Source organism: Ictidomys tridecemlineatus, chromosome 9 (assembly GCF_052094955.1).
Source record: "Ictidomys tridecemlineatus isolate mIctTri1 chromosome 9, mIctTri1.hap1, whole genome shotgun sequence".
NCBI classification, from domain to species: domain Eukaryota; kingdom Metazoa; phylum Chordata; class Mammalia; order Rodentia; family Sciuridae; genus Ictidomys; species Ictidomys tridecemlineatus.
The window spans coordinates 119,581,523-119,725,701 of NC_135485.1; the positions used below are offsets into that span (position 1 = coordinate 119,581,523).

At 35.6% G+C, this 144,179-nt stretch overlaps 3 protein-coding genes, 1 long non-coding RNA gene and 1 pseudogene across 8 annotated transcripts in view; 3 read left to right on the forward strand and 2 right to left on the reverse strand.

The window, feature by feature from the left end:
* Positions 1-31,035: 31,035 nt before the first annotated feature.
* Positions 31,036-62,952, reverse strand: LOC110598717 (uncharacterized). Its single transcript, XR_005737305.2, has 3 exons — positions 62,758-62,952; positions 31,798-31,870; positions 31,036-31,218 (listed from the first exon to the last, which is right to left on the reverse strand). It is a non-coding gene; the product is annotated as an uncharacterized LOC110598717 (long non-coding RNA).
* LOC101974106 (polyadenylate-binding protein-interacting protein 1 pseudogene) lies at positions 52,559-53,753 on the forward strand (annotated as a pseudogene).
* Ctso (cathepsin O) lies at positions 62,361-84,442 on the forward strand. The gene is made up of 8 exons (XM_078021970.1): positions 62,361-62,546; positions 69,799-69,907; positions 70,474-70,613; positions 73,036-73,203; positions 74,603-74,724; positions 80,091-80,254; positions 80,917-81,009; positions 82,996-84,442. The coding sequence occupies exons 1-8, from the start codon at positions 62,421-62,423 to the stop codon at positions 83,028-83,030; spliced, it is 957 nt and encodes a 318-aa protein (XP_077878096.1). The 5' UTR covers positions 62,361-62,420; the 3' UTR covers positions 83,031-84,442.
* A 2,366-nt stretch (positions 84,443-86,808) lies between these two features.
* Tdo2 (tryptophan 2,3-dioxygenase) lies at positions 86,809-105,384 on the reverse strand. The gene is made up of 12 exons (XM_078021969.1): positions 105,247-105,384; positions 104,950-105,055; positions 103,890-103,980; positions 99,882-99,952; positions 98,631-98,758; positions 97,209-97,395; positions 95,881-95,988; positions 93,149-93,260; positions 90,995-91,052; positions 89,607-89,686; positions 89,005-89,095; positions 86,809-87,379 (listed from the first exon to the last, which is right to left on the reverse strand). Exons 1-12 carry the CDS (start codon positions 105,279-105,281, stop codon positions 87,226-87,228), a joined length of 1,221 nt encoding a protein of 406 aa, XP_077878095.1. The 5' UTR covers positions 105,282-105,384; the 3' UTR covers positions 86,809-87,225.
* A 16,250-nt stretch (positions 105,385-121,634) lies between these two features.
* Positions 121,635-144,179, forward strand: part of Asic5 (acid sensing ion channel subunit family member 5) — a 39,064-nt gene continuing 16,519 nt past the window's right edge. For 3 of the 5 annotated variants that reach the window (XM_005330921.3, XM_078021973.1, XM_078021974.1), the window contains exons 1-6: positions 121,635-121,756; positions 123,521-123,683; positions 131,792-131,942; positions 134,503-134,612; positions 137,096-137,402; positions 144,067-144,179. The exon at positions 144,067-144,179 is cut by the window's right edge and continues 125 nt beyond it. In XM_005330921.3, coding sequence (XP_005330978.2) covers positions 131,890-131,942; positions 134,503-134,612; positions 137,096-137,402; positions 144,067-144,179 — 583 coding nt within the window. In that variant the 5' untranslated portion in view covers positions 121,635-121,756; positions 123,521-123,683; positions 131,792-131,889. Of the gene's footprint in view, positions 121,757-123,520; positions 123,684-131,752; positions 131,943-134,502; positions 134,613-137,095; positions 137,403-144,066 lie in introns of all 5 variants that reach the window. The other 2 variants (XM_078021971.1, XM_078021972.1) reach the window with 2 other exon arrangements.

Below are 144,179 nucleotides of genomic sequence, written 5' to 3' on the forward strand. Positions count from 1 at the left end.
AAATGATATATTCTGACTCAAAGAAGCCACATGAGAAAATAAAACATGCTTTGCCTATAAGAAGTTGTAGATGATACATCATTCTCAACAAGTTATCCCTACAGTATTGCAAATTAAAATTTAAATCAATGGTGGGGAGCCAAAGATATTATCCATAAGGATTCCACTTCCATTTGAAATACTATAATAGCCTTTTGGTAGATAAAGAAAAAAAAAAAAACAAGATTCTCATGGGCCTAAGAGAAGGAAATGGGTAACTGTGGTGAGAGGGGAGATTGAGAAATTGAACAATGGAGTGAAAAAAAAAAAAAAAAACTCTGTTCCTGTCCTCAGAAAAATCACACACTCCAGAGTTGCTTAGCTAGAAAAAAAAAATTCAAAAGTGGGCAAAGTTGGGAGATAATACTCAAGGTGCCATCTACAAACCCACAGGAAACATTAGATTCACTTAACTGGATGAATAATTCTGTTTGTGTATTTCAGAAGCCAAGGACATTTGTAGAGTTCCCAGCTTTAGCTCAGTAGTGGCCCAGAGTAGGCACTTGGGTCTAAATCCCTTCTTTCACTATGTCTTTGGGAGTGGATTTGTGTGCTTTATTTTCCTTTCCCAATCTTCAATATTCTCATCTGTTTAAAAGACATAATAAATTATCTAAAAGTTTAATTGGTAATGACATAATATATGTAAAATAGTACACTGAGTTTGAAATACATGGCATTTTCATTTTCTACCAAAGGGGGAAAATAATCTGATGTTAAGGAATGGTAAAACCAAGCCTAATACTAACGCTCTTTAAAACCATATTTTATCAATATAGCCTCACTCAAGTGAGATGCATAGGAAGTGAAATCACATGAAGGCAGAATTCCCTTCCAATCACCCTTCATAAATAGAAAACACACCACCAACAGGATGAGTGGCTGGATGGAGCAGAGCTTCGTGATGCTGATGCTAAGTGCTGATGCTCAACATCACAAGAGGAAACTTCTATTCAGAATTCCATGTTTAAAACATAAGAACCAAATAAGGATCTCACAGCAATACCACAGAGATTGGGGCCAGATATTCTGTTCCTCCATTTTCTTTTTATTGGGTGAGAGAGGAGAGAGAGAGAGGAAGTGCAAGACAATATAAAGCAGTCTACAGTACTATTTGGGCCTTTTAACCGGCATGAAAAATCCAAATATACAATAGAGGAATGGGGTTAAAAGGCATAAGAGTTGTTTATTCTAACAAATACATATTAATGATTACCAGCTGAGAAAGAAAAATGGGAACATTCTTATTCTACCCACAGTCACAAAGAATAATATATGAAATGGTATGAAATGATTCCACCTTGTTTGTGAAGCAAATTGTTCCCTTTGAACCCTTCCTCATGACAACCAGTCCCTGTAGGGTCTGAATACCAGCAACATTTTGCCAGCTCTCTGATCCTTTTTGACTTCACACAGTATTTTTAAAGAAAAACAGAATGGATCTTGGTTTCAGAATAACAAGTTTGCACATCTATGAGTTCCGCCTTTTTACCCAGTTGTTTAGAAGGCTTCAGCTGATTCTGAATGTTCCAGGAGTCGTGATTGTTATTAAATGCATGGTTGAAAAGTGTAAAGCAATCGTGCATGCTGAAAACTAAACCACTAAGAAAATTAGAGGACTGTTTACATGTAACATCATGGCTCTTGACATTTAAAATGGAAGAAAACTTCAAAATCCTGCCAATATTTAGTTTTTCTGGACCAATTTTGAGTAGCTTTTAACAAATGTTAGTTACTTAATCTATACCCTTTTCTTTACACAAAATTAAAAGAGGATCTGTTCATCTCCTCAAGGGAAAAAAATATCCCTTGAATCTAGAAATAACAAGTTTTCTTCTAATATTTTCAGTAAGAATTGTACTAACATGGGACTTTTTGACATTTTGCCTCTTTATTATGTTATCTTGTATCACAAGAAAACTATATATGCAGTTATGTTCTTGTACTTACTAGTATAGAGATAGTTTGTAACTAAGAGTGAAAGGAATAATGTAAATCAGCTCCTAGATATTACTCATTAGTGTATAATAAGAGTCATTATATCATCTATCCATTGTCTTATTAAATCTATTTTTCACTGAATTTTAGTAGTATTAACCATATACTTATTTGTGATCATTAGGAAAAACCTTATGCTTAGCTATTTGTTTTATTTGAAATTTGGTTAAATACCTATGGCGCTTTATTGCAAGTGGGAAATATTTCACAGGTCCTTAAATTTTCATCAGCACTAGAAGATTAAAACCTCTCTCCCTTGAAAATTCATTATTAAGAAAGGTGCATTGTAATTCCTACTCAAAACATAAAAATGAATCTGCTCTTTTTATACTTTCAAATGACAAATAAACTAATATAATGTGGATTTTACAAAGGAGTTATTTCCTTTGAATTGCAATGATGACAGAGAATACAAAGTCGATCTAACAAAAATATCATACAGCTCATTTCTGTCTCTCACAATAGAAAACAAACATAATTCGGCTGTATATTTCTGAAGAATCCAGAATCAGAGCAAGACTATTCATGTGCATGGAGCATTTTAAGCTTCTTACAGAGTTTCACAATGGAGGTAGAAGGAGTGGGAAGAGTGGGGCAATACTTAATTGTGCAAGGTATTTGGAACACTAAAGCACATTTGGCATTCTGATACCATTTACTGTTTGCAAATAGTGCCTCCAGACTCTTACAAAACAATTTGCCTTCTCCCCATCCACACATTGCCAGACATTCCAAGGAATTATTGTAAACTTATCCTGTATTTTATCAGTGCACTTGAAAGTAGCCTTTCTGAATACACACATAGTTTGAGTTCTGATCATAATTATGCAAGTAAGTTGCTGAATGTGTTTACCATCTGCGCCTTTGTTTGCCAATATATAAATATATACTATTGGTACAGTCCCCTATTCTATTTTCACAGATTTAAAGTTTTAAAAGTTTATATGATTTTCAGAAATACATTCCTATGTATAAACTCCATAGTTCATCAATAAGATGAAATTTGGGAATAGATAATCAATAACATCAGTAATAATCGGTTACTTATTGTGATGGTTAATCTGGATGGTCAAGTTTATTGGATTATGAGAAAAAGCAATCATTAAATTCATTTGGAAAAATAAGACACCCAGAATAGCCAAAGTAATCCTTAGTAAGAAGAGTGAAGCAGGAGGCGTCACAATACCAGACCTTTAACTATACTACAGAGACATACATAGTAACAAAAACAGCATGACAATGGCATCAGAACAGACACGTACATCAATGGTTCAGAATACAAGACACAGAGACAAACCCACATAAATACAGTTATCTCATACAGACAAAGGCACAAAGCATTCACTGGAAAGAAGATAACCTATTCAACAAATGATTCTGGGAAAATTGGAAAGCCACATGTAACAAAATGAAATTAAACCCCTATCTCTCACCCTGCACAAAACTCAAAGTGGATCAAAGGCTTAGGCACTAGAACAGAGAGCGTGAGCCTAATAGAAAAAACGTACCAAATCTTCACCATGTCAGCCTAGGATCTGACTTCCTTAATAAGGCTCCTAAAACACAAGAAGTACAATCAAGAAACAATAAATGGGATGTATTCAAACTTAAAAAGCTTCTTATCAGCAAAGGAACAATAATAACATGAAGAAAGAACCTAGAGAATTGGAGAAAATCTTTATCACATTCACCTCAGATACAGCATTAATCTCCAGGATATATAAAAAACACAAAAATCTTAACACCAAAAAAAAAAATAATCCAATCAATAAATGGGCTAAGGAAGTAAACAGACACTTATCAGAAGAAGAAATGCAATCCATCAACAAATATACGAAAAAAATGTGCATCATTTGTAGCAATTAGAGAAAAGCAAATTCAAACTACTCTAAGATTTCATCTCACCACAGAATGGTAATTATCAAGAATACAAGCAGGAATGAATGTTGGTGAGGATGTGGGGGGAAAGATACACACATACATTGCTGGTGGGAATGCAAATTGGCACAACCATTATGGAAAACGGTATGAGGAGTCCTCAGAAAACTTGGAATGGAACCATCATTTGACCCACTCCTCAGTTTATACCCAATGGACTTAAAATCAGCATATTACAGTAACACCGCCACATCAATGATTATAGCAGCTCAATTAAAGGTAACTATAGAATGGATAAAGAAATGTGATATATGTACACACAAACACACACACACACACACACACACTGGAATATTTCTCAACCTTAAAGAAGAATGAAATTATGGCATTTGCCAGTAAATGGATGGAGTTGGAGAATAACATGCTAAGCGAAATAAGCGATTCCAAAATACTAAAGGCCAAATGTTTTCTCTGATACTTGGATGGTAATTAACAATAGGTATGGGGCTAAGGAAGAATAGAATTACTTTAGATTAGGTAGAGGGGAGGGGGATGGGGTAGAAAGGATAACAGAATGAATCAGACATTACTACCCTGTGTACACATATAACTGTATGACCAGTGGGATTCTACACCATGTACAACCAGGAGAATGAGAAATTATGCTCCATCTATGTATGATGTGTCAAAGTGCATTCTACTGTCATGTATAACTAATTAGAGCAAATTTAAAAAGAAAAATGAATTGCCTGCCTAAGATTGAGAAATTTCTAGGCATCAGTGTTTCCAGGATAAGGGACAGCAAACGGAGGGAGAAGACCTGTCTTGAATGTGAGTGGCACAGTATAATAAGCTGGGGACCCGAACAGAAGAAAAGGGAAAGAATGAAGAAACCAGTGAGAAAGAAAGCACCGTTCCTTTTTAGTGGGTGGCTTCCACTGCTGCTGAGATCACCTGAGGACACAGGACTCCAGCTTTTCCAGTCTTCATGCAGACTCTGACCAGTGACTCTTCAGAGAGGTTCCAGGCCTCTGTCCCAGACTAGGGCTATACCATTAATTATTCCTGCTCCTCCTCCTTCTTGTCCTTCTCCTTCTTCTTTTTCCTCTTCCTCTTCTTCCTCTCTCTCTCTCTCTCTCTCTCTCTCATAAATATGAGAACACTATATATATATATTTGCTGTTGTTGTTGTTGGCTCTTTTCCTCTAGATAATCCTATTATAGGAATAGGTTCTGGAGGAATAGGATTCTTCCTGAAGATTTAGAACTTCTGAAAAAGTATCACCCTTAACCTGTATTCCTTGCTGTCCTTAGAAACTTGGAATTTCTGACCTGTTACCAAAGTCAAGTGTGCTTCATCATTTTCAACTCTATATCGTTCTCCTATTCATCGACCAGACAGAATCCTAGAAGCACAGCCCTGTAAGAGTAGGAGACAAATGCTAAGTGAAGTAAGCCAATCCGTAAAACCCAAAAGCTGAGTGTTTTCTCTGATATGAGGATGCAGATTCATAAGGGGTGGAGGGGGAATAGACAACCTTTAGATAGGGCAAAGAGGAGGGAGAGGAAGGGAGGAGGTAGGGGCATTGGAAAGACCATGGAATGAGATGGATACCATTACTCCAAGTACATGTGTACTATGTATTCTATATGTGTACTATGAATTGAAGTACATTCTGCTGCCATATATAACAAGTTATAATAAATCTTTAAAAAGAATTTTTTAAAAAAGAAACTAAAATTTCAAATCATAATTTTGTTACTCTAGAGTGACAATGTAGTACAGAAAGATTTTGTCACTCTACGGTGACAAAATTTTTACGAAATTTTTTTCACATAATTTTTAATCACTCTCTAGTGATAACTGATGCTAGAATATTAGTATATAATCCAAATATTTTCTTTTTCTATCTTTCTATGCATAAACACAGACACATAACTTTTTAAAATTAAAAAATGGGATCATAAAAAAAGAGTAAGAGACAGCAAGATCTCCTTTAAAATGGAGACGTCTTCACAAACAAATTGAAATAGGAAGAGATGCAAATAAATTAAAATATTAAATAATATGCAGGGAAGAAAATTGAGATTGGACAATCATAACAAAGTGCAATATCCAGAAAAGCAATTTAGGAAGCAAATTAGGAAGGAAGATTTGGAAAGGACTGGAGATTCTACCACACCTTCTAGTTGGGATCATCCAGAAACTGCTTTGAACTTGACACAGGTGAATTCTGGAATCATCCCTCTTAGAGAGGGGTGGAAGTGACTCTACACAAAGACAGTGTTCCTTGATGTTCTGTTAAAATATTATTTACAACAGAACCAAGTGAGTGGGAGTTCCAATTGGAAATATATATGATGGGGCCTCAGCTTCTGAAGATGTGCTCCAAGGCTAATATCTCAACAAGCAATTCAGGAGAGATTCTTTTGTACTAGGGTCTGAAAAGAACTGCACTGTGATTTTGAATTTATAAACTATTTGTAACTTACTCAGACTTATGATTTTTGTTTTCTTTCCATCTCATACTTTGTTTCATGATAATTAGCGTAAAAATAAGCTATATGCTTGTTTTTGTGTGTAGAGAATATTTTCTATCACCTTATTCATCCAGTACCCCTCCTCACCTTCTTCAGTTCTAGAGCTCTAACCCAGAACCTTCTGCATTCTAGGCAGGTACTTTACCAAAGAGTTACACCCTCAGCCCCCGATTGCTAGTCTTAATGGGAAAAAGCCTCATAAAAATAAAACAGAGGACGGGCATTTTGAAAAAGGAAATGTCTAAATCTCACAAGAACCTATGAGAAGAATAGGAGGCGTAAGTGGAGCCAAGAAGTGAATCTGGGAACCTCCTAAGAGAACAAGCCAGCAGGTCAGTACCTTGTTTTAGTGCAGGATGAAATGAAGTAAAACCAAAAAATGCTAAGTAATCCTGTTCTCTCCCTTCTTTATATAGAGCTGGAATTCCATAGCTTCTCCGGGGAACTAAAGGCATAATAACTTCAGTTACTCTGTATCATTTGTAGTTTCCTGTAAGAATTGAATAGGGAATTGTAAGAATACCCTGTAAGAATTGAGTTTGGGAATGAGTAAGAAATTTTTGAAAAATATGTCAGATGTGGGCAACATGATGAATTGAAATTAGTATAGTTTTGCAATAGCTTTTTGGAAACATATGAAAAATTTCTCTAAGCCTCAAGCTTCATGATTGTAAAGTTAGAGGCTTGCTTAGAGAATATGTCCAGTTCTCTTGGCTATGTGACTTACTAACCAAGAGGGTTCAATTCATCACTCCCCTCCCTATAACCCCAAAGAGGCTCATGATGAATATGTTCCATTATCAAGGAAAATGTGGGGTCCACAGGACACATGAATAGGCTCCCCAGGGAATAAGAGATTATAGCAGAAAGAAGAAAACCAATAGAACTACTTGAGATCAATTTCTCTCCTCTTGTAGATGTCTCTTTCCTTGTTCTCTGGTGCTTTCCCCCATCTTGTTCTTCAATTCAGTGCAGCTGGCTTGGTAGACCAAATACCAATATGGCCCTTTTCTGAAGTGACTCTTTGACTGATCTGGGAAAGAAGCAAATGAAGCTCAAGTCAGCTTCACCCTTGGCTTTGAGCTAAAATTTCCTTCTTGTAATTCACCAGCTCACAACATAAGAACCATATTAGGATTTGAGGGTAATGCCCTTAACTATTGATTAAAAAAGTGTTTTCTCCTTGTGTCTCCACAATGCACATGCACATGGCAATCGGTTAAGAAGGGAGACCTAGTGGTTTTGGATTAATAAGAATATAATGACCATTTGTCACTTATGATTCAGAATTATACTACATTTAAAATTCAGTTAACAAAATAATGATATTCTCTTTAGATTATCTTGGAAACAATTATTGTATTTCAACCAGATGTTAGTGTAACTTTCACTTCCTCAAACAACTTGGCAGATAAGAGTCATTACTTTAGAATGAAATTATAACAGATCAGATAACTTTTGTTCTAATTTAGCATGCAAACAGAAAGGGTGTTGCACTCCAAATGAAAGTCAGGTGGAAATTTCAGGAATGATTTGCTGTGAGCATTTAGTATTACCCAGATGCTGCTAATGCCATCTAATTCTATATGCTTTTTTAATTTGTACTTTTCAAAAGGGGTAAGATAAATAAATTAAATGAATCTCAAAATTCTAAAATGTTTTTTTATTTTTGTTGATTTAAAAATTAAAATAAATTTGCAAAATTAAAATAATTGACTGTGAAATTTATATGTACATAATTTTAAAAATCTCAGCAACATATAGTGAAAAATCTACTTCAAAAATAAACAAATAAATAGGAATTAGAGTATAAGTGAGAGACAGAGTACTTGCCTTGCATGTGTGAGGACCTGGGTTTCATTCCCACTATCTCATACATAAACAAAACTCTTTAAGTAATCTAGAACAATAAAGTCTTCTGTTAAAACTAAAACCAAAAAAAAAAAAAAATTTATCAAAGTCAAGTATTTGTTTTACATTAAGCATTGCATTGTGTCAGCCAGGCACCATGGGGAACACCTATAATCTCAGCTATTTGGAAGGCTCAGGCAGGAGGAATCCAAGTTAAAGACCAGTTTGGGCAATTTAACAAGACCCTGTCCCAAAATAAAATAAAATAATGGGTTTAAATAAAGCACAGTGGTACAGCATCTGCCTAGCATGCATGAGCCCCTGAGTTAATTCCCCAGCACAGAAAAATAAATAAATAAAAGAAATGCATCATATCTGTCACTTCAGGAAAGGAAAAGTATTTTTCAAGGAATCAGAATGGACAAACAATTTAACTACCCCAGACCTTTCTATCCTTGCTTTTTGTTGCTGTTTGTTTGTTTATTTGTTTTGTTACTCCCAAATGCCTTAGTGTTGAAATAAATTCTTGCCCTTTGATGATGAACAGTGCAGAGAAGGAGAAAGAGAAATTCTTATTAAAAACCCAAATAAAATAAAACTTATCTACTTAAACTCAATTTATATGCAAGATAAGATAAATATAAAACCTGGGGCCATGACAACTGATTTTCAGAACAGTCTACAGGGTGACACAGAGATAATTACAATAACTACTTTGATAAAATAAGCACATGGTATAGAAATAAATTGAGGACATCAATTCATTGGTCTATATACAGAGCAAAGCTAGCAATTAGGGAGCTATGGAATAAATTTTTACTTAAGGAATAATTATTACTAATAGAGACAGTCTCCATCTTCAAAATAAAGATCTCTGTCATTATATTAAAATGTGACTAATTAAAAATAAGATAAAATAAAATGTGACTAATTTATAAAACTTTGATTTACAAATCTTTTTCCTGTATAATCTCTAGAAATTTATGACTATATCTATAAAAATAAAAATCGCTATTATTTTATGCAACCACCATGGAATCCAGCAATTGCACTGGGTTTCCCAGAGAAATAAGATTTACAGTTCCACAAAAACCTATAGGCAAATGTTCCTTGTAATTTTATTCAAAATAGCCCCAAATTGGAAATGTCAAAATGTTCTTCACTGGTAAATGGTTAAAAAAGAAAGAAAGAAAGAAAAAGAAAGAAAGAAAAGAAACCGGTGGTACAATCACACCAAGGAATGGTTCTCAGTAATTAAAATGAAAGAACTATTGAAACACTACAACAGGGATGACTCATCAGAGAAATATGCTGGGTGAAGAAAGCTAATTCCAAAGGGTGACACAAAGGTTAATGCTACATTTATGTAATGTTCTTGAGAATTGCAAAATTATAGAGTTGGCAAAGAAATTGGTGGTTTCTAGGGGTGCTGTAGTATGGATCCGGTGTGTCCCCCAAAGGCCCAGGTGTTACAGTGTCACAGGCTTGGTCTTCAGATTGATGCTTTCGGGAGGTGGTGGGAATCTTTAAGAGGTGGGACCTAGAGGAAGGACTTCCTATCATGGAGAGCGATGCCCTTGAAAGGGATTGTGGGAGCCCAGTCTCTTGTCTCTTCTTTCCCATCCTGGTCATGTGGTGTCTTTGCCTTACTACATGCTCCTGTCATTATGTGCCTCCCCTTTTGGGTCAAAGAGCAATGCATCCACCTAATCATAGACTAGAACCTCCAAAACTGTAAACCAAAATAATTATTTTCTCTTTATTAGGTATATGTTATTGTGACTGATGGGAAGGGGGCAAGGGCATGCTGCTATGAAAGGGCTACTGGAGGAATCCTTGTGGGGATGAGAATGTGCCCTATCTTATCTGTATTGGTTTCTACTTCCTGATCAATCTTGTGAGGTACGATAACTTTACAAAGTGTTATGATTCGGGGAAACTGGGTAAAGGGTACACAGAAGCCCTTGGTATCACTTCTTGCAAATTCATGTGGATTTATAATCATTTCAAAATAAAAAGTTTAATTCTAGTAAGTATTCATAAAACCTTAAATAAATAAACTTATGAAAAATAGTATTTCCTAAGTGAATTCCCAAGGGATTAGATCATGAAGCGTGTCATCATTAAATCATATTGAATCAACTGTTAGATAAACAGGTGCATAGAATTATTGCATAATAAGTATTAATGCTAGATGATTTTCTGAGTATTTCTGTGGTGCCAGAGTAAAATGGAGAATTGTTATTATTCCTAAGTATTAACAGATATTTTAAATGAAAGCAAATTAAGGCCACATAGTTTTTTTCTAAATAGCTTTCTAATTCATAAATTGTTTCCTAAAATTGTTTTTGCTGAAATTCATGTTAAATAAATGTGGCTATACTGGATGTACCACCACATCAACAACTCTGTCCATGTGTGTGACATTGCAAATTTGATACTCAATTGAGAAGCTACTCTTACCAATAAAAGTATCAAAAACATTCTTCTTTTCCATACTGTATGGCCCAGGACACTAATCAAGCACAGTAAAAGTTGGCATCTAAGAACAAATGGAACATAGGGACCAAGATATGAAGTCTTTCAGCCCCACAGACTTAATACAAGCCTCAGGACTTCACAAATGGAAAAAGAAAATAAAAAATTCGAAAGCAAAGGTTATACAATACAGAGAGGATCAAAGGAAAAAAATCTTCTGAGACAGGTCACTAGGAAAGTCACTTTTTAAGTGAACTGGAGTATTACAGAAGAAGACATTGAGCCTTAAGAAATTTGATTGAAGATAGTGACCTAGCAATGTGTCCACCTAATCATAGACTAGAACCATATTTCCCACATAAATATGAGGAAATTTTAATCACATAGGTTGAAAGCAAATCTAGATCAAACCAGAGCAAAGCATATCCTCTAACAAACCTAACAACTTTTTTTTTATCATTCCTTAATTAAGAGAAATTGAAAATTTATATGCAAATTTCCTGAATAGCATGTATAATTTTATGTAAATTATGCAGAAATTGTTCAATTTTAGAGTAATTGAATAGAATGTCTTCTTTCTAAAATTGAGATTTTTTTTCAGAGCTCAATTTCTTTATAATGTTCAAGAAAATGAAAAACAGTTCAGATACTGTTTGTGACTGGACATCTGCAGCACATGATCCCAAGTGGCAAATGCAATTAAGATCCTTGTGCCCAAAAAGGACAGTGGAATGGAGGACAATTGCAACGGAACAGCAATCCCTATAGAAGGTTGCTCCGTAAGACCTACCGTCAACTCTTTTTTCCACTTGACACTACTAAGGTAGAAAAATATGTTGATAAAAGTATTATCTTACTTTGAAGAAATATCTATTCTAAATTTCTTGGATTGAATATGTATAACCATTTTAAATTAAATTTTAAAATATAATCATGAAGTATCTTTGGAGTATTTTAGGAATCAGATCAAGTTCCTATGTAATGTCTTTCCTTAGATGCATTGTCATTGAGAATTATACTTCCAAAATGAAATACTTCCCATGTATCAAAGATACGTAGATTAATGGAGTCATAATTTCTGATGTGCCTATAGACTATAGTGATAAAGAAGACAAGTTGCACGTAAATTAGTATATAATGTGTAAACAATCACTTCAAAAAGATACTAAATTAGATCAGCTTATGAACCTGGTAGGAATAAAAACACAACATAATTCAGACACAGTGAGATGATACCCTCCGTCTTTCAAAATCAGCTTTATGAAAAGAATGGTCAGCTGGGTGCAGGGGCACACACTTCTAATCCCAGCAGCTCTGGAGGCTGGGGCAGGAGGATTGAGAATTCAAAGCCAGCCTCAGCAACTTATTGAGGCCCTAAACATCTCAGTGAGACCTTGTCTCAAAATAAAATATAAAAAGGGGCTTGGAATGTGGCTCAGTGGTTAAGTTCCCCTGAGTTCAATCCCTGGTACCCCCTGCCCCAAGAAAAGTCGAGTCAATCCTGCATTTCCAGAAAAAGAGCGGGAGTAAGCCTTAAGAATGGTCTAAAATTGAATCGAAATATTTAAAAGTCTCAATTGTTCTAATTGTAGCCTGTATTACAAAAAAAAAAAAAAAGTGTGTTATGTGGTTAGCAAAATAGTTAATGTGAGATTAGACTAAAACATTAAGAAAAATCCAGAGAGAGCATTAGCATCAGATTCATAAGGGCACATTACTCTGTACTGACATAGCCTGATGGAGCTTTAGTTTTAGGAGGAAAATGAGAAATCTAAAGGACATTAAAAATGAAGGAGTCCAAAACACAGTGTGCATGGCAAAGGATCCAAAGAACTAGAGTGCTGCTCTAGGCAAAAGGTGATGAAGAGAGACCTTTCAGACTTCAAGTATCTGAATGTCTCTTACATAGAGCAAAGATTAGTTCATGTGGGGAAGTACTTATATCCAGGGTTTCCTGCTGAAGAAATAGGGTTGCTTGTTTGTTTTGGTAAGTTCTTAATTATTGTGGTATGTTAGTTTTCCATCACTATATCAAGTAGCTGAAACAAATCAAAAAGAGAAAAGGTTTGTTATGTTTCTGTTTTAGATGTTTCAGTCCATGATCTGTTGGCCCTGTTGCTTTTGGACCCATGGCAAAGCTTCCCATTATGGCAGGGAGTGGGTGGGGGAGCAAAACCACTCACCTTTTGGCCAACAACAACAACAACAACAAAAACAAACCAGAGGAATAGGAAGGGGTGGGAGTCCAACAATCAATCCCTTTCAAGGTCACTCCCCCAATGACATAACTTCCTCCTGCTAGGCCCCACCTCTTAAAGGTCCCACTACCGACCAGTAGAAGCACACTGGAGATTAAACCTTTACATATGGGCCTTTGGGAGACACTTGTGATATAAACCTCAACACATAATTTCAAGCAAAGTACAAATAATCAATTAAATAATATATTATACAATGTATTTAAATATTCGGTAAATAGTTACATTATAAGAAAGTGAAGAATGTAATCATGCTTAATAAATATTGTATAAATGCCTGGTAATTAACCCTTCAAGGGACTATATATTTATTCCTTGCATACTGTCTGTGCCACCAGAATATAATATTTATTAGAATGGGGCTTTGCCATCCTTACTCTCCAATGGATGCTGTATAGGAATTATGGGTTTGTTTGAGCCATCACAAGGCAGCAGATTGCTTTACTAAGAACTCATGGTGTGAATCCACTGGTTGTAGATCACTCAGATTAAAGCTGACACCCTCCCTTAGCTCACAGTGCTAGGTTAAAACACAGCCCATGGGAGGTAGCCCCACACCCCCCCAAAACTTGATTTTTTCCATCTTTATCCTGTTTTCCTCAAGAAGCCTGCCACACTGAAACCTTTGATGTGTTCTCCCTTCAACAAAGATTTTGGGTCTTTTTCCCATTCCTACCAGGACTGGAAGATTCACCAGGCCCCAGTTTTGAAAACTATTTTCTGCCGCTTGTTTTTGTTTCTTATTATTTTCAGACTTTAAGTTTTCTAGCCGGTTCACAGCTCGAAGCAAGAATTAGCTCTCAGGGTGCTGGTAACCCTGACAACTCTCCACTGTACTCCTGTGGTTAGGAAATATTAGGCATTTAATGAATGCTCTTGAATGAATGATGGCATTTCATTTAGCCATAAAATAACACCATGAAGTAAAATGTGTTAAACCCACTTCACAAATGTTATGAATTATATTTACTAAGGATTAATAAGTTGCCTAATTTTCCAACTAGAGCCAGCCTTGACTCCCAACCCTATGCTTTTACAGTACCTTTGAAATCTTCAAGGAAAAAAAGCAAAGGAAAAACATAGGTAAATAACAGTGGTGTATTTCTGAATAGAAGTTTCCTTGCTACTTCCCAGTGTCACTTGTTGCCATGGTTTCTTTTATGAGCACTCCCACCAATGACAACTTAGCTATCGACCTAGCTACTGAACTAAAAATAGGTGACATTTTCAAATAAATTAGAGCTAGATGGGTGATCTATTTATACCTTCTGTTACATTTCTCTAGTGCTCTCAATTTTGATGTGCCAAAATGAGAATTAAAATAAGTGCAAGATTATTCTCGGAAGTGTATATGTGCAGTTTTATTAACTCTGGCACGCAATGCAATATTGTGTGATTGATATGTAGGTTTGTATGTAGATTTAGCACATGCAAAACATTTAATACAGTATTACAGACTTCTAGTTTTGCAGGAAAAAGGTAAAAGCTTTTTATTTGTTTTGTTTTCACTCAATATACAGCTTTAATTTAGTGGTTAAGAACCTTCAAATCAAGTCGCATAATATAAAACCTTAATAAAATAGTAGGATATTTAAGGAAATAAAATGTAGGGTATGCATCTATGTTCTTAGAAATATATTTTAATTATCTAAAAACAAAAAGATATTTTAAGCCCAGTGAACATTAGATATAGAAGAAAACATAAAATCATGAACTTTAACTTTGCAAAATTATCATTTTACAATTGTGGAAAGATAAGGCCCAGGACTTTCAGTAATCTGAATTGCAGAACAAATGAATAGCAGATTAGATGATTTATTACATTAATTTACTAAAAAGAGAGAGAGAAAATTGGAATCAAAAGCTTCTCCTCAAAATACAATCTATGACAAATAAATATTTGGAAATAAACTTTTTACATTTAAGCCAACAAATAGACACCCATAGAAATAAAAATATAATTCCAGGGACTATGAGATATTTACATTTTCATACATTTAATATATTCAGATAATTGGCTTCTATATTTGATCTAATTCTATATTGAGAAAGATAGTTTCTATGTTAGTGGAAAATATATCTCTGTCACTCATGTGCTTGAGCTGAATGGCTCTCTTTCTCCCTGCACCCATAGCCTGTACAATCTCTCTCTCTCTCTCTCACACACATACACACACTCCCACAAACAGCTTATGCACAAGGACACATGATAAAAGAGGTGCAAAGGGGGGCATTATCAATTTTTTAATGACAAATGGGTGCATAGAGGTCTTTGATCTTTGCGTGCCATCCACATGATCAAGTAGTATTTAATATAGTTCAGGAAAATAAAGCAAATCAAAGTGAAGCATATTTAATTAGTGGTTTAACTATGTGATTAATGATGCCTTTTAAAGAAAAATGCCTGTACCAGTAAATGGAAAGCTCATTATTTCTAAAAGCTGTTTTCTTCTACTTAATGACTTCTTCTAATAGCCTGATAAATTGAGCAACAACGTATGAAACCTATTAGCCTAAACATTTTCACAGGGAACTAAATTTAATGTTGTGTTGCAGGTTGTTGATCAACTAATCTGAAAGTAATGAAACAACATCATATGAACCCTTCTGTTCAAATAGCACGAAGCTAGCTCTGAAACAACATACCCGGGAGACTCTTACTTATATAAGAAAATAACTTATGCTAAATTAAAAAGCACATAACAAAAGAGACTAAATTAACAATTGAAAAAAATCATTGGTTTGTATTAATATACTTTATTTATCTGGAGCCATTTATTTCCACCTTATTTGACGTGTCCAGACAATGTTTTTTTTTTCTAGGACTGGAGGCCAAATTGATGTTGACATACCTGCTTAAAAATTCTACAGAATTCAAAAGCAAAGGCATCTTCTCATCCAGTGAAAAAAAAAATGACTCCATCAATTAAATGTAGTATCCAAATAATGGATCCCTGGCAGAATTCCCTGTGACTCTCAGCTTAGCAATTATACAGATGAATGTCCTCAGAGGTCGTATGAACTCTTGAGTCTCAGTTGACTCACCTGGAAATCGAACATCATAATTTTATTCATTTCAAAGTGTTCTGGTGAAGAGTGAGCTGATGCATGTAAAGCATTTCGCACGTATTAGGTGTTCATTTGCTCTTATTAATCATCATGACTATTGTACATTATTCCAATAAAATGTGCTGAGTATATTCTTCAACTAGTTGTTCACTACCACCTAATAGGGTTAGAAGACCAAGTATGGCTGTATGGCATTTGCCAGTAAATGGATGGATCTGGAGACTATTGTGCTAACTGAAAGAAGCCAATCCCCTCCCCCCCAAAAAAAAACAAAGGTCAAATGTTTTTGCTAATATGTGGAAGATAAGCCACAGTAAGAGAGGGAGGGAAAGAAGAGAAGTTACATAAATTAGACAAAGGGGAATGAAGGGAAGAGAGTTGGGATAGGAAATACAGTAGAATAAATCTAACATAATTTTTCTATGTACATATATAAAAAAATACCTAAGTGAATCCCACCATTGAATCCACTCACAAGAATGAGATCCTAATTAGAAATAGCTATATTCTGTCCTTTTATATTTTTATCAAAATTGATTCTATTGTCATGTATAACTAAGGAGAACCAATTAAAAATTTTGGAAACAATATAGGGAAAAAAAGTTCAGGCATGGAATACTTGCTTCTTGGGGAACTTAGTCCCTTTTCCCTATATGATTTCTATAAATTCTCAAAATGAAACAAAATTATGACTATTGCCTTCAGAGTTTTCCTACATGATCACAAGTCAACCATAATATACTTGGGTGAAGGCTAACATTAATTGGTGTGAATATACTGTGTATACAACTAGATATGAAAAATGGTGCTCTATACGTGTAATAAGAATTATTATGCATTCCACTGTCTTACATAAATAAAAAATAAATATTTTTTTTAAAAAACTTCCTTAAATTTACTTTTTTGAGGGTGATAAGATTTTTGCATATTTGGTGTGGGAGAGTATTTATTTATTGGATATATTTTCATAGGTTATCCAATAGCCAGCTTTTCATTGGACCCAAGTATTTGTCAGTCTGAAAAAGATGGAAAGCTCTCAACTCTTCCCTCCCCACCCACTGAAATTCTACTTCAAGGCATTAATGCTATTTTATTTTCAAAAGGATTTATGACAACATCAAAATCAAATTAAAATTCTGGTATAATGGTGAGTTCATTGGCTCTCCTTTCATTCTTCCTCCTATTATAATTGTCTCCTTGTGTAGATACATAAATTGTGATCCAAAATGGCTTCAGGGTGCATTTTGAACCCTTAAATGATATATGAGGATGTCCCTCATCTCTCCTTGGATCAGCATCTCCGCTGCAGCTCATTCTCTAGCTCATCTCCCCCCATGTATACCTGTATCTGCATGGAGGCCTTTTTTTTTTTCCCCTCAGCTCTTTGTGTGTTGTTTCTCGTCCTCAGGTTCCCACTAAAAAGTTGGTGCTCAGGGGAGGCTTTCTCTGACCGTACTAACAAAGTGTCTTAGTCACCTTAATCTCTTACCTGAACCATTGCAATAGCTTCATAACTACTCTCCCTATCTCCGGGTTCAGTCTTGAACTGCATCCCCACAGTCAATGATCATTTAAAATATAACTCAAATTTCTCAAAAACAAAAAGAACATAGAAATGCTCTATAGGTATTTGGAGAAAAAAAAAGTCAACATCAGTAATCATCGGGGAAATTCAAATCTAAACCACAATGAGATATCCTCTTGATTCAGTTAAGAATGGTTTCAATCAAAAAAAGTCAGGCTAACAAGTGTTGGTGAGGATGTGGATAAAGCAGACCCTCACACACTAACTCTGCTGATGGGATACAAATTAGTACAGCCATTGTGGAAAACAGTATGGAGTTTCCTCAAAAATTTAAGAAAAGAACTACCATATGATCCAGCAATCCTATTACTAGATACTTATCTAAAGGAAATGACATCCGTTTGTAGAAGAGACATGTGCACCCCAAGTTCATTGCATCACTCTTCACAAATAGCCAAGTATTGGAAACAACTTAAGTGTCCAACAACCAATGAATGCATAAAGAAAATCTGGCAGGTATTCACAAAGGAATACTATTAAGTCATAAGAAAGAATGCAGTCCTGTAATTTGTAACCACATGGATAAAACTGGAGACCATTATGCTAAGTTGTTACATTTTAAAAATTTGGTGTCTCCCTAAAGTTCATGTGTGAGAAAAGGTAAGAAATTTTATAGATGAAATGATTGGGCTAGGAAGGCTTAAACTAATCAATATGTTAATCCCCTGGTAGGGATTAACTAGACAGTAACTGTAGGCAGGTAGAGTATGGCTGGAGGAAGTGGATCAATTAGGTATCAGTCTCTCTCTCAGCTTCCTGGTACCAAGTCCCCAGTTGCTTTTCTTTGCTTCACACTTACACTATAATGCTCTCCCTTACCTCAGACCCTGAAGAGTGGAGCCAGCCATCCAGGGACTCTGACTACGCAAAGTGTGAGCCATCAAAAAAACATTTTCTCCTATAATTGTTCTTGTCAGGTCTTTTGGTCACAGTAGCAGAAAAACTGACTAAAAACATAAGTGAAATAAGTCAGGCACAGGAAGACAAATACTATATGGTCTCACCTATAGGTAGAAACGTAGAAAGTAGTTCTCATAGAAGCTAACAGTAGCATGGTTGTTACCAGAATCTGGGGAGAGTAGCAGGGGTGGTAGAGATGCCAACTTGATTAGCAAGGCACTAATTAACAGTTAAATAAGAATAAGAAATCCTTGTGGCTATCATACAGTAGGATGGCTAGAGACAAAGTAACATACTATACTTTTCAAAAACCTAGAAGAAAAGATTTTGAAATTTTTTACCATAAAGAAATGAGAAGTGTTTAAGAAGTTAAATAGGACTAACCTGATTTGATTATATGTTTAACTTGATTCATTACACTATTTATACATGTATCAAAACATTACATGTTGCCCCATTAATAAATATATATATATACATATAATTTTAATTTTTAATGAATCAATAAAAACTAAATTTAGTATATAAAAAGAAAGAAAAATAATTCAAGGTAAGATGGTGGTAGCTTTCATGGTGCCTCATACACACACAGGGTAAGGATCTGGGGGAAGCCCACAGATGGACTACATCTAAGAAAAAAATTGACAGTGTATCTCTAAAGAACTCAATGCATATTTGGAAGGTATCCAGCTACCAAGAGCAACATGCTGCCTTCATTATTAACAACTATGCAGAAAATAGTGATGGTAAGGCAAATGTACTTCTAAGCGTTCTAAGACCCAAGGGGAAATATCATCCTTAAATTTAGCTGTCTAGTCTTCATGTTGTGTAGAGAGTTAAATGGGCTAATAAGAAAACTTGAGCCAAATTTGCAGCCAGCCTTTATTTATGGATCAGTGCAAGGGAAACTCACAAAATTTGGAGCCCTTTATACCCTATAATGAAGCAGTCCAAGCAGGATGTTCTCAGGGATGATACTCACTCTTCCAGAAGAGCAAGAAAAAGAACATAAATCAAGATATTAGTAAAGAGAGGGAGTAATTAATAAAAAGTAGTCACTGATGAGTTATATTCTTTATTATGTGCTCATGTGCACACACACAATATGGTACAATCTTGTATGATAACTTGGATCTTTCACAACATTTTCAGTAATACATTCTTCAGCAGGTAGAAAAATCAAACTGCCGCAGTCTGGCTGGGCGCAAATCATGAGCCACTGAAGCAGGAACAAACTTTATTTTTGAACTCCAACAGCACACACCACACACACTCCCCGGAAATTTTCCTGGGAACCACGCACGCAGCTCCTCCCGGGCCACACTACACCAACAGGAAATCCCTCCTCTGGAATTCCCTCCTACCCCACTTCCCCAACCAATGGGAACTCTCCGGGAGCCTGCAAGAGCTCCAAAGTAGCAGGCCTAGGCAGACAGCAGGGGTCTAATCTCCAATTGAATGCACATCTTAACATAATCATTATCATCTCAATGGCTTGCTGGGGTCACCTTTCAACCAAAAATGCCATGCTTCATTCCTACTTGGCTATGGCTCTCAGCACAAATGATAAGTTCTGAAGTCATGCAGGAAATTTGTCATCCTTTAAAAGCAAGAGAACCTGCTTTACTGTTGGAACCTTAAACAGAAAGTTCTCCAAATGCTTTAAGCACCTCAGCTCATTACCACATAATAAAAAGGAAACTCATCTTTTATAAAGCAAATGAATTCACAAAGAGAACACAGAGAGGAAACTACTTAGGATGCACAGAGAGAAAGCTGTTGTGGTCTCATAGTCATAGTATTTTCTAAGCAAAAGAGAGCAAAATAAATCTTCTTCCATAATCAAGAGGTAAAGATGTAATATTAAAGAGTGTATGAATCAGTTCATTAAGAATATTGAACTCCATGGTATGTTTTAAAAGCCTTGAATTAAAAGATTGATTGATGGAGAAACGACTCACCATGGAGGATATACAAAGATCTCTTAGAAGCAGTGATGTAAAATTCATAGTGGTTCATTCCCTAGAGCAGAGGTTGGTGTCAGTTCTTTATATGCCTTTATTAATTTACTGTACAGAACCTGGTAATAAGGAAATAAGTAGAATTCTCTTCCTAGAAAATAGATTTGGTCAGTATCAACAGACTCATCAATCAGCCCTTATATATGTTTTATTTAAAAAGCATATTTTCCTCTAGGTATACCATCTATTATATTTATTTCTATATGATGAATACTTATTTTGGCCATGAATATAGTATAGAGTAGTATAGTAGTCCTCACTTATCTGCAGGGGAAACATTCCAATAACCCCAATGGATACCTGAAAGAGCAGAGAGTATTAACACTATTTAAGCTATATTTTTCCTATATGTAAATATACTTGCAATAAAGTTTAATTTATAAGTTATGCAGAATAAGCAATCCATCAACAATAACTAATAACAGAATAATTATAGTGACATTATATGAATGCTGTATTTAACCATACTTTCACCTTATCACTTGAAGAAAGCACTTAACAACTAGGTTATGCACATAAGTTAACAGCTATCTTAACTCTGGAAATCATCCAGTGTGGTTTATATATTTGATATCCTCTCATAATTTAAATTTGTTCTCTATTTTTTATAATAGCCCCTGATATTAGAATTAGAAAATGTACATTATGCTTATAAATTACAACCTTTTCTTTAGCTGTTGATCATCTTTGGCTAAAGTGTATATAATACATAGGAATGAATTTTAAAAGTAATTTTTATACTTCTATGTGTTTGCATAAAATTAATTTTAGTGATGAACCCAGGGATTTTAATTAATGAATGCTATATTAGCTGGGCATTGTAATAGGAAATAGGTCAAAATGATTTGCTTATTGCTATGGTTTGAATGTGTATAAATTCAGAAATTGGAAGCTTGATTCCCTGGTGTGCCCATGTTGGGAGGTGGAGCCTACAGGAGGTGAAGAGTCATGAGTGTGGATCCCTCACAGTGGGTTGAAATCACTGTTGCAGAATTGGGCTACTTACTTTGAATATGTTATTCTGAAAGCAACCTGCTCTCTCCCTGCTCTCTCTTGCTGGTTTGCTCTCACCTTTTACTTTCTACCATGTTATAATACAAAACACCAAATGTCCTTGGACTTCACAGCCTCCAGAGCCATGAGCTAAATGATTTTTTTAAATAAACTACCCAGTTTGTAATATTCTACTAAAACAACATAAGATGAACTAAGACATTTATCTTATGCCTACACAATATTGGTGAATAAAACAAAACTATTAAGTTTGGATGCAATCGTATGTTGACATAAATCCACACAGTAGTTGAAGTCTGACTCAGGAATGACCTGGACACATGGATTTGCAAAATCACCTTTCTTATATTTTCATATATGTATGTTCCTTTCAGTGACAATTTCCCATTTAGGTATAAATCCAAGTCGTGTCTTACGGTTAAAAAAAGTTTATGATGTATAAATCAGCTTTGCATCAGTATAACAATGTTTCTGAGATGATTGATTTATAAAAAGAAAATAATTATTTTAGCTCATCATTCAGGAGGTTACAGTTCAAGGTCAGGTGATCTCTGGGCCTCTGGTAAGGGTGGCACATAATGGTGAGTGTACCTTGGAGCAAACTTCTTACACAATGAGCCATAAAATAGAGATTAGAAAGAGACTAGGGTCCCACAATCACATATTCCCCGTGACGAAAAGATTTCCCAATAGATCCCACCTTTCAAAGGATCCACTACCTACCAACACCCTCCAGACCAAGCAGTTAAAACCGATGGACTTGTGGGGTACACTCACCCACATCCCAGCAAATGTGAACTTAAAAGAAGCCTATTTTTATATTTTCATACTTCCAAGGTTTATAATCTCAATTCAACTGGTATCTTGTGGGGGGGGGCATGACTTGAGTTTATATGTAGTAATCTTAAAAAATTATTATTCAATGATGTGCTAAAGAAAACTAAGGCAAATTATTGAGGGTCATTGCAAAAGGTCAGAGGGACTACTGAAACTAGGTCTTTCAGTGGCTGAGAGAGCTTGGGTTCAACTCCAAATATAGCATGGACAAATGGAAATTCACAGCCTAGGAATTGCAAAGGAGTCAGTGAATGAAAATTTACTAAGAGGACTCAATAGGGATAAGGGGGATTCTGGCTATTGAACTTAACAAGATTCTTGGTGAAGTAAGGACAGGGTAATCTGACATCACATGGTTATGTTGAAGGATGAGGAACCTGATTCAGTTATCAAGGACTGTCAGATACCTAGGTCTTAGGGTTCTCACTAAAATGATTTAGCAAGGTTTTTGTTAAATCTGGATTTTACAAGTAAGTTCACAGATTATGTTGGGAAATGGTTCAGAAATCTGAATGGTTCTTTGTCAGTAGTGAAAATCCAATGATTAGGTGTCTAAGTCAACCTGGACTCTACAACAACATACTACAGGGTAGTTGGTCTCAACTATAGACATTATTTTCTTATAGTTCTGGAGGTTAGAAGTATATGACCAGGTGATTCATGTAAGAGTTTTTTTCTTTGCTTGTAGATGTCACCTTCTTGTTATATCCTTATATGGCCTGTGTTGGTGTGAGTCACTAGGAGGGACAGGGAAAAAGAGAGAGAGAGAGAGCTCTTTGGTGTCTCTTCTTATAAGTACATGCATCCTATGGGATCAGGGCCTCATCCTTATGACTTTGTTTAACTTAGTAACTTGCAGCGAGACCCTATTTCCAAATACAGCCACTAACTCAGAATTAGAGACTCAACTTGAGTTTTGTGGAGAAACAAACATGGAGTCCAGACTTTGGGAACTGCTGAAAAGTGATTTGGAGGGAAAATAGAACGCATATTGGGGAGGATTAGAAGGGTTACTTTTCTTTAGAAGTTCTGATACGATGGCATTTAAAATATGTCATAAATTACTTTGGTTCAACATTTATTTATATTATAAATCAAAGAAAAAATTAAGTCTGAAAGAATGGGAATGCTTAATTTAGGAAAATCTTCAATTGCCAGGGAAAAAATTGGAATATAAAAGAAAAGGAGCAAAATGTGCTGATCATAAAAGGAGAAATAAATCTGATCAAAGTGATAATGACCAATTTTATGTTTTACAAATACAATTTTTATTATATAATATATATTGTTTATTATAAAATATAATATATAATATATAAATAAGCATTTAATATAAATGTGTAAAGTTTGTCTTTTATGAGGATGCTTTTCTCATTGACTTTACTGTTTCCCATGCTATTTCTGTATCTTATTAAAACAGCAGAAAACACTAAGGCAAGATGACACAATGGAAAATTTTGTTTTTTACAAAATGGATACTGCTTTTTTTCTCCAAGTTTATTTCCCTATTTCTCAAACATTAATATACAAGATAAAATGTGTCCAAATGCTTGGAAGTAAGAAACTATCCCCTCTGGACATTATTTTAAATGCCTCTGTACTTGCATTGCCCTCTAGCAATGATTACTTAGAAAGAATAGATTACAGATATGCAGGGACAGTAATCTCAGCAATGAAGGCATTTGGATGGGACTGATGTCCCCTGAGTTGGCAGGCCTGCCTCAGGCTGGTGACAGCCTATTTACTCATACAGGCATTACCATATTCTATGTGAGCCATGGAATGGTGACAGTATTGAAGGCACCTGTCTGCCTGCCATACAGACTGAGAAGCAGAATTGCAGAGAAGTCAAGTGCATTCATCATCTATCACTGGGTGACAAAATAACCCAAGTTGTAGCTGCTCCAGAACACCCACTCTGTACGTGGGGAACATCAACGCTGTTTCAGGTGCTACAACTGGTTCTGGCTCAAGGTCTTTTACAAGGTTGCAGGCCAGTTGTCAGACAAGGCTAAGGTCATCTCAGAGCAAGAAAGATCCACTTCCAAGATCATTTTTGTGGGTTTTTAAAGGAGACTTCTGTTCTTCTCCTTGGTGTCCTATCCATAGTGAGGCTTTCATGACTGACAGCTGACTTTCCTTCCCTAGAGCTGGTGATGCAGGTCCTTATGGGGTGAAGGGCTGAGGATAGGGAGAAAAGAAAGAGAGGAGGAGGAAAGAGAGAGAGTGCCCAAGACAAAGTTTCAGTATCTTAAAATCTAGTGACAAAAAAACAACTATCTACCAACACTTCTGATTTCTGCTACTAGCCACAACCCTGGTACCTGGGGGAGGTTACTATATATGGATGTGAATGCCAGGAAGTATGTTCACAGGGAGCCATTTGGAGGCTGGCTACCACATTGAATGTGTGTACTGAGCTATTTCCCAATCCTGGTTTTGTTTTGTTTTGTTTTGTTTTGTTTTGAGGCAGTGTTTAGCTAAGTTGCTGAGGGTCTTGCTAAGTTGTTGAGGTTGGCCTCAAATTTGCAGTCCTCCTTCCTTGGTCTCCCAAGTGTCTCAGATTGCAATTTGTGCACCACTATACCTGGCAATATCCCCTTTTTCTCAAAACTCAATAGTACTAAGTATTATCAAACTCTGTCATGTTATCAAATTCTAATTCTTCAGTTTTATCATAGAGGTTGAGTTTTTTGTTGTTGTTGTTAAGTAAGCATTTGAATATATATACACACACACACACACACACACAAAGACACACACACACGTGTATGTGTGTTTTCTTCCATGATTTCTTTTAAGTTTTGCTCTTGACATTTATATTTTCAAGTTATCTAAAATTCAGAGATATAACATGAGATCTAAATAAGCTTTAATTTTATAGTTATTGTTTTTATATAGTACATATATAAAGTCATAGCATCTGTTACTGAATATCTCTTTATTTACCCTCTGATTGATGATTTCTGCTAAATCCTCTTTCTCACATATGTATCTATCTCTAAGATCCCCTGTTTTATTTTATATTGTAACGAAAAAATATGGAAATCTGATGCCACTTGTCTGTGTTCAAATATTTCTTCCTACATTGATTTTGTTTGACCCTAAGTGAATTATTCTTCTGTGTGCCAATTTTTTCATCTATAAAATCCATCTATAAAATTGGCCCATTAAATCTACCTTATGAAATTGTAAAATTTAAACACTTCACTACATATAAAACACACAAAGTATTCTATGGCACATAAGAGACACTCAAAATTAAGGCTTTATTAACCTTAATATCATCAACATTATCACCTTTATTGTCTATTCCTTCATTAGATCAATGCCACTTTGATTTGATTACTATAAATTTCTGGTGACATTTAATATGTTGTAGAGCAAGTCTGACATTCACATATTCCATTTTCAAATGTTTTTGGCCCTTTGTATTTTTTCACTTCTCTATAAATTTTAGTATTTATAAACTTAATGATTTCAAGTTAAAAAAATATGTTTAATTTTAATTGAAATTGCATTGGAGTTATAGATTAATTTTGAGAGATTTGATGTTTATGATAATATGTTTTATAAAAGCTCTTCTTGTATATGAATAGCATACAGTTTTTCCTTTCTTTTCTTAATGTAGTTCTTTATAATTATTTGATTTTTCCAACATTAAAACTCTTTTGAATTACTTATATAAAACTAGTCACTCATTCTCAAAATTGTTGCATGTATATTTTTTAAGTGGTCTATAAATTTACTTTCTTATACATCATTGTCCAATTCAAAGGCAGTTCAAAGGCAGTAATAAGAAAATTCTTATTCTCTTTGTTCTCTGAAATTCTTTATATTATTGTGGGATTATCTGTTATTTGACATTTGGGTAACCTGTCCCTAAATCTTTTTTAGGCCTGATCTTATATCAGCAGCTAATTTCTTCCATTTTTATAGCTCTGCTTAATTTTTTCTTTCATCTTTGAGCAAATTTTGACAATTTATAATTTCCTTGCATATTATCCTTTGGTCATATTTCAAAGTTTGTGCCTTAATATTAACATTTTAGTATTATCATTGAATATGTTTTATCTTTGCTTTTTCTATATTTTGTCTTCCTTTTTCATCCAAAATATTGTCTGTTCATAAATTCTTTTTATTGATCAAAACTCCTAGAGTCACTTCCTAAAGAACTTGACTTTAAAAACACTATTTTGGGTTTTGTTGATCCTTCTGAATATTTCTTGTTTTGAACCTTATCAATTTCTACTTGTGTTTTTCATTTTAACAAAAAAATATCCCTCTTCGCTAACAAATTTATTTAAGGCAATGAATCCTACAGTTTTATATTTTTTTATTTTATTTTCCAGCTATATTTTATCTGACACTGTTTTCTAATTGTAATATTCCTACATTTTTGGCCTAAAAACATTTTATTTTGTTTTCATTACTTGTTTCTCATGTGTGTTATTGTGAGGAGTAAAAGCTTCTACATGTTAGAGATTTGTTAGCTATGTTTATAGATTTCTATTATGTTCAATATATGATCAAAATGTACCAAAAATGGAAACAAATTATCTAATTGGATGCAGAGTTTAATATATATCCATTACATCAAGGTTGCTAATCCTGTTGCTTAAATATTTTATTTCTCAAATACTGCTGTTTTTTTTTCTGCTTGATTAGCTTTCCAGAGAAGTATGTAAAAATCTGCCACCTTAATTATACATTTCTCAGTTTTTCTTTGTATTTATGTCAGTTTTTGTTTTATTTATTTCAAGGTTCATAGAATTTAGAGATTATAATTTCTGTGCTAAATCAGGCATGGTGCTGCATCTCTCTAATCTCAGCAGTGTGGGAGGCTGAGGCAGGAGGATGTCAAATTCAAAGCCCACTTCCCTAAACAATTTAGAGAGACCCCATCTCAAAATGAAAAATAAAATGGCTAAGGATGTGGCTTAGTGATTAATCACTGCTAGATTCAATCCCCGGTGCCACAAAAAAAAAAAGAAAGTAAGGGAGAGAAAAAAAAGGAGAAAGAGAAGAAAAGAAATCATAATCTTTGTGCTATGCTTTAAAATCTCAATTTAATTCATATTTTTACAAAATCTAGAAATAATTTTTATAAAGAGTTAGAATATTTGATTCTGATATTTGAATTGTTGATGACACATTTTTTTTTTACTTCTCCAGACATTATCTTATATAGTCAACATTTGTTTAAACATGCTCATGTATTTACCACTTTGCTTGCTCATCTTTATCTCTTGCTTATCAGGTTTCTCAAGCAGGATGATTTGGGAGGTGGGGAAAGATTGGAATATACTTTTCACTTATGATCTATTTATTGCAAATACTGCAGATTTGTTTATCTGAAAATTAGTTTGCTGTCATGTCTAAAAGACATCATTAAACAATTCCATGCATATGATTATTTTGTCTCAGAATTTTGAAGTTTTCTGAACTCTCCTGGTTTTTATTGAGAGATTAGCTGGCAGTCCAGTTGCTAGTCTTTTTTAATTAGTCAATCCATTTTAGTTGCTTTTGAGCAATCCATGCCCTTGGTGATATGCAGTTTCACTGCCATGTGTCTGGGTACATGTATCTGCTAGGGTAGACTAGATCAGGGGTTCTCAATCTTGTCGCTTCTGGACATCTTTGTTGTGGCCATTGTCCTGTATTTTGCAGGATGCTCAGTAGGATTTCTGGCCTCCACTCTCTGTAAGCAACACTATGGCAAGTTGAGCCAACCAAAAATATGTCCAGACATTGACACATATTCCCCAGGGGAGGTTGGATTGGCTTTCCTTAACAACTGCTCACTAACTGAAACTGCATTAGCAAAAAGCCTCAAATATATCAGTAAATTTAGCAACAGATGTTTGTATCTTGCATATGCTACATGTCCAAGGTCTGTGAGCTACAGATGACTTTGTTCCATATATGGGATCCAAGAAGGTTGATGAACCTTTTTTCAGGGCATTTCCAGTAACCATGGCAGGAATGGGAGAGGGAGAGGAAGGAAGGAAGGAAGGAAGGAAGGAAGGAAGGAAGGAAGGAAGGAAGGAAGGAAGGAAGGGAGGGAGGGAGGGAGGGAGGGAGGGAGGGAGGGAGGGAGGGAGGGGGGAGGGAGGGAAGGGAGGGAGGGAGGGAGGGAGGGAGGGAGGGAGGAGGGAGGGAAGGAAGGAAGGAAGGAAGGAAGGAAGGAAGGAAGGAAGGAAACAGAGAGAGGGGGAAAGGAGGGAGGGTGGGAGGGAGGGAGGAAAAGAAAGCAAGATGTGCTAGCCCCTAAACTTGTGTTTAAAAAGACATACCACTTCTGCTTCTATTTCATTAAATAAAGCAAGGTTCACTATCAAATTCAATGTTCAATGGGTGGAGAAATATTTTTCCCATAGACTAATAATACAGTCTCACAAAATGTGCACATTTTTTTTTTCTAATTTGACTTTTTGAATCTGCAGATTCAAAAAGATCTTATCACCTCTACTATATGCTCAGTATATCTTAAAATATTTTCTCTGTCATATTTTCTTTCTATGGAACTTTAATCAGTGTTGTGTTCAACTTTCTAAATCTTTGTATCTCAAACTCTCTTTCTTTTTTAAATAAGCTTATTCTTTGTATTTCATGCCAAATAACACCATTAGCTATACCTTCCAGTTCATTTACCTTTTCTCTGTGTAAAGGATCCCATTCTTTTATTGGTTATCTCTAAAATTTTATTAATCATGCTCTACTTAATAAAGGTATACAATAATCAATATTTCAGTTTCTCTCCTAAGGAACTTAGGATGCTTTGATGTGTTTCCTTTTGTAAGAGTTGCCTAATATCTTAGTTCTCCCATTGAATTCAAAATTCCAAATTTGTCTTTATTATTACTAAATTACCATCTCTTTCCCATCACCCCATGCATACATGTATGCATGCGCGCGCGCGAGCGCGCACACACACACACACACACACACACACACACACACATACACATAAACACATATACCAACTTATTTTTTTAAGTGTAGCCCTTTCCTAGGCTTAGTTTCTTTCTTCGTAAGTATCATCCTTCTTTTTTTTAAGAGAGAGTGAGAGAGACAGACAGAGAGAGAGAGAATTTTTTTTAATATTTATTTTTTAGTTTTCGGCGGACACAATATCTTTGTTTGTATGTGGTGCTGAGGATCGAACCCGGGTCACATGCATGCCAGGCGAGCGAGCTACCACTTGAGCCACATCCCCAGCCCATCCTTCTTTCTTTATAAGTATCATCCTCTTATGGTTCATTCAGCAAAATTCTACCAGTGATAAAATTCACCTTGGTATTAATTATATTTTCTCCACTATAGAACACTATTTTAGATTGATAATTATTTTCCCTCATTATCTTCAAGGTGATCCTTTCAATATATATATTTTTTTGCTAATGTGGAATTTGCTGTCAAACAAATTCTTGTGATTCATTGCTATAATTTGTTAGTTACCACTGCTTCTTTTAATATTCTTACTTAAATTGTTTTACAGTTTTATTATAATATTGTCCTGTCTACATACTCCTCAGGACTTAGCATCCTTTCCATAATTAGGCTAGAAAATTTCTCTTTCATTCATTCCAATTTTTCTTTTCTATTTTTAATTGTCTTTTCTTTTGGAACAACCAATAGTTAAGTCTTGTTCCTCTTTCCCTACCTTTCATGTCTCAACCTCCTTATACTTTTAATTCCTTCCCCACCCTCCACCCCCTGTGACTGTGTTAGTCACTATCACCAAAATAACAAAAAAGAACAACCAAGAAGAGGAAAAGTTTATTTGGGGCTCACAGTTTCAGAAGTTTCAGTCCATTGTCCATGGACTTCATTGCTTTTGGCTGAAGATAAGGCAGAAGGGTGTGGTGGAAGAAAACTGCTCAGCTGATGGCATCCAGGAAGCAGACAGATAAAGGCAAAGAAGAGACTGCAAGAAATATGAACATTTCCCGGGCACAATCCCAGTGACCAGCTTCCTCTAGCCACATCTTTAACCTGCCTACAGTTAGTTCAAACTAGGATGAAGTGACTAGGTCACAGATCTCCTAATCTAATCCCCTCACCTTTGACTCTGCCTGCACCAACAGGGGAACTTTGGGGTAACACTTCATATTCAGACTGAGACACCAATCAACTTTAAGGAGAAAGATATTTTTGTATAGTATACAGGACATTTTAAAATATATTACACACACATTTAAAAAAATATAGTACACCTGACCATTTAAATATATAGAAACTTAGGTAAAGTTTTCTATATCACGTAGAAATTGTAAAAAATACTTTTAGTGGCAAAGGGCAAAAAACACAGAAATTTTTAAGTAATAAAAATAGAAGGAAACATTTCAAGAAATAAATATGAACCACTTTGAGAGAAAAATAAGTGAGTAACCTTTGTATAAAAAAATACATTCCATGTGATTTTTCTTTATAATGGTTAAGGGTAGCATAGATATCTAAAAGGGGCTAATCAATATTTTTAAGTTTTAGGGTTTTCCACCTAGGTTTGTCGCCTCTTCCTATCCCCTTATACACATCTTGAAATAAAAGGGAAAAGCAAGAATAGTTTTTGATAGTTTATTTCATTCCCAGCCTTCCTCACCAGAATCCCAAACCTGGAGAAAACAGTCGAACTTAACAATGTGTCCATTTGGACCTTTTATTTACAACTATGCCATCTCCTTCCTTCTTTGTCCAGGACTTCTCATGAGGTCAGAGTTAGCTATATTGCAGTAGGATTTCTTTCCTAGAAATAAGCAATGAAGAACATGAACATGTTTAAACCTTTGACTTTCAGACCTGAAAAATAGCAGAAACAAGAACATTTTTCTCTGAACTAAAAGGACCAAAATCATTAGCAGCTAATGCTCTGTGTTTGAAATGTAGACACAATTGATCACAGAGAAGCCCTGCTTGGAAAATTTAGCTCAACTAAAGGAAAACAAAGTTTAAGATATTTTATGTGGATAAATAACCTTGACAGCCGTGGAGGATTTTCTACTTATGTGGAATAGCCTCCAAACAACAAATTTTGAATGCCTACTATAATAAATATGCTACCAAGCTTTCCCGTATCTATAACTATTTCTCCTATTTCTCAAAATCACTAAAAATAGAGAAATCATCTACTACTAAGAATATTATGGTCAGATTCACAAAATGTTTCCATGTTAAACACTCCTATGTGGCTTCAGACCTCCTTTGGGATTTAAGTAGAAATATCCTTAAATTTAAAAAGTAAAGAAAAGCTGAGCTTTACAAATAGCAGACTACATTATTAATGTATATAGCATAGAGAGAGAGAGTCTGAAAGAAATATCTTCACCTTCCTGAAATGTCGAAAAAGACGCTTCCAGCTAAATGATCACGGTTCTCCCCTTCAATTTGACAATGGTAACCTTGAAGACAATAAGTGATTCATTGTCAGAAAACCCAAGTTACATTTAGATTGCTTTATTTCTATATACTTGGGAACCAGAGACCATTTCTGCAATAAAAGTGAAAGGTCATAAACATCATTCAAAGTCATGTTTATGAAAACAGTCATTTCTTACCTGACCATTTGAAAACTCCACATCCTTCTTCTGACTTAGGTTACGATAGAAATACTCAGTATATCTGTGAGTGATCTGGTGAGAGGTTTCAACGGAGAATAAGGAATGACTTCCACTAATGTACCATTAGTTTAACCAGAGGTGACTCAAAACCAACCTGGAGGCAGCTGCTTCATCATTTCTACGCTTCCCTGACTCCAACAGAACTGGATTTCCCAGCTTGTGGATCTTCCTGCATCTCTTCTAACTGACAGCCTTGGAGAGAAAGATTCTGAACAGATCTCTCCTCCCATGCCTCCTAATAAATTGTATAAATTGTGGGAATGGACCAAATAGGAATCCCATTCCATAGTCTTAGACATCATAAACAGCATTGTGTAGACAGGAGCAAAATGGGACTTTCACAAATAGTCCTTTTACTAGGCACAAAACTGACCTGAGATAACTTCATTCGAAACTGCTCAATTAAACTAATACAGGAATTTAAGAGGAACAAAAACATTAACACTGATTACAGCATCACTGGAAGATGGGACAAATTGTGTATTGAAGTTTCCCTGAAGAATGCCATCTCTCTGTGGAGGCAGACAGGCCTATAAAATAGCTTTGGCACTTTAATGCTAGTGCATTCTCAAGTTCCAGATGACAGCTGTATAGTCAACATTTTAAAGCCATCAGAAAACTCAGGCTACACAATGGTCACAGCTGGACCCATCGATCAAACTGTTCTTGCTTGAATGAGATTCAGTAGTTGTTAGATAATTAAACCCTGCATGTTCTGGACCTTAGAATTTTAATCATGGGAGCTAGATTTGGAAGAAAACAAAATATAATGGTTTTCCTAATGTTTCAGCCTGAGATAAAGATTTTAAACCCCTGCAGGATTCTAGGACATGTAACAGTGTCTGAAAGTTACAGACTCATAACCTATAACTATAGTTGTATCAGAAATATTGGCCATGTAAGTTGAGGATGTTTAAATGTTGAGGACTGAATGTGCAAGTAGAATGTTCGGTATGAATAAGAGTTTCTCCTCTGTCCCTCAGCAGGCTCTAAACTAAATTTTCATGCAGAAAGTAGCCCATGACCCAATAGTTTCAGATATGGAGGACATCAATTCCATCACTTTCATATTTATGTGTAATAACTCAGTTAATAAATTTCCCCAGAGGATACAGAAAACTCTGGTCCTAATGGCTCACATTAGGACAGAATTTTAAAACATTATATAAAAGAATTTCAATGCTCTGATGGCTCCAAATTCAGTGCAATCTGGGCTTCAGTTCTGCTTCACTTTCCTGACTGTCTTGGCTCTGTCTTCTGCTATTTTGTGTTGTTCCTAGATAACATTTTTTTTTAATGCTATCTATGCACCAGCCATAGTTAGAGTGCCTTGGATTTTCATTCATGCAGTCATCAAATAGCTTGATGAGATTGACTTCCTATTATTTAAATTTTTTTACAACGAGGGAACTTTAGGTCCATATTAATTATTTTTCTTCTAAATAGTCTGTAAAACAGGCATTGTTATTATTATGGTCCATTTTACAAAGAATGGAAAGAAAGCACAGAGAGATTAGCTTACTAATACAAGACTACAAGTTTAACAAATTGCAGAGTTGGAAGCTAAAGCTAGTATTTTGATTCCAGAGCTCATATTCTTATGCATTAGATCATCCAAGTTGGGTCCCAAGATGGAAGCACAGCAGCCGAAATTCCCTTCATATGTGACAGGGCCTAAGGCAACAGAGGAACACATTGCATTGTTTGTATTTTGAAGAAAAAGAACTTTGCCTGAGCTCTCTCTCTTGCAGGTCTTCACTTGGGGTTCACTTGCCAGAGCTGTCATACTTGCTCATCTGGACAGTTCTTAGCCAGTGGGACAAGACCTGTGATGAGTTCATACTATCAGGACTTACCCTATGGGGACAGGATGCAACCAAGCTCCCCTGAAAGAGGAAGACCAGTACAATATTACTGATCAGCCACCAAGAAAACAGGGCAAAAAGACTGTGGTTTCAGTAACCAACAGTCTGCTGTGCACACCCACGGTAAAGCTTAGGTTCAAAGAATATGGAAAAGTCAACTGGATATATAAAATCAACAGTCCTTAATGTTGGTCCTCCATTAGGCACCAACCATGAAATCATTATGTCAGATATACATGAGAAAAGAACAATGCCTGGAGCAATCTCATTCCACCTTGAATAGTTACTGTGCTAGAAATCCTATTTTTCCTTTAATACTTGCTGAAAACCTTATTTTGTACTATTTTATGGTGCCAGAGATAGAGTGGTGAACCAGCACATATACTCAGATTTTGTATAATTTTCCTTATACCAGAGGAGAATCTTCATATATAAGTAAAAATATGATATCAGCAGCATACAGGACTGGAGAGAAATGGGAGTGACTTGGGAAATATTGTAGATAGAATGGTCAACAAAGATTTTCTAAGATGACATTTGGATAAAGGCTTAAATGATATGTAGGTTATTGGGGGTCAGGGCTCTGAAGAGGGACTACATCAATTCAAATCCCAGCTCTGCCACACACATGCAGGTCACATCATGGCTTTATGCCTCAGAATAAAATGAGAAAATCCAGGCATGGGAATGTTTGTGGTATCTTGCCTACTTCCTCTCTCAACAACTCCTAGGTCTGTTGGGAATATTAAATAATACATTTCACAAGGCATGTGTGATACAATGCCTGGGGCATTGCAAGGGCTTGGCACTTGTCAACTATTGTTTATTATCTCAGAAAAAGTAGTCCACACACAAGTACCAGCAAGTTATCCTTGCAAGAAATTGTGCTTTGGGGCAACCAAAGTCATGGGCATGGCAGGGAGTGGATAGGTGTCAGGAGATGAATGAACATCAGATAATGCGATGGGAAATAGGGTCTAGAATGGGAGGCAGGAGCCAGATCACTCTGCTCACAAAGTATCAGCACTGCTGGTGCAAAAGGATTACCTTGAGATGAAATAAGTCAGAATTTGGGGAGTTGAAGTTCAAGTATTAGATTGTGAACTTCAGGCATTAGATTCTGACATTCAGCCAAACAGGAAAATCACTGATGTGGGCCTTGTATGCTAAAGAAAAAAGTTTGAATTTGATTCTAAGAGCAGAGCCAAGCCACTGGAATGTTTGTGGTATGGTGCCCACTTCCTCCCTTGACATCTTTTCTGCATATCAAATTCTGAGCTATCTTTCAATATGTCATATTCTCTGTGATTAGAGGAGTCCTATGACAACCTCTGCTTCCTCTGGGCTTTCCAACACTTTTTCTTACCTCTTGATAGCACAGCACTTCCTGGAGAGCATTGTGATGTGGACATGCCCATTACCCACAAGAAGGTAAATTCCTTAACAGCAGGAACCGAGGTTCCTCCATCAGTGTCTTGCACATTAAGACCCAAAAAGGTATTTTAAAAGAACAAGTTTAAGGGCTTTGCTTAGAAACAATTGCTTAAACTAAAAACTAATGTTAAAACAAATACCACCATCCCCCATTGCTTTGGAACAACAGACCACTCAAAAAGTGCCATATGTTAGGTAACAAAGATGGTTTCATCAGGTTACAGCTCTTCATTTGAATTGGGAATAAAGACCAAGAATGTCAGGAAGAAATTAGGGACAGAATGACAAATTAGAAATATATGCTACATGTTCTAAACAGAATGTCATCCAGCAAGTTAAGTAAAGTAAGTCATATGAAAAAAAAGTACTAGATTTTATATTTCTGTTAAAAATAATATCTAATGGTGATAAATTTAATTTTGGAACAGCATTCAGAAAAATCATGAAAAAATATTCTCCTTATATAAACAGTTTCTTTTTTCTCTTTCTCTATTTTGTATTGGTTCAGTATAGCTATGCACAATGATAGGATTAGTTGTTACATATTCAGACATACATACATACAATATAACTTGGTCAAGATATAAAGCAATTCTTAAATGTACACTCTATAGAATTGATGAAACTGCATCAAGATTGTATACCGTATATTTATTTGTCAAGTATCTGATTTTGATGGCTGTGTTGAACATCCAGATTGCCATAAATTTACCCATGAATGAATATTAAAGGAAAAAGAAGACAAAATTACTTGCATGGGCTTCTAAAATGTTTTGCAATGTAACATGCGAAAAAACAATAGGTTGTTTGCTTAATAAATAGAAACGAAGTCTACATAGAACAAAGGCTGTCACTTTACAGGGGAACTTACCTTGAACAGCAGTCTACAAACAAAATAAAAGTTAAAAATTGCCTTGTGAGTTCACGGCTAGAGGAGCATTTAAATGTCTGACCAACTCTAGTTCACATGGTGATATATTGTTCTCTAGGGTACAGACTGTCAAACTGAGTTAGTGTCAATGAAAGAAAATGGGAGATGGACTTTCAGATGTTCTCATTCAGCTAAAAAGAAAAATACAGTTCAAAAAGCTTTTACCCGCTGAGCTTTTCAAATAACCACTCAGTAGAATGGATATATTGCTTGAAAGGGGAGGTTCATAAGAATACTAAAAGACTCAATAGATATCACCATTTTAAAATGTGAATCCAGAGTATTGCCTAGGTCCTTTCACTTCAAAGTGTGAACAGATGCTAATGATAATGTCATCAGCCCACTGCAATGTCACTTAATTGGTGATGTGCGCTTAAAATAGGTGTTCTTAAAAACCTTACATTCCAATCAAGTCTCTGCATTAAGCAATCCACAATCTCTATTCTCTTCCGATACATACAATGATAGCCACAGTCTTTGGACTTCCAATTAATTCAGCAGACACATATGACCCTTAATGCTGATACCTTGAGACTCAAGGTCATCCAGGTGATATCTCTGTAACTTTTTTTTTTTTTCTTTTGGATACACCACAAAGTCTGGACTTATTTGGGGGAAATGCAAATTTAAAACTTAGACTGAAAATTTTTAACTTGTATACACAGGATAATTATATCTATTATTCATTGGCAGCCCTAAATCACCTTCCATTTGTCAAATTCAGATGTCTATAAAGCATCTGACAGAAAATATTTTGATCTAGCTCATTTTGGATGCCCTTCTGATCAATAACTCAATTTCAGAGCATCACCAATTTTGTCAACAAAGCAAGGTCTTCATAATTATTTGGATGTTTTCTTGCCCTTTGACTTTTATAGCACATTTGCTCTGTGCTTTAAAAGTATAAAATAGAGCTGGGCATTGTGGCTCCACACCTGTGACCCTTGAAACTTAGGAGGCTGAGACAGGAGGATGACAAACTTGAGACCAGCCTTAGCAACTGAGTGAGGCCCTGAGCAATTTATTAAGACCTTGTCTCAAAAAAGAAAAAAAAATATATATATATATATAGAGAGAGAGAGAGCGCTTGAGGATGTATCTCAAGTGATAAAATATTCCTGAGTTCAATCAATCCCTGGTATCCGGAAAAAAGAATATATATATATATATATATATATATATATATATATATATATATATATATATATACATATGTATGTGTGTGTATACATATATATATATATATATATACATATGTATATATTTATATGAATGAATGTGTATACAGATAGATAGATGGATAAATGGTAGAAAAAAATAACTAATGCTTATTATGAGAAACACAGTCTCAAAACCCTAATGAAGATGGACAAGATTAAGTCATCTTCCTTACTCAGCCCCCTCCTCTGGCCTCCAGTTATTCAGCCATGGGTTCAATTTGGAAAGCAAAGATCAAATATGAGGCCTCTATGGCAGGCTAGAAATAAATCTTCAAAAGTTGTGTCTTGAGAAACTTCCACATGTAGTTAAAGATTCTATTTATCTTTTCTCCCCTTTCTCCCTGGTGTCAAATACAGAAAGTACATGAACTAAACCTCTAGATTTTTGTTTATTAAATTATTAGGGTCTATATAGAACCCTTATTTTGTTTTACTCATGTTTTTTTTTCCTATTCACTCAGAGATACTTCCTATATATGGATGAGAGACTAATGCTTTGCCTTCTGCTCTGAGACCAGATATTTACTGGTAGTAATGAGTCCCAAATCTTTTAAATTGTTATAGCATGCAAATGGAAAAAATGTTCCAAATAGATATAAAAGTTAAGACTAAATGCAAATAAAGTCTCAAGTATAAAATCACCAAGTATCTGTAGTGTAAGAAGAAGATTGGCTCCAAAGAGGAAAGCATTGAAAGATATTCTAAAGACATTTGATGATAGTCAGTCTTAGCTCTAATGATAAAACTAAAAACTTAGGTAGACTCAGGGCAAACATAAACGCACTACAAGGATTTAATAAAATACTGAGCACAGAGTCAAATATGAATTCTTCAAATTGGCTGATTATCAATTTAGGGGATCTAAATAAATATAAGAAAATTTAATCTGTGTTTTTAGAAACTTGGAATTCTTAAAATGGGAAAATAGGGATAAACCACTCAGTAGGTTCTTGCCTTCAGAATTGGTTTACTAAAATCTCCAACATAAAAAAAAATAAAATTAAAAAAAAAAAAAGATTTCTGTCCATCCATTTTGTCCTCCTCCCATCATTCACTGTTCAAAACAGAAATGGAAACATGACCTCAGAAATCTGAACCAGAAGCTCACAAAGAGGAAACTAGTCATTCAGAATGAAAATGAATCAAGAGAGAAGGTTTGAGTCCAGTCCAGATGGCAATGTGCCATGAAATACTAACAGGACTCTTCATTTTCAGCAGACAGCAAGAACAGGCAGTGTTGGTAATGACGTGGTTACATCTGTCTGGGGATATCATCTCCATGGCACCAGCGCACACCACCCAAACAAAGGAAATCCACAGCAAAGGCAAGACTGTGCCTTTTTCTTAAATAGGGAACTAGTGTCTGAAATGACAAAGAATCATCATCTATACTTGACAAATCTAAACACCGTTCCTGAAGGATTAATTTCACACGAGATGAGAGGTGAAAAGCAAAGACGACACTAAGGAAGTTTTAGTAAAGAATCTGACAGTCCATCTCAGCTGGTGGCCGGATAATGCAAGTAGAATAGGCACTGGCTTGGTCATTATAGTTGCCTGAGTTTTATCCCATATCCGTCATTCATATTGCTGTGCATCCTTGAGCAAGTGACTTAAAGTCTTTCAGCTTCAGTCTTTCTGTCTAAAGGAGAAGAGTAATGAATTGTTGTAAGAATTAAATGATATAGTAGGCAGACTCCTGGCAAACTACTTACCTATCAATGTGTACTCAGTAAATGTTAGGTTCTCTTCTGCTTCCCTTGTAAAATAGCTTCTTCTGCTTTGATCTAACTTTATAATTGTTCATTTATTATAAAAGTTTTTTATGAATGTTATAAAAATGAAATGACTTTATATTTTTTTTCAGTCACTATTTTTAGTTATATTCATTGTCATCTTGGACAATTTTCAAAACTGTATAAGCATTTTTTGTTGTTGTTAGAATTCAGTCCAGTGCAAATTAAAATCACAGTCTCATATCAAATTTCAATCTTTCCTTTCTGCCATCTCTGACTATGCTTGAGAAATAACCTAAGGGGACGGATCTCTCTCTCTCTCTCTCTCTCTCTCTCTCTCTCTCTCTCTCTCTCTCTCTCTCACACACACACACACACACACACACACACACACACACACACACAAGCACCTCTCCTTGCCCTTGTAAGTTTAAGCCCCTGCTAAGCATGATGAAGAGATGGACCGAAGGAAGAGACAGATGTCACTGTGTAACTTCTCTAGCTAATGCTGACTGGCTGCCAGACTCTCTGTGAGGCAGACACCTTGCACTGACTGTCCTTGAGCACATGTGTGAAATTCTTAAAAAGCCCTCCAGATGCTCCTGAGCATACTTCTCTGAAACAAGAAACCTGAATTGGTCCCCTGCAACTCCAGCCCCTGGAAGTCCACACTGAGCCCACTGCTCCCAACGTCTCATCACAAATGAAAACTCCTTCTCGAGGTTTCTGATGAACCCATGAGGAGCACACAGTGTACCTCAACATGGTAGGTGTAGCCTGCCCCATTTCTCTCCCATCTTCTTCCCCTGCACAGGGAACAACAGGCAGAGAAGAGCAGTGTTGCCTAACAGGCAACCACGTGTGGGTCAGAACACCAGGCTTCCTTTTTTTTTTTTTTTTCTTTTCAGCCAACCCTCTCCATCTTTTATCTTCTCCATTAACCCTCACTGTTGTCAATAAGCTTGAGGTTTGGAACTGGTGTGCTGCTTCCTTCCCTGAGGATGAAGTGATTCCTTGCTCACAGCTCACTCTGTACTTCCCTGTAGGCTGGGAACTCCCTCTTCCCCTCCTTGGGCACCTCCTCAGTCTCCACAGGTTCTCACTTTCATGGTGCTGACTCTGAAGGTATCTGGCTGCAATCATACATACACTTCCTAATTGTGGGGCAATGCTACTGTTAGGTTTTAGGCAGGGAAACAGGGCATGGCATTTAAAAGGAAAAGTCCTAATCAGTGTTGGATTACAGCAACAGCATACTAGAAAGGATGAGAACGGAAAGTCTGAGAAACAGTAGAATTGAATAAATGGCAAGAAACACACATATTTGGTGTGCACAAATTGGCTTCCCCCTGCATATTGCGCTCAAAAATTTAATCCAGTTTCACGTGCATAAATCATTTTGTCTCACCTCAAGAACCTAAATGAGATGGTTGGAAGTCAAAAACATTATTATTATTTTTTTTATTATTGTTCCCAAAGCCCTGTACTTCCCATCTCTTCTCTCGAGCCTTTCCCTTGATACCCTTGCTCTACTTTACCCATCTTCCTTCTCTTTATTTTTATGTATATATTTTTTAAATTTTCGCATTATAATTATACATAAAAGTGGAAATCATTGAGATGCATTCATACTCACATGCAGCATAGGTTGGTCAATTTCATTGCCTGGTTGCTCCTCTTATTGACTCCTCCTCACTTCTCTCAATCCCCTTTCTCTGATTCACTAATCCCTCTTTTATTTTTGTGATATTCCCCTGCCCACTTTTTTTCCTTGTTAGTTTCTAGCCACCACAAATGAGAAAAAAAAATCAGCCCTTGACTTTCTGAGTTTGGCTCATTTCATTTAGCATTGGGTTCTCCAGTCCTTCAATTTACCAGCAAATGACATAATTTCATTGTTCTTTAAGGCTGAGAAAACTCCATTGTCACTTTTTTTTTTAATCCATTCATCTGTTCAGGGCACCTTGGATGGTTTCATGACTTGATGATTGTGAGTTGTCCTTCCATAAACATTGTTATGCTTGTATCATTATATCTTGCTAATTTTACTTCTCTCGATTAAATACCAAAGAGTGGGATATCTGCATCATGTGGTGATTCTATTCTCAGTCTTTTGAGGAATCTCCATACTACTTTCCAAAGTGATTGAAGTAATGTACTGTTTCACCAACAATAAGTAAGTGGAACTTTTCTCCAGCACCCTCACCACCAATTATTTGTATTCTCGACTATTGCCATTCTAACTGAAGTGAGATGAAATCTCAGTCTAGATTTATTTGCATTTCCCTGTTTTCTAGGGATGTTGAAATGTTTTGGGTTTTTTTTAGTATATTTGTTGTCTATTTGCATTTCTTCTTTAGACAAACCTATTTAGCATAGTTATTAATTGGGTTAGGGATTTTTTTATTAATTACATTTTTTTGGTGGTTTTTTAAATTATTTTCATATTCTGTATTTTAATCCACTGTCAGAAGAGCAACTGGCAGAATATCTCCCATACTGAAGGCTCTCTCTTCTTGTTCTTGTTTCCTTTGCTGTGAAGAAGCTTTTTAATTTGAGGCCTTTTTACTTGTTGATTTTTGGTTTCTTTGAGCTTTAGGAGTCTTCTTAAGAGAGGTGGTCCCGGCACTGAGATGTTAGGGGGTTGATTCTGTTTCCTTCTATCGGTTTAAGTGTTTCTGGTCTTCCACCCACTTTGAATTGATTTTGATGCAGAGTGAAAGACTGGAATCTAGTTTCATTGTTCCATATACGGATATCCAGTTTTTCCAGCACCATTTGTTAAAAAGGCAATTTTTCTTCAACATGTTTTTGGCACTCTCGTTAAGGATTCTTTGTATTCTATTCCATTCCATTGGTACTCATGTTTGCTTTTATGCCAAGACCATGCTGATTTTGTTATAATAGCTCCGTAGTAGCATTATTGTCACTGGTAATTTGATGGGGATTGCACTGACTCTGTAGATCACTTTTGGTAATATGTTTACTTTTTGACAATATTAATTCTGGTTATATAAGAACATGGTAGGTCTTCTCATCTTCTAAGTTCTTACTCAGTTTTTTAAAACTTTTTTTTATTCACTCTTCTATAATTTTTACTGTAGAGATCTTTCATCTCCTTGATTTAAACCCAATTTTTTGTTTGTTTGTTTTTAGCTTATTGTGAATGGAATTGTTTTCCTGATTTCTTTCTGAACATATTCATTATTGGAGTATAAGAAAGCTATGTAATATTGCATATTGACCTGTATCCTGATACTTTGCTGAATTTTTTTATCAACTCTAGACATCTTCTGGTGGAGCTTTTTGTATCTACTAAGTATAGGATCATGTCATCAGCCAAGAGATATAATTTTACTTCTTCTTTTCCTATTTATTTGCCTTTAATTTCCTTCTACTGCCTGGTTTATCTGCCTAGATTTTCAAGAACTATGTTGACTAGGGGTAGTAAGAGTGGACATCTTTTCCTTGTTCTTGATTTTGGAGGAAATGTTTTCAGTTTTTCTCCATTCAGTGTGATGTTGACGTTTGTCTGTCTTACATAGCTTTCATGATATTGGGATAAGTTACTTCTAGCTTTATATTCTGCAGTGTATTAAAATAAATGAGTATTAGAGTTTGTTGAAGAATTTTTCTGCATCTGTTGAGATAATCATAGGATTTTTGTCCTTAAGTTTATTTATGTGATAAATCATATTTATTGAATTGTATATGTTGAACCAAATTTGCATCTCTAGGATGAAATCAACTTCATCATGGTGTTCAGTCTTCTTAATGTGTTTTTGAATGCAGATTGCTATATTTCATTAAGAATTCTTGCATCTATATTCATCAAAGATATTGTTCTGCAGTTTTCATGATTTGTCTTTATCTGGTTTAGGTATTAGGGTGATTCTGGATTCATAGAATGAATTTAGGAATGTTCCCTCTCTATATCATGGAAGAATTTGAGGAAAATTGAAATTAGTTCTTTAAATGTCTTGTATAACTCAGCTGAGAATCCAACTGTTCATGGGATTTTCTTTCTTGGAAGACTTTAATTGTTGCTTCAACCTCATTGCTTGATATTGGTCTGTTTAGGTTTTCTTTATCTTTCTGGTTCAAATTGTTCAGGTCATATTTGTCTAGAAATGTGTCAATATCTTTTAGAAATATTTTGGATAAAGAAAGAGGGATAAGAGAATATTATCAAAATTGAGTACAGTAGCATGAGTATCTCTAATTAACATATATATAGCATTATATATAAAGGCCCATAAGAATAAAACAAGGAATGTTATTTCCAATAGAATGAGGGAAATCTATCACATTGATACATACAATTATACCAATGAAATAATAATTTCAAAAGAGGCCAATATAAAAGCATCAGAATTTATTCCTTGCCAAAGTTTTGGAGATGGAGGGAGTTCTTAGTGAGACTTTCTTCTTTGGATTATGTAGTAGATTATATAGTAGATATTCAGACCGCCAAGGTGTAATCTCAGAGTGATTCCGAGTGTGGCAGCAGCAACTGCACTGTTCCACTTAGCTGCATGTGATTTCTAGATCAGATTTCTGCCTGAAAGACCTCCATTTGTTCAAGTTCTTGTACTTCTCGATGATGGTCTCCACCTGTATGCCTTTGTGTGAGCTTATGTGACTACAGAATTTTTATGATATTCCCTAACACCTAAAGCTCTGAGGATGGTATGATAAAGTCTCTTAAGCGTCTTCAGCTTTGTGGGCTTCTCTTTTCCCCTCCTGGAAGAACAGATTTGTGTTCTGAATGAAATGCTGTACTCCAGGGGCTAACTGCAGATTGCAGATTGTTGCCTGTTCCCCTATTGGGGTGGTTCTGTTGGGTTTGCAAGACCTGTGAGTTGAACCTTCTCAGTTGAACAGGGTCCTCTGTCCTGGAGGAGTGGTCAGAGGATGGATGACTTGGCCAGACCTGGTGAATCCCAACAAGTGCAACAGGTGCTCATTTGCTAGTTTCCCCATGGTAAACAGCCAGCCAATATGACACTGTTTGCTTCATGTGCTAATTCTCTGCAGCTGCCACTAGGTAGCTGTTCTGCTCTACTTTGGGCTTAAAAATGGATCTGAGCATCTCCCATGTTTAACCTCCTTTGTTGCAGTAGGTGTCCCATGGTAGTAGCTCTTAGAATCCCACACTATGCATTACCTCTAGCTTGATAGTAGTAGCATTTATGGTCTCTCTGTCTCTCAATCTCTCTCTCTCTCTCCTCTCTCTCTCTCTCTCTTCCCCTACTCCTGCATAGGCAGCACAGCTCTGAGAGTCCTGTGACAATTCCTCCTACTCAAAATTCTGGAGAGTTCAAACTGGGCCAGCCAGGCCGTGGCACAAAACCACCCAAGTCACGGGTCTTGCTTTCAACCTTTCAGCCTGTTGGATTGCATACTTCCCAGTGGGACTGCGACACAGACTTAGTTCTGTTCCTGGATGAATTTGGGGGGGGGGATCAGATACCTGTTGTTCCTTTGAGAGAGAACAGAAGGGAAGGGAATTATTGGAGTCTGCAGATTCTTGGAGATGTTAAAAATAGAATGTTAAAAACATACACAGAAAAAAAAAAAGTATGATGATCTCTGATCTTGCACACGTACAAAGGTGTCCTTTCAAAGATGGATCCTGGACCCAGATCTTAGAGTCTCTAGAAGGGAGTACAGATCTGGTCCTGAGTTATGCTGTTTTAACACACAGTATTTAAATCTCTTTCCTACTCAAACTGTCTATCTGTCTGATGGTGAAGTTTGAAGTTCTTCAGATTTTTATGATTCTTCTTTTCTCTTTTTTAATGTTTTCCCCAGAATTCTGGAAGAGAGTTTCCCCTCTCCCTCCAAACATCCACATGTCTGGCATTGCTGTATAATATTCTCCACCACCCGCCCCCTATCAAATGCTTTCTTTTCTTTAAAGAAAAATGTTCCTGTGTTTCTGCTGATCACTGCTTCTCTGAGTTAGAATTTAGCTCTGCTCCCAGATGTGAACAATTGTTAATCCAATTCATACAGTGGCCAACCAGAATGAAAGTGTCTGTTATGTATCTACCATCTATCCTTTGTTTCTCCAATCTATTATTTCTCCTCTCCAGCCCATCTTTATGTTCCTTTCTAGATAGTGTTGAACATGAGAACATATGACACTCACAGAATCTTGAAGAAGCAAAGGAAATGGGTCCTCAGATCCATTTTATGTTCCTGATGTCCATTTGCATTCCGTAGGAACAAAGTGGGATTGGAAGTGAAGGATTTGAAGCCTCAGAACCAATACTTGAAAATTGCAGCTGGAGTAGATTTAAACCATCTTTGGCCTAAACTCTGTTTGAAATCATTTTCATGTATTTCACTGATTTATTTTAATATTACTTGAATTTTTAGGTGTGTGATAGTTATGCTACATAAAAACTAAAACTCTCAGTTATTAAAGTGTGATATAGTCATATTCATTAAGCCCATCACATAAAAATGTCTCAGAAACTGGATTGTCTGGCTAATCAGAAGAATAAAATAGTTTTCCCTTGATTCTGATTCTTGTTTCTTTTGTGTAGTTTCTCATGTACCAACGAGAGTGTTCCTTCAGTGTGTGATGCCTATTTATTACTCATTTTAAATAGCAATGTTCACTTCTTCTCAAAGAATGATTATTAGCTGGAAACAAAGATAGGATTCATTCAGACAAAGAGTCTTTGGCCAGGTCTGTGGCAGCAATGAGCAGTGGTGAACAGAGGCAATTAGCAGCAATTCCTTAAGCCTCACTTTCCACAAACCCTTCTAGGATGTCCTGTGGCTAGCTTTAAAGAGAGCAACAGTCTCAGCCATCATGTGTTGAAAATTAAAAGGAACAGTGCTGATTCACATGAATAACAATGCTAGCATTTTAGAAACAGACAAATGGAGAAGTCATAGTTTTTGTTTGTAGCACAACGGCTTTTGGAGATGAGAATATTGGTGCAATTATTTTCTTGTTTGGAACAGACCATCTAGTAAAAAAAAAATTGAGTGCAAAAAATACAAGGTCATTGTACATTATACAGAGGAATAATAACAGACTTCCAACATCTGAGGAATCAACAGTTTCCTGTATAATTTGTACATGGAACAAATGGCTCATCAAACTGGTAATACCGTGCTCTTCTAAAGAGCTCACTGGGAAAATCCAATTCCATGATCACAATGCACAGGTTCCAGTGTCTTGTACAAGCTTATTGATCTGCCCTTTCCTGAAATAGAATCTTGCCCCAGGATTGCTTTCTGCATAAGAAAATGATACAATGCCTCTAAGGCCAGAGTTATCCCTATCCAACCTAGGTTGTTTTTAGGTATTGTTATGGGTAAATTATTATAGTCATCCTGTGGATACCTAGCTGGCCATTTAAACCAAATAATGATATCTTTATTTGTTTTGTTTTGTATTTCTGCAGTGCTAAGGTGTGAACCAAGGGCCTTGTACATGCTAGGCATTTCTACCATGGAGTTACATCCCCAGCCTCATGATAGCATTTTTGCTAATTACATCAGATATTATTTTCAACTATTACAAGCATTTTTTTGTTAATTGTTTTATCTTCAATAAAGGTATGATGTTGCTAATGGTACTATATCAATAGGTAAATAAATTAGGCTTCTGCTGTAATTATGCTATGTAACAAATACCCATCATGTTTTGATGGATTTTACCAGCCATCATTTTTCTTTTCCACTAGGCTTGGTTAGTTTGGGTCTGCATTTAAGAATCCAGGCTGAAGGCTCTCTGAGGCATTTCAAGAGCACTGGCTGCATCTTTAAAAGCTTTTAAAACTTTGGTTTAGAACAGGAATATCATTATTTCTTATCACTGTTTCATTAATTAAAGGAGATAACACTTGGCCAAGCCAATGGGGAGACCAAATGCCAACTCTAGGGAAATTCTATTCAGTAGGAGAGAGAAGGAATTATGAATTTTTAATACAATATACCCCAATGATGCAAATAAAGAGAAAATAAAACCTAGTATCATGTAATAATATGCAAACATCATGCTAAGAACATTGTAATTGCAAAAGAGGTTAGGATGCAGCCATTCGAATTGCTTAAAAAGTATAAATGGAGCTTGTGTCCAGATCAGGAGCAGCTCCGTTCCCATGCAGTCAATCCTTCCAAGAACTAATGTGTATTCCTCCTTGACTCAGGTACATGCACTTTCCTCACCTTTTTTGAACTTAGTATTTTGGCAGTAATGTGACAAACAGCAGCTTTTCTCCTGGGCTTATTGCTAGCTTTTGCTTCACATATTCATTTTTAACAAATCCCTTATTTTTACTCATTCACTTTGGGTCAGGCATTTCCAACATCCAAGCTCTCACCATCAGCACTTGGACTTAGACCACAAAACTATGACCCCTGAAGCTGTGTTCTGTACATTTAAATGATCCGACTTTTTTTTTTTTTTTTTTTTGTACTGAGAATGGAATCCAGGAGTGCCTTATTTTTAATTTTGAAAAAGGAGATGGGGGTGTAGTCAATAGTAAAATGTCCCTAAATCCAGTCTCCAGTACCAAAAAACTAAAAATAAAAATAATTTGCAGATTTGCAATCTCTCTTCATATGGCATAAGTCCTGTATTTGATTTCTTGGTAACCTCATTCAAATGATGGCAAAGTGTGAGCTTTAAAGGGTCTATATAATCCTACTCAACTGATATTAAATATCAGAGACATGATATTGAAAGTCTCTTTTTTTTTTAGTTTAAGACATATGTATCTTTTATTCAAATCTAATCCCAATATCATGCATATGCAAATCTTCCAATTTAAACGTTTAGAAAATCCGTACAAATCTAACAAATTTGTATTTCATAATAATAACAGTTTCCAAGTTAGAAGATACTTAAATAACTACTTTTTCTTTATTATTCAGATTTAACCATATTTTTAGATGTTTGACTTCCAGTACAGGTGCTACTTCAAACAAAGAGGTGGAACAAGACATGGGACCTGAAATCTCAAGGAAGAAAAGGAGAAAGAGCCAGAAATATGGAGATGGTGGAGAAGAGCATTTTCAAGTTTAGTGGTAAATAAAAGATAGACCTTCCTGGATGGATGAGCTTGAGATGTTCATGAGACATGGGTAAGAAAAGGCGGGATGCTGATGACAGTGAGCAGTCAGGAGCTCTGGACTCTGGACTCAGGTGGGCAGGGAGCTGGTCACCTAGTGTGAGTTTTGACATGAATGACCATGACTTCCGGGGGGGGGGGGGTAGCGTGTATGCAGACCATCAAGGGCAAGCAGTTAGCCTCTGAATAAACAGTCAGGACTCAGTTTCTACTAATCACTCTCCCATTCATTAACTAAGTAAACTTGTTGAATAAAACACTGATGTGGATTTCATTTTTATAACTTGGGAAATGTGGGAGTCTATATCCTCTCAAGGTATTATAGATTTTAGTTTTTTTTTTATAGATTTTAATGGATCAAATAAAACAAAAACCTCTTGATTTAACATATGGATGAAACACTAACATTTGTATCAAGCCTCTTTATTTTAGGTCAATCATACTTGGAATCTGTTTTGTCCTTTGGCCTACAATTATAATATGTATAGCTTTGTGGCTGGACCAAGTGGTATCCTAGCAACAAAATGATAAGCACTTTCTTTGCAGTAAGTTAATAACCTCAACAGGCTCGCACATAGAGAGAAGGAAAAAATGCTGTCACTCTGAAAGAAACAAATTCTTTCACAAGATAACTGATAAAATTTATGTTTTCACTCATTCAACACGTATCTGTTAAATACCTAATAAATGCCCACCACCATGATAATAATTGAGGATTCAAGGTTGGTGTCTAGCATGAACCTGGGCTTCTGTATTGAGCAGATTATTTTCCCGATTTATAAATTGTTGGACCAAGGATGCTCTGATTTCAAATGAAAATACATTGAAGAGATATGTGCCTGTATTAGAATTCTCCAGAGAAACAGAACCAAGAGGATATATATACACACACAGAGAGAGATTTATTAGGAGGAATAGGCTCATACAATTAGAGAGGCTGGCAAGTCCCAGGATCTGCAGGGTGAGTCAGCAAACAGGAGGCCCCAGTGATTTTGTTTGTCTGAGTCTGAAGGCCTAACAACAAGAAAGCTGCTGGGTAGTTCTAAAAGTAAGGCCAGCAGGTCGAAGACTCAGGGGAAACTAATGGATCCATTTGAGTCTAAAGGCAGAAAAAAAGCCAGTGTCCCAGTACAAAGGCAAGCAGGCAGGAGCAATCCTCTCACCCAGGGAGGGTCAATCTTTAGCTTTATTCAGGCCTTTATTGATTGGATGAGTCTTTCCCACATTACAGAGGGCCATTGTCTTCATGCAGTCTAATAATTCAAATATCGTATCCAAAGTAGCTATCCAGAAATGTCTAGAATATTATTTGGACAATTATCTGTGCACCTCATGGCCCAGTCAAGTTGACACATAAACTAACTATGTAATGAACTATGTAAACTTATTGAGTAAAACATTATTCAGCATAGTTTCCATTTCCAAGGCTAATGCAGTAATAGAGATGAGACAAAATGATGGACTAGGAGAAGAAAAGGATGACAAAGATTTGAAAGATATTAAGGAGGTAGAAGGAAACAGAGGACTGGATTTCTAGAGAAAACATGCCATTGACCTATACTTTGTAATAAGTGTTTATTTAGGAAGTTTGGGAAAGGGGAGTGCATGAGGAAAACTAGTAAAATTAAATCAATCCCCTGCCCCAAGTCAAGCCACTATGGAGCTACCATTTGTGAGTAGGTATTTGCATGATTTTATTGAATATGTGATTGTACATAAATGCCATGTACCTGGAATTGAGAGACTGAGAAAAGGAGATTCAAAAATAAAACTGGGAAATTTCCAGGCAAAACCAACATGTACCTACTTCCATTGCTGCTGCTCCCTGGACACAGTGCTGCAGTTCTGAGGCAAGTCACAAACAAATGGTTGTGAGCAAAATATTAATGACAACCTTGAGAAGTCACACAATTCACTCTCCTGCCTTCAAGTGCACATTTAAGTCTTTTCACAAATGAGATTCTTTGTGTTTTTCTACTTTTCCAAAAAGGAACATTTCCGAGGCTCATTCATTATCAGTAATATTCAATTTCCTCCCAAACATCGTCACACAAAATATTAACATATAATAAAAATAATCTTCTAAAATAGCTAGGTGCTTCGATAATGTAATTATTATTGCTACTCTTAATGTCAAATGTTCTTTGTTCTACCTTCAAAAGACATCAGTTGAGTGACTGGACTTGCTAATTGGCCTCCTTGGAACTCCATTCCTTCAACTGGTAAGTGAAAATTTGGATAAGAGGATCATTATGGAGCCTTTAGTTTTAATTTTGTATCCATGATTCTTAATGGCTTTAAAACAATTTTTTTTTCTTCCAGCTGTATGCCTTATCATAAAAGGTACCATATTGCCCCCATGTGGTCAGAAGTTAAATAGCACACAAATGATTAGTTAAACTAGCAAACGTATATTTTGTTTTGTTTGAATGAACTGAACAGTAAGTGAAATCCTACACCTGCTAGAGTAAATCCTGCACTAAAATTCAAAAAATGTCAATAACAGAATTAATTTGAAACATCTATCCACAAAAAGTGTCAAGATTTTACCTAATCAGTATTGTGAATTTTTCATACAGCAATAATAATCCAAATCCAAATATTAATATTAGTCAAAATTAATGAGCACTACAAGTATTTTATATATTTCATATCATTTGATTCTTTTTCCCTAATGCATCATTTTTCAGATGAAAACATTAAAACCTAGTGGGGAAATGGGCCAAAATATCACAATAAACAAATGGTAAGTCCAGCATTGAATCCAAGTTGTCTGACCCCAAAGACCAAATCTTTTACCATTTAATTCTCACTCAACAATTATATATTTACAAAGTCTAGTTCTCTAACATTGCTTTCTTACTGAGATGTTCATAAGAAAACAGACAAAATGCTTGAAAATGTAGGATAGTACATGCATAAACACAAGGACTATTACGAAAATTTGAGCTCAAAGAATGTTGACATTTTTTAATTATATATCATCTTGTTAGTCATATATTCTTCATTTGGTAATTACCATCTTTATCAATCATGATATGATTCAATAGGTAATAGATCTTATGCAATTAATGAGTTAACAGTTTGCAAAGGGGCAGCTCAAACTTTATCACTGGTAAGTGTGAAAATATATATTTGATTTTTTTCTTTTCCTTTTGCAATACTGGATAGAACTGAGGGCGTCATACGTGCTAGGGACATGCTCTATCACTGAGATATAAAATTTCATAATCAAGGGGAACTTTTTAAAGTTATATAGCTGTATGTAATGACTTTATGAAATAGATGAGCAGTAGCAGTGTTTTAAGTTGCATAAAGAAAAAAATAAAGTCAGTTTTAGTTTAATAAGCAAGAAGGGCCTATCTACCCACAAGATGCAACATATGACCTTGAAAGAAAGATGCAAGTGGGAGATGATACCAGGTAAAATTCATACTCTCCAAGCAAGAGCTGGATGCCTTTAGGTGCTCTTCATTTCATCAGGAAAATTCTCATCTGCAAACTAAAGAGACAAGACTGAGGGTTTGTATGTGCACTGCTAGCTTCCTCACTCCATTTTTGCAATGATTCTAAAGTTCTCCACCTTATTTTTTGGCCCACTTTCATTGTGTCATACCCCCCTCCATGGACCTGTGGGTTAGGTTTCAAAGGAAAACCCCCTTGGCAGGATGATGTTTGGTTAAGCTGCATGGAACTCACTTTGCTATTTGTCAGCCACTTCTGTAAGACTTGAGGCTAGTGATCTTATCTCTGTCCATAATAACTTAATGCCACAGTACATTCCATCTGAGCTTCTTAAAGGACCATGCAGATACGGAGGGACAGGAGTTCAAAGTCTCTGTCTCCAAATCTCACAGCTGAAATCATGCTTCCCAGTCTGCCATCCATACTATGTCTCATAACACCTTTTACTATATATGTGTAATCTCAATGCCATCATAAAAAAAAATTCTCTAGGTTGCAGAGTCAGTGAGAATATAAGAGGAAATTATGGCTGGGAAGGAATGACTATATGTATAAAACCTAAACAAGTTAAGGTCATTAGAAAATTACTTTATTTCCCTGGTGTTAATGAAAGTTGGCTCAGATACTACACAATTACAAATATAGCATTGATATTAGCAAAGATGATGATTAAGAAATAGTAAAAGAAGTCCCCCCCCCCATTTTTAATCAACTCCTTGAAAAAGATGGAGGGGAAAAAGAAAAGCTCTCAAGCATTCATTTGGGAGGCAGAAGAAACAAGTCCCCTTAGAGCTCCATCTAGTTCACAGGATAAAATCCCACAGCAGAACTTGGAGTCAGCAAAATGGCTACACCCCAGGTGGTTGTGGCTCCTATGTTAATGTCTAAACTGTTTGTGAACGCCCCTGAATTTTAGCCTTTAGGTTATTCTTCTAATTATATGGAATCCTACTAGGATGGTTGTGAGGATTATCCCACTCTATCAGAATATGTTCAGAATTTTTTGAATCATCTTACAGAGCAGCCTGGCAATTTCAAAACTGAAGTTGAATAGTTTGCAGAGCCCCCGAATGGCTGGGTTATGATAGATGATGCTTTGCAAGACCTGGTGGAACTCATCTACCAACAGGCTACTTCTATTCCAAATTTCTCTTCTATGGGAGCTAGCCCATCATGTGACAATAAGCCCACAGCATGGCAACTTCCGCCAATTGCTACTTCAAAGATGAAGTTAAAGATCAGGCTGCAAAAGGAGATGAAATGACTCCAAAATGATTTCATGTGTTTGTACTCTTTCTGGGAGAACTTGATCTTAATTCGGAAATCAAGGGAACAAATGGACAGGTTACAAGAGCAGATATGCTTCAGATTGGTCTGCGGGAATTGCTGACTGCCCTCTTCTCTAATCTGTGGATGACAACTTAATTTGTGCAGTGAAATTACTGAAGTTGACAGGGTCAGTTTTGGAAGATGCCTGGAAGGAAAAAGGAAGGGCTTATATGGAAAAAATTATTCAGAGAATTGAAAATGTTGTCCTAAAGGCAAACTGCAGCAGAGATGTAAAACAGATGCTCTTGAAGCATGTAGAACTCTGGGCATGTGACTGGGTTAGAGTCCATGCAACTTCCACATACAGAGGAGCAACACCTGAAATGATCCTACTTTATGAATGAACTGACATTTTATACATCTGATGGTGTTGCTTTCACTGCAGCAGCTGATCCAGATGACCAAGAGAAATATCAAGAACTACTTGAAATAGAGGACTTGTCTCCAGATTATGAAGAAAATGGAAGAGATTTATCAGGGAGTGGTGATCTATATTTGGATGATATTGGTGATGAGATGGACCCAGAAATTGAGGAAGCTTATGAAAAGTTTTTGTTTGGAATCAGAGCATAAGCAAAAACAGTAAAGTTAAATTCCAGCGTATCAGTTTTATAAAACAATTTAGGTATGGTGATTGAGCAGAACACAAGAAAATGTGTCCCACTTATACCAAATTAAGGATGTTGAGTTATGTTACTAATGTATGCAATTTTAATGTTGTTTAACACTATCTACCCAAATCAACTTTATTTCCTATAACTTACAATGTGTATATATGAAATAGTTTATTATGTACAGTTAATTCTGTTTTGGCTACAATAAAATTGATTTTGAAATTTAAAAAAAGAAATAGAAATAGAAGGAAAACAGTCTTCAAGTATGAAATTATTTTTGTCCAGGGACTTAAACAAAGAATGAAATAATAGGCTGAGGTTGTGGATCAGTGATAGAGTACTTGCCTAGCATATGTGAGGCACTGGGTTCAATTTTTGGCACCACATATAAACAAACGAATAAATAAAGGTTCATCAAGAACTAAAATAAATAAATACACACACACAAATATATATATATAAAGTTGAGTACTGGTTCTGAATCCCCAAAAGGAAACTTTATTGTCAAATAATTGTAGCTACCATTATGAATCAACTCCTATGATCCAAGCACTGTTTACTCATTATTTCTAATCTTCATAACAAATCCAGAACTAGAAATTAGTATTTCTAATTTATACATGATGATATTAAGGCTCACGAAGCATAAATAACTTTCCTAAGGTCACAAAGCCAGTAAGCAAACAAGTGCAAAAACTTGTTTATTCAAATACAAGAACGTGTTGCATCCACTCCATTATGTCATTTGGCATTATCTAGGGTCTTAGCTCAAGAATTACCTTAGAGACTCTGTTGTACACAAATGTGATACTGAGAATGCTAATCAAATCAAATCATTTAAATCAAGTATTCCCTCAAAGCAATACTACCAAATTATTCTGCAGTTCACAGCCTGCGATCTGATTGCAAGTCAAATCTCTTCATCATATCTTGCTTGAGATAAAGGTTTCCTATTATTTTTAAGGATAGGGTATGATTGACAGTCAGTATGGGTCACCCTTGTTTTCACAAGTTTCATCTAATACTAGTTTTTCTGTTTGTCCCTTTGCTGTCAGCCTTTCTTTTTCTTATCTCTCTCCCTTGGGATAAAGTGATATTTGTACAGGAAAGAGAAGTCCTAGGCATGTAATTCTTGCAGGCTCCATCTAACTGGAGGGGAACAGACAGCTATTAAAGCAGAATGTGGCCTTGGCATAAATGATACCCACAGAATAAAAGACACCGGAATTACTTTCTTAGACTATGAAAATGTCAATTGTCTGCTATTTGGAATTATTACAGGAATGAGAAAAAGGAGTTTTAGCCTCCTACAATATGTTCTAGTCATGTTAGAAGTACTGTTTTTGCCGACTGATCCCAGATTCTTTGGAAGAAAGGAGGAGCGTGGAATTGTGCGTGAAGACAGAATGACACTCTTTTGCTGCTGTGGTTAATAATGATTCTAAGGTAAACCCATTAGTGCCATCTCCACTGTGTGTGCACGCAGCAGAGCTAAAGCATTGGTCTATTCGCATTTATTCAAATGTCATCAGAACACAAATGGATGGAGGTTTCCATAGAAACCACTCGTGGTTTCAGGTGATTCTCGGGGCGTTTGTTGCATTAACTGTTTGGAGAAGGTTACATGCTGTGGCTTTTCATGGGTGCAGTTTTCTTTCGTCCTCAGAGCTTAGCTGGTGGATTTCTGCCTCCCCCTTTGATATTCTGCATTTTTGGCTGCCCCTCTCACAGCTTTTCTTCTGTGGCTAAGAAAATCGACAGAGCCAACTGGACAAATGCTGCTATTACTGATAGCGGATCACACATTTCTTCTCTTTTGGCCAGAAAGAAAGTTTGAATGTCTCTTACCTAGAAATTTATGTAACATGATTTCTTGTTCAGAATTTATATCATCGGTAAAGAATGTTGCCAATATGAAGGGCAAGGAATTGGCAATGACTGAGAACCCAGTTAAAAATGAGGGGGAAAAAATTAGCAAAAAGGAGAGTTCATGGCATTAGTAAAAATTTTAGGTATAAAATTTGAGGTTAAAAACAATAATTATTAAAAGAAAAAAATAAAACACTTCAACACAGACACTAGGCAACTAATTGCCTAGAAAGTCCCTGGCCATAATAAAGAAAAAAAAATGGGGGTAGGGAGTTACCAGGGATTGAACCTAGGGATGCTTAACAACTGAGCCACATTCCCAGGTCTTTTTATTTTTTGTTTTGAGACAGGGTCTTGCCAAGTTGCTTAGGGCCCTAATACATTCCTGAGGCTGGCTTTGAACTCATGGTCCTCCTGCCTCAGCCTCCCAAGTCCCTGGGATTACAGGCAAGAACCACCATGCCTGGCTCTAAGGGAGAAAAATTTTAAAGATAAAAACCAAATCAACTCAAAAGGAACCCAGTGATTCCCATAGGTTATTGAATGGCATGCTTTCCTGTAAGCTTTATGGGAACACAGAAAACCCAGACTGCACTACATGCTTCATAAAAGAAAGAAAGAAAATGCACAGTAAGAATAGCAGTAAGAAATAACAAGATAGGTCTTGGAGTACCAGAGGGCAGCCTGATGTAGGTGAAAGAACACGTATGGGCTCAGAAGCCTGAGGACTCAATAAATATCTCACCACGTCCACTTACTGTTGGGGATCTTGAATGAGTTCCTTAATCACCTTACCTGTTAGTCTCCACATGTGTAATGTGAGGATAATGATTCCACCTTGGGCAATTATTGTAAGGATTAGAGATAACGGAGAAGTTCCTTCTTATCTGTGTGTTCCTTATCTGAAACCCTGTAATCCTGAGGTTCTGCCCACATGCAAAATTCCTCATAGCGTGAAAACGCTCACTGGAGAACTCATCTCTTATAAAATGGGTATTTATTCAAAAAGTGTCCCCAGATTAACCCTTGCATCTTTCTCAAAGATTTTTAGCTGATTTTGTTTGGACTATCTAATGTAACTTGAGTACTCATGAATTAAAAGGAATGCCTTGAGAAAGTGCAAGATTCTATGAAACAAATGATGGTATAAAGAACTGCAGAGGACACATTGTGCTGACTAGTGCCAGAGTCCACTAGAGTCCAATATTAGATCCAGCAATTACTAGATGCATAACCTTGAGCAAGTAGCTCTTAACTTTTCTGTGTGTCAATTTATTCATCTATAAAATGGAATGATGATACTATCTCTGGTAAGGATTAGACAAAGTTGACAATAAATGATGGCAAGGATGTGGGGGAAAAGGTACACTCATCCATTGCTGGTGGGACAGCAAATGGGTGCAACCACTTGGAAAAGAGTATGGAGACTGAAGGGAAAGCAAGGAACGAGAGACGGGTAAGTGAGAAATGAAAGACAGAGACCAGGAGAGTTTATAGTCAAACTGACAAATAAAGGCCATCTCTCTCTATGGCGGAGAGAGGCAAAACAGGCTTAGGTTCCACAACTTTTATGGGACAGCCTCAGGAATCACAGCCCAGCAGGTCCGCATGCAGGCAGTTAGGGGTTGGGTTGGTATGAGGGAGGAGTGAAAGGCTCTTGGGTGGGAAAGCGAAACTTTTTCTTAAATTGGCAGCTGTCACTGAAGATGACCATCCAGATGCTAAGCAAGGACCTTATAGAGATGCCTCAGAAAATTTGGAATGAAACTACCATTTGACCCACTGTCCCACTCCTCAGTAAATGCCTAAAGGACTTAAAATCAGAATACTACAGTGACACAGATACAACAAAGTTTATAACAGCTCAACTCACAATAGGGACGCTATGGAACTAACCTAGGTACCCTTCAAAAGATGAATGGATAATGAGAATGTGGTACATATACACAATGGAATGTTACTCAGCCATAAAGAAGAACGAAACTGTGGTATTTGCTGATAAATGGGTGGAACTGGAGAGTATCATGCTAAGTGAAATAAGCCAGTCCCCAAAAAACTCAAGGCTGACTGCTGTCTCTGATATGTGGATGCTTGCACAGGATAAGGAGTGGGGGTGAATAGAAGTTCATTGGATTAGACAAAGGGAAATGAAGGAAAGGGAGGGGACAGGAATAGGAAAGACAGTAGAATGAATCAGACATGACTTTTCTATGTTCATATGGGAATATACGACCAGTGTAACTCCACATCATGTATAACCACAAGAATGGGAAGTTCTACTCCATGTTTGTATAATTTGTCAAACACACTCTACTGTTATGTATATCTAAAAAGAACAAATTAAAAAGTTGGTAAACTGATTAGAAGGCATGATGCTTGGCAATTTATTATAAACATGAAAATTTATTAAGTCAATCTGAAAGCAGACAGCCTAACAGCAAAAGCATTTAGGAATGAAGTAAAATGATTAAAAACTCAGAAAAACCTGGAAGGTTCAGGAGACAACATAAATTACAATATGTAATATATAACTATCAGAAAGTCTAAGAGGGATTTATGAGAATGAAATAAGTTCTGGAGTATTCCCCCCCCAAAAAAAAAAAAATACAAAAAAATGACCGGGTCTGTTACTGGGCCGCAAACATCAAATATAAGGCTGTGATAGCTGCCTCCAAGATGGTGCCCCATGGTGCCCACTTACTGGTATTCACACCCCCATAATCTCCACCTCCCACATTGTGTAACAGTGGTCCACTTGTGTTTTTAATACAGCCCTTGCTGCCCTACCATTGCAATTTATTTTTAAAAGGACATGTTTCTCTTCCTCTTTTTCTCCTCCTTCCTAATCTCTCCCCCTCCCTAATCTCAGGGGAAATAGGATTACATCTCTTCCTCCTCCTGGGCAGAGTTCTGTGCTTGAGCACACACTCACCACAGGAATGAAATAGTTCAGACTTTGGGGATGGTGCCAGGAGATCTCAGAAATGACTATCTCCCAAACTGAATCACAACTCCAGACAGAGGACATGTGGAATGTTGCCTTTGAATCACTTCTTAAAAAACACCCTGTTCCCCCAGATGGGCAGAATCACAGCCTCTGGGACAGGACTTCTCCCTGTCTCTCTCGTTTGCTCGTAAAGCAATGAAACTTATTTTTCTTTTTTTTTTTTTTTTTTTCTCAAAACTGTGTCCTGGTTATTGGATTGGCACTGGGGACAAGAAGTGAGTTTTCAGTGACAACTGTACCAGGCTAAGTCTGAGTAACCAACTCCAGAAGAAATGATATGTTCAGGATTCAGTTAAGAACACACTCCTACTTAGTCATACCCACTCTCTTGATCTGTAATCAACTGGTAGAGAAGAAGATAGCTTTCATGGCCCAAGCAGCCCTCAAGAGAATCCCGGGTGGTGAGATTCTGGGGGCTTTGTCCAAAAGCCTCAGAAGAACTGAGAACCCTTTGTCTACAGCTTGAATAGAATCTGCTAAACTGAAACTTCCAGGTCACAGCAGCCCTATCCAAGAGCTCATCTATAACCTCACGTGAGACTCTGAGATGAACACACCCAGCCGTTGCTTAGATCCAGATCCTCAGCCCACAGCAACCATGTGGGATAATAATAACAATAAATATTTTGAAGTTGCTAGATTAGGAGCTTATTTTTTTATGGAGCAAAAGATAACTAATTCAAGGTCAAAGGAATTACCATGTGCTATTTTGCTAATGTGATGGGAAAACTATATCCTACCATATGTTCCTTAAAGTATTTACTCTAAGAATTAGCAGATATTTCTCATTTCTGCTTTCCCAGATGAAAACTTTTGCAAGCCACTGAAAATTTGTTTTTAGTTTACTATTTAATAGATACTTCTGATCTCCTTCTTAAATGATCTATAAAGACCTATATAACCTGTGTGCTTAGATTTATCTCACCTACCACTTTCCTTCTTTTTTTTCTTCACATCATCCACATTAACTTTCTTTATGTGTCTGGAACATTCCAAACACTTCTATCTTCAAGGTCTTCACAATTATTAGTCTTTTTATCGTCACTTCTCTTCCCCTATTTATCTGAATACTCACGTGGCTCACTTTCTCTTCCTTCAAGTCTTGGCTCAAATATCTCCTCATGAGCAGGGCCTGTCTTGAACACCATACTAAAAATTATAACCACACCCCTTCATACTCCAGACTCTCCTTATCTTGTTTTATTGCCCCTTACCAGTTGTAATGATTTTATTGAATGCTGCTTCTTACTGGAATGTCAGATCCAGAAGGTCAAAGATTTTTGTCTCAGTAGCCCCTTATCCACTAATGTATCCTCATTGCCTAATACAATGACTGACACTGAGTAGGTGCTCAATAAATATTTGTTATTATGAAAGTAAGAAAAGTTCTTTTTTCTTTCTTTCTTTTTTACAATAGCTATTACCCTGGAGAAAGGGTGATTGCCTATATTTAAATTTCCTAAGAGGATTACCCACAAACAGAAACTTTGCTCTGAAAGCAAACCTTAGGAGCTTTTTTTTTTTTTTTTTAAGTATGCATTTGAATGAGTTTCAAGAATGGGTTAAGGTGCAAAAGAACTGCTGAGGTTAACATCGACACTGACCTGTGAACTTATTATCTCGATTAAAATTTTTATCACCATACTTTCCAAGAGCAATGTGACTTAGCAGAGATGCACATAAAAAGACTCCCAGGTTTTCCCTCTCAATACCCAGAACAGATGTACATAATTTTTATTACCAATTTTGCATCAGAGAATGTTACTCACTGTACCTAGTAAAAACGAAAGATGTAAAGCAGATGTTCGTTCTAAAAAATCTAAGAGAGCTACGACAATCAGTTGTGAATACATCTGGAAGCCTTATTTAAAAGAGATTATAATGAAATGAAAGGCCCAGGAGAACCAGCTTCATGGACATGTGCCGTGTGACAGGTGTAGGAGCCTGTGCTTAGAAGGGCCCGTCACTTCTACTGTTGCCATCTTGAAATTCTTAATACTTTCTGAACAGGGAGTCTCCATTGTCATTTTACAATGGTCCCTACAAATTATGCAGCCAACCCTAAAGCCCATGATGATTGTATGTATTACTCTTTCGCTATCACTTACAGCCTAAGGGGGTATATAGAGATGGAATGCCCAGAAAGTCAAACAGGAATTTATCTCAGATTGATAATCCAGGTGTATTAGCAAACTTTCCATTACTATAACAAAATACCTGAGACAGTTCACTTATAAAGATAAAAGGTGAAGTTTGGTTCATAGATCTGTAGGTTCCAGCTCAAGACAGGATAGTTCTACTCCTTTGTACATTTGATAAGGACACTACATCATGATGTTAGGGAACAGACAGATGGGAATGGTGGGAACATGAGGTTAAGAGAATAATTATGTAAAATGGGCCCACTGTGCTGACCCTCACATGCTTTCTTTTCCAAGAAGCAATTTACCTGCAGCCCTGCCTGGCCTAAGGGGACAGGATATATCACATTCCTCAGCAAATTACCTGTTGCCTTCAGAGAAATGCAGGCCCAAAATGATGTCAATAAGAGGAACTCAAGTTACCCTAGTGGGGGGTGGGAGGACTTTTATATGCCCTTTCATAGATGAGATCCCCAAGTTCAGAGAGATAAGGATAATTCCTCCTAACCATATAAAATCTGCAAAAATTTATGGTTCTAATTAAAACTGGTCAGCATTAGAGCCAGGCATGGGAGCCGCTCTGGAGGCTGAGACAGGAGGATCACAAGTTCAAAGCCAGCTTCAGCAAGGGCAAGGTGTTAACCAACTCAGTGAGACCTCGTCTCTAATAAAATACAAAATTGGGTTGTGACTCAGAGGTTGAGTGCCCCTGAGTTGGATCCCTGTTACCCAAAACAGAAAGAAAGCCATTACAATTGGTCAGCACGGGCCAAGGTGACCTGGAGTTGTCATTAGCAGTGGGTACTTGCAAGTCTGACTTCATCATGTTGTCACTCAGAAGTCAAGAGGTGGACCTAGGCAGCACTCTCTGAAACTTCTCTGGGATCCCCAATAAAGCGGGTATGAAGAAGCAGCATGCCCTCTCCTTCCAGGGGAGACAGCTAACAGCTCTGAAAACGTATCAGGTAACTTATAAAGCACTTGACATGATGAACTCAAGTAAAATCTCATTACAAACTTAAGAAGTCGGTGCCATCTCTGTCCTTTGCAAAAAAGGAAGGTCCATCACATTATACATGAGCACTTGTTTATTTTCGCACAACCCTAACATTTTGTCACCTGTTTATAAAAATTAGCTTCGTGGATGCCTCCAGGTAAGTTCCCGCACTATATTCCAGGTCTGGAATATGAGCAAAGCATCATGGAAAGAAATGAAAATGGGGCCAAGTTACATTCAACAAACAGCCAGAATCATCCTTGAGAGACGAAGGGAAGAGAGATCAAGGGTTTCTGCCTAGGAGTGCGGGAAAGGCAGCTGTTGTACTTTCCTGTTATCACATAAAACATGCTCAAAAGCACGTGGTCAAGTCCTTGAGTACCTTAAGATTTAAAAATAAAATAATTAAAAATAAAATGAAATAAAATAAAAACCCAGCAAGAATCCCAACAGCTTCCAGCGCTCTGGATTCCCAGGTAGGAGCCATGGGGACCCCCACGGAGGGTCACCTCCCCGGGACCTGGACCCGGGACGCGCTGGCCCCTCCCACAGGCCGAGCCCGCGGAGGGGGCGGAGCCGCGAAAGCGAAAGCAGCCGCGAGGGCAGCGGCCGAGCTCGGCGCGGGATGGCGCTGCGGTGGCTCTGGACGCTGAGCCTGTGGTGCCTCCTGAGCCGCGGCCACGCGGGTCCCCGCGCCCACGCCACCCGCACCTGGCCGCCCGGCCGCCAGCAAGAGGCAGCTGCTTTCCGGGTACTGAGCGCGTCTCCCGCGCCTGTTTCCTTCTGTCGCTTTCCTGTCCCGGGTCTGGGCGGGGAAGTGGACCCCCGCGGGTGGACGCTCCCAGAGGGTCCGCGGTGGCTTGATGCGCCCGGGGCTTAGGGGCTGCGTGTTCACCGGGGGGTTCTGGGTGGCCCCTGCGCCAGGGTCTCTAACAGGCATTTCTATCCAAAAGGTCTCTTACCATGCACTTTTCACCCCGAGGTAATCGATGGATAGAGCTAGGAAATGTTGATGGACACAAGCACCCCGACCCCTCTTAGCCGTCTCCTTCCTGGCTCCCTCTGGCTTCCAAAGGGATAGATTCCGCGGTTCCTAGAACCAGAGGCAGGGGCTGCCTGTCGGCGGAAGAAGCGTGTCAGCTTTCTTCCCGAAGGGGGCGCTCGTGTCCTCCTGTAATCCAAGTTCATTTAAACACCAAGTGCAGACTCCTGCTGGTTAATGATTGTCCTGCTCTGGGGACTTTTGGCTCTGAAGATACATAAATGCATGCATTTTCTTTTCAGATTATTTAGGCAATTTTCGTAACAATGCTGCGATTTTACTGTAGCATCACAACTCCCCAAAGTACCAGTTTTCTGGGTAAACATAAAAGATTTTCCTCAAAACTGAGGAAACTGCAAGGGGTATGGCTTTAGAGTTTTCCTCGCTATGTTTCTATATTTGATATTATTTAACTCATTCTTAAAGATCTTGAAATATGTCATTATTATGATGTAATTTGTAATATAAAAGAAAATTTACTTGTTCCGAATCAAATAAGTTTGAATGCAGTGATGCTGCTTATTGGAAGTGTATGTATATTTTCCCCTAATATTTGCAGGACTTTTCTGTTTTGTGTTCTATCTTTGTCATGAGCTTGGTTGCATTTCCTGGTGAACCAAGTCCCCAGGAGGAAAATAGTGTACTCGTAAGCTAAATAGGTACTGGGTTTGAGTGGAGATGCCTTAATAGCGCTTGTATCCATGTGGCTTGTCTGGACCTGGGCTAGCGAGCTGGACACAGATGGATGGAAAGGGCCTCCTCTCTTTGGTAACCATGAGTATTAGGAAGAATTCTTCTGGCCTCCAGGATGGGTTAAAATATGTGGTAAATAAAATCCAGAATAACTTATGAATTGAGTTGAGAATCCATGGTGTCTATTTACCAGTTTAACTATATATAATGAAGAGAATTTTTTAATAATCAAATTTTAAAAGTAGAGTAATAAAGCACTCTTTGTTGTGCTAGAGAAAACCTATAAATTATATCTGAAAAAGTGGGGATAGCAGATAGGTCCCATCATATTTGTAGGCTAATGGATACACAGCCTGAAATGTGCAGCACTGAAAATATTTGGGGATCCCAACTGGAGACCAGAGTGGGAGAAAGGGCCTACTCCATTAGTGGTGTCTTTCGTGACCACGGGTTTAGAGAAGGATGGAGGTTTTTGTCATGACAGCTGCTATTGTGTGCAGTAAAAGTCCTGCAGATATTAGGGGAAAATACACATACACATGTCTCAAAGACACATGGCCTAAAGTCTTGGTCACCAGCCTGTGGTGCTCTTGAGACAGTAGAACCTTTAGGAGATGAGGCCTAGAGTAAGTTAGGTTTGGGTGGGAGAGAAAGCCTTTGAAGAAGATATTGGGACTCTGGCCCCTTTCTTTGTCTTTTTGTGCTTATTGGCAGCCATGAGGTGAGCAGGCCACCTCTGCTTTGTGTTCCCATCCTGATATCCTCTGCTACCACAAGCCCAAAACAACAAAAAAGCACATATTATCTCAAAAAGTATCTTATGCTTCTCTAACAATTTCAATATATAACTTACCCCTGTATGCATGGATTCATCACAGAGGAATACTACAATATTTTGTATATATATGTAGTGAAAAATAAATCACCATTAACAGAAGAAAACCTAGATACCAATGAGGAAAAGAGATAAAATCCCGCAGTGCCTTTTCAGTGAACAAAATAAACATAAATTCCCTTAAAGTCTTTAGTTCTTCTGAGGATTCCCTACGGGCAGAGTGGCCACATCCCTCCACCAAACACCCCTTGTGTGACCTTAGGCAGATTGTATGTCTGCGCCTCAGCTGATTCTTCTGTGAAGGGGAAGTAATATTAGCCATTGCTTCATTCAGGGCTAAGTTAATTTATATGAAGCAGGTCGAACAAATACTTGCACTAAATCTAACAACCCCTCCAAATGCTTCCACTCTATATTAGTGTTATTGGTGACTGAAAATTTTCTTTTTCAAATACAAAAAGACCAACAATTGGTGTTAAAGGATTTGTTCACTCCCCTAAGAGACAGTTGAGTAAATGCAAGAACAATGCATTATTTCATTTACTTTTATTTAGAGGCAGTCTGTGAGAAAGATTGAATTGGTATTTCTCTTCCAGGCAGTGGGTTCAGGACCACCAAATAGCTCCAGATCCTCCTACCCACCCCCACAGGTTTCTATTCTTAAAAGTAGCCATTTCCCATTTCTCTCTCAACTTATCCTAATCAAGCAACTTCTAAGATGGCTGTTATCAAAGTTGGAAAGTTTGTTGGGGCTCAGGATGCCTGAGATGAAATTAAGGGCTTTCTGATTGTTTTAGAAAAATGTTGCTCTCTAAAGAATTTTAAAACTTGAGTCTAATCTCCATATTCCACTGCTTCTCTTCTCTTATCAGTGGAGTATCTTTTTTTTTTTTTTTAAATCATTACTAAGCTGAAGGGTTCCTGTTTCTTATTTTATTCTTCTTTTGTGATTGTGGGTGGGTAAGAATTTAGAGCATTAATGAAACATTTTAGGTAGATCTGCAAAGCAGCAAATTAGAAAACTGAAGAGCTTGCTTGGGGATATCTCACAGTTAAATTTTATTTCAAATATGCGATCAATTCAACCACATGAGCACACTGCTCACACACATGCACACACATACACAGAGACAACTTGAAATTCTAGTTATAGGAATCTCTATAAAGGTAACTTTAGCATCAGTGTTTTAAAGGATCAGAGTATAGTGTTGATTAAGATTTAGGAAAGAGGATATGTATTACCATCCAGAGGACATGTTTTCACTAGTTTTATAATAACAGGTTAAGTTACTCAAGTTATTCAACCCTGAGTCACCTTCCAGGAAGAAATCTGGCATCTCTGCTTGTAAATTAATTAATCCCTTTTACATCAAAATAAAACAAAATAAAAGTATATGAAGGTAGCTATTTCACTTCTATTTAAAGGCTGTTGTGGTTTATCAGCTTTAATTTTTCTCATGTAAGAGCTATCTGATTTTCAAACTTTTGCACCTTTTACAACTACTAATGAGAAGTTTCCTGTATGTTCCTCAAATCTTTCCATCTTTCCCTCTTAGATGATATTAAAGTTCAGATCTGAGGGTGTAGCTCAGTGGTAGAGCATGTGCCGAGCATGCTCAAGGCCTTGGATTCTATCCCCAGCACTAAAAACAAATAATAAAAAAAAAGGTTAAGGTCTTTCAATTTAATATCTTTAAGACTTTAGAGATAGTAACTCTGTAGTAGCTCACTGTTATGTCCTCTGTTGCCCTATGTTAAGACATATGTTAATTAATAATTTTCTACACTTGATCCCATGGTGGAAGTGGTTGATATGAGGGGCATGAAGCTAATATACACTCACAGTTGATGATGCTTTTGTGCAGTCTGCTTTATCAGCCAGAATCCAAGTCAACCAGGAAAATCACTTGAATGAACAGATAATTCAAGAAATGAAATAAAGGGCTTTTTAAAATTTAAGTAATGTGAACCCCATGTTGGATGGATTTGATGTGGGTTCTACTGTTACAGCAAAGAGAATAAATGTTGTTGGATATACTTTACTGATAATATGATTTTTTTACGAAAGTAACAGATTGCTTTTATTCAATAATTACTCCTCATTTCTAATACCATGAGAAAAATTTGCTCCCCTTTAACCCAAATAAAACTGAAAGGATGATCTTTGAATGGTATTTTCTATAATCCAAATGCTTAAACCCAAGGAAGATCTAGCATGAGGATATTTAAATTGAACTTTTACTCTGCCAGCCACTGTACTGTTTTCCAAACATTATGTTATTTAACCTCTACATTCTATCAGGTTAGAATTACCTCATTTGTCAATGAAAAAGATAAAACTCAGAGAAAATGAGCAGATAGCCAAATATTGTATTGCAACAGTAAGACATTTCAATTTACCGCTAAGAAGGGTTTTGAGAATTCCATCCATAAATGGATGTGTGTGTGTTTGTGTGTGTGTGTGTGTGTGTGTGTGTGTGTGGTATGTATGTAGATGTGTAAGAGAATTATGCTTTGTTCAGAAGCTTCCAAGGAATTACATTTAATGTTAGTAGTGGCCCAATAGAATCAAAAGTGGGTAGAGATTGGTGGTAGGGAGAAGGAGAAGCAGCACACTTTGGGGCTCAGAATATTTTGCTCTTGGCAAAAAGTCAACAATTATAAATACTGAGTGGCCCTGAAATGGACCATGAGAAATCTGAAGTGACAGGAGTAATTGCACTGAAATGACATTCGAGTCTAACAAATGCAATTCTTTTAGAAGCTGACCTCTACTTGAACAAGTGGCAGAGAGTGACATTTCCACAGGCCCTGAAAATATGGGTGCTGCTGACATAAATCAAAGAACAATATATAAAGTGGCAGTACCAAGAAAGTGTGCATGTGGAGGGACAGTTGTACAGCCAGAGAAATGAGAAGCTGTGCTCCATTTGTGAGCAATAAGTAGTTGAAATTCATTCTGCTGTCGTGTGTTGAGGGCCACAGACAATTCAAAATGGCACCTGGCACTTTGCCAAGAGTGGTTTGAGAAGTAACGCCAGCAAGCCATTAAGATGATGGAGATTCCTTAATGACTGACTACTGTGTCTAGATTATGTCAATTAAGTTAAGCCATGTATAATTATTAAGATGATGAGGATTCCTTAATGACTGATTGTTGTAACTGGATGATGCTAAATTGAGTCAAGCTGTGTATTCAGTTATGTATACATACCTCTGCTGTCCTACAATAAAGTGGCTCCCGCTGTATCAACCTTCACAAGTTGTTCGTCCCCCCCACCCCCCACCCCTGGTTATTTTGCCCAGCCAGACTGTGGCAGTCATGTATAACTAATTAGAACAAATAAAAAATAAAATAAATAAAATACCAAAAATAGGTAACTGTTTTTAAAATCATTGTAGAAAATTAGGGACATGAATATTTAAAACAAGTCAATAGTATTTCATTTCTTTCATTGTTATTTTGGTGGTGTTATAGCTGCTTCACAAGCAGGATGACTAAAAACTGGATGATAAAATGACATTCATAAGGCAAGGAGATTAAGAGAGGTACTTGGGAATTCACTGGGAGCAAGATGATGTGTGAATTTGTTGATTTTTAAGTTTTTTGGCTTTAGTATGACATTAGTAACTCAGTGATAATATGTTCTTTTTCTCATAGGATAACAAAAATGATCTAGAAAAGATATAATTGCATTATGTCTCTAATGGAACATCAAGAGTGGGGCCAGACTCCTGCTTCCCCTTCCCAATTGCACATTCATATGAATGCCCACAAATACACCCATTGAATGCTTGGAGTTACAACACTTCCCACACCCATGAATCTAAAATAAAGTTCTAGGCTGGGGTGTAGCTCAGAGATAGAGTGCTTCCCTAGGGTATGTGAGGCCCTGGGTTCCATCCCCAGCACTGCAAAATAATAATAATGATAATAGTAATAATAATAAAATAAATTACAAGATTTAGACTTCCTTGGTTAAACAATTTGTGCAGCTTTAAGGATTTTGCAAGGCTGTACTAACTTACAACTTATATGTGTGTGGTATATTCTAGTGTCCTATGACTGAAGAATGTGTCTTATTTTTTGATCAATTTGCAAATTTCATAACCAGAAATAAGATGCTATTATTGTTTTATTTAGCATCATTTTACTACTGAAATCGAAGAAATTATATGTTTACTAATCAATAATTTTTCTGTTTTTGATAATATTTGTTATATTTTCATTCTATTGGTATTTTTTTTCTTATTCATTAGAAGAGGCACTTGAATGATAATATTCTTAATTTTTACTCATGGGCCATTTGCATAAACTTGCTTTTCCTTTTCAGTTTTATTTATGGTTTTTGTGGTATGCTGAAGTTTTTATTTTATTTTTCAGTCAATTCTGTTGATTTTGACATTGTTTTTCCTTTGGTATCAAACTGTAAAAACCCTGGCCAAGTGATCAGTTACTTTAAAAAAAAATTAAGATTTTAATTGGAATGGCATTGAATATGTAAATCTTTTCAGGGACGATCACTGTCATAGACAATATCGAGCCTTTGAATCCGTGAACATGGTATGGATAACCATTAATTTGGATCTCTTAATTTTTTTTGTAATAGTTTGTAGATTTCAATGTCCAAATCTTACAACTTTGTTAAATTTGCTCATTTTTAAAAATACTTAAAAATTCATTTCATTTTTCATATTAATAAAAATCATTACATTTTAAAGTCTTATTTTTTAATAGCTTGTTGCTAGTATAAACAATGCAGGGCTGGGGATGTGGCTCAAGTGGTAGCGCACTCGCCTGGCATGCATGCAGCCTGGGTTCAATAAATGATCACATATTTCCCTCCAGATAGAAAACCCTGGCTAATCTTCCAGGAACATTTTCAAGTTTGCATCCCTTTCACAAAGCTTTTTGCTCCAAATGAGATAGAGCTCTCTCTAGCTTTAATTAGACTTATTCATTCATTTATTTCCTTAATCCTTGTTACACTCTTCACTACTCAGCCACTGAGGAAAACAAAGATGAAGAGGGCACTTGCCATATTCATAATTGTTTAGTCACCAGTGACAGTCCATCAGTGACATCTTGCCACTATTGTCTCACCATGCTTGTCTGCAATTCTTTTTTTCTTCTATGTCAGGAGTTTGCCAAATATATTTGTAATGCTCTTAATGTGTGGTGAAGAGGAACTGTTAAGGGATAAGACACACATTGCCCAGCTTCAAAAAAATTTTTTTTGAAGTCTGTAATTACATACAAAATATTCATAAATCTGATGGAGATGTCATGTAAAAATTTTCACTATAATCTGCAGGAAATAAATCAAGCTTTAGCTTTTGCACCTGCAAAATCTAACTAAGTTAGCTATCAACAGATTTCTTTGGAGAGTTGATATAATAGATATAAAATGACTTTTTTTTCCTCCCTTTTAGGAAAGCCTTAATAGACATCAATACTTGAATTCTTTTTTTCCTCATGACAACTCCTCTGCCTTCTATGGAGTAAATCAGTTTTCTTATTTGCTTCCTGAAGAATTTAAAGGTATGATCTGATGGTACTATTTGTTGATTTATTTACTGATTTTAATTTCTTTGCTCGATTTTTGAGGAATTATTTAATTGTAAATTGAATAAATAATAGTTATTTATTAAATAATTACTGTCAAACATGTGTCATGGGCTAACCGTAAGAAAAATAAATTAATGGCTACTGTCTGTTAATTGAAGCTTAAGAACTAAATATTATATGTATGTCTATGTGGTTATAAAGGAAAATTTTTAGTACCATTTACATTCAGAATACCTTGATTTCTTGGATTATGGCAAGAAATGATGTCAATTATACTCATTTTTGTTATTAAACAGTTTCTATCAAACAAGTCATTTTATATGTCAGCTCCAAACTTATTATAGGAATTCTCTTTTGTAGCCTTCAGCAGAATGCATTTCTTGATATATAAAAAAATAAGAGAGGGGGGGGGGGAAACCCAAATGGCAGGTTCACCAAAAAGCTATTTTTGCTTGAAAATATGCTCCAGAAAGAATCCCAAGGGTCCTCCTTAAAAAAGACTATTGGTTGACTTTTTTTTTGTTTCCTGTTTCTATTAGCCATATATTTACGAAGCACATCTACCAGGTTTCCCAGATACCCAGCAGAAGTACAGACACCCATCCCCAATGTGTCATTGCCACTAAGATTCGACTGGAGGGACAAACATGTTGTCACACAAGTGAGAAACCAGGAGATGGTAAGTTTTATATTATCCTTGTCTTCATTAGTTAAAGGTTGGAAAGTGCCTTGGAGGTCAAGTTCAAACTTATGGTGAATCCATTTATCTGAGTAAAATCGTGCCTCAGTCATCCAAAAATCACAAAGAAGGGGATCTTTGAGACATGAGAGGAAGATGTCAGTCCCAAGCTTTCCTTCCTGAAGGTAAATCTTCCTTGGTATATTTGGTCATTAATTGCCATTGCACCAGCATACTATCTCAGTAACTACCCATATTCCACATTTGTTCACCTGTTATAGACTCACAACTGAAAGGCTGGAGTAGGCAGACCTGGCCACTAACTGAGAGATTCAAAAGGGAGTACAGTATGGTCTGAAGAAGTAAAATGAGACTGAATACATTTATCAACAGACTAGCCGGACCTTCTGGGTTCTCAGCTTCTTCCTATGAGCTCAGATCACACAGCTGTTCATCAGTGCTCTTTCCAAGCACAGTCAGTTCATCCATAAGGTGACACATACGTTGCTAAAAATTACCATCTGTGCACAATTGTCCAACAAAATTGCAGGGGTTATGAGAGAGATTAGGTTAGGTTGTGGTGCTTAAAAACTTAGTGCTACATTTTTAAAGCAGATCAGAAACTAATAAACATGGTAGTGCAATTTTATATTTGTTGAATTATCAAGAAATGTATAAGTATTATAATAAATAAACCAAGTTACCTTGAAAAAGACCCCAAGTGTGTTTGAGGAAATGAGAGTTGGAAGGTCTGCAGCTGTGGGTGATTGTGAAGTGGTAGAAGGAGGGTGGTCCCAAAGGAGAAGGGAAATGGTAACACTGGCTGTGCATGGGCATGACCTGCAATGCAGGTAGCAATCCACCTTGTGCTCCGTGAGTGTGTATGTGTGCTTGGCAATCCTTACCCCTGTGCACCCCACCAAAGACACAGGGAATGCAGGCCACCAGGGAAAGTGAAGCCCCAACCACAGGGGATATTCTCAGTTTGTTTACAATGGAAACCTCAACAGGTCATTCAGCCATCCCTTGTGTAAAAAGTATTATGGACCCAGAAGTTTCTCAACGGCTATCAACTTAGAATGAATTTTATTCATTCTCAAATTCAATATTTATTGCTGTGCATTAAATTTTACAACCAAATCATCTGCATTATGATTGGCTTCATAACAACTCAGTGCTCCCAAGAAGTTCCACATTGTTTTGGAGGGGGACTTTTAATTATGAATCTTTTAAAAGGGAACCTATTGGAGAGATTTTTTGATAGTAGGAGTTGCCTTGTGATTTGACTAAAGCTAGCTATTGGTATCGTGTCAGCAACCTGTACTCACATTTCTCAAGGTTTAGAGATCATGCTAAAAGGTCACTTAACAGATGGCACTGGCATCCTAAGGTTGTTCAAAATATCATTCCACAAAGGCACCCAGTTGTTCTTTTTTATGTCAACTCTATATCACTTGGTTTTATCGTTTAGTTAGTTCTGTCCAGTGTAAAATTCTAGTGTATCCTTTGCCTTTTCTGTGAATCATCCTCTTTTAATGTGATCCTTAATTGCATTCCTTCTGTCCCCTTCCTTTCTATTAGGATCAGCCCTTTTCATTCTTTTGTTCTTTTTTTTGTGAAATGAAAGCAAGCTAATAGACCCATTAATCATTAAAAATGGTAGCCAATATTTGGGGAATGACTAATATGGGTTTGTATGATTAGGATATTTCAAGTACATACCTAATGGTATGCATACCTAATAGGTATCTACTGGCATCTTGATAGTCCTAATAATAATTTGTTCAACCCCTGTTTCCATTGCACAATGAGTATAACATGAAATCTCATCACTGACAACCTTTGGGATGGAGGTGGTATATGAACATAGAAGCAGAGCACGGGGGGGGGGGGCAAGCAAGAAGGATTAAGGTGTGGTGTGAAAGTCAGTACACAGCGTCTGGGAGTGGAGTCACTTATAAACAGAAGTTATATGTTCGGTAAGTGTACTAGTCTTGGGCTAAGGCTGTACCTCAGTGGTAGAGTGCTTGCCTCAGCATTACATAAAAATAAATAAGTGAATAAAGATATTGTGTCCATCTACAACTAAAAAAAATATTTTTAAAAATGTGTTAGTTAAAAGATTCACCAGTCCAAGTGTTTTCTCAATCTCTAATGCTTCACTTTATCTTGCATCATCTGATTTACAATGATGATCTTACTAATTCAGCTTCAATTAAGAGATGTTATTGCTCAAAAAGGATTTTGGTTTTCTTTTCTTTCTTAATTTGAAATTTCAGAGGATGGTCATGTATATTTTATAGATTTCCAAGTTTTGGAACCTTTGCTGGATTTGATAAGTTGTTATATTTAGAAACATTGATAAATTTGACTTGGAAGTTACTACATAATAAATACAACCTGTATTTCTACTTTTGAACAGTGTGGAGGATGCTGGGCCTTCAGTGTGGTGGGTGCAGTGGAATCAGCATATGCCATAAGAGGGAAGCCTTTGGAAGACCTGAGTGTGCAGCAAGTCATTGACTGTTCATATAATAACTACGGCTGCGAAGGAGGCTCTCCTGTCAGTGCTCTGAACTGGTTGAACAAGGTGACTAGTCTCAGCCTTTTGAATCTTGATTTCCTCTTTTCTTATTCAATGTGTGTGTTCCAAATTCAATTACCCTCGTATATTTAATGTTGTTTCAATATTCAGAAATGTAGATAACCAAAATTTAAATTAATCAGAGGATCTAAAAAGTACTTGCTCCTAGGAAAATTAGCCATCAAGATATCAAAGGATGAAAAATCTTATCTGAGATTTGTTTTCAGAAGGACATTTATGCTTATGTCTAAGCACTATTTTTTGTCTGGGTGTAGTACCCGGATTAAACTCAGTGCACTCAACCACTGAGACACATCCCCAGCCCTGTTTTGTATTTTATTTAGAGACAGGGTCTCAATGAGTTGCTTTGCACCTTGTATTTGCTGAGGCTGACTTTGAATTCAGAGTCCTCCTGCCTCAGCCTCCTTAGCTTCTGGGATCACAGCATGCACAACCACACCTAGATTAACAATTCTTAATAGGTATTTTTGCATGATTGCATAATACATAATGCCCCAGAAAGTAATTAGAGTATATTTTTACTCATTTCTATCAGATTTCTGTAAGTTACAGGGACAATAGAGATCAACTAATTTTGTAACTCTGATGATGAGATGAGACCCGAAGGTCAAGATTATGTTTCCTAGTCAATCACTGAGCCAGAACTGCACCTCAAATCCCCTCCCTCCAATTTCAGGGCTTTGTTCAGTATTCTCAGTTTTATAGATACTCTCTGATATTTTTCCACATCCAACATCAACCACATGAAACGAGCCAATGAGGGTTCCAATATAGTTTTATAAGAACTTGTCAAGCTAGAATTTCCCACACCCAAGGTCCTTCCATTATACATTTGCTGTATTTGAACACTCAATATAGACAATAATAAAGTGTATGTCCTTTCCTTTCCATTAAGCCTGGCATTCCTAAAGGGAGGATTCTGTACAGACAACCTAAAATAACATGACATATTCTAGATGAGTGGCAGAAAGAGGAGTGATGGAAAGAATGCTGGGCCTAGCCATCACTGTGTATGCACCACTGTGCTGATCTCCAAGACTTGCTGACAGAGTCAGAAGTCCTGAAAGGAAAGTATGTTACTATAGTTACCATATGGTACCCCCCCCAAAAAAAAGATGATGAGGCTTTATTAGCAGATGGGTGCTAGTTCTAAGGAGGAAACATACAAGAGAAACAGGAGTAGAAGAGAAAGAACTGTGCTGATTCTAGTTGTCTAGGATGTCTACAACAAGAACTTAGGATTTAATTTAAGATCATAAGAATCCAAAGTGCAACCATATGATGGTGGTGTGAACATGAGCCCAGTTTGACAACTGAAGTTAAGTTCTCTTTGATTTTCAAAATAACTAACACATGAACATGTTGGGTGATTGCTTTCTTTTAGACACAAGTAAAACTGGTGGGAGATTCAGAATACCCGTTTAAAGCCCACAACGGCCTGTGTCATTACTTTTCCAGTTCACATTCTGGAGTTTCAATCAGAGGTTATTCTGCCTATGACTTCAGGTAAACATCTTGTTTTGGTTTTCTCTACATATCTTTTTTTTTTTTTTTTTAGCTATCAATGGAGTTTTATTTAATTTATTTATTTGTATGCTCAGAATCAAACCCAGTGCCCCACACATTCTAGGCAAGTGCACTACCACTGAACTACAACCCCAGCCCCTCTCTACATATTCTTAGTGCATGATGTCCTAGATATTTGGGACCCCTTGATTTTTGAGGACATCACTACATACTCAATTACTTTAGAACCTACTTTTTACCAGACAGTCTCACTGGCAGTCACAACACGGTGTTATAAGATGTTTCTTAAAGGTAATCTTATTTTTCCAGGTGCCATTAAACTAGAAATAAAAAATCCAAATTAACAAATTTAAATCAGCTTAAGGTATAATTTATATTTACAGCACACTTCTTACCAAATTTGCATGTTATAATGCCATGGTCATATTTCACTCTTACAGTTGAATCAATTCAAAATCACTTTGTGTAGATTCTCTGGCTAACATCAGGTAGTCTATACACCAAGAAGCACTGTTTGAACACCTTCTATTGTACCGGTATTTCTCAAGGCTTCAATTATTTAGAAAACTGAAACTTTCTGAATATACCAAAATTCTCAGATTAAAAACAAGAGGTGAAGCTGTAACACTGAAGATAAACTATGTGGCACACGGTACGAATGCCTTAGGAGTACCGGCATGGATAAAGATGGGCTGGGAAAGCTCTTGTGTCGGAGACTGAAGGGCAGGATAACTTTGGGATAGGTTTAGGGGAAAACAGGCCTTAAAGTATGCCTTAAAAACACATGAAAACACAAAGCTGAGCAGAGAATCATTAGGACCATTCAGTGGAGTACGAAAAAAGGTTCAGGGGCAAAAGGGCCCAGGAAAACTCAGCCACCTCCTGCTTCACTTATGATGGGAAATTTATACCATATTTTGAAACAGAAAATGGGAAATAAATGAAATTTGGATTAGATAACTGATCCCAAGTATAAAAGAATCTCTTTCTTGATCCAATTGGTATCTACCCATGGGACCTGAAGAAACCCAAGGGTGAAATTAATTCTTGAACAATATGTAACCCTTTTAAATAAGGTAAGTGTGCCAGAGGACTGGAAGATTGTCATGTGGCTCCTGTCTGAACCAAGCCCCCCCGGGGGTAGCCCTGGGAACCATATATGGGACAGCCTTAATTCCACTTCTGGGCAGCCATCTAACGTCTATGATACAATGTGCAGGGTTACTGTGTACATTGGTCACTGTCTCCTTTGGAGGTGAAGGTATGCCCTTCCCAAAGTGGAAAAGTGTCCCTTGGTAATCTGCCAGTTCCTTGAGGGTAGAAGGAAATGTGTGCAAAAGGAATTATACTTCTGAAATGTGAGTGGAACAGATCCAGGGGATTTCCTGTCATGGGTAGCAAATTGAAAAAGTTAAGAAGAAGGAAAATAAAATACACTAGTCTGAATTAGCAGGAAGATAAAGAGCATATGCAAATATCACTGGCATTTGATCTTTGATTAACAAGGAAGAAACCCTAATTTTTTAAGTATGGGGTGGGGGTCAATTCCAGGGCCTTGCACACACTATACAAGCACTCTATCACTGAACCACACACATATTTTAACCTTGAGCATTATACTCTCATTGTACTCTGTGATAGTACAATCTTCAGATGATTGTATTAGACTGCAAGAAATCATTCATTGATTTACTCATTCATTCAGATATTTACTGAACATTGTTTAGGTTCTGAGGATTCAGCGTTGAACAAAACGGACATAACCCCTGCTTTCATGAACTATATTTTAGCAATCAAGACAAGCAGTAACAATAATATGAATGGTGTGTTAATTATAGTAATTTCTCAAAGAAAATAATAAGCTTGTGAGAAAACATTAGAGGAAAATGGAAGTTTGAAATTTTAGGAAATGTTGCCAGGGAGGGCCTCCCTAAGAAGGTGACATTGGAATGAATATTTGAAGATGTGTGGCCACATAATCAGGCAGTCATCTAGGTGAATATTGTTTCAAACAGAGACAACCATAAGTGTGAAGTCCTGAGGCAGGGACATGTCAGGTGTGTTTGGAGAATAGTGATGAGACCCAGTGGCCACAGTTAAGAGAAGGACAAAACTCACACAGAAGAAGAGGTCCTATTGACCACCAAAAAAGTGACCTTAGAACAGGATATCAGCAGAATGGTTTTGGAAAGAGACAAAAGGTAGATAACCCACAAAGAGGGTCAAGCCCTATGCAGATTTTATGGTAGGTAGGAGAGAAGAGAGACAAAGAGGATGGAAAAACTAAAAAAAAAAAAAAAAGAAGAAGAAGAAGAAGAAAGAAAGAAAGAAAGACAGAAAAAATAGACATTAACTTAACGAGGCAACAAAGTCTAAGACATATCAATCATTCTGCTGGAATGTGTAGGAAGTGATTCCAGGCGACTCTGGTAGGAGGTGGAGAAGTGAGACAAAACTAGAGAAAGGGCATCTTTGTGAATCTAGTTAGATTGTTGGTGACCTGGTGTTTAACCTGTGAACTCTGGAGCCAAGGCAAAGCGTGCTCTATCGAGCCATCGCATCCAGCCAATGGAGAGGCATTCCAAAATTCAAAATTAGAGTATGAGAATAACTGACAAATGAAGGAAATTTACTATATAGTAATGGACAAAAAAAAAAAAAGAAAGAAAAGAAAAATAGGACACAGTACAGTGCACTGACTTCTAGAGAAGATGAGATGATGAAGTGGTGGTGACATGGAAGATGTAACTTAAGCAACAGATCTTGATGACAATAAAGTTTAAGGGAACTTTTTTTTTTTTTTTTTTTTTTGGTACAAGGGATTGAACCCAAGCAAGCTTAACCATTGAGCCACCATCCCTAGCACTCTTTTTTATTTTGAGACAGGGTCTCACTAAGTTGCTTAGGACCTCTCTTACTTGCTGAGGCTGGCCTCAAACTTGCAATCCTCCTGCCTCAGCCTCCTGAGAATTAGGAGAATTCTTTAGAGATTCTATAGTTTCTGTAAATTATTGATCTATGAGATGAATAGTGCATGCCTGGAACCAAGGCTTGATATATATATATATATATATATATGTATATATATATATATATATATACATATATATATATATATATGTATATATATGATATATGCAACAGTGTGCACTTTTATATTAGTTGTATATGGGGCTAATCATGGAAATAAAGATGCTATTTGAAATATATTCCGGCTTTCCAAAAGGCAGTGTCTTTCTATATGTCAAGGGACAACAGTGTCACTCAGTTCCAGGCCCAGGTGGAATGTTTGTCTGCTGGTGGTGACTTGGTGTGTCATCCCATGTATGATTTTTTAATATCTTTGATAACTCTCTTTATCCTGGCTCAAAGTAGTGATTTTTACTAGTTATATGTTTGATGCTACAAAATTAATAATCTTTTACATTCTAAAAAATATTTCTCCTTCTTAATCTTTCTACTTCTCCCTTGGTGTCCCAATAACTGGATCATCTGCATGATATATCTATAGTGTACCTTTAATTATTTCAAGTAGATATAAAACACCTGTGTTCTAGTAATACACAAATTATGTCATATGTCAGATTTAAGTTGCAAAATATTCAAAGAATTTAAAGACAATAAATTGTACATTATATGCTAAAACCTGTGCTCAAAAGAATTAGTTATTAGATGACATAAATGTGGGGAAGAACGTTTCTTGTAAGTTTATTGTATAACTCATTCTAGGCATGTTGCATAACACAGACCATAAAATTATGTAATTTTTTTGCTTCTGTTCATTCTGCATGATGGGTGGAATAACTCTAATGTACAACTGGAATTTGAACTCATGTTTGGGAAAAGTCAAAGTCTGTATTACCTTTTTAATAAATTTATATATTTTTTAAAAATAATATCCTATCTTTGCATAATCTTAATTAATACCATTTAGGAGAGCAAAAATTAGAAACACCTGCTTAAAAACCTCCAAAAACAAATTTCATGAACAAATGTTTTATCTAATATAATTAAAGGAAAGAAACCTACTACATATTAAAGTAGTCTACAAAAATAACACAGGACACAGTACAATGCAATCAATTCTAGGGAAGATAAGATGGAAATATACAAAATTATAAAGTGGCAGTGACAGGTAAGATGATAAGATAAATAAATCTAATGAGAAGATTATGTGCACAAATACGTGAAATGAATGCAGTGTTTCTATTTCAGTGAATTCCATTGTTATGCATTCATGATTTTCCTCCTCCGTGTCCTTGCTAGACACTGTCCCCCGCAGGGCAGGAGGAGGGATTATTTATTCTTTCAAGCCATTAACCCACCCATGGCTTGCTGAAGCAATAAGTTACCAAATGCTATCTTAATGGCCTGAACTATCAGTAACTTGGTTTCAGTGTGCTTTACCCACAAAGCTGATCTTTGAGAAAGGTAAATAATGGTTTGATCACATACTTGCAAGATCAATGAAGGCCAAATGTTGTGTAACATGAAATTGTGCTGGTAGCTGTCCAGAACAATTGTGAAAGCAATAATTGGGTCTTTTGTAGCCCTGGCAATTTAGCACTTCCCTAAATCTTAGCACTTTTTCCCCTCCCCCTCTCCCTCCTCTCCTTCCTCCCCCTCCTTCCCCTCCTCCCCCTCCTCCCTTCTTCTTCTTCCTTTCCCTCTCTCTCTCTCTCTCTCTCTCTCTCTCTCTCTCTCTCATCTTCTATTATATAATTATATTAGCTAGTTTGAGCAAATCTTCCCTATAATTTCTATATTTGACATTCATTAACGTAAATTCATCATCTCTTGATTCTCACATCGTGTGGCAGTCTTTCCAAATATATAGTCTTAACACTTTCATTATTAAAAGAATCCCTTTGTTTTAGCTAGATATGTTGGTGCCAGCTTCAAAACTCTATTCCCTGTCTTCCTTTAGGGCAGATATATCCATAAAACTGGATTATGGCCAGTGACATCTATGCATACATGTGCAGAAATGTTGGATGTTATTTCTGGGAAGTCTTCTCAATGGAGGTGTAGCACTTCTTCTCTTTTCTACTTTGTGCTGTTTGAAATATATGTTAAATGTCTGGGGTACCAGCAGCTGTATTGGGCTACACACAGATGTTGAGAATAAAAACCTCATAGCAAAATAATAATATAAGAAGAATGTGAGTTACTGATACCCTGGAGCCCCATACAATCCTGAAATAGTAATCTGTGAGATGACCTTTAGTTTCTGTTGTTTAGATCTTTTGGAATTGCAACTCAGCCTACTCCTAATCATATACGGATCATTTTTATTTTTACCTTAAACATTAAATTATTTACCTAAATAATTCCTCTTTTGGTAGTGACCAAGAAGATGAAATGGCAAAAGCACTTCTTGCCTTTGGCCCTTTAATAGTGATAGTGGATGCAGTGAGCTGGCAAGATTATCTGGGAGGCATAATACAGCATCATTGCTCTAGTGGAGAAGCCAATCATGCAGTTCTTATAACTGGATTTGATAAAACAGGTAAGTGCTAATAAGACACAATTGCTTGCTTTCCAGATTGAAATGTGCCTGATTATGGACAGCCCATAGAATATTGAAATTTGATCTACTGTGTCCAAGAACCACCTTGTCAATGATCTATGTGTAAATATCCTATCAGGTTTCATCTACCAATTTTTGATAATGACATTTTCATTTTGTTTGTGGTGCTGAAGACTTTATATGGGTCTTGCACATGCTACCCCTGAGCTACATCCTCCTCATCATAATGATAATGTTCCTATTTAAAGAGTGTGCATTCTCCATCTGAAATATTTAGGATAATTTTTGGGAAAAGAGAAGCGGTAATTAATTTACCACGTATTGAGTGATTTTTTCTTTCCCTAAATCCCTGGAAATGGTGTATTGTTTTGATTTTTGATTCTATACCATCTGTATTAAGCAAAATGAATTCAAAGGCATATTTCTACTGATTGGAGTATGACACAAGTTACAGCTCAAGTTTAACTAGATTACTTGTATTTATACAATATAACATAATGAAAATGATAATATTACATTGATAATCTTTTTCTCAGAAGTACTAGACTTATAGGAAAACAAGATTTAACTACAGAATTCATGCATTCATAGCAAATATGAGTTTTTCAGAGTTTCTTACCATTTTATGTTTTGTTTTGTAGGAGATATTCCATATTGGATTGTGCGGAACTCATGGGGAAGTTCATGGGGAGTAGACGGCTATGCCCATGTAAAAATGGGAGGTAATATTTGTGGTAAGTAATGAATTTGTGTTTAAAACTTCAGACTAAATACAAACCTGTCTAGTTTATAGAATGTTTCCAGTGTGCTCAGAGCACTTATCGTGGTAATAATTTTCATCCTTTAACCAACTGATGAAAATAAAGAATGTTTTAAAAAGAGGCACTCTTGCACTTATTTACATTTTTATAAAGGAAGAGGACTACACTGAAAATTTATATGTATTATACATGTATATGTCAAAATACAAGATATTCTAATAACTTATTAAAGTCAACTACTTCAAACCACATAAGCACTTGACTTAGAAACAGAACTCCTCCAGAAATGTCTCCTTGTTCCCAATTTACTTTTTATAACCCTCAATTTCTCCTACTTTTTATCACTATGATTATCAAGAGTCTCTAAGGAAGTAGCTCAGTGTTAGAGTGCTTGCCTAGCATGTGCAAAGCCCAGGGTTCCATCCTCAGCATGGAAAGGAAGGAAGGAAGGAAGAAAGGGAGAAAGGAAAAAGGAAGGAAGTCAGGCAGGCAGAAATCATGATCAAGATTTTTTTTGTATTAAAATTTGAAAATCTGAGCAATAGCATTGTTTCTGACTTAATTCGTCTCTTCTTGCCTACAAAATTCTAGCAAAACACCTACTGGAATTGAGAGAGTTAGCCAAATACCAAACATACTTTTTAATTGAACTTAAAAAAAATTAACGATAGATGAAACTAAAACAAAAAGCTAACTATTTTAAACTGTATTCTTATAACGTATTCAAAACTACATTCTAAAATTTTTGGTTTAGAAAATCAACTTATCTTCTGAATGAAACTAGGTCCAAACTAATTTGGGTGTGAAAACAATCATCTCTCATTGCAAGTTTTAACATCTGTAGTGTATAACTTTAAAAAAATTGCAGAACTTTCTAGATTGTAAGACTGACAAAAGAGTCATAGAAAAATCTATATGTATGTCAATTCAATCTGGCGACTATTGTCTAATCATTCCATACGTAGAAGCCATGAAAATTAATAAATGGCCTGTTCTGTCACCATAGTGAAATGTTTTTCTTAAAATTCATTGAAAGGAGCCAGAAGTCTTTTGGCCAGAGCACTAGAAATCCATTCAGGCCTCTTGTTTTCAATATCACTGTGATTTTATATCATTAGAGCTGGCAGATAAATTACTGCAGTCATTCTTTGAACCTCTACTACTGATGTGCACTATCCCTAACTGTGAAAGTGGAGGCACCTATATTTGTGCCAAGCAGTAGCTGTTTTCAGAGCTCTGACAAGAGAGTGGCGAGAACATAATTCAGACATTGGTTCATAATTGCTTCAGCTACCAGGGATGATAGCTACTATCTGCATTCACAATGTGACTCTCCAGGTTCCTACCTGGCTATTAATTACATGCGGGAATCCATATATCTTTCATAAGAGTACTTCCTCAAGTTATAGACTATATGAAGGTCATAGAACTCCAGTGAATATTGGTGTAAAGCAGATAGTATTTTACAGCCCCAAGAGATTTTCAAAGATGTGGTAAGTTACAATGAAATCCGATCTTCAAGTAGTCCATTTATTACATTCACTATGATGTCGAGATCTCTGTTGTTTTGTGTTAAGAAAGTAGAGGACACTTGTTACAAGTTCAAATCTTAGTTTAAAAATTTAAATTATATTTAAAATAATATTATAAGTTATTTTGTTTCTTTTCAGAAATACATATTAGTGCAATGGAGGTCTTAGATGCATTCACCTATTGAATTAGCAAATCTTTCAGAGTTATTTTGTTTTGTTTTAGTTTAGTTTCTTGAAACAAATATATTAGGCATCTGTTCTAATATTAACTTTTGAGGTTGTTATTTGTTGCCTCCATTAAATTATTTTCTTAGTAGATACTAACTCATTCTAACCCAAATGACAACTAAGTTTTAATTTGCTGTTTAAAAGGTATCTGAAGAGAGAATAGATAAGTAGTAACAATTTCTTTTTTTCCCCCCCTTAGGTATTGCAGATTCGGTTTCTGTTGTATTTGTGTGACATATTGGAGACATCACGAGAAAGCAACAAAAATGAAGATTTTCATAATACAATGTAACATTCTAAGCATTACTCAGCTTCAAATTTAGCAAGTACCTACAAAATGCTATCGGTCCTAGTAGTATTGAAGTTACAGAATGTCTGTTCTTTGAGATACACAGACAACTAAAGTCTGAAGGAGTTCCAGTGCCTCAGCCTTTAGGGGAATTTATGAAGCAAGCTGGGGAAGAAGATCAGATTAGGAAAAATTTTAGATCCCACCACATCTGAACAAACTACTGTTTGTTTTGGTTTGCTTGCTGTCTTTCTTTTTTTTTTTATCATTGTTGTCTGATTATGTTTAATGAGGTACTTTGATTAGGTGAAATCAAAGAGACTCTAAGAATTTATTTTCCTTTGTGGGATATAATCACTAGCCTTAGATTACCCCCATCTACATGAAAGGCTGACCTAAAGTGAAGTGTGCCTATCACAATTATACTAGCAATTTTTTGAGATGGAATATCATAAAGACTCAAAATGCCAGGTGCTTTTCCTCATCAAATGGTGCTTATCCCTTGAACAGTAGAAGGACCATGTGCAAGGAAACAGAAGACCAATCCCTTCCTAAAAGAAATAAACTGAAATTCAATGACCATTATGGAAACTGGGAGGTCAGAAGCCTCAAGTACCACTCCCTGCCATGCTGGAATTTTCTTTGCCGGGGAAATTCTTATTGTTGAAAAGAATCCAATAGATTTAACTTCTTACTTTTTTCTACCTATATTAGAGAACAAAGTATTTTCCTACCTATTCACTCTCTCTTAGTCTTTACTGCACAATTCCCACATTTTTCTCATGGTTTAATGCACTTGACTAAAGAAATTGTCCTCATTGTTTACCTTCCTTTTCTATTTTCTAATCACTTGGCTCCCTTAGGGTCTGGGTCTTTTATCCACATAGGCTCCACCTCTTTCTTTCTCCCATGATTCTGGGCACCTCTCCTCTCAAGAGTCCCACCTCCTAACCCAGCCTCAGTCAGTCAGAATGTGAGCTTCCCTGGCCCTCTGACTTCTAGTTTTTCATTTAGTTCTCCTGGTCTCCCATCCCAACTGCCTCTTTGTGTTTCCCTTTGGCGTTCACTTGGCTCCTGGATCTTAATGCCCGTGATCATTCTGGTGTCATTAATTACATAAGTGATTTCAGGTGCTATGCTGCTAATGGGGTCATGATTAACTTGTATCCTCAGCAGTGATTGATAAATCTGTGTGCACAGAAGGAACACTGTGTGCAGCTCCTACTCTGCAACCAGGAAACCAGCTACTCCTTGTATAGCAGTGTTAAGAACCTCATAATAAAAGAGCTGATCTTCTGATTGAATTTTAAGTAGAAATGTTTTTTAAACATCAATGTAATAAACCGTATCAAATATACACTTGTTACCCATTTCTTCTCTAAAATCCATTATTGCTTTTTATTGCAGAAGATGTTGACAAAAATGAAACTTTGAAGGCAGCAGTTACCACTAAAAAAATTCTAGGACATCTCATTTTTCCTCATTTTTTTGTCCTTTATCTTTCTCCTTTATTAGGAAAAAAAATTCTTGTTTTACTTATACACACCAGAAGCAAACACAAAAGAACATTGTGGACTTGTTTAGAAATATTACAGGAGGGAAAATATTTACATTTCAATTGACAAGTTTTCTAATGATCTAGGAAGGAATTGTTTTTGCTGTTCTAGTTTGTGTTAGGTTACTATATAATATAAATGCTTTGCTAATATTCTTTTTCAAATACTAAGGGATTTTTATGATTTCAAAATGACTAATACTTCTCAGCTGTTCTGGAATTTGATAACATTTATAAAAAAACAAGCTATATTTTTGATCTTAGGTTAAAAAGATATTTTCTTCAGTGTATGGCTAACATTTTGTTAAGGTAGTATTAATGTGCTTTACATTCACACACAATTTTCCGAACTCCAAAGACATATATCCAATTTTTGGTTTTCTCCATAAACAACTTTAACCTCAGTGCCTCCAAAACTCCATCCTCCCTGCCAGTAAATAAATTAATAAATAAACAACCAAAAAACTCCTTTTCCTGGAGTTTTGGTCAAGGGTATCGCTACTATGTAATCACCAAATCAATAAATTTAAAAGAAATCCTACATATTCAATCAAGTAAACTACACTTTGGAAACTCATCATTTCCTCCTCTGCCACCTCTCCATTTCTGTTGTCCTTTGTGAAAGAAATGGTCTTTTAACAATCTCTTAACACCATTTTTCAGTAGTCTACTGTCAACCTAAAATAACAAGCAGAAAGAGATTCTTCAAAGATAATGAATTTGTTCAAGAATGGAAATTGTAATGGCCAGATGTGTGAGCATGTCTTCAGGGGCAAAGGAAAACAAGAGTTTTTAGAGGTAAAAGGAAGAAGATTAAATTTCTTTGAAACAATTATCCTTGGCTACCAGAGTCAGTAACAAAGGAGGCGTCAGTCCAAGGTTAACAGGCAGTTACTGTGCAAATGTCCTCACAGAAATACTTTTGTACAGAGTTATGGTAACATTTCATGCGAGATGGTGGTCCTGGAAGAGCGTTTTGATAGTTCTTGTTATTAGGCATAGATCCATAACACACTTTATTACCTCATTATCTTGTACAAGGTAAAAGATATGCAAATAGCTGTCATACTATATTGTTTGGGAATGATGACAACAGAAGAACTATACATGTTCAATACAGATGAAAAATATTTTTATATTTTCCACCTGCAATTGCTTGTATCTGCAGATGCAGAACTCATGGGTATGGTCAAATTAATAAATAATTTAAAGACAAACTTAGAGGATATGATCCTTTTAAGAAAAAAATCTTGTAATTGAGATCAAAGAATAGTTCTATTCCATCAAGAATTATTGCTTGCTCTTGCTAGAGATAATCCATGTACATTAAAATTGATATACATTTCATTTTTTTATTTTTTTGCTACCAGGAATTGAACTCAGAGGCACTCAATCACTGAGCCACAACCCCAGCTCTATTTTGTATTTTATTTACCCTATGGTTTCCAGGAATATCAAATGATAGGAACTGAGTTCCTTAGCACCTCACTGTTGCTAAGGCTAGCTTTGAACTTGCAATTCTCCTGTCTCAGCCTCCCAAGCTGCTAGGAATACAGGATGCCACTGTGCCTGGCTGATGTACCTTTTAGATTCCTTTGATAAAATTATGTACTACTTCCCATAACATAAATTTAACCGAATACTTTCAATATTTGAACAAAATTTAAAAAGGAAAATGAAAACATATGATATGTAATCACCAAATCAATAAGTTTAAAATAATGATTCATTTAATATTTTGAATTAGATTTGAATGAGGTCACTATTTAGTCTGTTTACAACTCTTTTCTTCTGGAAAGAACATTCTTCTTTGGGAGAACATTTTGCTGTTTATTAGAGTTGACTGTATCTCCCACACCATGGGCCCTGGAGCTGGAGAAAGGTACACTATTGCTCTGTTGCGGTCCAAAAGGTTGAGAGTTGGGACACAGCCTGAGGAAGGAAGTGGTCTCCAACAGGAAAGAATAGAGCTAACGTCCACAGAGAAGAGACAAAGAGTCCCCAAGGTCTCTAGGAATAACCCATGACAGAAAATGCATCCAGTTCCAGACTCTTTTGAATTCTGTGAGTAAATGGACTAAATATCCAATGGATCCCCTCTAGACAAGTGTCAGGTAAATGTCTGTTATTGGTCATCTGTTAAGGAAAACAATGTTTCAAAAATAATATACAATGAAAGACTAAATTTATTATTTTTGAAGTTTTGTTTGAATTAATTTTGTACAGAATGACACTTATTACATAAAATATCAGAAAAAGCTGGTTTACAAGTTATGAAGTATGAGGTAAACAAAATGATGATATTCAGTGATTACATTAAAGAAAGTATCAGGAGAAACTGAATTTTTAATAGGAAAACACCTGTGTACAATATTACAATTTAACTCAATTATGTCTTATTTTAATGGTTAGATCATATCATTACAAACATGAAGTAATAAAGTCTTTTCCAGAGTTTAATCAAAACACCATGCTGCAAAACTATGTACACAAAAATATTACATTAAAAAGACTCCTCGTGCTCATGAAAATTTAGAAAATAAAATATAGACTGATAAAATTATTCAATGATATTTCAGATGACTTTAATCTGATTCATCACTGCTGAAGTAAGAGCTGTCACAGTATTCAGCTGTGTAAAGGAATTTATGAATGATTGGGTTCATCTTTGGTATCCAGTGTCGGGGAACTAGATATGTTGAAAGATTAAATAAATCCACAAACACCTTGTACCTGTCACTGAAAAAACATATGTAGATGTGTTAGATTTGTTGTCATGAAATATTTAAAATTTGTACCCCCAAATTTCTTTCCTCAAATATTTTCCATTAAACAGTTAAGATTCACTACCACATATTGCATGTTGTATATGTCATATGTATCATTAGTTATTATGTAGTATTTAGTATTAAGATTACCTAGTTTAGAAATCATATCTAAAGATTATTTCCATAAAACAATATTATATATTCAGTAGATTAAGCCCAGAGTGATACAGATGAAAATCTGGAGTCATTACTTTCATGCCACCATTATAAGGACAAGGGTGTGTTCTTATTTCCTATTTTTTAAGGATGGTACACAAAGTGATATATTTAAAAGCATGCATTTTTGGTTGTTCGTGGAAGAGTATTTCCAAACTGCAAAAGGAGCCACTGTGTAACTAACATGAAGAGAGTAATAAACTAAAACACCTTCTTAGATTGATTATAAATGTCTATAGAAGTGGTTTTATGTTAAAATTGCTTTTGCATTCTTTAGTGAACTACTTTAATGGTTGCACTTGTATAGTCAAAGATATTTGCTTTGAAGTCAAATAAACATGGGTTTGAATTCTGGTTCTGTCAACCCAACCCATTGGGCCTTGGACTTGGTAAACATTAGTAGTGTTCCAGTTACTAACTGTAAAATAAAAAACACAATCCCTTGGTTTGGCCAGGTCTTTTTGAAGATTAAATGAGATGATAACACACTTAGAAATACTACTATTTGTGTTCATTATTCCCAGCACCTACTGATGTATGTGCTAATTTTCTATAGACAACTAGTATTTCATGCGTACAGAAGTTATTCCCATGGAAAATGAAAATATATAAAATGTATAATCACAATTTCAACCTGTGCATTTTATAAATCAACCAATCAGTAATATCAGGGGTAAAAGGAATGTACTATAAAAAATGCAGGGACAAAAATGTGAATGTCTAACTTATTGAGCTGATCCTTCTTTTCCACAGAGCTATGTTTCCTCATTTTTAGGTGTGTCTGCCTGTGTATACATCTATCTATAATAATGAGCATATTAAATAAAATAAGAAGGCGATTGTCTTAAAACCTGCTCAATGTGTTTTAAGACCTCAATAAATATTGACCTCTTTCTCTGTAAAGACTGTGGAAAAAGAACCCTCTGGAGTAGCTGAAAGTAGCTTCCCAATATAAAACAGAGTCATATCAGGAAACAAGGAACTAGTCTAGCTGTGTTATTTATCTGACCAAGAAAATATTAGAGGAGTTAGTGATGAAAGTTTTAGTGTAGTTAAAGCTTGAGCTAGAATGAAATGAAGACTTTTCTTCCTGGACAAAAAGACTATTAATTCTTTTATGTTCTCACTAATCATGCAGCCATGGGTAGCAACGCTCCTTTTCATCACTGGACCAAATGAGTGAAGCTTCATAATTGAGGATTTTATACAATTACCTTCAAAGGATCAGGAGGAATATAATCATCTAACTACAAATGTGTTTTCAGCAGTTTAGACCGGAACAAACACAAATGACTTTTCCTAGATAATGGGCATAAGATATGGAGAAACAGAGGCCTGGTGACTTCCACCAGATGAGAAGAACCCCCTAGGCCCACTCACCTCACGGTGGAGCGCAGGTACTGATAGCCTGAGGAACCTCCAGTGCCAGCTTTGCTGCCCAGCATTCTGTGCACCACGCACACATGGTTATCTAGGCAAACACACAAATTTACGCCATGAATGTTTTTCTGCCATTAGTTCACCATGTTCTCAAAACAAGTGTTGGTAATGATTATTTCTGAGGAATGGCTGACACTTGCAATCACTTAGCCATATGGGAGGTTCACCTGTGGGAACCAGCGAAACAGTAAGGTTGCCTAGCACCCCACATAGTTTAGGCTACATGCATTTCACTCCATCCATCATTGTGGTTAGCCCGTGAAAAGAATACAAAGGGCAAGATCACATAATGACTTTCATGAGTCTATGCCAATTTTGCCTTATGGGTCTCTATTTTCACTCAAAAAAATAAAGATAATTAAAATTATATTTTAAAATTGCATTGACATAAAGATAAGCATATTACTATTAAATATTAAAATATTTTATTTGACCTAAACTTCAATTTTTTTTTCTGATTGTAAAATTGAAACATTTTCTTGAACCCTCAAAAATATTGAGTAACCAATCAGAATGAATTGGAGAATAGAAGGAGGACTTACATCTCCATTTGGTCATGAGACTATCTATGTCCATAAGGAATGTCAGCAGCTGAAAAGGAACCTGGAATCTAGGCTCTTCCCTAAAGGAGAAAATAACAAGAAGATATCTATCCAAGAAAATTCATGGCTTAAGAATGTCTGAGTTTTATAATTAATAAGTTGGCTCTGGCAGCAATGTTATATTTGTCTAACAGGATCCATAGCATTTTTGGATTATTCTCTTGGCTTCTGTTTCTTCATCTCAAAAATGGAAATAACACTACTCACTTTGCAGTATTTCTTTGAAATCTAGAAAGTTCTGGAAGTATACACAAAACAACCAGGAAGAATATAGATTCTAATTAAAAGAAACATATTTATACTATGTCATATTTCCCAGCTAGTACAGGTCAAAAGCTTCTAGGAAATACGTATACACAAAACACACACACACACACACACACACACACACACACACACACACACACACACATGCTTTTTATTTCCTATATTTGTTTTTCCATTTTCACCTAATCCTTCAACTTTCTCAGAGCATTTTTTCCTTAAGACATCTAAGTTTCAATGGTATATATGTATTTCCAGTTTAGGAAAAGAGCTTAAAGGTTTTGTTTATGCTAACACTCTGAAGAAACAGATTTGAGAGGATATTAAAAAATTAAAAGAGCCAGGCATGGTGGAGCATGCCAGTCATCCCAGGTACCCAGGAGGCTGAAGCAGGAGAATGCCAAGGTCAAGTCCACCCTGGGCAACTTAGTAAGATCTTCTCAAAATAGAAAATAAAATAGGCTGAGAAAATAGCTGAGTGGTAGAGTATTTGCCTAGCATGAGTGAGGTCTTTTATTTTATCCCTAGTTCTAAAAGAAAAATTTAAAATATAAGGTGGCAAAACATCCTGAAAATACAAGCATTGGAATCCTTTTTGCTAGCATGTTACCATGTTTTTGACATGGATGATTCGGATGGAAACTTCACACGCATGAAGGAATATGTGGACATTGAAGGAACACTTAAAACATTTTAGACAGTTAAAAAAATTATCTGAAATTGTTGAATAAGTAGAACAATGAATGGTTAACAAAATGTTTTCATTAATTCTTTTTCATTTTATAAAACAGAAATAACCAAACAACACTATTTAATGATAGAATATATTTTGTAACTGAGTTTCTCAGAAAAATTGAACTTTAGCCTGTTAAGACAATTAATAACATAAAATACTTTGAGAGAGAAAGAAAGAGACCTGTTGCAGAGATAAAGTTATAATTTTATTCCTTGCCATTTAAATGTAAAAATTTAAAAATAGAATTTTATTATTTTCTGTTTTCTTCAAAAATTAAATTACATATTAAATTATAATTATAATATATAAGCTATTCATTTGTCTTTACCTGTAAAAATATATCATCAGTGCTCCCTGGAGAGCTTTGTATGACAGTCGTCTTTCACCTGCAAGATACACAATTGTAATTTAAATGTTAGTTTAGGGCAGTCATATTAATATGGTATTATTACCTTAGATAATGAAATTAGTTTTTTAAAATGGTTGATATGCTATTAGAAAACATTGTAAGTTTTAGCTTAAATATCTTCTCCCTTGCTTGAATTTGAAAACGTTATCATTCAAAAAATTGTTTGAATATTGAATTCTAAAAGGCAAACTAAAGATTGTACATATACAATACACACCCATTTATACATTTTATTAGTTCATTATAGTTATACATTATAGTCAGATTCATTTGGACACACTGATAAATGCATATAACACAATTTGTCCCATTTCATTTCCCATTGTTTCCCCTTCCTTCCCCACTCTCTACCACTGAACCCCTTTCTCTACTCTACTGGCCTTCCTTCTATTTATTTATTGTTTTTTTGTGTGTGTGTTTGAAATAGGTGTATTGCAGTTATATTTAAAAGTGGAATTTGGGCTGGAGTTGTGGCTCAGTGATTGAACACTTGCCTAGTACATGTGAGGCACTGGGTACGATCTTCAACACCACATTAAAAAAATAAACAAATAAAATAAAGGTATTATGTCCATCTATAACTAAATTTTTTTAAAAAAAGTGGAATTCATTGTATATATTTATATATGCTCATAGCATAATTTGGTCCATTTCATAATCTTTAAATGTCCTATTAGGAAAACCTGGTATGAAAGAAATTACTTAACTTCGATGAAAAATGTATTTTCCATGTGAAATAGTATGGTTATTGCCTTTCAAAAAATTAAACTAGAACTTTTCTGTCTTCATTTTAAAGTGTTTTTCTCCATTTCACTTAAAAGCAGTTTCCTTAGCTTTAAGGAGTATAATGACCACATCAAAGCATCTGTGTGCTCTTAACAAGGCTTCACTCCTAATTACACTGTAGAAACAAAATTTTCCACACTTTACCAAGGTTTGTGAGAACACTGAGGATAACAACTTTACACCCTATAGAAACTATTTTCACATACCACTATGCCTTGTACTAATAAAAATTCAATGTTGTATCTATTCTGCCTGTTTCTTTTTTATTTTTAGTCATATAAGACAGTAGAATCTATCTTGACATATTTATACAAACATGAAGTACATTCATTCTAATTAGGATCCCAGTCTTATGATTGGACATGATGTAGAGATTCATTGTGTGTGTACACACACACACACACACACACACACACACACACACACACACACATATATATATATACACACACACACACACATACATATGAAAATCATGTCAGATTCATGCTACTCTTTCTGTTTTTTTTTTTTTCATACTAGGGATTAAAGTCAGAGGCATTCAACTACTGAGCCACATCCCCAGCTCTGTCTTCTATTTTATTTAGAGACAGTGTCTCACTAAGTTGCTTAGTACCTCACTTTTGCTGAGGCTGGCTTTGAACTCGTAATCATTGTGCCTCAGCCTCCAGAGGTGCTGGGATTATATGCATGCACCACTGTGTGCGGCTCTACTGTCTATTTCTAGTTTTGAGGTTTGAGTTTTGAGGTACTTGACAATAAAAATTCAATGAACACAATACACTGAAACAAATACAAGAAAAATTTGAATAATGAGGATACTGATTTTACTGGTTAATTAGTTTCAGTAAATTATAGCACAATATAAATTGCACCAAAAATCATCTTGGAAAACATCTCTGCCAAGCCATCCTCATACTCTGAGTAGCTCTTGTGTCCTCCTATCTCTACCAAAGTATGTACAATTGAAATGATTTTTCTTTCTTTCTTTTCCTTTTAGGCTGTGAGCTACTTGGAAAAAAACACTTTAAATTTACCTTGCTATCCCTCATGAATAGCATATACTATAAAATGTTGCTAGTATCTTTGAACACTGGGCATAGAAATATGTTAACATAGAACCATGAGTGACAACAATATCCAATTCTTGTTACTATAATTTCCAATAAGTAGAATAGCAATTTTCATTCTATGTTCCCCAAATAAAGTTTCCTAGTCTTCTAAAATTATATTGTGATACACTTATACATTCCAGGGAAAGGAACCTTAGGGGGAAAAAATACCTACCTTTACTAAGGAGATGTTCATGACGTTTCTCATCAAATAAGGACAGCAACACCTCTTTCTGTTTCTGAAATTCAGCCATCTGTTCCTCTTTTTCTTCAGACTCTTCTTTAGCCTTCAGGGAAAATACTACATTAATACTCTCTAAGAATAAATTTCTTCTTAAGCCAATTTCACTTAGGAGAAATATTCTGTCAGATTCAGAAAAAAGTATACTTGGAATATTTGTATTGTCATTTTATATGACAATTTGGAAACTATTTCTTATGAAAAGGGACCTTTAACACATGCACTGGCTCTATGTGTTTATTGAAGTTTAAATGATGTAAAAATCTGAAATTGTATATTTATTCTTTATAAATATCATGAAAATGGACCAAGATGACAAAATTGCAGAAACAAGTGATCAAGGATGATTGAATTTTAAATAGCAATTATTTATAATAAAACTAAAATAATTGTGCTTAAGAAAAGTTTAGAATTCTTGGTCAGTAAAACATGAACTCCATTGACATGCTATATCCAGTATTGCATTCTGTACATATAATTTAGATATGTTTTTATTCATTTGATATCTATTGGTTTTTTAAAATAAAATTTATTTTTTCTGACCACTGCACATGTTCTACTTACAATTCAATTAACCAAAGGCGGTGAATAAGCTAATATAATAATCTTCTCTTCATCAGAACAAACACACAGTGTAGTAAAAGAGACTGCCTGGGTATTATTGTCAATTAATTTTTCATTTATCCAGTAAATGTTCATGTGAAATTGATAGAGATAATAACTGTGAGCAAAAAATTGAGTTCCCTAATCTCACACCCCTTATCTAGTATGAATAATTACCCAAGCATAAAATTGCAACCATGAACAGTGCTATGTAGTATATTAGTGCCATAGTAACCCATAGTAAAGAGATTAGGGAAGGCTTTCCTAAGTCAGTCTTCCTTGACCCAAAACCCAAAAGATGGCACAGAGTTACCTGGTGAAGAATATTCTAAACTCAGAGAATAACATACAAAAATATTGTGTAAATACAAAGAAATAGACTGTGCTAGTGGAATAAGCTCAGTGTGGTTAGACCAATTGAAATCATGAAAGTCTTGTAGATGACATTAAGGATTTTTATCTTTATTCTAAAAATAATGGGGAAACACAAAAAATCTTTAAGCAATTGGGAGATGTGATCAGTTGTGCATTTCAAAAATGTTACTCAGGCTGTAGTGTCAAAAATGAACTGGAATGGAGCCATACTGAGGAGGTAGACAGGACATTTGAGATACTACCCCTCGGTCCGGGTGAAAAACAATGGCAGTTTTTGCTTGATGGTGGTAGGTGGAAGAGAAATATTTGAGAGTTATGCAGAAGACAAAATTAGTAGGATTTGGTAATAGCTTAAAGAAGTGGCTCAGGGGGGTGGGCACAAGGATCACTATTGATAATTACATGTTTTATATGAGATTAACTTTGAGAGGATCTCATTGGTATGAGAGTGGATGGAAGGAGCAATTTTCTAAGTTTTGTTTTATTGGTGTGTTTTTAAGAGGACCAGGAGGAAATATAAAATAGAATAGTAAATGTATGATCTGAAGTCTAAGGAGATATCCAAACCAGAGATAAATGTTCAATATTTTTTGATTTGTAAAAAAGATAATCATTGGTGAATAAAAAGATATTAAAACCATGGATATAAAATAGATCTTCTAATGAAAGAATATAGCGATAGAACAAAAAGGATCTAAGTTAATGTGTTCAAAACCCCATCATTTATTGCTCTGTGGAAAAAAAAATGAGTAAGCAAAGAAAAGGAAAAAATAAGAATGGAAACAATATTTATTAAAAATACTATTTTATTTTATTCAATTTTATTTTAATTATTATTTCATAATAATAAATAGTCATTGATATTGAGTGTTGTTGGGATACTAAATAAAATTAATGTTAAAAATGGCCATTGGGTTTATTTATATGGACGCCATTTGTAAATGATGAGGTGTAGGTTGAGAGTTAGATGGGAGATAAGGAACTAATCATTGTTCTAAATGCTTTACAAATGTCAGTCTAATGGAATGCCCACAATAATTCTGTGAGGTAGACTCCTCTATTTTACTAATAAGAACTGAAGCAAAGAGAGGTTATGTAACGTGTTTACTATCACACAGTTCCACAGTGGAAGTGGAATTTGAACCCATGCAGTATGACTTCAAAGTTCACTTTTTAAGAATTATTCTGATACAATCTATCAAGATAGAGAATTTAAACAACTCTTTTAAGAAATTTTGTCATGAAAAGAGGATGAGAGATTTGCAACTTGAGGGAAATGAAGAATGAACAGCATTTTTAAAGCAGAAATAATTATTTCTGGTCAAAAGAAAGAACATGGCAAAATATAAGAAAAATCTAAAGTTAAATGGCTAAATATATTTGGTTGACTACTTCTTTGTGTGATTAGTTATGCCTAGAATTAATCATAATTTGTAATTTTCAATTGAAATTGAAAAAATCTACTAAACTCAGCTTGTCACCACACACAAAATCTTAGTGTCTTTATTTAGTGGATTTTTATTGCACATGAAGAAAATTTAATTAATCATGTAATATAGCCCAGAAGATACATTTGTGAAAGAAAAAAATAAGAACTTAAGGAAATAGCAAGAAAATATTAAACTCTTAATTCTCCTTCTATAGTAAATTTATATTAGCTGTGTTTATATTTATGGCATCATAAATACCTGAATTTTTATAAATTCCTCTTCTAGGCCTTTGATGATATTTTTTTCAAGCTTTCCCCAGAAGTTAAATCCAAGTGGCTCTAAACCAGGTGTTCTTTCTAGCCATGCCTTAAGTAAATATTATTTTTTAGGTTAATACACAGTAAAATTTAAAATAATTAAAATACATTGTAACTATCATTTATAAAATTAAAACAAGAAATATTCATAATTAGAAAAAAACATGCCACAAGTTTATTTGTAAATATTTTCCTTGCTCTCCAATTTCTTCTCTTAGGAAAGAGCATTTAATATATTTCATTTTCTTAATCATTAAGGCAATCATCATTAATAATATCTACTCTTTTTTTTAAAGAAATACCTTATTACAAAAGTCCCAATATTCTGCTAGAAATCCATGAACATATCTAAACATTGTTTGAATGATATATTCTGGTTTATATAAAAAAGCAGTTTATGTTTTAGGAACTGAAGAAAGCATAAGATATGATCTCTTTTCATTTCAGGACTATAGTATACTTAGCAACTTTAAAAAAAATCCAATCATTTTTATATTTCACAAGACTTTGTAATCTAAAAGTAAAAATGAATTTTGCACAGCTATGAGTTATCATTTAAGCTACATTTAATTTTGAAAATAGCTTTGTGATTTAATTTCTCCTCATCTTTATAAGCCATTATATCATAATATATAGAAATGTAGTAATCAAGACACATTTATAACATCCAGGGGATTAATAAGGAGAGTATAATTCACTAAGAGAAAAGTTTAATTTGCAAAGTAAAAGGCTTTGTGAAAGAATTCAAAGTAGTACAATTCTTATTTAGTAATTTACTTATGAAGAATCAAATTAATAATTTATGAAGACTAGGTATAGATATCCCTAGGGAATTTGGATATGAAGGGAAAAAATCTGAAGAGTATGTTCTTGGTAATTAAACTTAATTAAGAAATGGAAATTTCCTATTACATTATATTTTAGAATAAAATTTATTGAACAATTCTTCATACCCAGTCTAAAAATCAGCTGATTAAAAGTTGCTCAGCAAGGATGTTTAAAGGTATTGTTTGAATAACATGAGGTTATTAAATATTAACATACATACACTTGATTTTAAAAATTTCTGGATTTCCCAAAAAGGTATTGATATTTTCAAAATTATAATAAATTGAATTTAGAAGTTTAGCATTTTGGAAAATTTTATTCTTTCCTTATATACCACAATTATATCCCTATTTGATATGAGTTTTAAAATTCGGATGTGGCAGACACTAAATCAATTAGATGCATTGAATTGAACTTTACAAGCAGTATATGAGCCTGTACCTCCACAAGCTTCAGAAGTGTTTTCTCCTGTTCAGACTTTAGCAGCAGTTCATTGTCTTCTCCTTTGAAGTTATCACGGTAATGTCTTCTATTGTAAGGGACTCTCATACTCTGAAGAACACCAATCTTGTTTTCTAATAGTCGGAACTGGAAACTCTGGAAGCCTGATGCTGGAGATAAGTACTCTCTGAGAATAAATGCAGAAGGAAAATGGGTTAGCAGTATAAATCACTGCAATGGTTTCTTCTGTTGTGAGGGACTGTCAGCGTAATACCAAGAGCAGACACATGAACCACCTGGAATTGTACCTATGATTGGGCCATTATTGAAATAAGGAAAATGAGCTGTCAATCAATTTGAAGTCAGCTTGTAGATTTGTGAAATATCAGATATATTTCACTATGTATAATATATAGTTTGGAATACATGATACTATATATTATATAAATTTACATAAATATATTGAATACTGTATACACATGTATCTATATATATGTATGTTTACATGTGCATATATGTCTGTGTGTGTATGTACATATATACTAGTAATTGTGTGTGTGCATATAAGTGTTTGCTAATTTTTTCCAAGATAAAGATAGGTAAGCCATAGGCAACTGTTTTATTCTACAATGTTAAAAGATGTTTTACAAGTATTATTTAATCCTTTCTATGAGTTACATTATTGGATATTATCATTCATCTTGTTTTCTAGTACTATTGTAAGCATCAGTGTGATAATGGACATTAAAGAAATAAGATACAGCCTAGTACAAAATAGGTAATATAAAAATGTGACTACTATCTCCCTAAAAATCACCCCCAAACTCTTATATCCTTATAAATGTCCTTCACCTAAATGATGTTGAAAATAAAATTTTTAATCTATCACAAAGAATTCTACCACTGCTCCTTTGATTGTCAAAAATATTTGGGACATTGCACATTACAAGATAAAATGCACTCAAAGTAAATTTCTGGAGAAAAATTTTCTAATTTTGGCGAGAAAAAGCATACATATATGCATTCACACAGCTATAATTGCCTGAAATTTTTGAGCTAAAATTTGTGGCTCAATACATAAGTTATGACACTTTGATTGACATGTTTATATATATATCACTACTGTTTCTTGTATTTTCAGATTTTGATTTTTAAATTAATTATACATATTTTGTTAACTATTTTAGCCAATTATTAAATCATCTAAAATGCTTTTTGGAAAAAAAATATGGCACACAATGATAAATTGAAACCAATTGATCATATTATTTTCACAAGTAAAAAATGAGTCATAAAATATTTTAATAATTTTTCAAATGCTTTGTGATTAAAGATCTCAAAATCCTTAAAGTGTCAGCAGAACAGGTTCCTCATGTCACATAAACCCCACTATGTTGTTTTCTGAATCCCACGGGTGCAGACCTGAAGTCATTGAAGTCCAAGGCTGTCATTGTTTCCAGGACAGAAAACTGCTGCACCAGGAGCTTGAGGATGACCACCACTCGGTGCATCCGGGTCACAACCTTGAGCATGTTCCTTTCATCCCTGACCTGGAGGTGAAGATATAAAACTGTGAGAAGATGCAGAGTAGAGTTAAATGACGATGCATCCTATTGATTTTATGTAGATATTAAAGATGAACGTTAGCACTAAAATGTGCCAAAATATATGTTGAACTAATAGAAATTCTGCAAGATCAGAATTTTCTTTTTATTTCTTTAGAATAAACAGAAAATACATGGAAGTAAAGTAGAAATAAATTCTGGAATACGACTCCCACTGATTCCCAAACAAGTTTCTCTTTTATTTTTGCTTCAAAGAAAAAAAAGCGTGACATGGGGACTTCCAGGAAGGATTAAGCAACATGTGAATAAATCTGCTCTTCAGAGAAAGCAGAAGTTGCCAAGATAAAACTGGGAATGGCACTCATATCCGTGAGAGGGTGCTGTCTGGTATGTGTGCAGTCTTTCCTGTGGATGGGCATTATCCGGAAAGGGCTTGAGAACATGGGAAACTGAGCTTGGAACATCCGCCTTCCCCTGAAGCACTGCCCTGCCAGCCTCTCACTCTTTTTGTCCTCTTTGTCATTTTCTTCCCCACTACCCTTCCTCCTCTTCTTCCCTTTACTTTCTTCCTGCTCTTCCTCAGCTTCCTGCTCCTCTGTCTTTTCCACTTTCCTCATTATTGCTCCTACCTTCCCACAGCTGCTATGCATTAGAATACAAACCCACCGCCTATTAATTAAAGGATCTCTGTTAGTTAGCCTGGTCACCTGCCATTACTTTGAAACTTGACTGTTGTTTTTTAAAAAATTTTCCAGTATTACTATATAATATTAATTGTTCTGGAAAGAACCATAGCAAAATTATTATATTAGTCAGTTCTGTGTAAAATTATGTGTGAATTTTTTTTCTCTTTTCTGCCTATTTGTAATTTCTTTTTATTCCTCCTAGCTTTCAAGAGAAAACTATTGAGTTCTAAGCACTAGAAACTGAAATTTGAATCTTAAAGCAATGGCACAGGGAAAATAAGTCTAAACTGTCTCCTCTGGGGGGAAAAATACTGTCTAAACTGTGTTTTTAAAAAATAAATCATCAAAAAGTGGTTTCAATATTAAGTTTTTCACATTAGTAATTTCTACATTTTTCCAAAGAATATCATGTCATAACTTACATGGCCATTCTGAAAGATCTCTCGAACAGAATCTAACTCCCAAAGGATTTGCTTAAACCAGAGTTCATAAGCTGTTAAAAAAAAATCTCAATTTGAAAATTACAAGAAACTCTTGGATGATAATTATATAAAAGATACATTTAACATATTGAAAAGAAATGAAAATATAACTTTAAAACAATCAATATCAATATAGACCCATTTAGGCTATAAATATTAGTGTTAACATTATAATAGCCTCATTTATTGATCGTTTAAATATGTCAGGCCTTTTACCTATATACTTTATATTTACTATTATTACACTAGTTCCTCTTAATCAAAATATTGTTTAGGTCTTTTAGAACTTAGCATACAACCTAATTCTCACTTCTTATGTGGAAGCCACAGGCATGCAGGGAAAAAGTAGTGATACTCAATTTCAATTACAAGGTGAGAAATTAATAATCATTAACTTAAATGAAATAGTGTAGGGTAGTAAAATTGAAAACTTAAGGTTGAGTTACTTAAAATGCTCTGTTCTGTTTATTTGCAAAAAAAAAAAAAAAATCTAGCAATTCACAGGCACAGGACAAATGGGAAAGTCACCAGATGTTTGTGGTAAAATGATAATGACAAAGCTTTATATTATTCCTAAGGATAATTCCAGGGGCAACTTCACAGCAATTGATTCATCATTGTCCAGTACATCTTCTCTGATCAAACTCATTTGCGTAAGTCAGAGTTCTGTCAAAGCATCTCTGTTGGAGGATTTAAGCAGGACCTTCTGAATAAATTTGTTTTCCCCTTTCATGGGGAACCACAACAATAAAATTGTCATTAAAGAAAAATGACAGGGCTGGGTATATGGCTCAAGTGGTAGTGCGCTAGCCTAGCATGCGTGCAGCCCGGGTTTGATCCTCAGCACCACATACAAACAGAAATGTTGTGTCCGCCCAAAAAAACTAAAAAATAAATATTAAAATTCTCTCTCTCTTCCCCCCACTCTCTCTTTAGAAAAAAAAGAAAAGAAAAATGACAGATATACAATCAATCAACAAATATATGAAAAACTGCTCATCATCTCTAGCAATCAGAGAAATGCAAATCAAAACTACTCTAAGATATCATCTCACTCCAGTCAGAATGGTAGCTATTATAAGACAAACAACAACAAGTGTTGTCGAGGATGTGGGGGAAAAGGTACACATGTACACTGCTGGTGGGACTTCAAATTGGTGCAGCCAATATGGAAAGCAGTATGAAGATTCCTTGTAAATCTGGGAATGCAACCACCATTTGACCTAGCTATTCCTCTCCTCGGACTATACCCTAAGGACTTAAAAATAGTATACTACAAGGATACAGCCACATCAATGTTTATAGCAGCACAATTCACAATAGCTAAACTGTGGAGTCAACCTAGATGTCCTTCAGTGAATGAATGGATAAAAAATGTGGCATATATACACAATGGAATTTACTCATGATTAAGAAAGAACAAAATCATGGCATTTGCAGGTAAATGGATGGCATTGGAGAAGATAATGCTAAGTGAAGTTAGCCAATCCCCAAAAAACAAATACAGAATGTTTTCTCTGATATAAGGAGGGTGACTCATAGTGGGGTAGGGAGGGAGAGCATGGGAGGATTAGATTAATTCTAGATAGGGAAGAGGGGTGGGACGGAAAGGGAGGGGGCAGGGGATTAGCAAGAATGGTGGAATATGATGGACATCATTATACAAAGTACATGTAAGAAGACTTGAATTGGGTGTCAACATACTTTATATACAAACAGAGATATGAAAAATTGTGTTATATATGTGTATTAAGAATTTAATGCAAAAAAGTACATGTGTAAAGGCATAAATTGGCGTGAACATACTTTGTATACAGAGATACGAAAAACTACTCTCTATATAATAAGAATCGTAATGCATTCCACTGTTGTCATGTATTTAAAAAAATAATAAAATCAATAAAAAACAAAGAAAAATGACAGAGCAAGGGGTATTGGAAGAAGCATAGTTAGAATCAATGCATTGGAAGTTATTAACAATTCTAAGTGGGGTGGAAATCTTAATTTTCCTTAACTTCAGTTGACTCACTTGTACAATGATCAATTAAACATCTACACATAGAAGCCTATGTTTCAAAATATTAAGGCTTGTAGTAACATGATGGAAATGGGAGACATTTTGATTCCTTTGTGTCACTAGACTATCCAGGATAAGAAAAAATGGTTCTCTCCATTAACTTATCCTACCCTTAATACTCGAAGTACCTAGAAAGTACAGATTTTGTCATATTCATCTAATATTTTTCCTCAGTACTTAGCACAGTGTTTTACATAATATAAATACTGGGTAATTGTATAACAAATAAATTAATTAAATAGTCAGTCAATGTATTAATTAGTGACCACTGAAGTCAATCATCTTAGATGTCTCTGGTGCATTCTATTTAGCTCTATCATATGGATAAGGGATATGTTTCTATGATAATGGGAAATCCAGTTATAATCACAATCTATGTTTAAGGAGATATGAGGGATCTTATTTTCATGTTTGGGTAAAGAGAAAATATTTATTGGTAAGATTATTTCTCCTCTGTATCCCTTTTGCAGATCTCACCTTGCAGGTGGCTATTCCCATAACCTATTGCCTATATACTATACTTAAGGGTGGAAGGAAAGTGTCCTTTTCAAATAATGATAGTCACCATTCATTGCATGCTCATTATGTGCTATAACTCAGGCTAATTGCTTAATGAACATTATCTATTTCATTTTCCTAGAATTTCTATAATGGGAACATACAATTATTCTCTCCATTTTACTGATGGGGGGAAAAGAGGTTCTCAGACCTAAGCAACTTGATTAAGGTCACATAATAGTAGAGATAGTGTTCTAAATAGATTCTGAATTCCAAGTTGGTGATACTATGCCATGATTCTTCTCTCATTGATTTTTCCCCTCTTTGGTATTGGGGATCCAGGGGCCCTCTACTAATAAGCTATATTGCCAGCCCTTTGTATTTTTATTTTTAAATTTTGAGACAGGCTCACACAAAATTACTGAGTCTCTTCCTGAGTTGCTGAGGCTGGCCTCAAACTTACAATCCTCCTGCCTCAGATTCCCAAGTCACTGGGATTGCAGGTGTGTACCACCATGCCTGGCTTCCTATTGATTTTGTGTTGGGATAAGCAACTAGTAAAAATACATATATAAAACAGGAGAAAAACACATAAAACCAACTATTTTACACCTTTAGTTTCTTTACTTGGCAGAGTTTGCCATTTTATCCCGCTAGTGAGGCAATCACCCATTTGAGAGAACACAAAGAATTAGCAGGAAAGAGGAAGATGTGTAGAAATAGGACATGGATAAGCATGAGTTACTGGGTCCTGGTTGACACAGGACTGTATTATGGCACTGACAATCATAGAGCAAGTGTTCGAGATATCATGGGTCATAGAACTCTTTAAGATACATATTCATGGAAATTTGCACACAATTTCAGAGTGCAGGGAACTTCCAAATTTAGAAAGTCTATAACTCCTTAAAACTGCTGCTCTGAAACTGGAAATACAGAAAGGATAAACACATTTGATAATAGATTCACATTTTTGCCCCGTACCAGATTTTTCTAAAATTATGTAAATCTGCAATAAATTTGAACAATTTATTTCTTGAAAGTAGATTTTTAATGTTGCAAATCAAGAAATAGCACCATCTTAACTTGCAAATTCTTTGCGAAATTCCAAGCGATGAAAAGTCCCCTTGGAGTTAAGGATAAACCTGAAGTCCTATTTGACCCAATTAGCAATGAAGGGACATAAAAATGACTATTGTGATGCCCCAAAAGGATACTATGAGAATTAATCTGTCAGCAAAATATTTTCAAGCACCAATAACAAAAACAGCTCCTTGATCTTTCACCATCTTCTAGATAAAAGATGGTAGCTGTCCTCATTTTCAATAATAAATGCCCAACAATTAGTTATAGTCCAGCCCTTTGCAACTTACCTTGATGAGTTATGATAAAAAGATGTTCATCATGGATTTTATTTCCTTTTATTTCACTTTGAAGTTCTTGTGCATTCAAAACTTTATCCAACTTTAAATGAAAAATAGGAAGACTGATTTTAGAATTATAGAACTTGAGTTTTTTTTTTTAAATCAATTTTAATAAGAAGTAGAGTATAACTCTGAAAAAGGTCCCCAAAGTCCCAGATTCTCAGAAACCAATCTAGTTTCTTTCAAAAAATGAATGTAGGAAGTTTCATCATAAAAAGTGAGTTGAATTTGGGATTTTTGTCCTTAGAAAAATTTGATTTGGTAGAACTTTGTCATAACAAGTGCAATAACATCACTGAGAAGTCTCATCTTGCCTGTCTCATGATGGGAGTGTGACAAAAGCTTGACAACTGGCTTAGCTGACTGCATCTTCCAGTCCTTTGTTCTTTTATTCTACTAAAGAGCCTAGTCTGTGAAGGTCTTAACATTCTTTATCAGTTCATCCTTAGAAGCCCATTGATCAAAGCATCAAAGTCCCTTACTTTTGCTTCTTAAAAAAAAAAAAAAGTAAAAAAGACAAACAGGATGAAATTTAGCTCAGAATAATATCCACATACTTCACTTGTTGAGACTTGAGATTTCTCTTTTATTTACTAATGATTTCAAGAAGATTCTCACTGCCCTTTATATTTCTCCTTTATGAAGAGAGTTTATAAAAATAATTCATTTTTGAGATGCACTTCCAGTTACCTAGGTTGTGATTCATTGACCACGTCTTATTTATCTACATTGTGCAATGTCTGCCTGTTATCTAAACTGCAATTTATCTTTTATACTCTTCTGCCCAGATTCTGAATTCTGTGCTTTTTACTACACCTCTATCAGAGAGGTGACTTTTCATATAGAATCTCTTTTTTTTTTTCAATCAGAAATTGAAAAAGCATAAATTTTCATGAAAAGGAGGTATCTTTAAGTCTGGTCAATTGATGATGCAGGAAAAACAAAGTCATATAGCAGAATTTAGAACCTAACACTGGAAGTGAAATATCATTAAGACCCTGCTACTTACCTGCAGGTAGTCCCCATAAACGAGACCCCCTTTGCTGGCTTTATTAACACCAGCTTGTGATTTGTCTTCTTCACTGCCTTCTATAGATAGATTTTTAAAAGCATATCTGCAGATTTAATAAAGGAGGAGAAAAAAAGCAGAGCTTGAGAAAACACAGTTAACTAATAACTGAGTGATTAAACTTCTAATTTAAGACAGGTGATAATTTTCAATTCTCTTTAAATTCAGAGATTAAAAATGATCATACCTGGCACCTGTAAGAGCTAAACTCCACTTAGAATACAGGTCAATACTCACCCAAAGTTGTTTCCTAAAAATGGGCACCCACTCATGTTAAAAAGACACTGAGGAGTGGGGAGTTGAGTCTAGATGGACGGTATCATTGACCTACCCAGATGTTATACAGCTGCCTTTTATGCATCCTGCTTACTGTGACCTAGCCAATCAGCATTCTTCTTATATTCCCAGCTAGTTTCTCATTTCTACTGGTACAGAGAGGGAAATTCAGAGTGGATTTTTATTGGGCACAATTTGTTTGCTAGTACAGCAGCTATTCTGCCAAACTTAATCACCTGATTTGCTAAGTTCTGCTTTTATTTTCAAAGTGAAAAAAATAAATTTAAATAAATCAATAGTCCAATTTAAAAAAAAACATTCATTCAGTTTCAAGTAACAATTTGGTGTAGTGTTAGAGTTTGCAATGATGATCAGATTATAAAAAAGAAACAAGTATTTATTCTCTCATAGTTGCTTATTCTTTTGAATCTTAAGCCAATAACTGAATTTGAATGTCTCTGGGGAAAAGAAAGCACTGTACAACAGAGGCTAGTACCTGCTCAGAACTCACTTGCATTTATTATCAGAGTTATCCTGGCCAAAATCTGCTCTAATAATTAGGAGCAGTTAAGCTCTCAACACATTGCACTGTAATTGAAGTGGATTGCTTCATCCTGTCACACCAATGACAGGTAATAGGAGTCATCCACATCAGGACACATTGTCTATAGAGAATTTAAAAACAATAATAGCTGTGGGTCCACAATTTGAAACAATGTCAGCAATAAAAAAAAAAAAATGCTTTCTAGAAACAATGAGCTAAATTTCATCCTGTTTGTCTTTTTTACTTTGTTTTTTTTTAAAAGCTCTAAAGAATTGCTGCAGGACCCTCACATCAGGGCAGAAGCTCTTAGCCTTGACCTTAGCCTGCCTTGGCTGCTCACTAAGAACTGTCCACAGAGACAGCACTTCCTATTTACTCCGCCCCCCCCCCCAAAAAATGATAGGTACTTTTCCACTTTTCCAAAGTCAGAAACATCATTTCTAGTCTTGACCTTACCATTTACTGTGTGATATGGGGAAACCTGATTAACTTCTGTACCTATCGACTTCCTCAAGAAAAGATAATGAAAGTGTTCGAATTAATTGTAATTTTGAAGATCCTGTTATACCCTAAAGTGTTGATTTGTATCATTGTATAATAAATTATCATTTTAATGTGTAAACATTGTCGAATAAACGGCATAAAAATGCTGTAAGAGAAGCAGGAAATCATCAAAATCATATCCTACACCGATCATAATTCCTTTGGGATTTTCAGACCCTGGTAATTGATTGCACATGGGACAGGACCTTACATGGGAAAGGGATGGAGTCACTGTTCCTTTTTCTGGTGTCTTGGGCCACAGTTTTTGAAAGCAGAGAATATCTGATTGTCCCTCTTTCTCCATTTGGTTTTGCAAGTAGGTATGTGCTTTTAAAGAACAGAGCTAAATAATTTATTGCACTCTAAACCTTTTGAGCTGAGAAGTGCTCTTCCCCTATTGGTAAACATACTGGTGAAACTAATAAGGAAATTGGCTTTTCCCCTATAAATTAGAAAGAAATGGATATTCTAGGAAAAAAAATATTTTGCCTTTTTAAAAAGTAGCTTTCTACTTGCATCTCCCAAGTGGTATTAGTTTAGTGGTGTGATTTTATAACTACAAAGACAGCCTCTCCAGCACATGCACTCCTGTTAATTTTTGTCATTGCAAGCATTATCAAATTTATGATTGGTTATATTCTGGTCATTATCTAGGCAATACTGAAGTTTTTTTAGTTGGAACCCAATTTGTCAATCTGATGTGTACCTCAAATTGGGAGATTTTTCCTCATGATCATGTTTTAAACTTCTTTAAACAATAATATCTACTGTTCCAAGTACATTTCATATACTGATTTTTTTCTTTATTGCTGGAGATTGAACCCAGAGTCCTGTACGTGCTCGGCAAACTCTCTATCACTGAGCTACACCCTTGGCCCCTATAATGAATATCTTCCACAGACATTGTGAAAATGCACTTTAACTCAAAGAAGCAAATATAATGAGAAACCTCAGGCATTCTAACAGACTCCAAAGAAAATATAAGTAGAGGCAATGATCTCCAGTAATCTTCTAAACATTTTTTTTTGTTTTTCTTCCATACAAATTTATTTATTTTTTATTGGTTATTCAAAACATTACAAAGATTGCAGAATCACATCAGTTACACATCCACATTTTAATATATCCACATGCACTAACTCTGTACAGATGGATTATGGAAGTAATATGCTAGAAGCAAGACTGGTTGATGATCTAGCTTGAAGAATGCAAATCACAATGAATTCTGGGCTCAAATGGTCCCCAGAAACCATCTAATTTGTTTCAGAAGTAAAAGCACTGAAAAGGTAAGAGATAAAATAACTTTTTTTCCTCAGTTATGCAGTAAAAGTATCAAAAGAATATAAAAAATAAATTAAGCCTATTAAAACCAAAATGTTCATCTCATGTTTTTTTTCCTTGTGATTCTTAAGGCTATGCTATAGAACAGAAGTAAGCTCATGAGAATAGAGCAGAGAAGAATTAACAGAAACTGGTCTTGGGGCTAAATTGGAATGTAAATAGGAATTTGCAAAAACTACTTTTTTTTAGCCATCACAATATTTATTTCTGCAAAACATCATTTGTAATCTATTGTATTAGGTACATTTTCTTCTTTCATCTACCCCTGATGATTATAACTGCTAAAATGCAACCCCACCAACCCAGTTGTCCAAATTTTTCCTACTCAACAGATCACAACAGTCCCAGAAACCTGCCCAGAGGAGCATTCCGGTGGATACATGACCCAGCGACCTGTTTTCCAGAGATACTTCTGAAAGGACTATGTTTTAGTCAGCTTTTTGTCATAGTAACAAAGAGATCTGACAGGAACAACATAGACGAAGAAGAGTTGATTTTGGCTCATAGTTTCAGAGGTCTCATTCCACAGATGGCTGATTCCATTGCTCTGGGACCACGGTGAATCAGAACATCATGGTGGAAGGGTGTGTTGGAGGAAAGATGCTCAGGACATGGCAACAAGGAAGTAGAAAGAAAGATCCACTCAGCAGGAACAAAGTGTATACCCCAGTGACCCACCTCCTCCATGCATACCCTACCTTCCTGTAGTTGCCACACACTTAATCCATATAAGTGAATTAAGCCATTGATTAGGTCATGCCTCTGTAACCAATTAATTTGCCTCTGAATGTTTCTGTATCATCTCACATAGGAACTTATGGGGAACACCACATATCCAAATCATAATAGTGTAAAGTTCTGGCGATACGTCGGAGAGGGAGACCACCCAAGAGACTGACTCCATGCAATTGGCAAAAGGGGATATTTATTGGGGATCCATTCCAGCGCGCTGGGACTCTGTGCCCACTCAAGAAGGGAGAGCAGCCCAGAGCCCAGAGCAGAGTTCAAGCGGAGCTTAAGTGCACTTTTTGGAGAGGGTGGGGGGGCTTTGCATACATCAGAACAAATCATCATGAGGCGCGGGAAAATTGAACAACAACCCTGAGTCAGGATTAGTGCATACATTGGCGGGAACAATCAGGGCAGGAGTGATTGGTGCTCCTAGGTGGGGTACACATTCAAACTGATTGGTTTGGACCCTGAATATCTACGTGACAAACTGCACAGGGTCTTGAATGCTTATGTGAGGAGTTGCACAGGACCCCAGTCCATAAATCACTAAATGGCCAGTAGGGCCTTGTCCCGCCTCAGGAATTTAACCCATGCTTTGCAGTTTTAGAAGCAGGTTTACAAGCCTGGTCCTTTACACTTTAACTCAGGCTCTGCGGCTTAGAATCAGCTTGGAAATTTTACCTTTACAATAGAACGTTCCTTCACATATCATTGAGGAACTCCTAGCTGCTCACAGTATTGACATAAAGAATTTATTCTGATTTTGCTTTTCCTTCTTGTCTTCCTATTTCTACTTCCCTATCCTTCACGATTTCTTCCCAGAATCACCTCCTAAATAAATTCTCCCTTTAAGTCCTTATCTCAGGGTCTGCTTGGGTGAAAGCCAAACTGATATATACTTATTTATACTTAGATCATACATTTAGGAATTGAATGGTTACTTTTCTTCAAAACATTTGCTCTTTCTAAGCAAAAAAGCATTTATGAACATAGATGCCATTCAACAAAGTTTACCTGGGACAGTGACTCACCATTTGTTGTGTGAACTCATTTGTTATTAGTGGTGTTATGCTTTTGTCTCATGCCACATCTCAGAATCTGAAGATAATGAAAATTCCTTAGTTAGGTTTTACCTTAGTCATACATATAAGAGCTTTTCAAAGTCTTACTTGGTAAAGTCCAGTACCAGCCTTCAACAAGTAATGTTTTTTTGTTTTGTTTTTTTAAATATTTTGTTTTAGTTCGACACAATATCTTTATTTTTTATTTCTATGTGGTGCTGAGGATTGAACCTAGTGTCCCACACATGCTAGGTGAGTGCTCTACTACTGAGCCACAACCAGCCCCAACAAGCAGCGTTTGCTCAGTGATAATCATGGCCTACTCCAAAAAAGGCAGATAACAGCCGTGGGAAGCTGATGCAGGAGATGGAAAATTTTGTGACCACCTTGGGCAACGTAGTGAAGTTATTACAAAATAAAAAACAAAAAGGGCTGAGAACGTAGATTAGTGGTAGAGCATATCTGAATTCAATACTCAGTACCAAAAAAAAAAAAAAAGAATTTAGATACTGGTTTCAAGAGAAGAGGACTTGCATTGCTAACCATAGATCAATTAATTACCACACCATTTCTTTACTGTTTTCCAAAGGGGGGGGGAATTCTTGGAAGTTGTGTGTAGATAAAGTTAACTTAAGGAGTCTTATATATAAAGAAATTCAGCTGGGTGTGGTGTCACATGCCTGTAATCCCAGCAGCTTGAGAGGCTGAGGCAGAAGAATCACAAGTTCAAAGTCAGCCTCAGTAACTTAATGAGACCCTATCTCAAAATTTTAAAAAATTAAAAAGAGCTGACGATATTGCTCAGTGCTTAAGCAATCCTAGGTTTAATCCCTGGTACCAAAAAAGGAAAAAGAAAAAAGAAAAAAAATTATATGCCTCACACAGCAAAAATAGCACACACACACACACACACACACACACACACACACACACACGCAAATCCAAATACAAGAGATCCTTTTCTTACTTTGAACTGTGGAATATGTGTTTGCAGAGAAATACTTACAGATAAACTTGTATTTTTCTTCTTATTAAAAGCCATGAATATTACAAAAATAATTCCACTGAGATTTGAAATATAAATTGCAGCTATTTCAAACACAGGCTTATGAAAATTGCTTTTGTTTGCTGTTTGATGGAGCACTTTTTGGTAAAATTTGAATCAACATTCATTTTTTCCAAGTCCTACATTTTACATTGCCATTTAAAACTTGTCAGCAGATAATGTTCTTCATCTAGTTGATGAATTTTATAAATAAAATATATACATTTTCAATTTAGTAGAAAAATGAATGTACTATTTGTAAATCAGAAATGATTAAAATTATCTACATGAGGTAAACTGTATACAAATTAATTAGTGTGAAGTTTTCTTGAACTTGCAATCATATATTACACAGTTTTTAAAGCAATAAAAAGCATCTTTGTTGTCAAAATAAAACTATTTCATAAAATATGAATAACTTATAAATTATAAGACAGAAATTATTTTATTATTATAAAAAGCAGAATAATGAAAACGTTTCAGTCTTGTTGTCATAACATACTATTGAAATAATATGAAATTTATAACTTATAGGCCAAAATGTTTAAATATCAGTAATTTCATATGGTTCATCCTATTATTACTATTACAGTCATAATAAACATCACACAGGAAAAATAATATAAAAGGCAATTTGAAAGTCAAGCATATTTTCATAGGGCTAAAATAGAGAAGTTTGATTTTGAAGGGGAAGGGGAAAGCATATTTTGATGCTTCCATGATAAGTTATCTCCTTAGAAAATCAACAAAATACGTATGATACCCACATGCATTTAACAGAGAACCCAAGACTTCACTCTCTTATAGTAGACTGCATAATTTTCAGATCTGTGTAGTCAGCTTTTCACCTCTTTAACCAAAATACCTGACATAAACAACTTGAATGAGGAAAGATTTATTTTTGTTCATAGTTTCAGAGCTTTCAATTCACTGTTGATGGGGTCCATTTTTTTCTGGGCCTGAAGTGAGGCGGAAAATCATGACAAAAGAGCCTGGCAGAGGAAACCATAAGCTCATGGCAACCAAAATGAGAAAGGTTGGGAGGAGAGAAGGAGGAGGAGGAGGCAAAGGCGGAGTGATGTTGAACAAGATACTGTCCCCAAGAGCATGCTCCCAGTGACCTATTCCTCCAACTGTGCGCCACCTGTCTACAGTTTCCACCATCTCCCAATAGTCCATTAAAATCATAAATCCCTCATTGATGAGGTCAGAGTTCTCTCGATGTGATCACTTGCCAAGAGCTCCACCTCTGATCATTGCTGAAATTAGTAAACAAGCTTTCAAGACATGAGCCTTTGGGGGACATTTCTGATCCACATCATAAGGAGATCTTATTTCCCATGACTTCCCAGTGAAACACCTGATGATGAACCCAGAATTTAAGGACTAAGTCCTGGAATCTTCTAAATTCTTCATGCTTAGATTGACCTCCTTCCATTTCATCTGAATTTTACTGTAATTAAAATTCATTTCAAATACCCTTTCACTGGGATGCTTTCCAAGGTGCCTCCAAAAAGAACAATTTCTTCGACAGTGATTCAGCAAACTTGGTTCCTATTCAAATTCTTAGCACTTATCACATTTGATTCTCATCTTTTGGTTTGTGCCTGACTTGCTCATAAGCCTATATTTCCTTTTAGTCAGCACTCTGCATCACTTTTCTTTGAACTCAGCAGAGGTCAGGTATATAAGAACACGAAAAAATTTCTCAAGAAAATTGAATCTCATCTTTCCATCACTCTTTGTTCAAACAGAGTCAGGATGAATTCAAAAGCCTCATTCTGCAGCATACTAATAATATTTGGAATCCTGGGAAGGAATAAACGTGGGGACTCGCAAAATACATCAGCTGAATTTTGTTTTAAAGTTATGAAGCTTCAAGCACAATGGAGCTCTGTTTATACATAACATTACAGAGAGGGGTGTCAGTAAGTCGACAACTTTTGCTGAACTCCTTCTCATTAAAAGTTCAGGTGTAGTGAACTCTGATTTGTGCATTTCAAATTCTCATAAGTCCAAGATTAAATTGATTATTTTCAAATAACTGGAAATATGTGAAATTATTTGGACATATGGGTGCAGAAAATTTAAAAGTGGAGAATAGAACTATATTTTTGAAATCTCTTTTCATGCCAGACACTATGATAGAGCTATTTCATATATTCATGCATTTATTTATTAATAAATTTTTTTTTAATTCTTCAGATGGGGGCTCACTGTGTTATCCAAGCTGACCTTGAACTATCAGGCTCAAATTTTAGCTTTCCTAGTATCTGAGATGTATACCACAGCAACCAAATATATATGTACATTTAGAACTCTCAGAACTAACTTTGCCTGGGTTACATGGTGTTAGTTAATGGAGTCAGACATAAACTTAGAAATTTCTCAGCTGAAGTCTGTATTCTTTCTCCTTCAAAGGTTGCCTTAAATTCCCAACTGTTAGACTTCATGACATACCTTTCCAGATTCTGTTACCGGCTACCACGCCAGGGAAGCTGACTAGATCTCGGCTGGCTAGATTGGGTTGCCATCCCCATAGGAAATAAACAAATAATGTAGAAAGAAAAAATAAATATAAGGGAGTTTGTTCAAAACTGGGGAGACTCAGTCTGACCCTTCACTGGTCCTATGGAAACACGTTCAATTTGTAGAAACAAAAGCCAGGAAATACACATACATAGATTTAACTAGGCTGTGTTAGCCAGAAAACACATTATGAATCTTGTTTTTCTATTCTTGCTGGTACTGTCTATACTTTGAGGTCAAATTTTTTACCCTCCACTGAGATACGGAAAATGGCAACTAGGAAAAAATAATACTTGGAACTTTTAATTTCAGTGGGGCCCTGTTATCATTCTTTGTATCAACAATAAAACCCAGGTTTTGTATTGCTATACATCTAGGAGTATTTCTAATTACATTGTGTAATTTAAAAAATTATTTTTACAATGATTATTTGCTCATTTGACTTAGATTTCAATTTTTATTTTGTTGCATGAACAAATTTGTAAGATCCAGAGTCTCGTCCATATGACAAGTTCACTGGTGTTTGCAGGAAATAAGATATTTGTGAAAAAATAAGTCTCATTCACTCCAAATTTGCCTTAAGACAGCCTTGTTTAAATAGCCAAATGGGGAGAAATGTTTCCAATGTTAATCAAATAAAATACTAATAGGACACCTAAAGATTCATGTTTCTGATACAATAAAACGTGAGCTGGTTATTATTCTGTACATAGTATTACTTATTTTGTACTTTTTAGGCATTTTAAATATGTCACAGGTTGTAGAAAAGTTCATGATCTATCCAATAATGGAGAAACCTTTAAAATAATGTATCAAAATATAATGTGTGTGTGTGTGTGTGTGTGTGTGTGTTATAGGAGATGGAAGTTAGGGCCTTGAACATGCTGGGCAAGTGCTTTTCCCCTGAGTTACATCTTTAGCTCATATTCTTATGTGTTGACTTAAATTATATTTCTATTTACCTACAAATTCCATGATTTTTGTTTTCTCTGGTATAAAGAGGCTGATTCATAGTGGGTGTGGGAGGGGGAAACATGGGAGGATTAGAGGAAGATGGTGGAATCAGATGGACATCATTACCCTAAGTACATGTATAAATGGTGTGACTCTATTTTGTGTACAACCAGAGATATGAAAAATTGTGCTCGATATGTGTAATATGAATTGTAATGCATTCTGCTATAACAGAATAAAAAATTTAAAAATCAAACAAACATAAAGTATATTTCTAAAATATAAATATAGTTTTTTTTTTTTTGATACCATGGATCAAACCTAGAGGCACTTAACCACTGAGCCACATCCCTAGTCTTTTTATCTTTTATTTTTTATTTTGAGACAGGGTCCCACTAATTTGCTTAAGGCCTCGCTAAGTTGCTGAGGCTGGCTTTGAATTTATGCTACTCCTGCCTCAGCCTCCCAAGCTGCTCAGATTCTAGATAGATTTCTACTAAAAATATCCACTCAGCTCTTAAAGACAAGCAACCTTCCAGTGCTAAGATTAAAAAGATGAAGCCAGACAGGAAAAATCTGTTCTATCACAAAACTAAAATCCATGAGGGAAATTACAATAAGCTAAGAAAAAAAGAAGATGACTTTAGATTACAGTATGACTATGAGAAAAACGAAACAGTGGATAAGATGAAATAATAGGGGTCAGAGGAGATGAAGAAAGTTCTCTTGGAGACCTCAAAGGATTAGGAATCAGCCTGGCACAGATCTGAGTGAACATCAGATCCATCAGATCAGATGGAATGATGGTGGTACCTTTTATAGCATTTTAATGTCAAAGCAAATTCATAAAGAAAAGTTATACCTAGAAAGTTGAACAATCGATATATTTAAATTCACAAATATAATGTCTTGTGTGGTGGAACTAACTGTGGAATAAGACACAGTGTGACTATTTACACATATTGCAAAATAGGTTTTTCTGAGTTTTGTTGCCCTATAAGAACAGGACCACATGACATCTCAATTATCTCAGTACTTTCGTCTATTCATGCAATTGTTGAAACAACTTTTCTGTTAAGGCACAGTGTTGAGATCTGGCTTCTGCTTGCGGTAGGCTGTCATATACCTACTAAGTTCACCTATGTTTTTGCCTCATTTTCCCAGAACAGTTTAGAAATAGGTCCACTGTGTCACTGATAAAATGTAACTGGAGCTTTTCTCTGCCAACATAGAGAGCATCCTCATAGCTGGGAAGGTTAGGGGAAGAATTCTCATTAGCCCCCACCTATTTGCAGTTGAACATTCTTGGTCATTAGCAGGTATAGTGCAGTCAGCTAAAATGCTGAGACTGAATAAAGCATAAATATTGCTGTTTAGTAGGAATAATCATTTTAATGTCATTTTAATTCTTTTATGCTAGTTTCACAAGAATTTAAAGGTGGAAGAAAAAATAAAAGATGCTGTTTCTGAAGTTTTCCAAACTACTCATTGCATTTCAGATATTGGCAATGAGTCATATGTGAATTTTCATTTATTTATTTATTTAGTTAGTTAGTTATGTTGTTATTTATTTATTTACTATACCAGGGATTAAACCCAGGGGTACTTAACCACTGAGCCACATTCCAAACGTTTTTTATATTTTTATTTACAGACTTGCTCTGATGAAGTTGCTTAGGCCTTTGCTCAGTTGCTGAGGCTGTCTTTAAACTCCTGATCCTCCTGCTTTGGCCTCAGAGCTGCTGGGATTAGAGGTGTGTGCCACCATGACTGGCTACTGCGAATCTTTTTAAAAACAATTCTGATTCAATGATAACTTGTTTTTCCTTGCTCTTGCCAAAACAAAAAACAAACAAACAACAACAACAAAAACCCCAAGAAATGAAAACAACATGTATGAAGACTCGAATTGAAGTGTCAACATACTTTATATGTTTACAGAGATAAGAAAAAATGTGGTATGTATGTGTATTAAGAATTGTAATACAAAAAAAGTAAATGTATAACTGCATAAATTGGCATGAATAGACTTTATATACAGAGATATGAAAAATTGTGCTCTACATGTGTAATAAGAACTGCTGTCATGTATTTTTTTAAAAAATCAATAAAAAATAAATAAAGCCTGTACAGGCAAAAGGGAAACAAAACAACAAACAAACAAACAAACAAAAACAACTCAATCTATAAAATGTCTATTTAGATAGTTACTAAACTTTTAGCTAACTCTAAGTTACTCACATAAAAGACCAACCTTATTTCTACCCCACATCTGAAAAAAGTTAGCCCCATCTTATTCTATTTTCTTCTCTACAGTTGAGGCTTCATTGTGCCTATCAGGCAAAATCACTTGCTCTGTAATCTTTAAAAGAAGTTATCTACTTCTAACACACTCACTCACTGATAGGAAATGAAAGCCCAGAGAATTTCAGAATAGCACATAAATGCATCAGCTAGGCAGAGGAGGAGCCAGAGACAGTCATGCAAAAATGTTCTGGATCCAAGTGTGCAATGATCATTCTCCTCTGTTACCCTCCTTTGCTAAAAGTCAGTGGGCTTCTTAAAGAAAATGCATGTATGCAGGTTCTGTTAAAACAGAGTGGTTGATCATTTATGCCCTTTTTGTTCAAAAAAAAAAAAAGAAAGAAAAAGAAATCTTTAAAGACATGTGACAACATACATTTAATGAATATGAAAAGAGAAAAAATGTAGCTAAAATAAATATGCACAAGGTTAATACACTTCTGTCTTAAGCATGTAACAAATTTTGTGTTGTCTTTTTCCTATAAATAAAATTGCATAACTATATGATTTACTGTCATTGAATGAAAACAACCCAATTGTCAGGAAATCCACCAAAGTTTCTGCTAGGGATACAAAATAAAAAATTCTTGTCCTAATAGAATATGGATGAGTCAGGCATTAATCTCAATCTGTAGCTTTCTCTTTCTGTCCTCTCTGTCTATCCCAAAACCTCACGTAGTTTAGTAAAGTGCTCTAGCACCAAATTACATCCCAAATCCTCAATTTCTGGTTATTTTTAAAGGGATATGCTATAGTTTTAATTCATCATTTTAGGGAGGGGTCTGGAAAAGAATTTCCTCCATTACCTTTAATAGGAATTATAGAAATAAAGGCTCTATAATCAAAGGTTGGCTGTACACAAATACATTAAGATCCTGTGTGGTTTCTTAAAACCTTTATAATTGCCAAATATATGGTGAATCTCAAATTTAGGAACTCTCATTTAAAAATTCAAAGGAATTTACCAATGAACTAGTGTTGTATAGGGCACAATTGGGGCAATCCTGTACCAGAAATTCTAAATACTGCCTCTCTCACATTAGAACCTTGGCATCTCATTTGTAAATTTACATTTTCCTGTGCAGGCATTGTAAAATAAATGAAAAAAGAAAAAAGAGAGCAACTATGATTATGCTCCTATTGGTGATTGTTGGTTGGGTGCTGTGAATTTTTCTCCAGGAGGCAGGAGGAAAAAGCAGGGCTGGAGCTTTCTTTGAGAAGAAGGAGTCTCTGGTGTTAGCAGCAGAGGGAGCTTGAATTCATTGGATGTGATCTCCTTTGCTGCAGAAGGAAAAGCTCTTCACTTGGCGCAAAATAGCACTGATAACTTTCTAACAGTGTCCTTAACTCTCCAGGAAGTGGTTGAAATCCTTCCTTTATCATGATGTCTTCTTGTAGCACCAGTAACTCACAGGGAATCGACTCTGACTTCAGAGGGCACCTACTTGTAAAACTCATCTGGCAAATGCTTGCTTTACCTCTGGATCCTGAGAGCAGTTTTTGCATCTCTTGGTGAAGACTAAGTTGCTGTTTGCACTGTATAGACTGAACACTCAGAATTGTTATTGACTTTGTATTTATTATCTGAGTGGGTACTTAAAAATGAAAACAAACTCATTCACTTAGAAATGCTTTTGAAATCCTCAGTATTTCTTCAGGTTATATGAATTCAAAGAACTTCAAGAAAAGACTTGCTATTTGAGTGTTTTTATTATTGAAACACAAACATACATTTTATGATAAAATAGATTAAAATACACAATTTTGAAATTAGAAGTTACCAAAGTACCACCTTCCAGAAATAAGCAACTATTGAGTTCATTCTTATCTTTTCCAATGTTTCATGCTTAGAAAAAAACAATTATTCTTTTTATAGATTAATAATTATAAGAAATTTTATAGAATTTTATATAATTATAATCATAGGAAAATTTTCATTTCTGTTAAAATTTGTAAAAAAGCAGCTCAATTCCTAATAGCTTAGCTATGGAATCAACCTTCAACAGATTAATGGATAAAGAAATTGTCTCTCTCTCTCTCTCTCTCTCACACACACACACACACACACACACACACACACATCACTCAATCACAAAGAAGAATGGCTCTATGTCATTTGCCCATAAAGGGGAAGGATCTGGAGACTACCATGCTAAGTGAAATATATCCCAGTCCCCAAAGCCAAAGGTCAGATGCTTTCACTGATACATGGAAGCTAATTCATAATAAAGGTGGGGTGAGGGGGAAGAATAGATATTCATTAAACAAAGGAGAATGAAGGGAAGAAGCAGAGATAGAAAAAGGAAAGTCTTTCTCCATTTGCAATCAAGAATATTTCATTCTCCTGGTTATTCTCATATCTACTGGACATCACAATAATGGTTCTTCCATTTTCCCAAAGTATTTTGAAATGGGGGGTTCAACGGTCTTCTTCTCCAGTTACATTCCCTGCCTTGGTAATTCATTTTACTAGCCTCAAATCCATCTCTTTGCCACCATCTGCCAAATGTCTATCTCCACCTTAGACCTCCTCTTTGGATTCCAGAATCATCTCTCCAACTGTCTACTTAACATCTCTACTTGGATGACTAACACACATTACAAGCTCAGTGTGTCTAGAATTGAGTAAAATTTTCCCCTTCCACAAAATCTACTGTACAGAAAGCCTTCTCTATTTCATTTGATTGTAATTTTATCTTTCCAAATGCCTCAGGTCAGAAATTCCAGACTCAACCTTAAGCAGATCCCCTTTCAAATGAAAAGCTCTGAATTGTTCTAATTGTTTCTGGACTTCCTCGTAGGGAGAATGAAGGCTGAGGGGCTGCCTCCTGTCTCCGACAGGTGCTAAGGGACTTGAGATTGTGACATGTTTCTGATTAATCTAGTCTAGCTAAATCTACATGGTCTATTCCCTAACTTGTGTACCTCTGTACATTCTCTCCTCTTATAAAATGCTAATCTGAGCCCTGGAAGATTGAAATTTGAGAAAGAAAAATGTCTCCTATCTCCAATCTTTCTCAAAGCCTGCCTTAAAGAAAATTTCTTTTTTTCCATGTAAACTTGTCTCCTGATTTTTTTCATAGGAGCACAAGGAGCAGTAAAGCATATCCCATCACCCCTCATTCTAATCCCTGACTTGTTTCTCATACAACTAATATATAATTCACCAGAAAAGCCTCCTTGCTCTACCTCTAAAAATGTCTGAAGATTTTCCCAGAGTGGTGGTGCATGCCTATAATCCCAGGGGCTTGGGAGGCTGAGGCAGGAGGATTTCGAGTTTAAAACTAGCCTCAGCAACTGCAAGGCTCTAAGCAACTCACTGAGACCCTGTCTTGAAATACAAAATAGGGCTGGGGAAGTGGCTCAGTGGGAGAGTAGCCCTGAGTTCCATCCCCAGTACCCCCCCCCCCCAAAAAAAAGTATGAAGTTTTTAACAATACATTCTCTCTTTCTCTGTCCTCAGTACTATAACCCAAGAGTAAATGGAAATTGGATCATATCATTTTTCTTTAAACAAACATTTCAAACAAAGCCATTACAATCTGACCTCTGGATACCTGTCCTTCTCTCCTTTCTGTCACTTACTTACTATCTTCCAGTCGTATCAGTTTCATTGCTCCTCCTTGAAGCCTGATAGCTTCACCAAAGGGCCTTGGCTCTAGCTCTGCAGTGTCCTGGAATGCTTCTCTCTGTTAAACAATTCCCTTGACTCCTAAGAATTTTCTCAAATCTCACCTTCCCAGGTAAACCTGACCACCATAATCTGCATTGTCGTCTCAAGCCCAAGACTATATCTCTCCTACAATGTTACACTTCTATTTCTATAACATGTTCCATCCTTTGACACATTGGGTCATTTATTCATTTGTCAGGTTCAGTGTCATCTACTAAGTCAAAAGTTCCAGCAAAATAGAGATCTTTCTTTTGCTCACTGATGGATTCCACACAGCTGAACCCAGTATCTGACCTCCTTCAGGTCTTCCATGTTTGTGAATGAAGGTAATTGTCCCTGGGAATGCAATGCTAAACCCAAATAAAATGAAAAAGCATTTCACATGGTTCTTGATTTACTGAAAACAAAACAAAAGTTCAGGCCTCATCCTGTGACTTGGGTGTTCATGAACCATTTCTTGTCATTACATTGTAACAAAACTTATTCAAAATCAGTGTGTCTGTATCTATCCCTACATTCTACCACATTCTTACAAGTTTTGCTCTGCAGCTGTGCAAGGGATTCATCTAACAAAAAGCCTCAGTGGTCATCTTTAAAAGTCCTAGCAAAACTAGATTATATTACAGATAAAAATTATTATAGTTGCCAAAGGGACTCACATTGTTTTTTGACTCCCCAGTTAAATTCCATCTGCTCTCTCTTCAGAGAGTGTACTACATTTTTAGGGCAACTGTAATAAATCACCACAAATTTGGTGGTCAGAAGTTCAAAATTAAGGTGGCCAGGAATCCAAAAATCAAGTTGCCACCAGGACCATCCTCCCTCTTGGACTCTAAGGAGGGTGCTTCCTTTGCCTCTTCTAGCTTCTGGTGACTCCTGGTATTCTGACAAGTAGCAGCATTAATCCTAGTATCTGTCTCCTCTTCTGTATATCTATGTTTCCTTATCTCCTTCTCCTTCCCTGTCTCTTCTACAAATGCCAGTTGTTGGATCTGCAAGCCACCATAAATTCAGGATGAAGTCCTTAAATAATTATGTACTCAAAGACCTTATTTCCAAATGAGGTTCCAGAGACACATGAATTTTGAGAGATAGTATTTCACTATGATGTATACAATTTACATGGGAAAATTTTTAAATCATTTATAGTATATTACCCTCCATGATTTGTGACTTCTTAATGTTCTATTTTTTTTATTTTGCCTTATTTTGTTTTTGCTTTTCGTTTTGTGTGTTTCAAAAAAGGAAAATAGCACACTTCATTAGAACAGCCTCCAAAGGTGTTAGAATAACAACAAATCAATACTTTTGTTCTAAGTAGTTGGGAGTAGATAAATTTCTCCCAAATGTTCTATAACCCATAAATAAAAGATCAGAGTTGAGAAAACAGGAACATAAAATTTCAGGGAGAATACTTGGAGAAACCCTGCTCAGGCAACCTTGACATATGATGTCATGAACTATACAGAGACAACATTTTGCAACATCCTGAGTCCCAGGTTAAGCATTAGCGGAGTCCTTCCCCCTACCTTGACCAATGGCAGGATCATTCTCAAAATTCCATGGGAAATCACAGAGGTGTTTAAACAGGAGCTTTCCCATTATGCTTGGCTCTAGCTGAGTGACAAACAGAAACCTCCCACAGACTGAACCAATAGCAGACCACGGCAGAGACCTGGAGTGATAAACCCCTCAGCACAGTCCCAAAAGCCTTTCATTTTCAGAAGATTGGGCACAATGTCTAGGTATGGACTTTTGGGTTGTACAGATAATTAGGATAAATCCATGGCACATTCAACACACGTTTATTAATGGCAATGTCACAGTTATGTAATGTTTTCCTATGTATATTACTCTTGTGTATATTATAAAAACAGTTGCTTTCTATATTGAAAGATCCAAAGATGAGGATTTTGTTCAATAAGAATATTCAAGTATAATTGAGAACAATTCTTTTTGGATAGCAAGTTCAACATCTTGTTCGTTACAATGATGTAATAAAAATAGAATAAAGAAATAGAATGAATGAATGAGACTCACTTTTATTCTGACCTGAGAAAGTTTAGAAGTTGGGTATCTAAACTTATCTGATAGAAAAGTATTATATATATTCTCATAAATATAAAATTATTGAGTTATTTAAAAGAAAATCCAGAAGTTCTTGTGCCTATGTGCTGCTTTATATCTCCATAATCACTCAAATAGGTGAGAACTAAAATGTTCATGAATCCTGTTTCTACACCTAAATATGTTGGTGCTTTAAATTGGTTAACTAGAATGTAAAACATTACAAATTTTAATTCTCAAATAATCAATAAGTTTCTTCTATACCATATTTGAGTTATTTACTATTAATAGGTAATTTGAAAAATAAGACAGCAGTAAGCACAGTAAACTTATTTTAATCAGCCCTTTCAGGAAAAGTATCAATGGAAATAATCTCTTAAAAATTCATTAATGAATTAGGCTACAATGCATAAAACTGGGAAGAAACCCGTGAATCCACAAATAAATTAAATTTTGTTTTCATCAGGAAGACCAGAAGATAAAGCTCTTCTTTACAAAAGCATGCCAAAAATACATACAGAGAACAACAGAGTTCAAAAACCATTTTGTGAACACCGTAGTAATAATTCTTTCAGATGAGATTCATTGATTTATACGAGTATCATTGCGTAAAAGATTGGGAACAAGATATTCTTATTTCAAATAACATCCTCTGCAGATTACTTATTAATTACAAAGGGTAAAAGGTACATTTAAAAAGGAGAAACCTGGCAGACATGTCCTTCACGAAGGGTCCAACTGAACCTCCACTAAATGTAGGAGAAACTGAGACCAAACGTTTTTAGACGTGAGGAACTGTGAGGGCTACAACAGCACCTGACACCTACTACAGATATTTGACTGGTACCTAATCACGAAAAAGAAACTGCAGGACTCAATTGAAAAGTGTTCTGCAAAACATCTGATGTGGACCCTTTCAAATAACAATGAAACGAGAAGATAGAAAAACAACAACAACCAAAAAAATAGATTAGTGCCTGGGGATGACCTCTGGAATACAGAATTGTATTGACATGAAAATTAAATACAATTCATGTTCCATTATTGGTTCTTGGATTGGTGAAATTAAACATCATATGGTTGATTTGGGGAAGAACTTAGAAAACTTGAGTACAGATTGCATTTTAAACAGTAGTGTTCTGTTCAGGTCAAGTTTTCTGATCGAGATTCTTGTATTTATTTAGGAGGATGTCTTTGCTCTTAAGAGATAAGACAATGCATATTGAGGTGAAAATAAAACAAAATGTAGGAAAAAAAGTTAAAAATTGGTGACTCTGGTGAATTTTTATGGTTATTCGTTGTGTAATTTTTCCGGAGAAAAAGTGAACAGTTATCAATATGCCAAATGAGAAAAATCAGATCATAGGGGATAAATCACAGAAGTGTAATTTATTAAAAGCCCAACACAATTCAAAAACTTAAATACCCTTTTTTTTCTATAGGGCAGGGGAGAAAAGAATATTTCAGAGGAATGATAAATGAGACTCTTATGGGGAGCTTGATGGGTTTGGAAACTGTACACTCTGCTGAGACAAAGTCCATTGGGGCCACAGAACAGAAGACGGATTGTAAGGCTTTTCTTAGACTGAAAATAAAAGGATAATGGTATGTGACAATGTCTGCTCAGGTGTGTTGAGGGACCTTAATCTTTCTTCTTATGATATTAGTTTAGTTAATATTAAGCCCAGAGAGGGGACTGTAGAAAATTCTTTCTTCTTGTTGGGTCTGTAATTTGGGTAAATAAGAGAACCTTGCAAAAAAGTTTCTTTCTGCACCTTGATTCTAAGGGACCTGGATTCCAAGATTCCAAGGCCTTTTCTATAAGGTCTTTTAATTTCCTTTAGATCAAATTGCTCAGTGTGAAATATGTGTGTGTGTATATACTATATATTATATGTGTATATACTATATATTATATGTTATCCTCAGCACCACATACAAAGATGTTGTGTCCGCCGAAAACTAAAAAATAAATATTAAAATTCTCTCTCTCTCTCTCTCTCTCTCTCTCTCTCTCTCTTAAAAAATACTCACCTTTGTGGAACTTCTTTCTTTCTCCTTATTTCTGGGCTCCCTTGTCTGTTAAATGGGTGAGAATGGGTGATGGCAGTAAGGGTTGGACTAATGTTACTTATGCTTGAAACACTATCATTTCAGATACATGAATTTCTTTGATTTAAATAAGTTTGATATATTGGCTAATTTCTTTCTCCTAGTTTCCTATAAAAATAGTATATAACAAACACACTTATACACAACCCACAATAGAACATCATTCTGTCATTCTGTCAGATCCACTTTTTATCTTATTATGGACCAAATGAGTACATCAGTCAGCTATTTATTTCTTTAAATATATGCTAAGCTGCGAGTTCATTTTGGTTTTCTTCTTCAAGATTATTAAGAAAAATAAACTATTTTAGGAAAAAGTAAAAGTATTCTTTACCTTGTCTATTTTGCCAGTGCCTGTAGTCTCAAACTTGTCTGTCTAAATCTAAAAAGAAATAGCATCACTATTAATGGCCATGTATTACCTCCTAAGAGAAAATAAAATACAAGATTAAAATTCAAAGCCAAGTGTAATAGTAATATCCAAAGATGAATATTTTTATACATTTTACATATTTGTTAATTCAACAGAATGGAACTTTTTATTAAAGCACATTAAAAATTAACAGGAAATACTTGTGCTTGAATAACACAAATTTACTTGTCTGTATAACTTGTACTGGGCCAGAATAAATATACTTTCATAGACATTGCATATTGATGCTCATCTTTGTTCATGCCCTGAATTCAAGTGCAAGGCCAGATAAAAAGTTTATTTCTCTGTGCACTTCTTTTAGTTCATCCTTTGCATCTATCAATAGTAATGAGTTGGTTTTTTTCTGTTGGTGCTACTAGTACTAGACTGGTGAATAATATTAATGTAGAACTCCTTCAGTTCTCATTGGATTCAGGTTTTTAATTTAATTATCCACTATTTGTTTGTTCTTCTTCTTCTTTTTACTTTTACCTGACAGTAGAATCTATTTTGATATAGGAATACAAGCACAAAATATATCTTATTCTAATTAAGACTCCAGTGTGGTTGTACATGACGTGAAGATTCACTGTGGTGTATTCATATATGTACATAGGAAAGTTAGGTCAGATTTATTCCACTGTGTTTTCTATTACATAGGTATGTGGGGTGGGGACATGCAGGGGAGAGGAAGGAACTTGAAATTTTATCTTACATCATGTGCTTGCTACTCAAATTAGCCATCATGATTAGAGAAAGCAAAAGGCAAGAAAGTGTGAGCTTCCATGTTTATTTTTATGAGATATTGTAGAAAGTTATCAAACTTGTGTTAGCAAAGGAACAAGAGATAAAAGTGAATGGGGTCCTGAGCTTTGATGTCAATGGATACTGTGTGGAAAATGGAGGGGATTTCCTAACTTGTGTTGAAAGTTGAAATTTAAATTTACTAAAGCCAGTAATAAGGTAGGGGTGAAGAGGTGTTTTTAAATTTATACATGTCAGTAGAGTGTATTTTGACATATTATAGATACATGGAGTACAATTTATTATAATGAGGAACCCATTCCTGTGGTTGTACATGATGTAGAGTTTCACTGGTGGTGTATTCATACATGGATCTAGGAAATTTATTCATATATGAATATAGGAAATCTATTGTCTTTCTTATTTCCATCCCTCCCTTCCCTTCATTCCCCTTTGTCTAATAAGGTAAACTTCCATTCTCCCTACCCCCTTATTATGTGTTAGTATCCAAATATCAGAAAAAAAAAACATCTGGACTTTGTTTTTTTTTTTTTTTTTTTGCGGGGGGGGGGGATTGGCTTATTTCACTAGAAGGATAGTCTCCAGTTCCATCCATTCATCGGCAAAGGCCATAATTTCATTCTTCTTTATGGCTGAGTAGCATTCCATTGTTTATATGCATCACATTCTCTTTATCCATTCACCTGTTGAAGGACTCCTAGGTTGGTTCTATGGTTTAGCTATTGTGAGTTGAGCTTCAATAAACATAAATGTGGCTGCATCACTATAGTATGTGGATTTTAAGTCCTTTGGGTATATATTGAGGAGTGGGATATCTTGGTCAAATGGTGGTTTTATCCCAAGTTTTTTGAGGAATCTCCATATTGCTTTCCACAGTGGTTGCACCAATTTGCAGTCCCACCAGCAATATGAGTGAACCCTTTTTCCCACATTTATTGTCACTTGTACTTTTCTTTTTTCTTTTCCTTTCTTTCTTTTTTTTTTTTTTTTGGTATGGCAAACAATATTTATTAATATTGAGATTTTTCTTTTTTCTTCTATGACACGTTGACTAGAATATTTATTTTAAAACTTATTCAAAGCTCATGATTATATTTTGACATATTATATATACATGGAGTATAACTGCATTCTTGTGGTTGTACATGATGAGGAGTTACACTGGTCATGTATTCATATATGATATAGGAAAGTTATCTCCAATTTATTCAACTGTTTTTCTATTCCCATTCCTTTCCCATCCCTTCATTTCCCTTTGTTTAATCCAATGAACTTTCTTCTTCACTCCCCCTCTCACTTGTATGCTTGATAATTGCCATTCTGATTGGAGTAAGATGGAGTCTCAGTGTGGTTTTAATTTGCATTTCTCTAATTGCTAGATATGTCAAATTTTTTTCATGTATTTGTTGACAATTCTTATTTGTCTTCTGTGAAGTGCCTGTTCAGTTCCTTTGTCCATTTATTGAGTGGGTTATTTGGTTTTTTGGTCTTAAGTTTTTTTGAGTTCTTTGTTTATCCTGGAGATTAAGGCTCCATCTGAGATACAGGTGACAAAGACTTTCTCCCATTCTGTAGGCTCTCCCTTCACCTTCTTGATTGTTTCCTTTGATGTGAAGAAGCTTTTCAGTTTGATTCCATCCCATTTATTGAATCCTAATTTTACTTCTTGTACTTTAGGAATCTTGGTGAGGAATTCAGTTCCTAAGCTGACATAATGGAGAGTTGGATCTACTTTTTAAAAATATTTTTTTAGTTGTAGATAAACACAAAGTATCTTTACTTTATGTGGTTCTGAGGATTGAACCCAGTGCCTCACACATGCAAGGCAAGAATTTTTTATCACTAAGCTGCAGCCCCAGCCCTGGGCCTATTTTTTGTTCTAGTAGATGCAGGGTCTGTGGGCTAATTCCTAGTTTTTTGATTCACATTGAGTGGAGTTTTGTTTAGGGTGAGAGATAGGGGTTCAATTTCATTCTATTACATATTGATTCCAGTTTTCCTAGCACCATTTGTTGAAGAGCCTATCTTTTCTCCAATGTATGTTTATGACACCTTTGTTTAGTATGAGATAACTGTATTTATGTCGGTTTATGTCTGTGTCTTCATGTTTGTTGTTGTGACGATGCCATGCTGATTTTATTACTAGAGCTGCATAGTGTGTTTTATGTTCTGGTATTGTGAGGCTTCCTCTTCACTTTTCCCTCTAAGGATTGCTTTGTCTATTCTGGACCTCTTATTTTTCCAAATGAATTTCAGCACTATTCTTTTTCTATCTCTATGAAGAACATCCTGGGAATTTTAATAGACATTGCATTTATATAATTTATATAGTGCCTTTGGTAGTATGGCCATTTTGACAATACTACTAATTCTGCCTGTTTAGGAACATAGGAGATCTTTCCATCCTCTGATCTCTTGTTCAATTTCTTTTCTGTAGTTTTCACTGTACAGGCCTTTTACTTCTTTTGTTTGATTGATTCTCAAGTATTTTATTTTATTTTTTGAGTCTACTGTAAATAGCATAGGTTTTCTAACTTCTCTTTCAGTTTTTTCATCATTGGTGTATAGGAACACAATTGATTTGTGGGTATTAACTTTATATCCTGCTTCTTTGCTGAATTCCTTTATGAGTTCTAGAAGCTTCCTGGTGAAATTTTTTTGGTCTTCTAAATATAGAAGCATGTCCTAGGAAAATATGGATAGTTTGAGCTCTTTTTTTCCCCCTATTTTTTGTCTAATTGCTCTGGCTAGGGTTTCAATGACTATGTTGAATAGCAGTGGTGAAACAGGGCATCCCTGTCTTGTTCCAGATTTTAGAGGGAAAATCTTTCCCCATTTGGGTTTAGCATATACAGCTTTGACAATGTTGAGGTACTCCTACTATTCCTAGTGTTTCTAGTGCTTTGAGCATGAATCAATGCTATATTTTATCAAATGCTTTTTCTGTATCTGTTGAGATAATCAAGTAATTCTTGTTTTTAGGTCTATTGATGTGATGAATTATGTTTATTGATTTCAATATGTTTAATCAACCTTGCATCCCTGGGATGAATCCCACTTAATCATGGTGCACTATCTTTTAATATGTTTTCATATGTAATTTGCCTTCATTAAGAATTAGTACTTTATTAAGAATTTTTGCATCTATGTTCATCAGGGATATTGGTCTGAAATTTGTTTTCCTTGATGTGTCTTTGTCTGGTACCATAGTGATACTACTAGCTTTGTAGAATGAGTTTGAAAGGGTTCCCTCTTTTTCGATACCATGGAATAATTTGAGGATTGGTGGTATTTCTTCTTTGAAGATTTTGTAGAACTCAACTGAGAATCCAACTGCTCCTGGACTTTTCTTTATTGTTAGGCTTTTGATGGCATCTTCAAATTTCATTTCTTAAAATTGATCTGTTTAAATTTTCTCTGTCTCTAAATAAAATACAAAAAAGGGCTGGGAATATGGCTCAACAGTTGAGTACCTACATCCTCCTAATTCAATTTGTGTGGGTCACATGTCTCTAGAAATTTGTTGATGCCGTCAAGATTTTCTATCTATGGAGTATAAATTTTCAAAATAGTTTCTGATTGCTATCTTTATTTCAGGTATGTCAGTTGTGATATTTTCTTTTTCATCACTAAGTTTTGAAATTTGAGTTTATCCTTTCCTTTTTTTTTTCATTAGCATGGTTAAGGATTTGTCAATTTTACTTATTTTTTCAAAGAACATTTATTTTTTTGAATTGTTTTTGGTTTAATTTTAATTATTTCAGCTCTAATTTTAATTACTTCCTGTCCTCTAATGCTTTGGGTGTTGGTTTCTTCTTCTTTTTCGAGGGCTTTGAGATGCAAAGTTAGGTTATTTATTTGTTGTCTATAGTTTTAATGAGTGAGCTCAATACAATGAACTTTCTTCTTAGAACTACCTTCATAGTGTCCCAGAGATTTTTGATATGTTTTGTTGTTATTCTCATTTACCTCTAAGTATTTTTTAATTTTTAAATCATTTCTGATTTCTTCAGCTAACCACTGGTCATTCAATAGTGTATTATTTAGTCTCCAGGTGTTAGAGTAGCTTCTATTTTTTTATCATTGACTTCTAATTTCATTTCATTATGATCTGATAGAATGTAAGGTATCATCTTTATTTTTTTGCATTTGCTGAGAGTTGCTTTATGGCCTAACATATAGTCTATTTTATAGAAGGATACATGTGCTGCTGAGAAAAAAAAAGTGTATTTCATCATTGATAGATAAAATATTCTATATATGTCTGTTAAGTCTAAATGATTAATTGTATATTTTTTTAGTTTTACAACTTCTTTTTTTAGTTTCTGTTTGGAGGACATACCCAGTGTGAGACAGGTATGTTAAAGTCACCCAGTATTAATGTGTTATGATCAATTTGATTCTTGAAATTGAGATCTGTTTGATATTTGCAGATATCTATTATTTAGAGCATAAATATTTATATTTATCATTCTTTGTTAAATGGCAATTGCTCTGAATATTTTAAATCGGCTCACCTCCCTGGCCCTGCTGGTTCCTGGTGGGAGACTGCCCTCCAGGAAGTTCCACTGGGTTTCACTCATGGGGTGAAGGAGCTAATCTTTGTTCCCCCAATCACTGGTGGACCCTGTTTTCTGGTCTCAGATTTAATCTCCAAAATCAATCGATTCCTTTAGAGTTCCAGGCCAGGGTCTCTCCTATCCAGTCCTTCAATTGGCCAGTCTGGAAGGGTAGATTTCCTTGTGATGAACCCAGCCTAATTCCACTCTAAGATCTTGTCACAAAGTCATGAAAAGTTAATTTCTGTTTTACTATAAATTACTGAGATTTCTGAACTTGTTTGGAATTTCTGCCTCTGTTCTGAACTCATCCATCCCTGGTTCTCCTTGATCATATAACAACCCTCCCTAAAAACCTTCTGGCCCCTCATAAAATTCTGGTTCTCCTTGACCAGATAACAACCCTCTCTAAAATCTCAGCAGCACCTCACAAATTTGGATGTTGGAATCTCAATTTTCTCCCCACCTTGAAATGTTAAGTCATGTTATTAACCTGCTACCTGCCTTTGTATTATTCTTGACAGAATCCTGTTCGCTGTTCAGTTCCCAAGATACCCCCCTTTGTAACTCTTTGTGCTATAAAACCTTTTACCTAGAGGTTGGGCTGCTGATGTCTAGCCTGGCTTTGGGAAATACAGTCGCTGGCCAGCTTTTGTGTACACAATACAGGCTTGCTTTAATTTGATTTAAAATTGGAGTTGGTGGTCTTTTTGTTGCATTGTGGCTCAACACTCAAGCCTGTATTCCCATGTATAAACCTCTCTCCACTTTTGACTTTCTCCTGGTCACTTAGGTTCATTCTATGTTGTGCAGTATGGGTTTACCAGGCCTATATTTGGGGCCATGCTCAGATGCAGGGAAATCATGTCCCTGAGCTGCTGGCCCCTGCTTCAAAATGGTTCCTTCTTCCATCCTCCCTGGCAGCCTGGAGAGATTCAGCCTCTTTCCCACACCAGGACATTGTGCAGCACAGCTTCCTGGTTAGTCCAGCTGTGTCCTTGATCTCTGATCTCTCCATACCCAAGACGTGCCTCAGGACTCCTAGATATGCAGGTTCCTTTCATTGATTTATTCTTCCACCATTTTTGCTTGGGGGTGTGGTGGGGAATCACATCTGGGGATTTCTCTTTATTTTGTTATATCCAAACTCCAGAGTCCCTAGTCTGATCCGAATGTCCAGAATTAGTTCCCAGCGAACTACTCCCTTCTCACCTTCCTGTCTGCTTTCTTGGTTTCACATCACAGAGCAGCCAGGAAAGCAACCTTCTCCACTCCTCCATTTTGGTCTTCTAGGGTGAACTGATTTTAAAACTAGAGACAGAAGAAGAAAAGGAAACAGTTTTGGAAAGTTCACTCTAAAGTAAAAGAGAGATGGAAAGTTATCAGATCACTGTGATTGGGAGCAAATGCTTTAATTATTTTTAAACATCATACATGAGAGGAACACGTTTGAACAAGGAAAATTAAGAAGTAGCTTTTTTTCTTTTCTTTTTTTTTTTCTAGCAAAGGATAGGCAGGAAGTGGGGAGACCTTGATGGCCTGCCTTCTTTTCTACCATTCTCACTTTTTTCCTACCTTTTGCACAAAGGAACTGTGAGAAAGTGTTGACAATTTGGGCCAAGAATAAAGAAGTGAAAAGAGTCAATGAAGTTTTAGCAAATTGCACTTCTGCCTGAGCTTTGGTAAAATGACAAAGTGTATAGGGTGCAGTCTTGGGAGGCTCTGTGGTGGTTTTCCTCCTTGGGAGCCCCAGCTGCCTCCTATCTCTTTGTTTCTGTATCTCTAGCCTGGCTGGCCCTTTATAGACTTGTCTTATTTCCTACCAGCAGTCACCAAACTTAAAGCAACTCATCATTCTTCCCCAGAAGTTCAAATGGCAGATAACCAACTGACTATGAGGCCTACTGAGCATACCAACATATAACTTAATGCATCATAAGGACTCCACCTATGCTGGGGAAAGATGGTGGGAAGAATAAAGGAAGACAGACAAAGCAAGGAAGACAGGATGGGGAGGTGAGTTGCTTGTTGTTCCTCTAAGGAGTAACTGAATTCTAAGGTTTTATGCCACGACTTATAGCTTAAACCCAAAGGAGAAATGTTTCAAGGAGAAACTCATATATTATGAGATAGACCCCATTCCTGACTTAGAGTTGAGGAAGTCCCTCCACTTCAGCTTAGTTTGCCTGCATGTAAGGATAATTTTCAATGTATAGCACTTGGAATTATAGAATTTCCAAATATAGGTAAAATATATGTAACCATATCAATAATAGTTAGATCTTTATATTCTCATGTTAATGCAACAAGCTGCAAGTACAGGTGCATGCAGTTCCTGATATGTGTCAACAGATGGCACCATTTATACACAATAATGCTCATTTTCCAGTTGATTACTTAATGTAAAATTCTAAAATTCTCAAAAGGATTAATATAAAAAACTCAAAATGATTAATATGAAAAAAATTAGCATGTTTAGTTAAATTTGTATGCTCTCAGTATTCATTTCTTCCAGAGGTAATATTTCCTGGTCTTTTTCCCAGCCATTGGCAACTACTTCTGTTACAAATAGCTTCATCTGAGAAGTGTCTGTTCAGATCCTTGGCCCATTTGTTGATTGGGTTATTTGTTATCTTATTGTCTAATTTTTTGAGTTCTTTGTATACTCTGGATATTAGGGCTCTATCTGAAGTGTGAGGAGTAAAAAATTGTTCCCAGGATGTAGGCTCCCTATTTACCTCTCTTATTGTTTCTCTTGCTGAGAAAAAACTTTTTAGTTTAAGTAAGTCCCATTTGTTGATTCTTGTTATTAACTCTTGTGCTATGGGTGTTCTATTAAGGAATTTGGAGCCCGACCCCACAATATGTAGATCGGAGCCAACTTTTTCTTCTATCAGACGCAGAGTCTCTGATTTGATATCAAGCTCCTTGATCCATTTAGAGTTAACTTTTGTGCATGGCGAGAGGAAGGGATTCAGTTTCATTTTGTTGCATATGGATTTCCAGTTTTCCCAACACCATTTGTTGAAGATGCTATCCTTCCTCCATTGCATGCTTTTAGCCCCTTTATCAAATATAAGATAGTTGTAACTTTGTGGATTAGTCTCTGTGTCCTCTATTCTATACCATTGGTCCACAATCAACAAGTACATGAAAAAATGCTCACCATCTCTAGCAGTCAGAGAAATGCAAATCAAAACCACCCTAAGATACCATCTCACTCCAGTAAGATTGGCAGCCACTATGAAGTCAATCAACAACAAATGCTGGCGAGGATGTGGAGAAAAGGGTACTCTTGTACATTGCTGGTGGGATTGCAAATTGGTGCGGCCAATTTGGAAAGCAGTTTGGAGATTCCTGGGAAAGCTGGGAATGGAACCACCACTTGACCCTGCTATTGCCCTTCTCGGACTATTCCCTGAAGACCTTAAAAGAGCATGCTACAGGGATGCTGCCATATCGATGTTCATAGCAGCACAATTCACAATAGCTAGACTGTGGAACCAACCCAGATGCCCTTCAATAGATGAATGGATAAAAAAAATGTGGCATCTTTACACAATGGAGTACTATGCAGCAATAAAAAATGACAAAATCATAGAATTTGCAGGGAAGTGGATGGCACTAGAGCAGATTATGCTTAGTGAAGCTAGTCAATCCCTAAAAAACAAATACCAAATGTCTTCTTTGATATAATGAGAGCAACCATGAATAGAGCAAGGAGGAAGAGCAGGAAGAAAAGACTAACATTTAACAGAGTCATGAGATGGGAGGGAAAGGGAGAGAAAAGGGAAATTGCATGGAAATGAAGGGAGACCCTCATTGCTATACAAAATTACATATAAGAGGTTGTGAGGGGAATGGGAAAATAAACAAGGAGAGTAATGAATTACAGTAGATGGGGTAGAGAGAGAAGAAGGGAGGGGAGGGGAGGGGGGATAGTATGGGATAGGAAAGGTAGCAGAATACAACAATTACTAATTGGGCATTATGTAAAACTGTGGATGTATAACCGATGTGATTCTGCATTTGGGGTAAAATTGGGAGTTCATAACCCACTTCAATCTAATGTATGAAAATATGATATGTCAAGAGCTTTGTAATGTTGTGAACAACCAATAAAAAAAAAAAAATTAAAAAAAAAAAAAAATAGCTTCATCTGATACTAAGAAAGAAATGTCAAGGGAAAGATACTTTTCCCAGAATAAACACATTTTTTTTCTTTCTTTTTTAATCCCACAAGATTTTGATTCAAAGTTGTATAAAGATAAAGATAGAGATAGAAACTGAGGAGATTTACAGATTGACCACTTAAGTACCTGCCTGCTTAGAAGCCACTATTAATCTAGACATTTGACAGGGATTATTCCTTTATTTATGAGAAAATGATTTCCTTATGTTAATTTTTAAAACTTTCCCTCTATGATAGCTTCTACTCAGTTCATAAAGTCCCAGAGCTGAGTCAGTCAACATTTTTGGTTTGTAGATTATGTGCTTTATGAGGCACAACATAGCAACACAAATATTTAAATTGCCCCCACATTTTACAACCTCAACCTCTGTATTTTATATAAAGGCCACAAAATGAATATTGTCATAATGAAAATTTGATACACCCTGAGGACTCCTGCTTACTGAAATCACAAATGGAGCAGACGGAGAAACCAAAAGGATATGCTGAGAAAGGTAAGCAAAGAGTAAAATCCTCTGAACAGTTACAATTTTCATTCCTAAAGGCTAGAAATAAGCAAAGGGAAAAGGGTTTTTAATTCATGTAGGAAGTTTGATTTTCAATATTATGTGAACATAAGTAATATGAGTTTTTGAAAATAAATAATAAGAGTTGTACTCACTTTTTGTATTGAGAAACTCAAATTTGTATTGAGAAACTCAAAATTAGTTTTAAAATATCATTATATGTTAGAACTCAGTTTTGTTTCTTTCTTTTGGTCTCTATTTGTCTTGTGCTGCAAGTTGCACTTTTAAATCCAGTACAATTTGTATGATGTTCCTTAAAATGATTCTGTGGTGATCAGTGTTCTATGCCAAATCTACCTGGAATACTTACACAGGACATACTTCAGTCAGGAGAGGAAGAAGTTTCTACTTTGTGGATTGATGGGCAACTTATTTAACCAATTCTGATCTTCCTGACAGGCATACATCACCTTACTTCTTCACTATTCATCTAAAACAATAGTTTTGCAAAAACCTCTACTAAATCCCTAGTCAATAGCTGAGAACACTTCAGTAAGGCTATCCCAATGGTAAAGGAGTAGATCTTTATTTAATGAGCTGATTTTTAAAAGCAAACTTGAAACTAAAAAAATTAAACATTACTACAAATAAAATTTTGCTTTTCCAAGATAATGTTTACCAACAACTATAGTTTGCTTGACCAGTTACTGGTTATTAGACTACTTTTCCTTTTCTGGTAACTTTAATCCCTATAATAAGAAGAATGCAAGTTGCCTAGAAACTGAGTTGACTTTATCAGAATGAGTTCTTCATTGTAATTAATGACTAAATAACACAAAGATCATAATTAGATTTACCATTCTAATTAGTAATGACAATGATTTTTTTTCACACTGCCAATTTTTCCATGGCTCTCTGTCATATATTTTATATAGATTGCCTAATTTGATACCAAAAACAATATTATATAGGTATTATTATAATATTTAAGTACAACTTCAAGCTAATGATATTAATACAAATTTTCCTGCTTAGTGCATAATATCTTTAAAATTATAATAAAATAATTTACAAGTGTTCAGTCACTAGACAGTTCATGTCCAAATGAAATGGACACTATTAGAAAATGTTGATAATTAATTTTTTATGTATATTTACATATCTCATAACTGTACAAAACGTTTAGTTTATTAAATGCTAAGTAGAGTTTGCAACCTTTTGGGAGTAAATTAATAGTAAATAGTTGACTAAAATAATATTTTTGAAGCAAATTATACAAAAGTTAAACATGTTGTAAGCATCTTGTGACAATTAAAAATCAATTTTTACGTGAGAATTTTGGGTGGATTCCAAAGACTTTTGGGTGGATTCCAAAACCCAGGATATTTTAGCTTTTACTGCATCACCACTAAACTAGTATAATAAAATTATCAAATACTGCTGAGTACTGATCATGGTCTAGGTAATGTGCCAGCCCTCTCCAAGTATACTTTAGTTAATACAACAAAGTCATGAGGTCGATGCAATTGCTGCCATTTGATAGAACAGACATGAGGTTAAGAAACTCAGCTGAGGTCATGCAGGTTGTGAGAGGTGAGGCCTCTATCAGAAGCCAGAACTTCCCATTGCAAAAGCCATATCATCCTATTAATTAAATAGCACTCTTCCTTCAGCCAACAGTGTCTTTTCATCTTCCACTGAAAAGCAAAAACAAATTAAACCAAAAGAAAATTCTGAATGTTACCTATTGTCAAAAATATTTTAATGCAAACCTCAGTAGTCCCTTCCAGCTTATGTCAATAAACAATATTTTATTAATTTTTGATAGCACTGAATGGATGAATTCACTTTCTAAAAAGATAGAAAATAGATTACATTACTAATGATGCAATTTTAATTTAAAACACTAAATAACCAAGAGAGAAATAAAATAGTTCTTTACCAAATCTTACAAAATATGGAAGTTGCAATCACCATAAATTATAACATTGTTGGACAAAGATTAATTAAGAAGTGACTGTTTAGAGCCTCACTTATTCTCAAAATCAGAATGAACCTGATTTTTTCTTCATGACATCTAAAGGACCTTGAGATTCACTAGGGAAAAACACTATTTTAAAAATTCATCCTAATTTTTAAAAAGATTATCATTTATTGTAAGCAACCAATTCAAGATGGATTGATTTTGAAGCTGCAGGTAACAATAATGTTATTAACATCTTTGCTTTAACATTGAGTGTTCTTTGAATAGCATTAGCATATTTTCATTAGATCTGACACTTAGACTTCTTGACTTTTGAATAAATCACTCAATGAACAGGACGTAGAATAATAAAAAGGAAAAAAATAATGACAAGGAATAAAAAGAATAGCTTGATCAACCACTTGTCACTTGTGTTTTTCACAGATAGCATTAAGGTTTCCTAACTCATGACTTTTTTGTTTAATTATATTTTGGGCAAAATCTTAAGGACTCTTAGGAAAGATAAAGCTTTACCTTTCAAAGAAACCACTGCCATCTGCCACTGACCGAAAGAAGTTTGACCATGACTTTGCCATCTCCACTTCGTTTCATGGGGTGCATAATATTGTTCGGAACCGAAGCAGAATTCGCAAGGTGATCTGGTTGGTGGTGGTGCTGGGCTCCGTCTCACTAGTGGTGTGGCAGATCTACAGTCGCTTGATCAACTATTTCACATGGCCAACCACAACATCTATTGAGGTTCAATATGTGGAAAAAATTGAGTTCCCGTCTGTGACATTCTGTAATTTGAACAGGTAAAAATTATTTTTTTTAATAATAATTGGTCCTCATAATTTTGCTAATATAACTCTGACAGTTTTCTTATGCAGTATGCCCCATATGTAAATCCAAGGAAATTCTTTATACATAAAAGCACAAGTTTAGGGAAGTAAAGAAACTTATTATCTTCTTTCACTTATTTTTCTTATTGCTTTCCTTCCTCCACAATTATATGCTAGTATGTAGCAAGCCTCATGGTTTAAAAGATGTAAAAGTCTTCATTTCTGCACTTAACAATTTTTGTCATAAAACGGGGAATATGAATCATCGTGATGCAAAAATGATGACTGTATGATGCAATAAAGGTACATGTGAAGCTCTGAGCACACAGAGAACAGAGAGGCAGTTACTACCTGGGGTATGGGTATAAGGAGGACTAGAAGATCCTAGGTGGAGATGAGGAAGGACTGAGAGAGGTGACAGGCATGGAGATATGAAAAATTCTCTTGTACCTATGATGACATAGTCAATGTAGCAGACACAGGACCAGCTCCTGTAGGTTGCACAGGGCCCTGAGCTTAGAAGAGCTTTACCCTTGACTTTACACTTTCTTTCTTGAGTCCTCCACTGTAGCTCACTGCAGAAAGCTACAATTCATTGACTGCACCAAGTCTGCTGAGAAAAGGGAAGTTTCCCCTGTGAGGCCTGCATCCCTGTAGCTGCCTGTGGTGAAACTTAAAAGATTACAAATAAGATTTTTGCCTGGGTAGGCAGAGGAGCTCCTTAAGAACCCCCACTTATCAGCTGTTTGACCGTGAAGAAGTCATTTAATCTTCTTAGCTTCAGTTTTTTTCAGTGTATCCAGTGACAAATCATCTGCTTTACATACTTGCCATTATAGCAGAAGAGGTGATATGTACTTCATATTGTTTTATTTGGGGGGTAATTCCAGGAGAGGTGCTCAATTTTCTAGTGTGTGTTATAGCATGATTGTGTGACTTAGTATCTTGAGAACTTAAGGTGTATCAAGATGTCAAAAAGTAAAGGTAGATCAATCCTCTCCCAAGAAAAAGACTTTCAGTACTCACCACCTGTTTCAAATGTGCTCTAACAAAGTTTGCCTGCAGCAACCCTTGTTTGAAAGCAAACGTAGATATCACTTCCAGAAGTACGATGTGAGGGTTCCAGATTCTCTCTAGGGAAACAACCATGGCCGACTAGTGAAAACTACTTTTAAAAGCAACATTTAAAGTATTTGGAAATATTTATTCAAGAACATATGCTATCTCGGTAAAAACAGGCAGGATCTTTAGAACTGGAACCACACACCTGTTTTCTTCCCCCTTTTTATCTCTGAATGACAGAAAATATATTCCAGCTGGGTTTCACTGACAGGGCCTCAGTTCCCCTCAGCTCCTAGCGACAGGCCACAGTGTGCCCCCTGGGAGGTTCAGGCTGCCAATATGACTCATCCAATTCAGCTTTGTAGAGAGTAAATTCCCAATTGCAACAACTTACAGTTGGGGACACTCTTCCTCTGTGTGATTCCCATATACACAGTGAGGTTATATGAGGGAGAGTAGGAGAATACTCTCCCTCACTCTCACCCAAGCCTGCTTTTGTGGAGGTCAGAAGAGGAGAGGCAAAGTCAGAAGACCACAAGTCACTCCCTGACACAGAACTTGTAAAGATTTTTCCTGGAAGGAGAAGCAGGCCAAAGGTAGAGAGAACTTCAAAGCTCTCCCTAAGGGAACGGATTTTGTAATTGAGTATGATGAGGTTCAAGTCTAAGGGCACACTTAAAAACCAGTATAGCCAGGAGTGCTAGGGCATACTTGAAATCCCAGCAATCTCATTAAAAGACTGAGGCAGGAGGATTGCAAGTGCAAGAACAGCCTCTGCAAATTAGGGAGACCCTGGCTCAAAATAAAAAGGGTTGGTGATGGAGCTCGTTGGTAACACACCTCTGGGTTCAATCCCCAGTGTGGAAAAAATAAATAAATATTAAAAACAATATATATTTTGGTGGTAAGAAATTAAGAGGAACCTGATAGTTTCATGAGAGCAACAAGCTAAATCATAATGTATCAGTGATAATCTAGGAAAGAAGAGCTCATCTAAAGTCAGAATAACTCTCAAAGCCTGGTCCCAAAAAGTACCCCTGCAAATTTAATCAGATCAGACTCTGGAGAAATTTATGCCCAGTGTATATTGGTAAAAACAGCAAAGCTTGAAACGAGTGGATCCTAACAACTACTTGTGCTCCCAACAGAGGCAGATAGCTATACAGGTAAATTAGGAACACAGTCAGATTAAAATAAACCCTAGAACAAGAGGGTTTATTTCTCACTATAAGCACCAAAGTCTATTCAATAGATTATTTTCTAATCCTATCCTCCCCTACAGGACAAAATCATTTTAATAGTCATGCAACCAAGTGATGACAATGTTCTATATACCTTTATTGGAATAAAAAAATTTAAATGAAAATAAATAATATAAAACAAAAATAAGGGAAACAATGCACAAATATTTTCTAACATTAACATATCTTTAAAAAGATATACTTTTAATCCTTTGCAACAATTGATAACATTGTATTTCCATTTTTCAGCTTTTTGGCAAATTTGTCAATTACTTCATCCAAATTAGCCTTCCTTACACTATCACTGTTTGATAAGGAGAACAATCAGATTCATTAATTTGGCTTCACTCATACTTCATCTATTTATTTAACTATCTATCTAACTATCTATCTATTTATTTATTTATTTTGTGGCACCGAGGCTTGAATCTGAGGGCATTCTACCACTAAGCTACATTCCTAACACTTTTTATTATTTATTTGTAAAATTTTCAGAAAGGTTCTCTTTGAGCTGCCCAAATTATCCTCAGACTTGCAATCCTCCTGCCTTAGCTCCTGAGTCACTAAGATTATAATCATGTGCTACTGTGCCAAAGCCAGTAACAGTTTATTAATGAATACTACTTTAATTTTGAAATGTTTCTTTCATGTAAAGCAGTGCCTATTAAAATAGGAAAACAAACTCATAAAGATGCATTTGTCAAACATTCATTAAAATCATACTTCACAATAAATTCCAGAAATTGAAATATTCCATGACCTTTCAAATACCTCTGTGTCAAAAATTTCCACTAAAATATCTTTGGCACAAAATTCACAATAAATTTCCATTATATTTTGTTAAAATTTCTGAAATATATTTTCTTCTACTAAAATAAGAGAAAAAGGCAGATGGAGTGAGTTCTGGTATAAATTAATCCATTGTTTTAGAACAAATAACTTCTGTCACTGTATTTTTATAATCTGTGGGCTATTTTCCTCGGTTCAAATCTATGTGAATGAAAAAATGTGTGGGTATGCATATTAAAGGAGTTTTAACAAAAGTAAAATCATACCTCTGATACAAATATAAAATAAATGTGTCAAAGATTTTGTCAGTTAATGAAAGAATTGATAAGATGCTGAAATTGGTTCAAAAGGAATCTAAAGAACAGATATTCTTCCCTATTTTTCACTCCACAAAATTTTCTGTAAAATATAAATTTCTTGTTAATACACAATACACCTGAACCTGGCTTGGTAGGGCTCAATGAAAGTCTGAGTCAGGCATCAATTTTCATGTCAGATGAAATTTTGCTTTTGGATCATATAATTTGGGGAAGTACATTTAGAACCATTAGTTTACATAAGAAGAACAGATCTAATCTAGTTATTAGTTCACCATTATTAATATAATAGAAATATTTTTAAAGGACATTTTTAAATGACATCTCTTTCAACAGTTTTACCTATTGTACTTACACCTCCCACAAATGTGGTAATTCCCTCATTTCTCTGCATAATGGTTTTGACAAGAATCTAGTGAACTTGATGCGAGGGATGACTGCCTCTTAGCCTATGCAAGATTCCAAAGTTGCAGAGCTTTGGAACAGATCCCTGGCACCCTGTCAGTCATTCAGAGTTAGGAACTTGAAGTATCTTAGTGGCCCATCCCTCAATACAGAGTTAGCCCTGCACTTTTCTCTCAAATCTATTGCTAATCTAAACTTGATTCCTGAAAAGATCCCCAGAAATACTTTTGACCATGAAAAGTAAGATTACTAACTATGTTAAGTTAGAAAAAATTCCACCATGATATAGGGTACTGAGGAAGGCAGAGGAGGTTATTTACAGGTTTTTAAGATGTGTACTGGCTTTATGAGAATCAGAGCTGGTTATATAAGGCACAAATTAGGTGCTTATCATGAAAATAGCTTCTAATCTCTGAAATATAATGTTGGTGTAGGGTTTTGTTTTCTTCTCTCTTTTTTTTCTGTTTTGTGGATACCCTATCATGACCAGGAAAGAATTAATCATGGCTTATATTAGAAAGAAAACTTATGTATGTACAAAAGATAATATAAAGGAAAATGAAAATAAAATATAGAATATAACCATAATGAGATTTCAACTCATTCTAGCAGGAACAGATACTAACAAAAATATAAAAGATGATACATGCTGGTGAGGATATGGAGAAAAGGGAATCCTTGCCCACTATCGGTGGGAATGTGAATTAATACAGCCATTATGGAAAGCAGTGTGGAAGTTCTTCAATATATTGAAAACAAATCTACCATCTGATACAGCAATCCAGCTACTGGGTATTTCCCCTAATGAAATGAAATCAGTATGTTGAAGAGATATAAAAAATCCTCAAGTTCATTGTAGCACTACTCACTATGGCCAAGAGATGGGAATGACTTAAATGCCCATCAATTGATAAAAGGATAAGTCTAATGTGAGGCATGACACCATGAAATGCTCAGCCACAAAAAGAATGAAGTTCTGGCATGTGCTACAGTGTGGACTGAACCAGAAATCATGTTAAGCGAAATAAGCCAAGCACAGAAAGAAAAGTATCCCATGACCTTACTTTAAAAAAAAAATTTTTTTTTAAATGATCACATGAAGATTGAGAGTAGTTACCAGATTCTGTGGAGAGCATGGGGGAGGGAGGGATGAGGAATAGTTGACCAGTGGGTACTAAGTTACACTTAGGAAGAAGAAGTTATGGTGTGCTGTTGCACCAGAAAGTGACTGTAGATAACAATAATTTAGTATTTGAAAATGAGAGAAGAAAGGTTTTGAATGTTTTCTCCATTAAGAAATAACAAATGTTTGTGGAGATAGTTATGTTTAACCTGATTTAAACATTACAGAAATTTACAAGTGTTTAAACATCATGTTACTCCATTAAAATGTATAATTTTCATGTACCAGTTGAAAACACATGTAATACTACTTTAAAAAAAGAAAGCAAAGAAAAAAAAAACTAATGTAGAAAATAAAGGATATCCTTGAATGACACACAAACCAGAGACCACTTGACCCTGTAAACTTGCTAGGAGTGGACAACATGTTCTGTTCTAGGCTTTTTATCAGTTGGAAGAGACAAGAATCTGTTCAAGGTCAAAATATATAATATCCATGAAATTCCCAATTATATTTTGAAAGAAATATAAGGCATGCAAATAAAGAACTCTATGTAACTATAAGGCAGAATTTGCTTAGCAAAACTAGAGTATTTTAAGGTAATATGGTGGTTGGATTAAGTAGATCATTTCTGCTTTCATTGCCAAGAGGACACTTTGACAATAATGAGACATTTATTTAATGAATATTTACCTAACACTTATTATATTCCAGGCACCTGTCTAAAGGCTTTCAGAAAAATAATTGATTTATAAGACATTGAGGTAGGTTATATTAACATATATCAATTTTACAGTTGAGAAAATGAAGTGATAAAAAAATGAAGAAATTTGCTAAAAGATACCATTAAGTAGCAGTAACAACCAGAACTTGAAGAAGAAACAGCACTGCTCGGAGTGACATAGAATAAAGAATTTACAATGGGGGTTAAGCCCTACACAGTTGTAGGCCTGGTTGCTCCCATTTCTGGTGCTGGGCCTGCTCTGGGCAGAAAGAAAAATGAATGTGAAGTGGAGAAAATAAAGAGGAAATGGAATTATGTGCCTATTGTTCACTACCACCAATCTTCATGGCCTAAATGACTCAAGAGAAGTTGGCACCTTCACCAAGTTGCACTGTCTCACCTGACTCAGCATTTGATGTGGTTGAATTTGCCATCTGGCTGCTGCTCCATTCCAGCAAGTTGAGTTGGCAGCTAAGCTATCACGTTTTGGGGTTCCTGCCCTATAATGCACATAATGCACTTCAGAATGTAGCCACACACATACAAGGAAGGGAATGCTCAGAGTCATAGGGAATGCTCAGAGTCATAGTGACAGCTCAACTAAGCAGATGTAGAACTAAGATATGAATATAGCAGAGCTGGGATTTGAACCCAGGAAATATGGCTTCTGAATATTTGTTCTACTTTCTCAACTCTGCCTTTGAAGGAAGAAAGAATTATGTTTAAGATCCATCAGGATTCATTCAGACCAAGGTGTGAAAGGTATTTTAGGGGATTAAAAATGTATACTTAAATACAAGATAACGTGTACAGTGTATTAAAGAACTTTTAGGAATCCAATTGACCTGAATGTCTTGAAAATGTGAAAGAATGTAGAAGATATGAAGAAACTGCTAGAGTCCAGATGTTTGGTTTCTGTCTTCAAGATTGTTCCAAGTCTTTATTTTTCTAATGGTTGCCTTATTCCTACTAATAGGTTCCAAACAGCTGCTGTCGCCAAATTTGGAATCATTGTTTTCTTATGGCATACTGTATCCAAAGTTCTCCATCGTCAGGAAATCGGCGTCAATTCTACTGGTTTTAAAGAGG

Bases quoted from the DNA above. Each gene is read 5' to 3' on its own strand.
- Ctso (XM_078021970.1), top strand. From the start codon at position 62,421: ATGGCGCTGCGGTGGCTCTGGACGCTGAGCCTGTGGTGCCTCCTGAGC. The intron at 69,908-70,473 runs GTATGATCTGAT...TGTTTCTATTAG, and splicing joins GCTTCCTGAAGAATTTAAAG to CCATATATTTACGAAGCACA. The intron at 70,614-73,035 runs GTAAGTTTTATA...ACTTTTGAACAG, and splicing joins AAGTGAGAAACCAGGAGATG to TGTGGAGGATGCTGGGCCTT.
- Tdo2 (XM_078021969.1), bottom strand. From the start codon at position 105,281: ATGAGTGGGTGCCCATTTTTAGGAAACAACTTTGG. The intron at 103,981-104,949 runs GTAAGTAGCAGG...TTTCATTTAAAG, and splicing joins TTTATGGGGACTACCTGCAG to TTGGATAAAGTTTTGAATGC. The intron at 87,380-89,004 runs GTGAGTGGGCCT...ATGTTTTTTCAG, and splicing joins TACCTGCGCTCCACCGTGAG to TGACAGGTACAAGGTGTTTG.